Source organism: Sorex fumeus, unplaced genomic scaffold (genome assembly GCF_029834395.1).
Source record: "Sorex fumeus unplaced genomic scaffold, SorFum_2.1 ptg000019l, whole genome shotgun sequence".
NCBI lineage: Eukaryota > Metazoa > Chordata > Mammalia > Eulipotyphla > Soricidae > Sorex > Sorex fumeus.
In genome coordinates this window covers 30,519,926-30,660,324 of record NW_026606076.1, presented here as the reverse complement: position 1 = coordinate 30,660,324, position 140,399 = coordinate 30,519,926, and the positions used below count along the sequence as shown (strand labels likewise).

At 46.7% G+C, this 140,399-nt stretch overlaps 1 protein-coding gene across 1 annotated transcript; it reads right to left on the bottom strand.

Annotated features, from left to right (window-relative positions):
- Nucleotides 1–35,981: 35,981 nt before the first annotated feature.
- On the bottom strand, nt 35,982–122,174 carry LOC130022174 (zinc finger protein 420-like). The gene is made up of 6 exons (XM_056112941.1): nt 122,079–122,174; nt 87,987–88,889; nt 87,717–87,818; nt 39,343–39,372; nt 37,151–37,426; nt 35,982–36,020 (listed from the first exon to the last, which is right to left on the bottom strand). The coding sequence occupies exons 1-6, from the start codon at nt 122,172–122,174 to the stop codon at nt 35,982–35,984; spliced, it is 1,446 nt and encodes a 481-aa protein (XP_055968916.1).
- Between the last annotated feature and the right edge of the window lie 18,225 nt (nt 122,175–140,399).

The following is a 140,399-nucleotide window of genomic DNA, read 5'->3' as shown; positions in this document are numbered from 1 at the left end:
TATGTGCCCTCTCTCCCGCCAAAATGTAAAGAACCAAAAATAGCCCCCGAAATACAATTTCATTGGCAAACCTAAGCCACCTGCAAGCCCCCTTCCCCCAACCCCCAGATGACCCGGGCTCTCACAGCAGACAATGAAGATGACCAGCAACAGATCTCCTGCCATTAGGTGGAGGGGCTGACGTTCTGCCCTTCAAATCTGGAGATTCTACAGAAGCGAGCTTAGGGCCGATGGTTCAAACATGGGACTCCTGGGAGGGTTGGGACGGCCAAGCCCCTGGCTAAGTCCCACATTCACCCACTATTGCCCCATCCTGAGCTGGGGACGATCGTGGCTAAAGAGGCACCCCAGAATCACGAACTCACAACTGTCACTCCTGAACCCTGAGACAGCCCGTCCCTGCACCCCCAAAGCTCTGCGTCCCCCTAAAATCTCCACCACACCTCAGGATCCACCTGGATGTTGGCGAACAATATAAAACCAGCGCAAAAGTGCCCACCAAGTTGGCTCGGCCCCTCGGTTCAGAGTGTGGAAACTGGAAGGCGCAGGGTGCTCACAGGAGGTTGCTCGAGTCCTGCAACTAAATCCTTCTTCAGACTCCCCCTTCCAGGATGGGGCGCAAATTTACCTGTCCTTTGCCAAGTGAGAAACGGACCCAGTGTCTATGTCAAGGATGGAAAATGAACCATGACATTTATGACAACACTTACGACATCACTTCCGTTTCCATAAGGTGCCTTAAAGAGCCAGAGTCTATGCACTGAGAACCTTTTTGCCACCCAGGTGAATCTGTGCTGCAAGGGGGATGGACTCGAATAAAGGGGTGGAGAGGCAAATGCTGGACTTGTCGGTCACACACTGGGCGCCTGGGGGTAATGAGAAGTCCCCTGATCCTGCATTGTCACCTAACATCGAACCAATGATATCTAAACACAGAATGTTACCCTGACTCCTGTCAAATGATCCCTGATCTCAGAGACAAGAGTAAACACTGAGCACTGTAGGCTGTGGTGAAAAATATAACAAGAAAAAAGGAAAATTCTACCGAAGGGGGATAAAATGATATACAAAGACAAATTTGAGAGTGAAACATTAAAAGAGTCAAATTTCTGGTCCTTAAAACTTCACCTATCCTTGGGGCTGGAGAGACAGCACAGCGGGTAGTGTGTTTGCCTTGCACGCGACAAACCCGGGTTCGATTCCCAGCATCCCAGATGGTCCCCTCAGCATTGCCAGGAGTAACTCCTCAGTGCAAAGCCAAGAGTAATCCCTGTGAATCGCCAGGTGTGACCCAAAAAAGAAAAAAAATCCCCTATTTTTGATCTATCCCTGCTACAGAAACTCACACTTTCTCCTGAATCCCTATTGTTCTTTCACTATTGTTTGTGCATATATATGAGTATATATAACTGTGACTTTGTGTGATTTTTGTTTCGGGGCCACAACTTGCAGATTCAGGGCTTACTCCTAGCTCTACACGCAGGAATCACTCTGGTACAGACCATATGGGATGCAGGGGATAGAACCTGGGTCGACTGCTTGGATGGTTAAGTCCTTACCCACTGTACTATGGCTCCGGCCCTAAGTAAATGTGCTCCTAGCACACCCAGTGGGATTACTGAGCAAATGTCCTGACTCCTGGAAAACCAAAACTTCCTTTCTTCAAAATACAAAACCCTTTACCGATTGGATTCTAGTTCTAAACAATTTAGGTTTAACATTGGTTCATCATTCCTCCTCTGCTACAAGGTGCTGAGGTTAACTGAGTAACACCCATCCCAATCACTCCCATTTCCTTTGTATTCATCTTTAACTTCCCTGTGCTCTGCTTCCCCTATACATTATTCACCCATTTCCCATAACCACAACCTGTGAATTGTAAAGTCAGATTCTTCAGAGATCTCTGGATTTTGTATTTGGAAGTGAAATGTTGACTTTCTCTTTCCTTTATATCTGCTACAGTTTTCTTTAGACAAATCTCCTTTTTTTGCTCCTGAACAAGGACCAGTGCAGTCCCAGGTTGGGAAGATTGTGCTGGGAGGATTGGGATGGCCATGCCCGCAGCCCTCAGCTTTGTATAGACAAAGGAAGGCAATATTATGCTTTTGTAACTTCAGAGTTAATTGACTGCAGATACTATATACTCCTGGGCATTGTCCTGTTTATGAGACTTAAGCCTCATCTGCCCTTTGTTCTTAGCACCCCAAAAGCAAGAGACTGGATGGACCCAGGATAGCTGTGAGCTACCCTGGCATTGAAAAGGGACAGGTAAGCACCATAACAAATTCCATTATGACCCAAACATAAGCAACTGGATAAGGATCCTGCTGTGCTTAGGACGGACTAACCTGTCCTGGGGAGTGTAGTCTGGGAGCTATAGGAGACACCCTATAAACTTAACAGATCTCTTACTGTGTCCATTCCAAATGAACAGAATGAGTAAGTGTAAATTTAAGTTGATTGTTTCAATGAATATTAACTAAGCAAAGAAAAAATATGCCCTTAGGGAAAATCCTGCCCTTGAGCTGATCTCTCCTTGGAGTTATATTTTTGGCCTAGAAGTTTCCCCTGAGGGAAGGGATTTACATCCTTTGATTGTACAACCACATCTCTGTGTATTTGCTACCCCTAACTCTGTGGGATGGGCTGGAGAATAAAGGCTGTGGAAGACAGGTGAGCAGAGGAAATGAGGAGCAGTGGGAGACTGGTATAGGTACATAGGAGAACGGAATAAAGAGCAACTCATCACTGTGAGTCCACAACATAAAATGTGGGGGTTAGGTGAGGTGTTGGTGGCCCAGCGCTGCCTCCACAACTCCGGAACCCTTCCCAACAGAGACAGAGTGAAAGGAAGACAGAAAATCATAGCCTTATGGTGAAAATGGCCTGTTTATTGCAGAACAGCTACCATACTTAGAGAACACCTGAGGGGGCATGAGGTAAGGACACAGGAATGACTTATCATTTACGTAGATAAACATTTGGCAGAGGAAATTCTCATGGGAGATTCACCCAAGGAGACACTCTGTCTCTTATCTTTTCCTCTAGTTGTATAAGTTATCAACATTTGTAGTTGTTTGGATAAACACTGTAAGAGACAAAGATCCCAAAACTTAATTCTCTGGGCTTTGACAGCAAATAAGGCTTTTTTTTTGCTTTTTTGGGTCACACCCAGTGATACAAAGGGATACTCCTGGCTCTGCACTCAGGAGTTACTCCTGGCGTTGCTCAGGGGACCATAAGGGATGTTGGGAATCGAACCCAGGTCGGCTGCCTGCAAGGCAAACACACTACCAGCTGTGCTATCTCTTCAGCCCCAGAGCAAATAAGGCTTTTAACAACTTACTTCTATGGGCTCTGAGAGCAAGCAAGGCTTTTACTGTAAACCCCAGACTAAGTCTTCAGGCCAGTTCAGCTTGTCCTTCCCCATGGGGGTCCTATCTCTAACGTTGTAACAGTTTGCATCAAGACCATGCATACGTGCATTCTAGAATGTTCCATTTCGAAGCCAGGGTAGTTTTCCCACTTGCCCCGGGTCCATCCAAGTCCCACGGCAGAACCTCCCTTTTGGTGTGTTAGGAGCTACAGAACTGAATTTCGAGTCAAGTAATTATGACCAAGCAATTATGCCCAGGAGTGGATATACTTGAGTCCATCAACTCCCAAATATTAGGAGTATAAGCATCGATGGTCTTTCTGTGTTTAACCAAAGAACAGTTCTGTAGAGTAAAAACATAAAAAACTATAGGGGAAACAGGAAAGCAGGTACAAATACACAGCCACTTCAACTACAAAGCAGTACAAATACAAAGTTGTGAATTACCAGAAAGTTATGGTTTATAAGTAATCAAGACAGACATGGGGAACTGAGACAATGCGAGGGAACTATTACATACAAAGGAAATGTTAAAGATAAACTTTAACTAAATTAGAGATGTTAGCAAGGACATGATAAGCTCCTCTGGAAGAAGGAAAAGGGGCAATTCATAGATGAAGCCTAAAACACTGTGGGTTAATATCCAGCAGATCACCAAGAGCCTGGGCCCCGTTTCCTTCTTCGATCCTCTGTCACCCTTCACCGGCCAGGGTGGGGAGACCAATCATGGCCACCAAAGGCACACAGCGCATGCCCATACATTATTGGAACACAACTCTCAGTACTCAGTGTAATAGCCGAGTTTTGCCTGATCAGGGAGAGAGGAAGAGTCGGGGTGCAATTTTCAACTTGATTTTAGGATACAGAAATCCTACGTTAGAAAAAAACAACAATGTGGAGTCAGAGATAGTAAGCTGGGAGGGGCGATTCCCATGCTGATCCAGATCGATATTCGGCATCTCACATGAACCATAAAGAACTTAAAAAAAAAGTATTCCAGAGTGCTGCTCCTGAAGTAAGCCCCGAGCTTCCACAGAAGCTCCCAAAATACAACCAAAATAGCCCCAAAGTAAATTTTCATCTACAAATCACAACCACCCCTAGAACCATGCCGACAGGATGGTCTGGACATCAAGGATACTAATGAATAGTGACTGAGGGCTACAGTGTCATTTGCCATTTGGGAGCTGCCCCTCCCGCCACTCAAAAATGAACAGGCCTTTTATAGTTTTGGAGGAATCAACGGCGATATGGAGAGAAACTTATGACTCTGCGCTGAGGCACCCGTCCTGGTGGAGCTTGGAGATCGAACTTGGGTGGGCCTGATGCAAAGCAAACGCCCTAACCTCTGTTCTGTCTCTCCAGTCCTGTAAGAGAATTTGAAGGTTCTACAGCACTGAGGTTGGGGCCAAAGCATCCAGGACAGCGCCCAGAACACTTCCGTGCTGGGAGGGTCAGGACCGCCCAGCCTCGATGCTCTGTAGCCACCACGCTCAGCCCCGCGCCCACCCGCCACTGCCTCACGGCGCAGCTGAAGGCGACTGTGGCTGCAGGGGATCCCCAGAACCATGGACTCACACCCGTGACCCCTGCGCCCCGGTACAGCCCCCACTGCACTCACCAAAGTTCCACGTCCCCCACAAAACCCTGGCATGCCTCAGGAACCACCTGGATATCGGTTGAAAAAGGAGCGGAAAGTGTCCTTAGAGCTGGCTTGGCCCCGCCCCTCACAGTGTGGAGACTGGGATGCGCAGGGCGGGGCACTCACGGAAGGCCGCTAGTGTTCTGCCAGGAGACCGGCCTTCACAGACCCCTTCCACGCGGGACAGCCACTTCACCCCTCACCTGCACAACAAATGGAGGCTGATCAAGCTTCTTGCAAGCAAACACCTAAATGCCATGCTGTGATGTCACTTTCGCTTCTGCAAGCATCCTTAAAGGGTCAAGCACCAGCTCCGCAGAGAACTAGAAAAATGCAGGTAAATGTGTAAGGCTGGTTGGCTGGAGCGATAGCACAGTGGATAGGGGGTTTGCTTTCTACGCAGCTTACCCAGGTTCAACATCTGGATTCTATATGGTCCCCCAAGCAGGGCCAGGAGTGCAGAAGAGCCAGGAGAAACCCCTGAGCACCGCTGGGTGTGACCCAAAAAGAAAAAAAAAGTGTACTGCACGTGGAATGGGCTCACATAAAGGACTGAGAAGTGGTGGCTAGAGTGCTCAGTCACAAAGTGGGGGTCTGGAGAGGAAGTCCCCTGATCCTGTATTGCACAGTGACTCTGAAGCCTGCCCTGGAGATGCAGATAGGAACTGCTCTAGAAACAACCCAGAGAGCCAGAGAGACATTGGAACTGGAGGAAAGGCTTCTACCCCTTAACAACACCAGAGCAGTGGACTCATGCCTACAAGAAAAACCCTAGGAGGCAGTTTCAGAAACAATATTTCAAACCAACAGTGGCCCGAGGGGTAGTATAGTGTGTTGGGCACTTGGCATGAACTCGGTCACCTGAATTCAGTCCCTGACATCCCCAATAGTGGCAAGGGAACCACCAGAAGTAACCCTTAAGAACTGTCAGGTTTTACCCAACACACATTCTAGAGGAAAACGGAGCTCAGATAGAGAATGGAGCACCAAATAAAGGTAATTGGGTGGATCCTCCCAGGATGGGAGAAGCATGCTGAAAGTAGACTATAGACCAAACATGATTGCCACTCAATGCCTCTTTTGCAAACCACAACACCAAAAGGAGAGAGAGTACTAAACGAAATGCCCTGCCACAGAGGCAGGGTGGGATAGGGGGAATGGGGGTGGGAGGGATACTGGGACCCGTGGTGGTGGAAAATGGGCAATTGTGAAGAGATAGATATTTGATCATTGTATAATTGAAATCCAAGCAGAAAAATTTGTAAGTCTACAACTGTACCTCATGGTGTTTCACTAATAAAATTTTTAAAAAAATACATAATTAAGTACATGAAACACCGCGTACAGAACAACCCCCAGCATGGAGCCATGCATGGGGCTAACAGGCAGCAAAGCACACTGGTCACTTTGCGTACTGGCTTGGCCTGTTGCACAGATCTACATGGTATTTAACATTTTGGTGTATAATAGATTGTTAGGATTTTACTGCTTCCAAAATGTTAAGTCTCAAAACATTTACCCTCAGTGTTTGTGTAAATCAAATGGAAAACTGCATACAATGAGTGCAGATATGCTACAGCGAGTGAAGTGCTTCCTTGCATGTGGCCGACCTGGAAAAAAATTATGGACAGCACAGCGGGATGTGGCTGCCAGAACATAACACAGAAGGGGATTAAGAATGGAGGTTTGGCTGTCTATCCAACGTCAAGAGTTCACCTCAGCATCCTGGTTTATCTCTGCCATGATCCTCTGCAAACCAGGGCCTCTGAGCCACGTCAGAGTCACAGCAAAGAATGAAACCATGGTGAGTCTTGACAGTACCCAGCAAAATGCAATGTCTGTACCTATTTACTTCTTATTTAATTCCTTCCACCTTGCTTTATCACTAAGAACCATTATTTACCAGTTAACATACTGGGAAGTCCACATGCCAGGACATTGTCATAACCATGGTGCAGGGGATAATCAGCAAGCACCGTTCAGTTGTGGTACTATTATCACAGGAAGCTTTCACAGGTAACAGGATTATTTCCTTCCTTATAGTCCTTTTGTATCAACCCGCCACCCACTTGTTGAAACTAAATTGTTTTACCTCAGGGCCCTGTTCTGACGCTGGCCATTGTTATTATGGAAGTGACTGATACAGCATAACTTTTATACTTACTAAAGTTTGAGGGAACATGAAGGCCTTCCTATATTCCTTACTTACAGGATATTTTCCAGGATTCTCTTTAAAGTCGCAGGTGCGAATAATGCACTTTCCATGTTCTAACATAAATATATATATATTCTTACGTATATATATAAATATGCATATTTATATATAGCTTCTCTCCATTGTGAATTATCCTATGCATAAGGCCCGAGGATCCAGGACAGTCCTTCCCACACTCCTGACAGATATAATGTTTCACTGCAAAATGACTTTTCACATGCGCAGTAAGGGCTGAAGACAAACTGAACACCTTTCCACATTTCTTACACTTATGAGGTTTCTCTGCATTGTGAATTTTCCTGTTCAGAAAGCTATGCCAATTGCATCAAAATTTCCTGCAGTCATTTCATATATAAGGCCTCAATCCAGGATAAATTTTTCTCACACAGCAAAGCTTGAGGATTGAGTAAAAATCTTCCCACACCCCTACATATGTTTTCTTCGAGTATGAATTTTTCTATGTTTAAAAAGGAGTTAGGGGAAAGTGAAGGCTTTGCCAACGCCTTTACAAACATAAGGTTAGTCTCCAGTATGAAAATTTCAGTGTCACAAAGGGACTGTGAAATAAGCAAAGGCCTTGCCACACTCCTTACATATGTGTGTATATATATATATATTCACGTATATATATATATTTACATATATATATGGATTCAATGCAATGTGCTTTTTCTTATGGACGACAAAGTTTGAATAGTAAGTGAAGACCCTCCCACAGTAGTGACACGAATAGTTTTTTATTCCCCTGTATGAACTTTCCTATGCTCAGAAAGACCTGAGAAGAAATGAAAGGCCTTTACATCTACCTCTCATATATAAGGGTTTTCTACGAAAAAGAAATTATAAAAACTAAGACTTCAGGAATAAGCAAATGCCTTCCGACTTTGCTCACAAGTATAAATTATCTCTCCAGTGTGAGTTTTTCTGTTTACTAAGGCTTGTGGAATAAGCAGAGACTTTCCACTCCGTATATGCATATGGTTTCTTTCCAGTGTGACTTTTTCTGTGCATACTAAGATGTATGAGTCAAAGAAATGCCACAGCACATTCCTTACATGCATACGGACTCTCCAGTATGAAATCTCCTGTGTATAAGGTATGAGGATCCATCAAAGGCCTTCCCACAGTCCTTACACTTAAATGGTTTCTCTCCTGTGTGGATGTTCACATAGTCCCACACGGGTGATGCTGGACTGAAAACTTTGTCCTCAGTGCTTACATTTCTGGGGATTCTGTCCAATATGGGCTTCTATGGGAAAGTGATGGTGCTGAGGACATGGGAAGAGTGATCTTCTGATGACCCTCAGAAGACATCCCACCTGTCTCGGCATCCCTGTGGGGATGAGGGCCAAATTGCTCACTTGAGCCTTTATCACAGTGTGCAGGAAGAGACATTCCACCAGGGCTGGCTGTTGCCATGTAGAAGAACAGAGGATTCAAATTATTAGTCTATGCCATGAGAGTTTTCATGTCAAAAGAACTCAAGCTCTGCAGGTAGGTAGCTGGTAGGGTACAGGACAATGAGGTTCTTGGGGAAGTGATAAATCCAGATGGGAATGAAAGCGGTGACTCCAAAGCCAACCCTGGGGATTCAGAGAGGAACTGGCCTAGTAGAAACCCAGAGAGCTGGAGACATGGATGGAACAGGAGCAAAGGCTGGTAAGAACATCAGAGACCAAGGTCCGGCCAACGCTCTACCCCTTGACAACACGCGAGCAGTGGACTCTCAGCTACAAAGAAAACCCCAGAAGGCAGTTTCAGAAACATGATTTCAAACTGAGAGTATCAGGCTAGTACAGTATGTTGCATGCAGTCAATCTAGGTACAATGTCCAGAATTCCAAATGGTCCCCTGAGCACCATCTGACTCATAGATGGATGGAATTTTGGTCTATCCAATCACGTATGTTTCCTTTTTTTTACCTCTAATATTAGTGAAGTGACATGGGTGGGATCGAGGAATGTGACCAACCTTGTGAGTAATCACAGGTAAACAGAATGGTATGCTGGGATGTGGGGAGCTTGGGACCTGACCCATAATCCCAGTTATAAAAGATTTCATTAAGGCGCCCATTCCATCCTTTCAAACGACATTCTGTGCACAGTTACGTGCATCTAAACTCTCCAATTGAGACCAGAGCAACTGTAGATTGGGGTAGGGTGTTGCTTGCACATGGCCAACCAAGGTTCTATCCCCAGGATCCTGTAGAGTCTCCCGGAGCACCATCAGAAATAATACCTGAGTGCAGAGCCAGGAGAAACCACTGAGGATCACCAGGTATTGTAGCATAACAGTGGTCTGCCCTTGCTCCCTGGCCTAGGAGAACTTATGTTTGTTGATTGCCCATAACCTTTCAATTACCTTTGTCTCCTGATCAGACTTTGACTTGTAAATATTGTCTTTCTCTTCTCCTTAATGTCTTTTGCATGGTTAGCTATTTCAGAGCAATTGCTTTTTGTATGGATACAGGAAGACAGTTAGAAAGACAAGCCTGAGCTTGAGAGTTGATGGTCTCCAGATAATATTACCTCCTGGACACCTACTCCCTTGACTGAAGCCTCAATTGCCCTTACTCCCTCGGTCCTCAGAAGAGGGATCCGATGACTGACTAGATGGACCCAGGGCAAGGGGTGACCTAGCTACCCTGGCATCGAAACGAACGTGGACAAAGTACCATAATGCTTATCTATAAGATCCTGGTCATGGACAAATTCTGTTATGAATCAAAAAGTAATAACTAGACTTGGACGCTGCTGGGATTAGGAGTGATTGATCCAGCCTGAGCACTGTAGTCTGATCTGTGGTGAGAAGTCCCCAGGAGAGTCACCACAACGCTAAAAGTGTCTACTACTGTGTCCATACAGAATGGTAATCATTAGGAAGCAAAACTAAATATGTCAATTAAGTTGCTGGTCTGTCTAAGGAGAGGAGTAATACACCCTAAGGCTGCTTTTCCTTTGTGGGCTGCAGGTGATGGGGAAGTCTGGAAAACCATTTTTCATTGCACTTCCCGTGGGGAGGCGGGGATTGGGGTCATGGTGAGAGAAGAAAATGAGCAGCTTCAGGGAGACAGGGGGAATAACGGAGACTGAGAAAAGAAATGGTCCTCCTCCACCCTGATCCCCTATCTTCCAGTATGTAGGTGTTACACCCACCAACTGCCCCCAGCGCTGTGTAATCCCATCAATGACCAAGACCCAGAGACTATAAAACCCTGCTCCTGGAAGAGAACAGCCCAGTCTCCTGACTCCACGTCTGGTTGTCTTACTAGGTGTGTTCAGTTTCCCTTCCCATCCCGAGCAGAGCCCTGGCAGCTGAAGACCTCTGGTTCGAGCCACAGCCATGCTTAACACCACTCTCCACAAGTTCGGATGAGCCTCATGCATGAAGGAACCAGCAGAGGAACCCAGGTGTGCAGGACCTGGGCCAGAGATCTCCAAGCTGCTCGTATTGGGACTGGGCCTCCTCCACCCAGATCTCCCATCTTCCAGTATGTAGGCGTTACACCCACTAACTGTCCCCAGTGCCGTGTAATCCCATCAATGGCCAAGACCCAAAGACTATAAAACCGTGCTCTGGGAAGTGCACGGACACACAAAATCTTATTATCTAGTCTTACTCTGGAAAAACTGGCAGGCTACCAGAAATATCCTGCCCAAACTGCAGCGTCTGGCAAACTCCCCGTGGTGTATTCAATATGTCAAAAAACAGTAACAATGACGGTTCTCATTCTCCTGACCCGAAAGAGCCTCAAATATGGCACTTCTTAAAATCTCAGGGATAGGAAGAAGGAGACATTACTGGGGCCTGCTTGAGTCAATCCATGAACAATAAGATGACAATGATACAGTGAGAGTAGAAGAGACACAGAGTTAGAGGACACGGCTGCGACTTAGAGAGAAGGCTGAGAGCTGAGAGTAAGAATGGCTGGGGTTTGGAGAGGAGTCACAGAGAGCATTGGAGAGCGAGTAAGAGAGAGGTTTGGATAGATCGGGGATAGACAAGAGACTGAGTAAAGGGCAACTAATCAGCAACCAGTCTGGTCCTCGTTCTACTTTCATCGGCCCAAAGCAACAGCTGTCCAGGGTGGAGAAGTGGCTCGAGAGCACCAAATGTGGACAGTGAGAGAGAGCCGCCAGGAGAGACTGGGAGCATCTGTTAACGTGTAAATCCTGTTCAAACCCCCACTTCTCATAGGTCCCCCAGGACCCCCTGGATTGATTCCTGAGTGCAGAGTCAGGAGTAAGCCCAGAGCACTTCTGACTGTGATCCGAATACAAAAACACAAAGTGAACTTTGGGGGGCTGGAGTGATAGCACAGCTGGTAGGGTGTTTACCTTGGACACAACCAATGCAGGTTTTATTCCCAGCATCCCAAATGGTTCCCAAGAACCGCCAGGAGTAATTCCTGAATGCATGAGCCAAGAATAACCCCTGTGCATCACTGGGGGTGACTGAAAAACCAAAAAAAAAAAGTGAATTGTGTAGTTAATCAGAAAAAAGAACACAACTTTCTCGACTTAGCAAAGAAGCATTTTTATGATGGCTACAGAGATAGCACAGAGCACGAGTTGCTTGTCTGGCACATAGCGACCAGGGTTCAATCCCTATCACTTCACAGGGTCCCCAAACCTAGCATTATCAATGAGAACAGAGCCGGGGTAAACTCTAATCTCCATTGGGTAAAGCCAACCAAAAATAAATCAATAAATTTAGGTGCCAGAACTATAGTCTGGTAGGGTACTGGCCGTTTGGTACCTTTTGGCAGCAAACACAGGGCATGACCATATATATATATGTATATATAGGTAAAGATATAGGTAAAGGTAAAGGTAAAGGCCCTCCCGTTGATCGTCGATTTGCTCGAGCGGGCCCAGTAACGTCTCCATTGGAGACTTTGTTGTTACTGTGTCTGGCATATCGAATACTCTCGGTAGCTTGCCAGGCTCTCCGAGAGGGGCGGAGGAATCGAACTCGGGTTGGCCATCTTGGCCGCTTGTAAGGCGAATGTCCTACTGCTGTGCTATCGTTCCAGCCCTATATGTATATATATATATACAGTAAAGTAAAGGCCCTCCCATTGATCATCGATTTGCTCGAGCGGGCCCAGTAACGTCTCCATTGGAGACTTTGTTGTTACTGTGTCTGGCATATCGAATACTCTCGGTAGCTTGACGTATATTATATATGTGTGTATGTGTGTGTATATCTATATATACATCTATATCTATATATTTAATTTGTTCACAAGTCAACCTCCACCAACCAGTTTTATAGAATGCAGGTTTGGATTTTGCTACAGGTGGCAGAACTTTGAGCTTACCTGAGTAGTGCTTGGGGAATACTGCATTGTACAGGAGAGTGTACCATGGCAGATTGCATGCAAGGACAGGTCCTGCATTCCTGGCCTTTCTCTGACTGCAGGAATTCAAATTCTATATAAATAATGTGAACCTTGTGAGAAAGATACAGGCAGGGGGCAGGGATGAGGCCCAGCTGGTAGATAGTTGTTAGGGCAGGGTTGCTGGCACCTGGGGCCTCCTGGTGCAAACCTGAGCCAGAAGTACAGGCTGCAATTTCAAAGGTTTGCAGCGGCCCGGAAGAGCTGAGACTGAGTGGGAGGGGACTTGTCATGAACGCAAAAGACTTAACTTCACAACCTGAATTGCCAAGGAGTGATCCCGGAGCACTGCTGGCTTTGGCAAAATCCTGCATAGCCAAACCGCCTCCTGCCCAAATAAAGGCAATGAGGAGTTAATTGCCAACAGAAGAGGTGTGAAATCTAGTAATATATTCTCAACAGTCAGTCCTCTGGGTTTGTTGTTTTGTGTTGGGATCACATCCAGAAATGCTCAGGGCTTACAGGCCAGGTTTTAAGACTATGAATTTTAGAGGATGAAAAATTATACTTGGAGCCAGAGTGATAGTACAGTTGGCAGGGCATATGTTTGGTCCCCGGCATCACATACAGTGCCACAAGCACTCCTAGGAGTGATTCCTAAGTGCCAAGCATGAAATAACACCTGAGCATTATCGCTGTGTCCCAAAAAGAAAAAAGAAAAAAAAAGAAAAGAAAAATTAAATTTAGCCCAAACGAGATTTTAAAGTCCATAATTTTGCTCAGAGCCTCCAACTCCTTCATTTTCCCCTAACAGCCATCTGTTGAAAGGGCTCAAGAAATTTCACGTGTGATGAAGCCAAGAGGGGTAACATAAGAATTATTGGAGTCCCAGAAGTACAGGAAGAAAACCTTGATGAAGTAGAAACTGTCAAAGACATCATTGCTACAACGTTTCCAGAGCTGAAGAAAACTTGTGACCATATTCAGGAGGCCTGAAGGGTACCAGCTAGAAGAAATCCGAATAAAAATACCCCAAGACACATTCTGATCAAAATGACCAAAACCTTAGACAGAGACAAAATTCTGAAAGCAGCAAGATCGAAGAATGAAATCTCTTACAAAGGAGCATCCTTAAAATTCACAGCTGATTTTTCTGATGAAACCCTTATGGCCCGAAAACAGTGGTGGGACATAGTGAAAAAACTCAATGAAATAAATGCCTCCCCAAAAATACTTTACCCAGCGAGACTCTCATTCATAATAGAAGGAACAACACACAGTTTCACAGACAAACAACAGCTCAGGAACTTCATAGACTCAAAACCGTGGTTACAAGAACAACTAAATGGGCTACTTTAAGGCAAGAAAGGCCCCTCAAATACACCAAATTTCAACAGAACAATGGGACAAAATCCCGTAACAATAATCTCTCTCAATGTCAATGGGCTAAATGCACCAATTAAAAGACATAGAGTGGCAGGATGGATTGGAAAATTGAACCCAATATTCTGCTGCCTGCAAGAAACACATTTCAGTAGTCAAAGCAAACACAGACTCAGAGTCAAAGGCTGGAAAACAATCCTACAGGCAAACAGCTCCCATAAAAAAGCTGGGGTAGCCATCCTAATATCAGACCACATCGATTTCAGAGTGAGGAATGTCATAAGAGACAGTGAAGGCCATTTCTTATTGATCAAAGTATCTGTACAACAGGAAGAACTTACAATAATAAATGTATATGCACCTAATGAGAGACCAGCAAAGTACTTAAAACAACTACTCATAGATTTGGAAAAAGACATCAACATCAACACAATACTAGTGGGAGACTTCAACACTGCTTTGTCACCTCTTGATAGATCAACCAGACTCAAGCTTAGAAAGGATATACTTCATCTGAGGGAAACAATGGAAGAAAGGGACTTAGTAGATATATATAGGACACTTCATCCACAAAAAGCTGAATATACATTCTTCTCAACCGTACATGGAACATTCTCCAAGATAGACCACATGCTGAGCCACAAAACATGCCTCCAAAAAATTAAGAAGATAGAGATTGTATCGACAATCTTCTCAGACCATAATGCGCTGAAATTAGAAGTAAATCACATACAAAAACAGAAAACTAAATCAAACACCTGGAAATTAAACAGTGCTCTACTGAATGAGTGGCTTAGACAGGAAATCAAAAGATTCCTAGAAACGAATGAAAATGAGAACACGAGTTACCAAAACTTATGGGACACAGCAAAAGCTGTGTTAAGAGGAAAGTTTATAGCTTTACAAGCGTTCCTCAGGAAGGAGGAGCGAGCACACATAAGTAACCTAACCTCACAGCTTAAGAGCTTGGAGAAGGACCAAAAAAAGGAGCACAACACGAACAGGAGAAAGGAAATAATAAAACTCAGAGCAGAGATTAACGAGATGGAAACCCAAAAAACAATCCGAAAGATCAATGAAACCAAGAGCTGGTTCTTTGAGAAAATTAACAAGATTGATAAGCCTCTAGCAAAACTCACAAAGAAAGGGAGAGAGAAAACTCTAATAAACCAAATCAGAAATGAAAAGGGGGTCATTACAACAGAAACTACAGAAATTCAAAGGATCCTCAGGGAGTACTTTGAGAAACTGTATGCCATGGAACATCAAAACCTCGAGGAAATGGATAAATTCCTAGACTCCTACAGACTCCCAAGGCTGAACCAAGAAGACCTGGAATACCTGAACAGACCTATAACCATCAAGGAAACTGAAATGGTAATAAAAAGTCTCCCCAAGAACAAAAGTCCTGGTCCGGATGGATTCACTAGTGAATTCTTCCAAATCTTTAAAGAGGACTTACTCCCAATCCTCTTTAAGCTTTTCCACGAAATTGAAATATCAAAAACACTTCTAAACAGTTTCTACGAAGCAAATATCACACTGATACCAAAAGCAGACAGAGATACCACAAAGAAAGAGAATTACAGACCGATATCCCTGATGAACACAGATGCAAAGATCCTCAACAAACTACTAGCAAATAGAATCCAACTACTCATCAAAAAGATCATACACCATGACCAAGTAGGATTCATCCCAGGGATGCAAGGATGGTTCAACATTCGGAAATCAATCGACATAATCCATCATATCAACAAAAGAAAAGATAAAAAGCATATGATTATATCAATAGATGCAGAGAAAGCATTTGACAAGATCCAGCACCCCTTTATGATGAAAACCCTAGCCAAAATGGGTATAGAAGGGACCTTCCTCAACATAATTAAAGCGATCTACCACAAGCCTACAGCAAGCATCATCCTCAATGGGGAAAAACTAAGAGCCCTCCCTCTAAGATCAGGGACGAGACAAGGATGCCCACTCTCTGCACTGCTGTTCAATATAGTACTGGAAGTACTTGCAATAGCGATTAGGCAAGAAAAAGATATTAAGGGCATTCAGGTAGGAAAGGAAGAAATCAAGCTCTCACTATTCGCAGATGATATGATACTATACTTAGAGAACCCAATAACCTCCACCAAAAAACTCCTAGAAACAATAGACTCGTATAGTAAAGTTGCAGGCTATAAAATCAATACCCAAAAGTCCATGGCTTTCCTATATGCAAACAGTGAGAGAGAAGAAAGCAACATGAAAAAAACAATCCCGTTCACAATTGTGCCCCAGAAAATCAAGTACTTAGGAATCAGCTTAACTAAGGAAGTAAAGGACCTGTACAAAGAAAACTACAAAACGCTACTTCAGGAAATAAAAGAGGACATGAGGAAATGGAAAGATATCCCCTGCTCATGGGTCGGGAGACTTACCATTGTCAAAATGGCAATACTACCGAAAGCATTGTATAAATTCAATGCAATCCCTATAAGGATACCCACGACATTCTTCAAAGAAATGGAGCAAACACTCCTGAAATTTATATGGAACAATAAGCCCCCACAAATAGCTAAAGCAATTCTTGGGAAAAAGAAAATGGGAGGAATCAACCTCCCGAACTTCAAACTGTACTACAAAGCAGTAATAATTAAAACAGCATGGTACTGGAACAAAGGCAGAACTGCAGACCAATGGAAGAGGGTTGAATACACTGACATCTCCCCTAAATCATATGATCATCTAATCTTTGATAAAGGTACAAGTAATGTGAAGTGGAGTAAGGAAAGCCTCTTTAACAAATTGTGCTGGCATCACTGGACGGCTACATGCAAAAAAATGGGCTCAGAACTCTGCCTAACACCGTGTACAAAAGTAAGATCAAAATGGATTAAAGACCTCAACATCAGACCAGAAACCATAAGGCACATTGAAGACAAAGTTGGCAAAACCCTCCATGACATTGAAGCTAATGGTATCTTCAAAGATGCCACGCCACTGTCTGAGCAAGTGAAAACAGAGATAGATAAATGGGACTATCTTAAACTAAGAAGCTTCTGCACCTGCAAAGAAACAGTGACCAAAATACAAAGACAGTCTACAGAATGGGAAAGGATATTCACCGAATACACATCTGACAAGGGGTTGATATCCAGGATATACAAAATACTGGTTAAACTCCACAAGAAGAAAACATCCAACCCCACCCAAAAATGGGGCAATGAAATGAACAGAAACTTTCTCAAAGAAGAAATCCGAATGGCAAAAAAGCACATGAGAAAATGCTCTACATCATTAATCATCAGGGAGATGCAGATCAAAACCACAATGAGATACCATCTCACACCTCAGAGACTGGCCCACATTCAAAAGAACAAAAGCAACCGATGCTGGCGTGGATGTGGCGAGAAAGGGACACTCCTTCACTGTTGGTGGGAATGTCGACTGGTTCAGCCCTTCTGGAAAACAGTATGGACAATTCTCAAAAAATTAGAAATTGAGCTCCCATTTGACCCAGCAATACCACTCCTGGGAATATATCCCAGAGAGGCAAAAATGTATAGTCGAAGTGACATCTGCACTTGTTTGTTCATTGCAGCACTCTTTACAATAGCCAGAAACTGGAAGAAACCTGAATGCCCAAGAACAGATGACTGGTTAAAGAAACTTTGGTACATCTACACAATGGAGTACTATGTAGCTCTTAGAAAAGATGAAGTCATGAAATTTACATACAAGTGGTACAACATGGAAAGTATCATGCTAAGCGAAATGAGTCAGAAAGAGAGGGATAGACATAGAAAGATTGCATTCATCTGGGGGACATAAAGTAACAAAATATGAGATTAATACCCAAGAATAGCTGAGATCAGCACCAGGAGTATTACTCCATAGCTTAGTGGCCAGTCGGGCATTCTAGAGGAAAGGGCAGCTCAGATAGAGAAGGGAACACCAAATAAAGGGTGTTTGGAGGATCCTCCCAGGAGGGGAGATGCATGTCGAAAGTGGACTATGGACTGAACATGTTTGCCACTCAATGCCTCTTTTGCAGACCACAACACCCAAAAGGAGAGAGAGAACACAGGGGATTGCCCTGCCACAGAGGCAGGGGGGAATGGGGGGATGGGGGTGGGGGGGATATTATCCATGGTGGTGGAAAATGGACACTGGTGGAGGGATGGGTATCTGATCATTGTATAATCAAACCCAAGCACAAAAAATTGTAAATCTACAACTGTACCTCATGGTGTTTTACTAATAAAAAAATTAAAAAAAAAAGAAATTTCACGAGTATGAACTTTCCATGAAGGTATAAACAGGAGAGAGCACACCAGACTGAAGCAGATGCTAGCCACCTGGAAGTCCAGAGGGCCTTCCCTGGTATCCAGTGTCCACTAGTCCCCTGAGCACAGAGCAGGGCACAGACCTCAAGTACTACCAGGTGTGGCCCCAAATCTCACCTCATCTGCTCCCCAAGTAGTGAGATACACCCAAGGAGAGGAGCTCAGAGGGATGAGCACCTGATTTACCTTTGGGGGACCTGGCATGGCTCCCCCTGCATCTCAAACACACAGGCACAAGAGGGGGAGAGTCTCTGATTATCTCCAAGTTTGTAGTAAATGGAGTGGGGGGGGAGAAAAGACAGGAGAAACACTCCAACCCCAAAAAGATGCTCAAAGAATGCTCATGTGTCAAGACAAATTCTGGAGTGGGAGGGTTGGAGTCATACCTAGTGATGCTCAGGGGAAAATATCACCTAGTGATGTTGTGGCAGGGATAACTCTGGAGACCGAAAGAAAGACAAACGCCCTCCTGGCTGTACTACTGCATGAGCCCCTGAGAGTGACACATTTAGAACCTATTGCAACTGGTCCCTGGAAAACCCCTTTCTGCAAGTACTCACTTGAACAGCAGGGCACACCCCTGGTCTTGGAGAGATGGACAGTGGAGATGCTTGGAATCTGGACATGTAAGGCAGAAATTCTTTTTTCTGAGGAAATATAATCACATAGGGTTAGCAAAGCTAATAAATTGATAGGGTGCTTTTCTTTCAAGCAGCTAAGCTGGGGTCAATATGCAACAGGACATAGGCTCACCCACTCCAGCACTGCTGAAAATGGTACATGAACTCAGAACCACGAGTAACCCCTGAGCACTGAGTGCTGCTGTGGCCAAAAATGTACAATAAATTAAGTAATGAAGACATATCTGGGGCCGGAACGATGGTACAGCAGGTAAGGAGTTTGCCTTCCATGCGGCCAACCTGGGTTCGATTCCAGAAATCCAATATGGTCCCCCAGCACTTCCAGGAGTGATTCTTGAATGCAAAGCCTGAGTAAACCCTGAGCATCGCTGGGTGTGACCCTAAAAATCCAAATAAAAGAAATTTCTATGCAAAGAGATTGGAGACACAGTATAGCAGGTGAGGTGCTTGTCTTGCACTCGGTCAAACCAAGTTTGAATCCTGGCATCCCATACGGTGCCCTGAGCCCAGCCAGGAGTGATCCCTGAGCGCAAAGGCAGGAGAAGTAACTGAGTCTAGCAGTTGTACTTCCTACAGACTAAATAATTAATTCATTTAAACGCATAAAGGTGTGGTAGCCAATAGTGATCCTAAGTTGCATGATTAGAGGGTTTAGGGCCACTCTGGAAGTGCCCAAGGTACTTCCTGCTAAGATAGCATATTTGGTTGCAAGACCCACTGTAGCAACACCCTGATGCACCCCTCCAGACCGCAACCTGAGTTGGCTTAAAGCTCCACACCTTGGGGCCTGAGTGACAGAATAGAAAAATGGGCATTTCTTTTGAAGGTGGCCAACCTGGGTTTAATTCTGGGCATCTCTCATGGTTCCTGGCACCACTAGGAGTGCTTGCTGGATTTAGAGCCAGGAGTAATCATAATGCCGTGCTGGGTGTGACCCCAAATGCAAAATAAATAAATCAAAAGGAAAGAGAAGCTCCCCACCTCCGTGAACTCCCAGAACCCACTTAATGCACAAGAACCAGTGAAATCCAAAGGCTCTGCCAAATGCTTCTGACCCCCAAGCACATGAAGAATATTCCCAGCCCCTCCCCCCATCCAGTCCCGCCACCCCCCAAGAACGACAGGACAGAGGGGAGGGTGCTTCTTCCTTCATGCTACTGACCCAGATATGTGGTACCCTGAGCAATCCCAGGAGTGACCCCTGAACACAGCCATGTGGGGCTCAACACCCCCCAGGAGGAAAAAAATGCACCCCCCAGGTCTCTTTGATGAGGGAATCCCACGCTTTAGCCCTACTCCACAATCTGCCTAAGGAACGACAGGGGGCCAGTAACGGGATGTCCTGGCGACACTGCTGGGATGACCCACCCACCCCTGTGACTGACCAGGTGCTGTAGTCGCCCCGAAACTAAGATAACGCTGAGCTGCCCTCACCCACCCCATCAGATCTGGGGGAGACTGAGACTCCCTCTAGCTCTGACGCTTTTTGCTTTGGGAGGGGCCTGAGCGATGGGTCAGCAGGGAGGGCGCTTGCCTCGCATCCCGACACCCCGAAGAGTCCTCGGATCCCCAGGGAGGGAGTCCTGGGCGCCACCTGGTAAGGGTCTAAAACACATAAAAAAATTAAAACGTTTTTTCCACTTTTCTTTGTTCGGTTATTGTCCTTGTTTCTGGAACTTTCAGAACAACCTTGGCGCTTCCAATTCCTTTTTCTCCTCGACCACGTGCTTCCTCTGCCCACCCACCTTTTATTTTTGGGGGCCTGGGGGTCTTTGCCCAGGGGTTACTCCGGGTCCTGGGCTCACACCAGGCTGGTCCCGGGACGCTGTGGGGTGCCAGGATCAAACCCGGCCGGCCGCGTTCCCCTCTTACGCATCTTTCTAAATAAGTTCTACTCATTAAAAACTACCATTTTTCCCTCAAAATCAATTTATAAACAAGATAAACCTCTCGGCCGGAGCGCTCAGCGCGTCCCTGGTGAGGGGCCGCCACCCCGGGCCACCGCCACGGAGCGACCCCGCCGCCCACAAGGCGGAGACCCGGAGGTTCAGGCGCTCAGAGCGACCACTGGCTGGCGAGGAAACCGACCTTCCGGGACCCCCCTGCCCCCCTGGGTGACCCCTCACCCGCTCCCCACCTTCCGCAACCACGCGGCCCGCCGGCACTTCCGCACAGAACGCCAAGGCCGGTAGATAAAGGTCGCGCATTTTGTGACGTCACCTGCACGTTCGCCCAGAGCCTTAAAGGGCCAGGCTTCAAATATTCTTGACCAGGCACTTACCTGGTCAGGAAGGTTCATTTTTCCTCGTTTCCGGGATAGGATCACGTGATCCAGACATCAGGGAGTTTCCAGGTCTGGGATAGATAGAGAGGGAGGAGCTGAACAGATAACATGTCGAGCAGAGAGTCTTTGTATTTTCGAAGGAAATAAAATTCACAAAAATAATTTGCAAACAGCCGCCAAGACCATAACTCTGAGTCCCGACATTCATTTATTTATTCATTTACAACCCTCAGCCACATGCTAGGACTAGGCCCTCAGGATTCCTCCTGGCAGGTGCCAATGAAAAAGACTGGCTTCAACAGGGTCCCTCACTATTGGGGGCTGAGTAGCGGCCGCTCAAAGTGATCTGGCAATTCTACCTACACATGTCTACACAGAAAGCTGCAGGACAGGTCCTGGCACAACCCCTGGTTGAGAACTTTGGGATGGTCAAGACTTCTGCTATCAGCAGGTGCGGCATCCTCAAGACCCGCAGCCCCCCATATTCAGCTCCACACCCAGGACAGGTTGCCCCATCCCAGAGCTGGAGGTGAAGATGCCCCAAGGATAATGCACTAACACCCGAGACCCCTGTGCCGTGCTAAATCCCTCCAGTGCAACCAGCAAAGCTCCATATCCTCCTAAAACTTCTGGAGCAAGGCAGACCCCAGGAACCCACTGGATATGGATTGGGGGGGGGTGAAAAACAACCACAAAAGTGCCCCAAGAGCTGGCACAATCTCATTGATCACATTGTAGGCACTGGAGGTGAAAGGTCCTCATGTCTTGCCACTAATTGGCCTTCAGTGTCCCCCTTCGACTGAAGTATCACATTGTCCTTTAAACGCGTGCCCAGAGGAGGCCTGATCCACTTGACATCATTTGGAAGTTAAGGTGCACATGGAAGACTCCCATCTGTGACATCATCTATTTCACCAAGGAGCCTTAACGTGCCAGGTTCCAAGTGCTGACAAACCATTATGGTAGCCCAGGTGAATCAGTGTAAGGGGGATGAGTTGAATCAAAAAGAGGAGAGGGAAGTGCTGGAGGGTATGGTCACAGAGTTCAGGGCAGCGAGTTAAGATGGAGTACCTTAACTGGTCAAACATAGAACTAATGCTCCCCAACATGTCCATCATGAAAACAAAAGCAAGTTGATTCAAAGTAAAACAGACAAGAAGGTTGTGAATGGGTCCTGGGACAGTGAGTTTCTCTGGGAAGTCATTAATCAAGATGCGTGCAGTGTCTCTGAAGCCAGCCCTGAAGGTGCAGAGGAACTGGACTAGCAGCAACCCAGAGAGCTGGAGAGACACTGGACAGAAGCAAAGGCTGGGAAGAACCTCAGAGAGCATTGTACAGTGAACACTCTACCCCTTGAAAACACGCTGTATAAGAACCTACAACGAAACCCCAGGATGCAGCTCTGGAAACACGTTTTCAACCAAGAGTATGGCGAAAGAGGTTAGTACTGTGGCTTAATGCTTGCGTTAAACATGGTTTTCCTGAGTTCCATTCCTGGCATCCAAAACAACACAAACTCCTAAGAACTGCCAAGTATGGCATGAATTATATAAAACATATTCAATAAATAAATCCATGTATGGACCTACCCTAAGAACGGAGGCACATAGGAGCTAATGGGCACCAAAGTGTACTAAATCATTTTGTAGACTTGGTCTTTTGGGCAGACCCAAAACGGTTCTAATCATTCTGGTGACTAGTAGGATTGAGATTTTACCACTTGCAAACACAAAGTTTTCTCGTCTTTTCTCCTAATATAACTGAAATGAGAAGAGTAAAATCCAGGAATGTGACCATCCTTTATAGTTAGTCATCACAGCTGATGTTATTACCTGTTGAGATGGGAGTTTGGGCATTCTGGCAGGTTCCCACCATTTGTAAAATATTTTGATCAAGGGGCCTCTTCCATCCTTTCATAGAACCATCAGAAATCTTTCTGTGCGTGTCAAGTCCATTTCAACTATCTCTAATCCACCCTACTAAAGAACAATGACAGGGCCATTATCCTAAACTTTTGAGAAATATTTACCCTCAATGCTTAGGGAAATCTAATAAAAATCTGAATACTAGGGATGCAGAGCTGATACAGTGGGAAGGTGCTTGATTGCACAAGATTGATCTGGATTCAAAATCCAGATTCCCATATGAATACCTATGTCCTCCCTCGCAGGTATGGATGAGCTCATAGCCAAGAGTATGGCCTGAGCAAAGTAGGTGTGACACCTCAAAACATAACAGAGGAAGGCCTGAAGTGTGGAGGTTTGCCTCTTTTTCCATTCCAAAGGATTCACTGCAACATTCTGCTTGATGTCTATCATAAATCCCACCAACCGGGGTCTCTGCCTCAAGTCCAAGTCAAAATGAGACACTGGGCTGGAGTGATAGCAAAGCGGATAGGGCGTTCTCATTGCATGCAGCCAACCCAGGTTCAATTTCCAGCATTCCATAGGGTCCCCCAAGAAAAGCCAGGAGTAATCCCTGAGTGCAGATCCAGGAGTAAACCCTGTGCATCTCTGGTTTTGACCAAAAAACAAAAGACAACAAAAAAGTGACACTGATAATTGTGTTCAAGGGGTGGTTTTTGTACCCATTTACTTAGTTCCTATTTTAATCAGTTTTCACCTGGATTCCATCATCAAGACCCATTATTTACAGGGAAGAGTGCAATAGCACAGCGGCTAGGGCGTTTCTTTGCATGTGGCTGACCCAGGTTCGATTCCCAGCATCCCATACGGTCCCCTGAGCACAGCCAGGAGTGATTCCTGAGTGCAAAGTCAGAAGTAAACCTTGAGAATCTCCTGCTGTGACCCAAAAAGGAAAAAAAGAAAAAAAGAAAAAAATGGACCCATTATTTAAAGGTTAACTATACACATTAATTCCAAGTGCTGGGGCACTGGCATAGGAAATAGTAATCATTACTACTATTATTATGGTTTGCTATATAAGGTAACTCAGGTGGTTAATTCAGGTTCACCAGGAACTCAGGCCTTAGTAAGCATATGAAAATACACAGTGGCAAGAACTCTTAAGAGTGTACAGAATGGGAAGATCTTTGCGTTTCCCTGAATTGCAATCATCAGCAATTCCCTTTCCCTCATAGTACTAAAGTCACCAATTTAATTTGAACTTCAGAACTGTAACATAAAGAATGAACTAGGAGTGTATATTTAAGACATCAAAAGGTTGAAGCACAGTGTTTGCCATGGGATCCCCAAAGTACCAAACTCCCAGAGTAATTCCTGAGTGCATATTCAGGAGAAACCCCTTAGCATCACCCAGGTGGGACACAAAAATGAAAAACAAAATGGTCAAAGGCAAGCCGTGAGGAACCCAGAGATAATGAATGCATTGTGTATCCTTCCCAAGGCCTGAAGTAGAATGAATGATGCATTCAAGGTAAATTGAAATTCAGATTTTAGGGACTGCTGGGCGTTTGCCTTGCAGGGGATGACTGGATATGATCCCTTCCCATCGCAGGCCCCCCTGCAGTGATCCTGCCTGCGGAGCCAGAAGTAACTGCTTGGCATTTCTGGTTGTGCCTTACCCCACACCTACAAAAAAGTACTTGTTTTGTGTATTGAACAGAAAGCGCTATGTCAGGGGGATCAGGTTTATGAATGACAGATGTGAACGATTTCAGTGATCCCTGTGATCAAGGCTTTCTGTGACTGTAGGTGGTTTTTCTGGGCTCACCTCCAGTATCACATGGTCCCCTGGTACCACGGGGAGTAATCAGCTACCTGGGCAGCACTGGGAGCCTTAGGATTTGCATCTTTTGGGAGTGAGACACAGTCAGCAGTGCTCAGGGCTAATTTATTCCTGCCTTTGCACTCAGGAGTCACTCCTCTGGGGCCAGGGTTGAGGTCTCCTAACGTCCTAACGTCCAGCACCCCCTAATGGTTTGGAGGGAATTGATGTAGACATGCAGGCAGATAGAGAAGGTTCCCCTCCCAAGGAAAAGGCAGTAAATTTCCTGGGAATAGCTCTGCAGTTGTGAAGGCCAACCTTGCAGAAAACAGGAACTAAGGCCTGATCAGGCCCTCACCTATGGCCAGCAACAGACACAGAGAAGCTCCTGCAGAAACAAAAGGCCAGGAAAGGAATTTCAAAGAAAATCATCACCACTCCCAACCTGCCTAGGCAACCTCCTTAGCAACGGGACTTTGACCTAGGTAAAAGCCTAGATTGGATTCCCTTCTGTATGAGGGAGACTGCTCATTGGCTTTCCCAAACATTTGTGGGAGCAGGGCAATTGGGGGGTCCCCGAGTGTGGGAACCAAAGTCGGACTCCAGAGGGATGTGGGACCCCCCACCACTGCTTCCGGCCCCCTCCCCCAAATTATATAGTCAGATCAGGAGGTGTGGAGCAGTTGGGGTGGGGTGGGGGTTGGGGGATGACCCCAGACATCAATGGTGCTGTTTTATTTTCGAGGGGCCCGTGTACCAAGAGGAGCCACCTCTGGTGGATTCAACTCTCTTACACCCGCAAAGGGCTGGAGGGGATGAGAGAGGCCAGCATATTCTGGCCCTGCCTGCGTCTGACTGGGCCTTGGGTCAGAGAATGAACTGGGGATCTTTGTCCGGGTGTCCCTGCTGCCTGGGTCTCGTCCCACTCACTCTATGTGTGGAGGCACACCCAGTGGGCAGTGCTCCAGAGCCAGCTACCCGGGAGCGAAGAGGGTGACACAGGAGAGGCTTGCCTTCCCGCAGTACGATGTGTCCAACCAACTCAGTTCTAAAGGTCTCCAGACCCGACGTCCACATATCACAGCACCCCATATTGCTGAGGGTGCCATCTTCCGTCCGAGTTTTGAGGTTCCTGTACACCTGAGAATTCCCATGTCTTCTGTTCTCCATGGAGGAGGGTGGCAGAGGCCAGATTCAGCTCCAGCATCTCCAGATGTCTGGGGTGAAGGTAACAGCCATCAGAGGAACTAGGGTGTGTTTAAGAAGAATTTTAATTAACACAGGAATAATGAGCATAAGACTGTGCAATCTCCTTCCCTGGAAAATCTAAATACATCACTTCTTCCAAGGATTTTTTTCTTTTGCTTTTTGGCTAATACCCAACAATGCTCATGTGTTACTCCAGGCTCTGCACTCAGAAATTACTCCTGGTGGTACTTGGGGGACCATATGGGATGCCAGAGATTGGACACGGGTTGGCTGTTTGCAAGGCAAACATCCTACGAGCTATACTATAGCTCTGGTTCCGAGGGTTTTTTTTTGGGGGGAGGGGCTGTTTTCTTGTGTGCCCACAGGGTTCTGGGAAAAATTGAGTACCTGGGATTGAACATGGTCGATTACAAGCAGGGTGAGATTATTTTGTCGTTCTTCTGTTCACTTTGAACAAGAAAAGTTATGAGCCCTCTTTGCCCTGTCTGTGACCCAGCTCTTTGGAAAGGTCTCCAGTTATACTCAACCCCACATGCCATCACCCCACTTTCTGAGGATGCCCCAACCGTCTTCTACAAAGAAAAGTGGTCAGGGATACAGCAAGATACAGCTCAGAACCCACGAAGTTAGGGTGCTGGAATCTGTCATCACGGGACTGAGGTTGTTTTGGTTTTATTTGGTTTGTTCATGGTTTGGGTGCCCAACACCAGCAATGTGCAGAGGTTCTCCTGACGCCACATTCAGGAATCACTCCGGTATGATGGTGGGGCTGTATGGAGAGCCAAAGAGAGAACCAGGGACCTGCGACTGGAAGCCAAGAGCACTAACTGCTCTGCTCCCACTGAAGCGACCCAAGCAGCTTACCTGATTAATGGACCCTATACCTAACACTGAAGCAAAAAAAGGGCTGGAAATCTTAAGCGTAGGAAATGTCGGCCCGCAGCAGTTCCGGGAAATGCCACAAAGTGGCGCTGTGGGCGTTTCCCTGCCTCCCCAGGCCTGTTTCTCTTAAGAATTTCCCACCCTTGGGTTTGCTTCAGGAATAAGTATGGTATAATTAAGGATCAAGCAATCCGCTTCCACATGTGCTGCGGTACAAGAACCCACGAGTGCTTTCTTTCATTAGAGTAACCTGGGTTCTATTCCAGCCTTCAGATCTTGTGGCGTACATAACTGAATCTTCTTGGGGGTCGAGTGGGTTGTTCCCACTCTGTCTCTGGACCACGAGGGGTGCAGAGGATTGAACCTGACGTGGAAATAGCAAGGCAAAGTCATTTATTTTTATTTTTTGTTCTCTTCACTCTGAGCTAGAAACCTTCTGAAGTCACTTTGCTTATGTCTGTGACCAAGCCATTGAGAAATATTTCCTGCTATGGGCAACCCACACCCCAGCACCCCACATTCTGAGGGAGCCCAAACCTCTTCTACAAGGAAGAGGCAGCATGGATACAGCAAGATACAGCTCAGAAACCCCCGCATTGGGGTGAGGGAATCCTCCAATAAGGGGCTGGGGCTGTTTTGGTTTTATTTGGTTTGTTCATGGTTTGGGGGACACAAATCCAGAAACGGCAGAGGTTCTCCTGATGTTGCATTTAGGAATCACTCTGGCATGATGGTGAAGCTGTATGGGGAGCCAGAAAAATAACCGGAGCCTGTGACTGCAAGCCAAGAGCACTAACCACTCTGCTCCCGCTGCAGGGACCCAAGTGGCTTGCTTGATCCTTAATGACCCTATGCCTAACATTGTAGCAAAGAAAAGGGCTGGAAATCTAAAGTGTGGGAAAGGTGGGCCACGGCAGTTCTGGCGATACACCACGAGATGGCGCTGTGGACGTTTCAGTCCCTCTCTGGGATCATTTCTCTTTTTTTTTTCATTTTTATTAGTGAATCACGATTAGGTACAGTTGTAGACTTACCCATTTTTGTGCTTGGATTTCAGTTATACAATTATTGAGTACCCATCCCTCCACCAGTGCTCATTCTCCACCACCACCGATCCCAGATAGTCTCTCCCATTCCCATCCCCCCCATCCCACCCTGCCTCTGTGGCAGGGCATTCCCTTTTGTTCTCTCTCTCCTTTTGGGTGCTGTGGTTTGCAAAAGAGGCATTGAGTAATCATGTTCAGTCTATAGTTTTAACTTTCAGCATGCATCTCCCATCCTGGGAGGATCCTCCCACCACCCTTTATTTGGTGCTCCTTCTCTATCTGACCTGCTTTTTTCCCTAGCGTGTGCAGCTGGCCTCCATGCCATGGAGTAAACCTCCTGGCACTTGTCTCGGCTATTCTTGGGTGTTAGTCTGAAAGAAAGGGGCAGACATAGAAAGATCACTTTCATCTGGGGAACATAAAGTAACAAAACGTGCTCGTTTCTCTAAGAATTTTTCCACCCTTGGGTTTGCTTCAGTCTTCAGTATGGGGTAATAAAGGATCAAGCAAGCCTCTTCCACAGGTGCAGCAGTAGGAAGGAAAGCCTGCGGTTGCTTGTCTTTCACTTGAGTAATCTGGGTTCGATTCCAGCCTTCAGATCTTTGTGGAGTGGATATCTGAATCGCCTTGGGGGTCGAGTGGGTTGCCCTAGCTTTGTCTCTGAACCTCAAGGGGTGCAGTGGATTGAACTGAATCTTTAACGAACAAGGTAAGGTTATTTTCTTACATTTATTGTTCTTTTCTCTGTGTACAAAAAGTTCTGAACGCACTTTGTGATGCCTGTGACCGAGCCCTTTGGATGTTTTCTGTCATGGGCAACCCACACCACATCACCGCACATTATGAGGGGACACGATCCCTCTTCTACACCGACGTGGGGAATGGAAGAATATACAGTTCTGACACCCTCAAGTTGGGGTGAGGGAATTCGCCATCAAGGAACTGAAGCTCTGTGTTTTACTTTTCTTTCTTGTTTGTTCCTTTATGGTTGTGGTCACACCCGGATATGCTCAGGGCCTTCTCCTGGCTCTGCACTCAGGAAACACTATGGACATAATTGAAAAACCACATGGGAAGCCTATGAATATACCCGGGTCCTATGGATGCAAGGCAAAAAGCCCTATCCGCTCTGCTCCTATTGTAACAGCCCAAGCTGCGTGCTGTATCCTTAATGATCCCATTAAAGCAAAGAGAATGGCTGAAAATGAGATGGAGCTGTGAGCTTTTCAGTCCTTCTACAGGCCTATTTCTCTAAGAATTTTCCACCCTTATGTTTGTTTCTGTGTTAAGTATGGGGTAATTAAAGATCAAGCACAGGGTTTCAAAGGGGCAGTGGTAGGAGAGCCTTGAGGGTGCGAGTCTCTGACATGGGTGACTAGCATTCGACTCCCGCCTTCAGATATTTTGAGATACATGGCTGAATCACCTCGGGTCTTGAGTGGGCTGCTCCATCTTTGCCTCTGGACCACGAGGGGTTCAGAGGATTGAACCTGACGTGGACAGAGCAAGGCAAATCTGCAAGGCTGGAGCGATAGCACAGCGGGTAGAGCGTTTGCCTTGCATGTGGCCGACATGGCCACCTGGGTTCGATTCCTCCACCCTCTCGGCAAGCTAACAAGAGTATCTTGCCCATACGGCAAAGCCTGGCAAGCTACCAGTGATGTTTTCGATATGCCAAACACAGTAACAAGTCTCACAATGTTACTGGGCCCCCCTTGAGCAAATCGATGAACAATGGGAGGACAGTGACTGTGACACTCTGAGCTAAAAAACATCTGAAGTCACGTTGTTATGTCTGTGACCAAACCATTTAGAAATATTTCCTGCTATGGGCAACCCACACCGCATCACCCCATGTTCTGTGGGCACCCAACCCTCTACTACAAGGAAAAGGCAGCATGTATACAGCAAGATACAGCTCAGAAACCCCTTGTTGGGGTGAGGGAATCCTCCAATAAGGGACTGAGGCTGTTTTGGTTTTATTTGGTTTGTTCATGGTTTGGAGGCCACAAATCCAGCAACATGCAGAGGTTCTTCTGGCTCTGCACTCAGGAAGCTTTCCAGCATGATGGTGGGGCTGTATGGAGGGCCAAAGTATGCGAGTGCTTTCTTTCACTTGGGTAACCTGGGTTCGATTCCAGCATTAACATCTTGAGGAGTACATAATTGGACTCACTATAAACAGTGCTCCTCTCCCACAGTCCAGGGGCTTCTCACTTGGGGCATTCTGGGACCATGGACTGAGCAGAACAGTCTTCGAGTAACTTTTCCCAGGGGAGCGCTTCTTTGCAGCATGGGCACTCACATCCTTCTGGTCGCCCAGAGAAGACATCCCACCTGTCTTGGCATCCTCATGGGGCTGAGGACATAATTGCTCACTCGAGATTTTGTCACAGTGTGCATGATCAGAAAAATTCCACCTGGACTGGCTGCTACCCTGAAAAACAGTAAGGAAGGATTCCAATTACTGTGCTGTGCCTAAGATTATCCTTGCCCAGATAATTCTAGACCTGCAGGTTGGTTTCTATCATTTACCCGACTCAATTGCAATTCTGACATGTGGCTGAATTTTCCAGGCAACAACCTAACATCACAAGCAAAATAGACCAACGTCAGGTCACATAGTGCAGGGGCCCCCGCCAAACCACTCTCCGGCCCATGGAGGTGGCCCTAGGATCCGTAGGTGCAGGGAAAGACTGACCGAATGAACACAAGACACGAGAGACAGAATGGAGCTTAGAAACAAAGAGAAAAAGACTTTATTGAGGGTGATGGGGGTATATATTAGTGAGGCAGCTACACAAAGGGTCATGCTCAAAATGTGGTTAGGAAAGTTACAGAGTCTATAAGTTTAACCTACCATGCATTACAAAGCTTATACTAAGGTAATCATTGTCAGTTACAGCCATGACAATTGTTTTCTCGGGATAATCATACATAGGACAGGCTTTACCTGCCAAAGGTCACGTAGGTGAGGATTACCATACCACAGGCTTTACCTGCTGAGGGTCACGTAGGTCAGGATAGCCGTACCTAGCACAGGCACGTAGGCTCTTGGTCAGTTAAAGGGCCACCTAACTACATCTCCACCTTCCTTTTTTTATAAAAAATGCCAGCTAGGGGGAGCATTGACTGGGCCCCTCCAGGATATCAATAAAATCTTTGTTTTGTGGAGGGGAGGAAAGTAGACAGAGCCCGTTTTCCCCTGCCCACCGTATTAGCGGAGGGGAGCCGTGGAAAAAGGCCAGTGTTAGGCAGATGAAACCTCCATGCATGCCCAGTGTACTCCACAGGGAGTCGGAATCAGCCATGAGGCCTCCCTTGCAGTGCTTTGCCTAGCGGCTGAACAAAATGGAATAGGGTAAAGTCCGACTCCTCCATACCCAGATTGTCAGATCAGAGAGGGGCAGGGGAGCTGGCCATGAACAACTCAAGGTTGGGTCCAACTAAATACGACCTGCGAGCCGTCTTCTGTAGCAGCAGAATTTGTGGCCGCATGGTCTAGGGGAGTATCTTCCATTGCCAGGCGGTGATAATGCACCTGTATAGGTGCTGCCGCCAGTGAGGCAACCTGCTGTTTGATAAAGCTGATTAGATGGTTAAACACGCAAGGGCCAATAGTAGCAATTAACAAGAGTGAAGTAAGGGGGCCCAAGAAGGGGAGTAGGTATGGGAGAAGAGTGTGAAAGCCCCAGGTAGAGGTAGAGGACTCTCGTTGGCGTTGTCTGAGCTCTAAACCCTCGCGGAGTTCCCGCATGGTATCCCGAATGACTCCACTATGATTGACATAGAAACAGCATTCCTCCCCCAGTGCGGAACAGAGTCCACCCTCTTTCAAAAAGAGAAGGTCAAGTCCTCTCCGATTCTGCAGGGCAACTTCAGACAACAAATTGAGGGATTCTTCCAAATGGGTGATCGAGCCTTCCAAGCAGCTGATGTCTGCCTCGACAGCAGCATGAAGGGAGGCTAGTGCAGAGTGTTGAGTCACCAGGGACGCGATGCCCATCCCTGCGCCCGCAAGGGTCAGGGTCAGGAGGGTAGCGACAGTGATGGCTGTGAACGGGTCGCGACGATTACGATGGAGGTCAGTCCTATTGTCCCAAGGGTCCAAAAAGGAATTGGCTGGATGGTAGAAAACTCGGGGAAGGACAACAATGGAGACACAGAAGTCCTGGGCGGGATGAAAGACGGATCCGGCCAGATGTGGGGTAAGTCCCGCCCAAACGCACAGCCACCAGGATCCAGATGAAGGGAGAACCCACTGGTCTAACTGGAGAAAAGGATCAGGGATGTGGGTGGCGCATAGTTTGGAAGCGTCAAGGGAAGGAGGTGCGGCACCAACACAAAATCCATGGCCTGATACATCCAGGAGGGAAAGGTTCGAGAGGACAGAGGCCCACTCACGGGAGGTATGGAATAAGGCAAGGGGCTGCCTAAGAGGTCAAAAAATGGGGGGGACGGTTGCAAGCACAGCCAGCAGCTGCATGTAAGGTTTGGGGAGGTGCGGTTGAGGGAGTCAAAAGAGGCCATGACTAAGCCACAAAGAGAGTCACTCGGGTGTGGCTCGAGACCTGGGGAAGGGACCCGGTCTGTGGGGACTACTGGGATGGGAGTGCTGGGGGTGGTCGCAGGTGGAGCTAAGGGAGCCGGCTGGACAAGGTAGTGCCAGACGCGAAAGAAAAATCTGATGGCCTGACCTGTCAGAGTGCTGCCCGAAGTGCGGACCCCCCAACGGAGGCCATCTCCCTCCCAACGGGAGCTGGGGAGCAGTTTCCCCAAGGGTGTGAACAATAGGAGGAACATGCGGCAACTGTCAGCCCCAGAGGGGGGAATACATCCCGACGAGCCGGGGGCCGTGGCTCGGTGGCTATAAATCAGGTAATCGAGGCGGGGGGTGGAGAGAGACGAGGGAGGAAGGCCCGCTACGGAAGATTCACAGCCCCAATTCTTACCAAAAATGTCAGGCACACCCCCGCACTCAGGACGATGAGGCTGTTCTGGACAAATGTAAATGGTAATTTCCTTCCACGAGTGGTCACAGAGGGACTTGGGCAAGGGCCGCCACTGTAAATTGGGGAAGGCATGCAAAGAACCATTGAGTATGGCATGGCAGTAATAGACCTCTAAGTCAGGGAACCAGGAAAGGGTTTGGGGAGCGCACTTGCAGAAAACACGAGTGGCATCCTTCACAGCGAGTTGTCTCTCATTTGTCATCGGGTCGATGAATACTTTCCAGCAGATGGATATAGGCTGGTGTGCCTCACTGTTTGACGGTCAGCACCGGACTGGGTGGAGTGTCATGAACAGCATCAGCAGGATTTCCAGGGACATCTGTGGGGAAAATAGAGGTGTTCTCAGGGCCAGGCAAGGTTCTGGAATTTGTTACATGATTTATAGGTCAGACAAGGTGGGCAGGAAGCCAGCGAGCTGCTCCTTCACGGGTATCAAAAATGCAAGCATGTCCTCTGCCCCAGATCAGGACCGGGTCCGGGCCATGCCACTGAGCCGTGAGTGGATCCTTCCATTTAGGCATAGCATAGGAGTTTTTCGAGTCAGAGTGCCAGAAACGATCTGCAGCACTGCGGCCATCCTTATCCAGGCTCAAAAAATTGAGCACAAACTGCACATGGGACAGCAGTGTCTTAGGAGAGTTAGAGGCACCATATAGGTTTCTATCCTTCACCAATTTGGAGATATACATTTTAAGGGTAGAGTGGGCTCTTTCCACGATACCCTGGCCTTGTGGATTGTAGGGAATTCCGGTAGTATGCTGTATTTGGAATTGTTTGAAAAAGTTCTGAAAATTTTTTTCCAGTATAGCCTGGGCCATTGTCCGTTTTAATGCACTGAGGCTTCCCCAGGATAGATAGGCAGTAAAGGATATGAGCGATAACATTCTTAGAGGCCTCGCCTGTCTGAGCAGATGCACAGATATACCCGCTGAAGGTATCTATTACCACATGGACATATCTGAGCCGTCCAAAAGAGGAGACGTGGGTGACATCCATTTGCCAGAGTGCGTTAGGAACCAAGCCTCTGGGACTGACTCCCAGGTGGGGTGAAGGCAGAAAGGTGACACAAGACTGGCACTGCTTAATGATTTGTCGGGCCTGCTCTTGAGGGATTTTAAACATCATTCTTAAAGTATTAGCGTTAAGATGATGAAGTGCACGAGTCTTAGTGGCCTCGGATACGGGGTCTGGACTGGAAACAGAGGCTGCAATCAGCCGAGTAGCCCAATCAGCCCTGTCATTGCCTTCGGATAGTGGGCCAGGGAGCCCAGAGTGGGCTCTCAGATGGCCTATGAAAAAGGGGAGACGGCAGGAGCAGATGCACTGTTGAATCTGTAAGAACAAACTGGTCGCCTGAGAGGATTCCTTAATATAGCTGACAGTTTCAAGGAGCGGAACGGAAAAGGCTACATAGGCACTATCTGTGTATAGATGAAAAGCTGTCTGAGGGAAGTCCTGAAAAACTTTACAGACGGCCGACAGCTCCACCAACTGGGCGGACGTATAGTCTGTGCGAGAGAAGACAACCTTCTCTTGGTGCACGTATGCTGCCATCCCACTAGAAGATCCATCAGTGAAGATAGTGGGAGCCCCGGGGATGGGGTTATTTCTAGTGACAGTGGGGAAGATCCATCTGTGTATCTTGCAAAATTGAACCAGTCTGTCTGGAGGGTAATGATTATCTATGAGTCCCTCAAAAGAGACACAGGCTATGGGCCAGTCATCGGAATTCTGGAGTAGCCAGTTTACCTGGTCTCAGTCGTAGGGCTGAATGATGGTGGTTGGCTCTAAGCCGAAGTATTTTCTGCAATATTCCCTCCCTAGTCTGACTAATGAGGAAACAAGGAGGTAATAGGGAGTGAGGACACGTCTGGGGGTCGAGGGTAGAGACAACCAGGAAACGGGATGGGTCTGCCAAACAAGACCTGTAGGGGAGTGTGGGGTCGCAAAAATTATCAGAGAAAATGGGAGCTCATAGTTCAGGGCAACGATAAACTGTTCATCAATGGCACGCTCTACAAGGGCAAGGGCGCGTCGGGTGTCATCTGTAAGTGTACAGGGGGAACTAAAATCAGGATCGCCCCGAAGGGTGTCAAATAGAGGCTTAAGGTCATCTTGTGTCAGCTTAAGGCAGGGTCGGAGCCAGTTAATATTGCCTAATAGCTGCTGAAAGTCATTTAAAGTCCTCAATGTGGAAGTCATGAGCTGAGCCTTCTGGACTCTGATTCTAGATCGGTCGATCTGAAAGCCTAAGAAGGAGTAGCGGTCACTCATCTGAATTTTGTCTTGAGCTATGGAAAACCCTGCATGAGTTAGGGTGTCAATCATATGATTGCAGCAACGCATAACTTCATCTGGGTGTGGGCCAGCAAGCAGGATATCTTCCATATAATGGATGATGTAAAGATCCGGCCATTGTTCCCTGACCGGGGACAGAACACTCGCAACAAACTTCTGACACAAACTGGGGCTGTTGGCCATTCCCTGAGGTAGCACCTTCCACTGAAACTGCTTCATCGGGCCTCTGAAATTTGTGACGGAAACACTGAAGGCAAATCGGGGGTGATCAGCAGGGTGGAGGGGGATGGAGAAAAAACAACAGTCCTTTAGGTCAATAACAATCTTGTGCCATAGGGCGGGGATGACTACGGGCAATGGTAAGCCAGGTTGTAATGCTCCAAAGACCACCATGGTCTTGTTTATTGCCCTCAGATCCTGGAGCAGATGCCACTTCCCCGATTTCTTCTTGATCACAAAAATGGGCGTATTCCAGGGGGAATTGGTCAGTTCTATGTGTCCAGCAGCGAGCTGCTCCTGCACTAGCGCCTCCGCTGCGGCCAGTTTTTCTGAGGACAGGGTCCATTGATCTACCTACATAGCATCATCTGATTGCCAGATAATCTTATCAGTGTGGGGTACAGGCAAGTCAACGGCCATTATGGTAAATTTCCCAGTACTTGTCGTCCTACAGAGGGGGAAGGCATCACGGGTTCAGTGAGGCCCTGGGAGTGCCTTCCCAGACCTTGACTAGGAAGATAGCCCTGCTGACGTAAAAGATCTAGGCCTTTGGTATCTACTAGGATCGGGTCCATTTGGGACAAGACATCCCTCCACCACAGATTAACAGGCAGGTCGGGGAGGACATAGGGGTGGACGTGGCCTTCCTCTCCTTTGGGGGTCCGCCACTTGAGTTCAGTTGAACTTAATATTGGGTTTTTTGAATGGCCAATCCCCTGCAGGTGTGTTAAAGAGGGGGAGAGTGGCCATTTGGGCGGCCAGTCCCTAGTAGTAATGATGGTAGTATCAGCTCCAGTATCTATAAGGCCGGTAAAGGGCCTGCCTAAGATGGTGAGGGTCAGGAGTGGCTTACACTCCTTTATAGCCTGAGCCAAATGCACCCCCAGTGGCACGGGGCCGGTGGCACCAGGAGCAAGGCCAGGCGGGATGAGGAGCAATTAATCAATGTGGGCACCCAGATCTATACGTAGGAAGGAAGACGTAGTCATGGCCATAATGCTAAGCTGGCCAGTGAGAGTATTATCTATAGTGCCAGGAAGGACCTGGAATTCTTCCAGTATAAGATTCCCCCTCCCGATAATGAGGCCAACCATTCCGGCAGACAGAGACCCCTGGAAATTAACTGGGATGGGCTGAGGTCCCTGTGCCTGGGTTAAGATTGTGGGGGAGGTGGTACGGAGGTCCAATTTGGAGCTTCCTGGGATGGCACGCAGGAGGGAATCGAAGCCGGAGGGGGAACAAGGGCCAGAGGTGGAAGAGTTTGGGGAGGAAGAAAGGGGGTGCCCCACCTGCCTGCTGCATTACGGGGCCCTGGGGCCGGCCCCACGACAAGTTTCCCGGGCAAGAGGTAACTCCAACGTGGCAGTCTGATGCCCGATGGTACCCGTCCTTACACTTGGGGCATAATGTATGTGGCATGCGCGCCCTCTCTCGCTGTGGGCAGTGGCGCCGGAAATGACCAGGCTTGTTGCAGCCAAAGCAGAATCTAGGGTCAATTGGAGCGGTCATGGGAGTATGGGTTAAGCCTTTAAAGGACGCCCCAATGGCCAGTCCAATTTTGTGAGAGGCGGGGTCTACATCGGCGCACAGGCAGAGGTAGTCAGAGAGGGTCTTGCCTCCTTTATGAGTACGAAGGACGTCCTGGCAGACAGAATTAGCATTTTCATAGGCTAAGTGGCAAATAAAGTCGTTATCAGTGTCGCCTCCCCCCAGGAGGCTCTCAGCAGCCTCCCCTAGGCGGCCAACAAAGTCATTGTAGGGCTCGTTAGGGCCCTGGTGGACTTTGGAAAGAGAGGTGACAACGGAACTCTTGGTTGGGAGACCCTTCCAAGCCTTCAAGGCTGCCGCCTGAATCTGTGTGAGAAGGCCAGGAGGGAACTGAGCCTGAACCTTGTTAGAGGAGAAGGAATCATTATCCAGGAATTTGCTCAGTACCCAGGGGGAGTAGGACCCTCCCGCAGCGAGATTCCGCCGGGCCATATCCTGACAGGGATCATGATAATCCACCTTCCAGAGCAGATAGTCTCCGCGGCTTAAAACGGCACGGGTCAGGGAAAACCCATCATTAGGGGTGAGCCAGCTCTCGCTAAGGGATTCTAAAAGGCTCAGGGTAAAGGGGGCAGTTGGACCTCCTTTGGACCAAAGGAGGCAACAGCATCCTTAATGTCTTTAATATCACTAAACTTCAGTCTTTCATAGCGCTGTCGTCCATGGGCTCCCACGTGGGTCTCCCCTGGCTCTGAGTCCCTTGCATCCCTGCCTGGATTAGGAGCCTCCTCGATGCCCTCACGGTCATCTGGGAAGTCTGCCTCTTGGGCTGCTCCCTCCCTCTCCTCCCCTGAGGGGCCTTGAGGTGAGAGGCATCTACCAGACCGGAGAGCAGGAAAGATCTGAGGGGCTTGCAGCCGAGCTTCTTTAACCGGCGGGCTTAGTGAGTCAGGCGGGGTATTTGGAGATAGATCAAGTTGCCTGATCTGCCCCAGGAGGTCCAGGAATTCCACAGAATGCGGAGGGGAGTGCTTGGGGAGGGGATCCCTGATGACTGGATATAAGCGTGGCATTGAACATTCAGGGGGATAGTACTGAGAGCCTGCAGGAGGTTTCTCAGGTGGCTCCTCAGGGGGCATAGGGATTGACACAGAGGGACACGGGGACCGACAAGGTTCCTCTGTCTCTGCGGTGGGGGTGGGGAGAACAGAAGGCGGACGGGAAGGCGTGTGGGAGTGAGGGTTAGAAGGGCCATAATCTTTAAGGTCTCAGAGTCTTGAACTATCTGGTGGGAATCTGACTGAACATGTCGGACTCGAAGGACCTCATTAATGAGATTCCAATAAGAGAAAGTCGGAACGGGGATTCTCTTGGGGCCAAATGTCCTGTAATAGTCTTTAAGACAGTCTCCTACATGGCCCCAACATTTCTCATCGATGGTCCCTCCTTGAGGGAACCAGGGACAGATCTTCTCAATAAGAAAAAAGAAATTTACGAGATCCTTTTTCTTGACCCGGATACCCCGGTGCTTAAGGGATGTCTTTAAACCATGAATAAACAATTCCTTCTTCCTTAAACTCTGACCCATTGTCAGAGGTCAGGAGAAACAGCGTTCAAAGATACAGATACACACGAATATACAGATTATGAAACAGAAAATGAGAAATATAGGAAGAAGAGAGGGAGTAAGACAGATGAAAGGAATAGAAGGCAGACAAGATATAAAGATTGACGAGACAGGAGATGGGTCACTGGAAGGCTGTACCCCCGCGTGAATACCTGGGAAAAACAGATGCGAGACACGGGGGAGGCCCAACAAAGGGGCCCACTCAGGTGCTTCTCTGGCCGGTGGGAAACTTAGCCGTAGTGGATCAGCCAAAGGTGACTTGCGGCCGACGTCTAAGTCAGCACCACCATAGACCATATGTTTCCCGTGGAACTGCAGGCAGCCCAACCGGATTCTGTAGCCTTTTTGGGGATCTTAGGGGTGCCCAGCTGTGGAACAACAAACTCGAATCAAAGGCGAGGACGCCCCTGACCGCTCATTCACTCACACACACATTCCACAAAGGACACGACAAAGGGGCGTAGGGGGGCCTTATCCAACCCAGTGACCGTATCATATACCTCATATGAGACTGAACACTTAATTCTCCCCTGATGCCGCCCCGTAGACCTCTATAATGAGGCAGGGGCTAGTACCCACTCAGCCTCGAATGAGATGGGGATCTGCCCACTTGGCCTCGAACGAGACGGGGATTTTTGATTAGGCGTGCTCTTACCTTTCCGTGCGTCCCGGTGGCCACCGCTTCCTGAAGGGGAGTTCGGCAGTCGTCTGCCAGCACCACCCCGTGTGGGCGCCAGTTGCGGGGGGCCCCGCCAGACCACTCTCCGGCCCACGGAGGTGGCCCTAGGATCCATAGGTGCAGGGAAAGACTGACTGAATGAACACAAGACACGAGAGACAGAATGGAGCTTAGAAACAAAGAGAAAAAGGGACAGGCTTTATTGAGGGTGATGGGGGTATATATTAGTGAGGCAGTTACACAAAGGGTTGTGCTCAAAATGTGATTAGGAAAGTTACAGAGTCTATAAGTTTAACCTACCATGCATTACAAAGCTTATCCTAAGTTAATCATTGTCAGTTACAGCCATGACAATTGTTTTCTCGGGATAATCATACATAGGACAGGCTTTACCTGCCAAAGGTCACGTAGGTGAGGATTACCAAACCACAGGCTTTACCTGCCGAGGGTCACATAGGTCAGGATTACCATACCATAGGCTTTACCTGCTGAGGGTCACGTAGGTCAGGATAGCCGTACCTAGCACAGGCACGTAGGCTCTTGGTCAGTTAAAGGGTCAGCTTCCCACAACATAAGGTAAAGGTAAAGGTAAAGGCCCTCCCGTTGATCGTCGATTTGCTCGAGCGGGCCCAGTAACGTCTCCATTGGAGACTTTGTGTTACTGTGTCTGGCATATTGAATACTCTCCGTAGCTTGCCGGGCTCTCCGAGAGGGGCGGAGGAATCGAACTCGGGTCGGCCATGTTGGCCACTTGTAAGGCGAATGCCCTACCCGCTGTACTATCGCTCCAGCCCCCGCCCCAAAACATAGCTGTGTAAAAATTTTCCAACTCAAAAGAACAGACACAGTAAGTGGAAATAACACCCTCTGCAGAAAAGTGAAGCCTCAGTTTAAAGTGAAAATTAAAAGGGGCCTGAGACTGGGTTTGGTTCTAGCTCAGTTTGGAGCCCGGGCTTCACATGTGAAGGCAATGATGTATCCCTACACAGCCGAGATGGGCCTTTGCAAACATCTCACCTGAAGCAGATTCCTCTGCAGGATCATTGAGTTTTTTGTTATCTTGTTATATTTACTTATGTGGGGAGAGAGTCACACCAAGCATTGCTCAAGGATTCCTGCTGCTGGGGCACTGGGGGCCATGTGGTGTGCTGGAATGGAACCATAGTTTTCTTCCTGGTGCCAAGCAAGTGTCCTTCCTAATGCAAAACCACTAGTGCTGAACCATTGAGTTCTTTTCAACACACTTGTCCTTGCTGTCTATCAAATGTAAAGTCACAGTATTTCCCCTGTAATAAAAATAATTTTGGGGGAGTCGGTGCCATAGTACAGGGGTAGGCATTTGCCTTACACACAGCCAGCCCAGCTACAATCTCAGGCATCCCATATGGTCCCCCAAGTACCCCTAGGAATAATTCCTGAGTGGAAATCTAGGAGTAACCCCTGAGCATCAATGGATGTAACTCAAAAAGCAAAAATTTAATATTTTTTTTAGGTTTTATAATTTTAGTATATGTGCTGCCAAACGGTTGGAAGATACCATGTTGAGTGAAGTTAGCCATAAAAAGAAACAAAAACAGGATGATGTCACTCATCTGTGGAATACAGAACACTGGATGTAGAAATGTACTCTAAAGGGGCTACTTAAATCATCCCTGACTCCAGTGTTTAGAGAGAAACCGGTCAAAGAAGGAAAGAAATCTGGGGGCAGAAGAGAACCAGAAGTTTACAGGGATTAGGGCTTCATTTATGCCAGTGACATGAGTGAGGGGTGTAATCATTTACCCAAAATACAGATGCAACAGAACTGAAAACAAGAGATCTAAGCCGCAATCACTGAAACTTAGTCATGTGGTTGTCCAGAACAGGCGGGAGTGGAGTTGGGCCTGGGGTGGGTATGGAATATGGGAACACGTGTGGAGGGAAGCTGACATGGGTGCAGGGATTGGTGTTGAATTATTGTATGCCTAAGTACAACTACGAATAACTTTGAAAATCCTGGCACTTAAAAAAAAAGCAATACAATAAAATAAATTTCCAGATTTCAGCACCCGCTGAAGTTAAAGACCCTCTAGTCCCAGCATTAGGCTCTGAATTATTTTTTTTTGCTTTTTGGGTCACACCCGGCAATACACAGGGATTACTCCTGGCTCATGCAATCAGGAATTACCCTAGAGCTGCCCGGGGGACCACATGTGATGCTGGGAATCGAACCCAAGTCGGCCGCGTGCAAGGAAAATGCCCTACCTGCTGTGCTATCACTCCAGCCCCAGGTTCTGATATTTTTCCTGTGGTGCTGAGACCATTGATGTGGTTGGTGGATTTAGCTGGACCACCTTTCAAGTCACATGCTTGGTTCACAAAGTACCCCCAATGGCATAATATTTAGTTTCAACAAGAGAATCTTACCAGCACACATGTATGCAATATCCATGTTCCCAAATCAAATTGCTGCAATGCCACATCCAGAACCTGTGATTTGAATTCTCAAATCAAAAACAATACACAAGAATTAGTCCCATGTTGAATGCAACACCCCTGAATGGCTGAGCAGGTGAAAGACATCTCCATGATTCTCACAGTTCAAACAACCGTATAGAAAGGAAAACTCTGCTGGAAGTGTCTCTGGGAGGAGCACGGCAATCCCCGAAAAAACGTTTTGGGTTTTGTTTTTGATCAGACCCAGTGATCCTCAGGATACCATCGGGGATGCCAAACATCGAAGGGAGGCGGTGTCTGTAAGGTAAACACCCTCTGTGATGCACTGCCATTCTGGTTCCAATTAGCTTCACTATAGGCTCACACTCACAGTTTCACATGCACGCAATAAAACACTTTTGGTTGGTCAAGAGTACAGCAGGTAGCCTTGCATGAGGCTGACAGGGGTTGATCCCTGAACAGCGCCGAAAGCAACTTCTGAGAACTACCAGGAATAACTGCTGGGAATCCCCAGGACACGAAACCAAAGAAAACTACATTTCTTTCTATACTCAAAGCACCATGGCATGATCCAAAGGCAAAGATAAGCATGGTGTCTGATTGAAAGAGCGGGGTCCAGTGCTCCAGAAAGGGCACCCGACCCTGTAGGTGTACAGTCAGGCTGGTTATACAGCCAGGGGAACAAGGACCTTGAAACTCATAAACTATTCCACATACCTGACAGATGAGGAAGAATAACAACAAAGTCAAGAAATCAAAGCGTAGGATTGCTCGGTAACAGACAGCTCAGGGGAGTGAAGGGCAGCATGAGCACAGCACAGACACCTGATCCAGGAGCCCAAGGACCTCGGGGTCAGCAGCATGTTTTACATGCTCTCAAGGCACCCACACAGTGCCCAGGGCCTCAGCCAGGGTCCTCAGACACTCAGTGGGACACACACCTCTCCTCCCCGGCTTTAGGGCTCCTCTTCCACCCAGGAGATTAACACTGGCTTCACCCCAAAAAGCCCTGTCCCCACAGAGATGGAAGCATGGATTAGTCACAAGGAAAAGATGACAAGTAATCCTCATGTGCCCCTGGTCTAACCGGCCATATTACTGAAAAGGCATGACCATAATATCCACTTTCAATATGCCAGAGATTGTTGGGGAGTGAGACATAAGATAAGGTTTCAATTTAAGAGTTAAATAATGGGGCCCCAGATAATACCACTAACAGTCTAGGCTTGGCCAGGCATATGGCTGACTTAAGTTTCATCTCAGCACTGTATGTAGTTTTGTTTTGGGGTCACACTTGGCAATGCTCAAGGGTTAATCCTGTATCCGCAATCAGGAATCACTTCTGATAGTATTGGCTCCATGGAAGGTCAGTGATTGAACTCGGTTTTCTTCGAGTAAGGACGCGCCCTCCGCACTTACGCTCTCGGAACCAAATGGAGTTTCTGAGCCCCTCCCAGAGTGGTCACTGAGTGCACAGTCAGGAGGAAATCCAAGCACCCATGTGAGGACAAGGATGGCAAGACCCCCAGCTTTATTTTAAGGTAAAAACAAAGGGAAATAGAAGGCGGTGTAGGCAGAGGTGGGGCAAAGTACTTGCCCATATTCAAACCAAGTTTGTGCCCTACCAGCCAGCCATGATCCCTGAGTGCAGAGGCCAGTAGCAAACCCTGAGTCCGACTGGTTTGGTCCCAAACAAATTTTAAAATCCGTAGAAGAGTCCAATGGAGGCAGGGTGACAATGCACAGGATTGGGGAATATGCTTTGCATGTGGGACCCTCTGACTTGATTCCAGGCACCATCTGGTCTCCTGGGAACACTGGAAGTGACCCTAAGCACTGAACAGAACATCAGCTGAGGGGGTTAGGCGCTAAGATATAAATGATCTTAGTGGACAGAGAGATGGCACAGCAGGGAGGGCGTGTGCCTTGCACACAGTCCAACCGGGTTTGATCCCATGTATCCCTTAAGGTCCCTGAGCACTGCCAAGAGTAATTCCTGAAGGCAGAGCCAGAGTAACCCCTAAACATCACTGATTGTGACCCAAAAGCCAAAAAGTAAATGAACGAAAATTTAAAAATTACAAGTAAAAGAACTAAACAAACTTGAGTCACACTTTTACAAATTATTACTCAAGTTAGAATCTTTGGGATTAGTGAGAAGATATTGAGCAGAGGGCGCTTACCTTGCCCTGGGCCGACACAGGAGGGAGCCCTGAGCAGAGATGGGTGTGGCCCACACTTCCCCTCTCAAATAAATAAAATGACATTTCAGATAATACAATAGGGGCTGGAGAGACAGTACAGTGGGGACAGTGCTGCCTTGCTGTGGCTGATCTAGGTTCGAGTCCCCACGTCCCATATAGTCTCCAGAGCTCTTCCAGAAGTGATCCTTGAGTGCAGAAGCAGGAGTCACCCATGCGCATCACCAGGTAGGTCCCCAAACAAAGCAAACAAAGCAAAAAAATTAAGTTGGACTCATAGCAAATAAAGCAAGTGCTAAGGAGATACTCCAGAAGGTCGGGGCTCGCCTGTGCCCTACACACTCTTAGTGCCCTGAACCTGCATCCCATATGATTCCCTGAGCATCACCAGAAGGAACTCATGAGTGTACTATCAGCAGGAACCTCTGAGCATCGCCAGGTGTGGCCCCAAAGAAAAACAAAGAAAAAATAAATGAAGTTGAAGGCCTGTCTAGGCGTGCACTCTGCAAACTCCTGACCAGGTTGCAATCCACAGTACCCGAATTGTCCCCTGATCACTGCCAGGAGCGATCTTTTGGCACAGAACCCGAGAAAATGCTGGGTGTGGTCCCGGAACAATAACCAAAACAAAAGAAAACATGAAAGTTAAGTGTGGTAATAGAAGTAAATTTACTTCGTATATTTTGGGAGTTGCACCCAGCAATGCACAAGGTTTAATCCTGGATCTGGGCAGAGGAAATTCTCTTGGCTGTGTCTTGGGATCGTATTGGATGCCGTGGATTGAACCTGGACTAGCAACAAAGAAAAAATGCCAGGCTGATTATACTATTGTTCTGGCTGATAGTAATTCCATTTAGTAAAGGAAGAAAAAGCTCATAGGGTGCTTGAATACATTTAGCTGACCCGGGTTTGATACTGGGCATCCAATATGATTCTCCATGCCTACCAACAATGATTTCTGAGTATAGAATCAGTAAGAACCCCTCAGAATCAATAGTGTGCCCCAGAAAGAAAGTAAGAAAGAAAATATGACAGAAAGAAAGAAAGAAAGAAAGAAAGAAGGAAGGAAGGAAGGAAGGAAAAAATGAAAGGAAGTAGAGAAACAGCTATCTGCATGGCTGTCACACCTACCAGTCAATCAGAATCACAGTCTGGCCCAGCCCCTAGGAGCCCACATGGGTTTCTCTGGGCATTGAAAGCAGGCCCAGCAGCTCTCATCGACAGCCCACAGGTGCTGGTGGGGTCTCCAGCATCACATCCCTGTAGAGCTTCCTCTGAGAGGCATCCAGGCACGGCTACTCTTCCATGGTGAATCTCATGGCCAAATCGGGGACGATCACCATGTCCTAAGCTGGTACACACAGGGGGTGTGAGTGAGGCCATCACACATCACACTCTATACTATGGGGCCTGAGGATGAGACACCCTAGTGCCCTAGAGGAGTACAGGGCCTCCTCCTCTCTTCACTCCCATAGGGAGGAACCAGCCTCCACTGCATTTCAGGATGATGGGTGACAGGTCCCGGAAATCACTTGAGAGAAGCCAGATCTGCTACAATGACACTATACTACAAGGTTCCTGCAGGTACTAGACTAACACAGGGCCACCCCAGGGACAAAGCCAATGAATACTGCTCTGGTGAGCACTGCAGAATGAAACGCCCAAGTACATAACCAGCAGCACCAAACATAGAAGATACATTGAGTTGGACCAAACACCAGACGACCCTCCATGTCACACTTCCACACGCCCTGTTCTAGGGATGAGAAGGGGACAGTCAATGTACAGTGGCAAACTCAAAGCTCTGTGTGGACATATGTGCCTGTAGGACCCTGAAGTCACGGTTCAGGGCTGCCTCTAATCCCTGTTCAAGAGGCAAAAATGTCTTGATCTTTAACACCTCTACCAGATACAACATACTTTGCTTGTCTCCCAGGTACGGGCGCAAGCTCAGAACTGCATGCACAGCAGCATGTGAACGTGACACTGTGACTGAGCAGGCGAAGCCCTCCAGAGCTGGAAGGACAAGGCAGGGGAAACACATATTCTGGGGCCCGAGTCACTGTAGATGCCAGGATACATATGGGGCCAACACACCAGGGGACCCTAATGCCCCTCAGGTGTGAACCTAGAGCACAGAGCCAAGAGGAAACCCTGAGCACCTCCACTGTGGCACAAAAATAAATATAAAAGAAAACAAAGCATCAAGCAGCATTGTAGGGATAGGGCTGGCGATTCTTCAGTCACACCCAGTCCTTCATGCACTCTGAGGTGCTATCCTGCAGTGCAGAGTCAGGAGTAATTGTGAATATCACAAGGTCTGGTCCCACATCACATCCCAATATAAAATAACCAAAAATCCCAAAGTTAGCCTTGGACCCCGAGTACCTTGTAAGATCCCCAAGTTCTTAAAGAAGTGACACTTGAGCACTGAGTTGGGAGTACTTCTGGAGCACCTCTGGGTGAGGACTCAATCCATATACAACAAAACAAACTGGGACAAAATTTACCTCATACAGTATAGTTGGAAACCCTTTCCAGGAATCTCAGTCCAGGGCTCCTTCCTAAACGAACTGGAGACAGATGGGCCAGGAAGACAGCAAGTTCCTGGCACTGCACCATGTCATCTTGACACGTACCTCATTCCTGGCAACAGTGTGTCAGATGATGTGTCATCATCATCTCCAGCATCTGTTATTCCTGAAGATCGGCAGGAGGCCATGTGCAAAGACCTGGAGAAGTCAGAGCCATGAGCACCAAAGAGGAGCACACCCCACCCCTAAATCCGTACCAGAAGCCCCAGATTTGGAGGCAGAAATACTCTCAATGGGGAAAATATTATCACCAGAACTCTGACCCACTCCAGGAAGACACTGGTAGAAGTTTCTTCCTCTCATGAGGATGTTAAAGTGGGTTGGAATCTGGGCTACATGTCCAAACAGAAGCTCTGGGTCCCAGATACAGGAGAGGAAACGGCAGCCCTGCCTGAGTCCCTGGACTCCATCCTAAAAACTACAGAAAGGTCCCACAGGTACAGCAAGGGGCTGAATCTGAGCCCAGGTGCCCAAGCACATCAGCACCCCCTGCAGGCCGGCATCAATGCTGGCCCCAGTGACCCTCAGCCTGAAAGTGGCACTGCCATGGGCTCAGCTAAAGGGCCTCAGCATGGGCAAACTATCAGGTGCCCTCTGGCACCTGGGCAGGGACATGCATATGGGAACTCTCTGCAGGGACCAGGATCACTTCTGGGCCCATATGAGCCCAAAGCACAGTCCTAGTTCCGTCCTGCTGAACCGGGCTCCTCTGGGTCCTGATCTACTCTACTCCAGAATCTGCATATCCACGTGAGCCTCTTCCAGTACTCCCTCCTGTCTTGCAGGAACAGATTTGAGTACCACGCAAATGTGTGTTGTAGAGCATAATTATCCTATTATCCAGAGTGTTTACTAAAGATCATGATAGGAACTGTGTCTGACAGTCAGAACTTCTTGTGTAAGTCTACTTTCTAACTAAACATTTTCTATCTCATGTGCCACAGCAATATAACAGTATACATTATCAGCTTGCAGTTGGCTGTCCCAAGGAAATACCCAAGCATACCTTATGGTGCCCTGACCCTGGCAGCAGTGCGCCCTGAGTTCAGTCAGGAGTTAGACCGACAAACTGCAGGATGTGGCCCAGAAGTACAGCAACTTGGTAACTCTAACCAAGCAGGAGAGAAAAGAAAAGAGAAAACAATGCCATGTGCAATGACAAATTCTAGCCTGCTATAGTTAGAGTCAAACAGTGGGTGTTTATTTATTTATTTATTGCTTTCTGGGTCACACCTGGCAATGCTCAGGGGTTACTCCTGGCTCTGAACTCAGGAATTACTTCTGGTGGTGCTTAGGGGACCATATGAGATGCTGGGAATTGAACCAGGGTTGGTTGTGTGCAAGGTAAACGCCCTCCCCGCTGTGCTCTCTCTCTAGCCCCACACAGTGGGTGTTTAAAGCCTCATTATACGCCTTTTACTCGTATGCAGGGGCTCAAACCTTGGTTGGCTTTGTGCAAGGCAAGTGCCCTTAGCACTGTACTTTGGCTCTGGACATTTATCAGTTAATTGCTTCCCAGCACACGAGGAGTGATCCCTGAGCAGAGCTTCTTGTCTCCAAAAAAACCCGTTCCTTCAAAAAAGAAAAAAAATACACGAAAAAACAAAATACAAAGATATGTTTATCCACTGTACTCACCCAACAACCAGTTACCAGGGGTCACTTGGCCAGGGAGAGATGAGGGTGAGGGGTGGCTTGCTACTTGACTTAAGAGACTAGAAAATCCTGATCTGGGAATAAAACTATGTAGGGATAGGTAAAGGTAAAAGGTAAAGGCCCTCCTGTTGATCGTCGATTTGCTCGAGTGGGCCCAGTAACGTCTCCATTGGAGACTTTGTTGTTACTGTGTCTGGCATATAGAATACTCTCGGTAGCTTGCCGGGCTCTCCGAGAGGGGCGGAGGAATCGAACTCGGGTCAGCCATGTTGGCTGCGTGCAAGGCAGACGCCCTACCCGCTGTGCTATCGCTCCAGCCCTATGCAGGGATAAAACAGACAATAAAACAGGTTGGATGCTTACCTTGCTGACTCCGATCAATCTTCTTCATCCCGTACGGCCCCCAGAGTACCGTCAGGAATAATTCCTGAGCACAGTGGCAGAAATAAAACCTGAGCATCTACGGGTTGACCACCCACCCCAGAAAAAAGAAAGACCAAATAAAAATAGCTACAAAAGAATTTTAATTGGCAAACCCAGCCACCTGCAAGCACCACACCCCCAGTGGCTTCGCCCCATCACAGCAGCCAGTGACAAACAAGGATGAAAACCGGTTCCTTTGGCAGCAAGAGGCTGAAGCGATGCCCCTCATGTGAGTCTGGAGGTTCTAGGTTGACTCCTATGTCTGGCCCAAAGGTTCAAGGACAGGGCCCAGTGCAGTTTGTGCTGGGAGGGTCGGGACCGTCAAGCCCCCATCCTACGCAGATCCCGCACCTCAATGCCCAATCCCCTGCACCCAGCCTGCAGCCACCCGCTGCTACACCATCACAGAGCTGGAGGCAATTGCGCCTCAGGAACTACCTGGATATAGGGGAATAAGCGGAAAAACAAGCACGAAAGAATCCCCCAAGCTGACGTGGTTCCACCACTCACAGTGGAGAGATGGGGTGCTCATGGGAGGCCGCTCCCTTCCTGCCACAAAATCGGCCTTCAGAGTCCCCGTGCCATGCCAGAACGCCACTTCCTCCTTCCCGCGGGTTCCCAAGGGTAGCGTGACTGAAGCATCCGTGTCAGAAACAAAATGTGTACCCAGTAGCTCCTGCGCTGTGATGTCACTTCAGGCTCCGCAGGCAGCATATACAGGGCCAGGCTCCAGGTGTGGAGAGGTTGTTTCGGAAAACCCAGGTGAATCTGTGCTGCAACGTGGATGGGCTTATACGTAAGAGTAGAGAGGAAGCTCCTGGAGTGGTTGGTCACACAGTGTGGGGCTGGGAGTAAGGAGAAGTGCCCTGATGCTGTAATAGGGTGAACCAATGCTCTCACACTCAAGTCCATGGGGGGGAATGAAGCAGATTGTTTCAGTAACTGGCAGGTAGGCAGAATAACCATATTTCAATTTAAGATCGAAATGAGCCATGCTGAAGTGTCCCAAGAACCACTGGAAGTAATTCCAATAAACAATCCTCTGTCTGATGGGGTGGGACCCTAGAAAAAATGAACCTGTGGCTGGAGGGAAGGTCCAGGGGACGGACACATGCCTGACACTCACAGTTTTGATCTCTGACCTCCAGATGGCACCAGAGCACTGCCAGGAGAAATTACCGAATATATTCCCAGGAGAAATCCAGAGCATTGCTGTGTGTAGCCCCCAAACAAAATCAAAACCAAAAAATAATGAATGAAGTTGCAGGCCTGGTGCAGAGTGGATAAGACACCAGCCTCATAAGCTGTTTGACTGGGTTAATCCATATCACCTCCGTGGGTCCTGGAGCACTGCTAGGAATGATCCTTCATCACAGAGCCAGGAGGAATGGGCACTGTGGCCCCGAAACAAGTCCCAAAATAACATACTGAATTGAAGTATAGCACAATTAATTTATCAATGGAAGGAACTATTTATGCAGGAACCTGAGCAGGGCATGTGCAGTCACCCCTATGTGTAGTCCTATACATCAAACCCCTTCAATGTTCTGTAAGTATGCTAACAGCTTTGCATTAAATGGGTCATTCTGATCATCAATCAGTGGTCCCCCATCTCTTTGTTTCTCTTTTGACTCCAGCAACACGTCCCTGTAGAGATTCCTCTGAGAGGCAACCAGGCATGTTCACTCCTCTCGGGTAAAACTCTCTGCCATGTTGACATAGGTAACTGCATCTTGAATCAGCACACAAAAGGGGAGGAGGAGGCCATCCCACTCCACACAATAGGGCCAAAGGATATACTGCAACACCGTAGAGGAGCTCAGGGCCTCTCCCGTCTCCCCACTTTAGAAGGGAGAAACCGGCCTCCACCAACACTTTAGGGTGACGGGCCCCAGTAATCACAGTATGGAAGCCAGATTTCTTACAATGGCACTATACTGAAAGTTGATGGACTTGCACACAGCCACTCCAGGGACAAAGCCAATGAACACTGCTCCTGTGAGCACCAGACAGAGTAATACCTAAGCACAGACCCAGTAGGACCAAAAGAAAGCAACACTGGGTTGGGCCAAACCACTAGACATTCTTCCCTCATGCCGCACCCCCACATCACCTGTTCTAGGGATGAGAAGGAGACGCTCAATTTCCAGTGAGCAACTCAAAGATGCTGTGGACTGGAGTACCTTGGGTTGGCCACATGCAAGGCAAGCACTGTACTTGCTTTACTATGGCTCTGGCCAATTCTAAAATGAATTTCTTCTCAGCACACTAGGAGTGACCCCTGAGCAAAGTTCCCCTTCCCCGATCATATCACGGCCATCCTTTTGTTCGTCGATTACCTTGAGCAGGCCCCAGTGACGTCTTCTTCATCCTAGCCCTGAGATTCAAGGCAATTTCAGGGTTAGGAGAATTAGTCCCATCATTGTTACTGGTATTTGGCATATTGGTTATGCCACGGGGAGCTTGCCACACTCTGCCATGTGGGCAGGTTACATTTGGTAGCCTGCCAGTTTGTCCAAAGTAAGCATGAAATAATAATGTCTCAGCCGCATTCGCTTCCGGGATCTGGGTTTTATAGTCTCTGGGTCTTGGCCGTTTGATGGGATTACATGGCGCCAAGGGGTCAGTTGGTGGGTGTGACCCCTGCCTACTGGAATATTGGGGATATGGGTGGAGGATGCTCAGCCCCGATCTGAGCAGGCTTGGGAGATCTCAGCCCCGGAACATGCATGCCTTTGTTCCTCTGCCGGTACCTTCAGGTGTGCAGGGAGTGGTCTCACCATGGTGGTGGCTGGTTCTGGAGGTCTTCGGCCACCAGAGCCCTGGTCGGGGGGGGAGGGAGGGAAACTCAACCTACTCCACTCCAAGGGGCCCCAGCGAGGACAGCCAGGCACGGTGGCAGGAGACTCTGCGCTGTTCTCTTCCGGGATCTGGGTTTTATAATCTCTGGGTCTTGGCCGTTGATGGGATTACACATTACACGGCACCAGGGGGCCAGTTGGTGGGTGTGTCCCCTGCCTACTGGAATATGGAGGGTCTGGGTGGAGGATGCTTCCCCATACTCAAATATCTCCCTTTCAGAAAAACATAAAACAACAAGTTTACCAATGTAGCCACCCCCAAGAACCAGTATACCTAATATCCTGGTCAGGGAGTGATGAAGAGAAAGGGACTGTTTGCAACTGGGCATGTGAAAGTAGAAATTCCTTTTTTTCCCTAGGAGTATAGCTGTTTATTCAGCCATTAATTAGGCTGATTGAAATGGGCATGAACTCCACCTTACTTTCCCCCCCTTTTTCATAATTTTATTTATTGAATCACCGTGAGAGCAGTTACAAAACTTTCGGGATTAAATCTCGCTCATACAATGAAACACCCATCCCTTCACCGAGCCCATTTCTTTACCACCAAAACCCCCATTATACCCCCCATTCGACATCCTCCCCCTACCTGTGGGGCAGATGATTTCCACATTACACTCTCTCTCTCTACTTTGATCACATTCAATATTTTGACACCAGACCCACCATTACTATTTGGGATTTTACCCAAGCACTCAGATCTGCCGAAAAGGCAACAATAGACAATTTATTTTCTATTGCAGGTTATAAATAACATATGATTTTCTTATTTTGAAATTTTAACAATATGGAGGGATTTCTGCCAATATCTGTTGGGTTCTGATAGTTGTTCCTGAGTCTATGGAATCATGGCCATTAAGCAGCTTTATCAGAAGCAATAGAGGCGGTTTGTGGGTGCAACTTAGGGTCTCGGGGCTGGAGGAAATGGTCACCTCCACACCCATACTGTGAGGCCCATTGTATCTTGTCATTGTGGGCCCAAACCTGACTTTCCAATGGCCTCTGGAGGATGTTGGCCATGGATCCGCTAAGTGGAGCAGGCAGAGGCACAACATTCTTTCCCCCTGTGTGACCCAGCGACAGTAACCTAATGTGTGGTCCCAACGCATTTCTGCCAAAAGCTGCTGGGTTTCTAGATTTGTCTCTGAATCTCTGGGATCATGGCCATTAAGAAGCTTGATCATGAGCCACAGAGGCCATTCATGGGCGCCAGGCAACTCGGGGTCTCTTTGGCATTGGGAGAAAAGGGCTGGCTTCACCACCATCCCCTTCAGTACTGCATGTTTCATCACTGCGGGCCCAAACCTAACCGTCCAGAGGCCATTGGAGATGGTGTCCACCGAGCCGCCAGGGGTAACAGGCCTAGGCACGAAACCTATTTCCACCTGGGGTGGCCCAGAGCTGGTAACCTACTATGGGAAACAGATGCATTTCTGCTAAAAGTCGCTGGGCTCCGAAATTTGTTTCTGAGTCTCTGGGATCATGGCCGTTAACCAGCTTGATCCCAAGCAAGAGAGTCCATTGGTGGGTAGTGACACAGGGTTTCCTTGGGGCAGGGAGGAAAGAGCCATGTCACCCCCATCTCATGAGGCTCTGCGTGTTTGTCACAGCAGGCCCGAACCTGACTGTCCAACGGCAGATGTCCAATGGAAGATGGCAGCTGTCAAGCCAAAGGGGGAGCAGGCAGAGGGACACACCCTTTCCCCCTTGCTGTTGTCTGGCACTGGTAGCCCATTGCGGTGACTGGGTGCATCTCTGCAAAGGCTGCTGGGTTCCAAGATTTATCTCTGAGTCTATGGGATAATGTCCTTTAAGCAGTTTGATCAGGAACCAGAGAAGCCTTACCTCCATATATATAGCTGAGCAAGAAATGGTTTCTTGGTGTGTCTCACACATACCTAATTTTTGGCTGTTTACTTTCCTGGCAAACTTTGCACCAAGTTTTGGAGTCCAGCCAAAGGCACAGCAGCAATTTTGGGGTATCTGGAAGTCTGAGGGTGCCATCAGTCTGCTGATACACTCGCCTCACAGCCACAGATTGACCTGCTGGTGGCACCACACCACCAGGAAGTAGAAATACTTGATATGAAAAAAAAAAACACCAATATTGGGGTTAGACTCACCATAAATCGAGTAGGATGTTTGCCTTGCTGATCCAGGTCAAACTTTCCCATCCCATAGAAGCCGAGCAGCAGCCCAGAATAATTCCTGAGCTTCAGAACAAGAAGTAAGCCTTGAACATTGAAGAATGTCTTTTCTTCCCTTCCAACTCCACTTAATACAAAGAGCTACTAAAATTAATCCAAAGAGGGGCTGGAGTGACAGCAGAGCGGAAAGGACATTTTCTTTCCACGCGACCAACTCGGGTTTGATTTCCAGCAACAATATGTCCCCTGAGCACTTCCAGGAGTAATTCCTGAGTGTATAAGCCAGGGGTAACCCCTGTGCATCTCTGGGTGTGACCCAAAAAGCAAAAAATATATATAATCTAAAGAGTAAAGTTCAGAGGCAAATACCTCTCACTTGTAAAGACATGCCCCGACGGCCCCATCCCAGCACAGGAGCCAATAAAAATGACAGCGACATATCTGGAATTTTGATTAGTGTTATATCCAGTCCAAAGACTCCAAACAGGGCTACACGCTGTCCTGAGTAGGGAGGTATGAGATGGCTAAGACCTCTACTTTCTGCAGGTCCCTCAAACCAAGGCCCAAAGTCCATGTGCCCATCCTCCAGTGCCATCTTGGACCTGGTTGCGATCGTGGCTGCAAGGGCTCTCAGGATAACGCACCATCACCCAAGATACCTGCACCACTGAACAGCCCCCAAGCACCCCTCAAAAGCAGCACATCCCCCAAAGCCTGGTTATCCAGAACAAGTGAAAAAAGCAAGGGTGAAAGTGCCCTACAATCTGGCGTGACCCACGCTGAATTTCCCAAACCAGAGGCACAGGGTGCTCAAGCATCCCAAATCCTAACACAGAAAGGACTGAAGAATGAAGGTTTGCCTTATTTCCAATTTCAAAGGATTCAAATCAGCATCTTGGGTGATTTCTCCCATAATTACTACTAACCAGCACCTCTTGGCCAAGCCAGAAGCAGAGCAAACAATAACACAGTGGTGAGCCATGACAGCTATGAGCAGGGGGTGATTTTGTATTGGTTTATTCAGTCAACTTTCTCCTAATTTTCATCACCAAGACCCATTATTTACAAGTTAAATAAAACAAGCAAGCTCAGCACTGGTACACTGACATAGCTGCAGCCCGGGTGAAAATCAGCAGGTACCTTTCACTGACATGAGGAGAAGGCCGTCACAAGCAGGCAGGCTTACTTCCCTCGTAACTTCACTTTTGTAACACCCTTGACCATCTTGTCCAAAGGAAAGTCGCTTTACTGAGCTGTTCTGTTCTGACCTTAGAGACTATTATTAAGGGATCAAATCATCCAGTATGAATTTTTCTATGTTGACTAAGGTGTGAGGATAACATGAAGCCGTTCCCACTTTCCTGACATATATGCGGTTTCTCTCCAGTATGAATTCTGATATATTGAGTAAGAGAATAGCACCAAGTGATGACCTTCCCACATGTCTGATGCTGATAAGATTTCCCTCCACTGAATTTTACTGTGCTGAGCAAGGTATTCAGAATGGCAGGGCTTCCCACATTCGTCACATATATAAGGTTTTATTCCAGTGTGAATGCTCCTATGTACACTAAGTCTTGAGGCTCCAGCAAAGGCCTTTCCACATTCCTTACATATATAAGGTTGCTCTCCAGTGTGAATTCTCCTATGTACATTAAGTTTTGAGGCCACAGGAAAGGCCTTCACACATTTCTTACATATACAGTTTCTCGCCAGTGTGAATTCTCCTATGTACACTAAGTTTTGAGGCTCTAGTAAAGGCCTTCCCACATTCCTTACATATATATATATATATATATATATATATATATATATATATATATATATATAGCTTCTCTCCGGTATGAATTCTCATGTGTATAGTAAGGGAAATGCAATGTGTGAATGCCTTCCCACATGTCTGACACTGATGAGGTTTCTCTCTAAGATGAATTTTTTTATGTGCAGTAAGATAATAACACAGAATAAAGGCTTTCCCACATGTCGGGCACTGATGAGATTTCTCTCCACTGTGAATTCTCCTATGTTTCCTAAGGTACTGAGATTGACAGAAGGCCTTCCCACATTCTTTGCAGATATATGGTTTCTCTCCAGTGTGAATTCTCCTATGTACAATAAGTCTTGAGGCTCCAGCAAAAGCCTTTCCACATTCCTTACATATATACGGTTTCTCTCCAGTGTGAATTCTCCTATGTACACTAAGACTTGAGGCCATAGCAAAGGTCTTCCCATATTCCTTCAAATATATGGTTTCTCCCCAGTGTGACTTTTCCTATGTGCAGTAAGTCCCGAGGCTCCAGCAAAAGATTTTCCACATTCCTTACATATATACGGTTTCTCTCCAGTGAGAACTCTCCTATGTACACTAAGTCTTGCAGCCCCAGCAAAGGCCTTTCCACATTCTTTACATCTATACGGTTTCTCTCCAGTGTGTATACTTGTATGTCACTGAGGCTTGAGGATTGAGTACAGGCTTTGCCACACTCCTGACATATATAAGGCTTCTCTCCACTATGAGTTTTCATATGTCTATTAAGATGTAAGGTCTGAATAAAGGCCTTCCCACAAGTCTGACATTTATGTGGTTTCTCTCCTGTATGAATTCTCCTATGCATAAAAAGATATGATGGTTTAGTGAAGGCCTTCCCACATTCTTCACATGCATAAAGTTTTGCTCCTGCATTTATATTCATATGGTCACGATGGAGTAAACCTTGACTCACACTTTGTTGTTGGTGCCAACTTTTCCGGGGATTCTGTCCACTGTGGTTTTCTAAGGGAATACCACGGTGCTGAGAACATGGGGAGAATCCCCCACATTCCTTAGACTTAGATGTGTTCTGCTCATGGTGACTTTGGTTGAGGGTACGTCGCTGTGAGGGTCTCACTATAAACAGTGCTGCTCTCCCTAGATGCTGCCCCACTGGGGGATTTTCTACCTTTGAACTGAAAACAACACACTCCAAGGAACTTTTTCCAGGTGAGGGCTTCTTCAGAGTGAGGTCGCTCTCGCCATTCTGATCACCCTCAGAAGACATCCCGCCTGTCTCGGTGTCCCCAAGGCACGAAGGGCAGGATTGCTCACTCAAAACATTGTCACAGAGCAAAGGATCAGAGACATTCCTCTCAGGCTGGCTGTTTCCCTGTAGAACAGCAGAGAAGGATTCCAATTAACACTTATTCTCCGAGTCTTCTGTCAAAAAACTTCAGTCTTTCAGATGTGTTTTCTCACATATGCACCATACAAATGCAATTACCGACATATGGATTCTTATTATAGAATAACTTCACGTTATTGTAAGTTGGACACACAAAATTGATGGACACAGAGTCAGTAAATTCTGTGAATTCCTGCCCCCCCAACTTAATAAAGGAGCAAAATGGAAATAATTCCTCCTATAGAAAACTGACTCACCCTTTTAAAGACAAAATGAAATACATCACATGTGGGTTTGATTAATGCTCATTGCGGAACCTGTGATGCAGGAGTGACGGCAACGCTGCATCATCACACAGCTGAGACAGACAGAGTGGCCAATGCAAAGCTCTTACCATAAGTGATGGCTTTCAGGATCAAAGAATTTTTTTGTTTTTTTTTTCTGTTTTGTAATTTCTATTTATAGGGGGTTGTGTGGATGGAGGGCCACACCATGCAGTGTCTAGGATCAGTTCTGTGGGTCTATGGAGACCATAAGGACTGCTGGGCATGGAATATCCATCCCTGTGCAAAACAAGTATATCTTTCACTGCACTATCTCTAGGACCCACAAATTAGAATTGTAAACTACCACCAGTGTCAAGCAAGTGAAAACTCACAGTATTTTTATACATGGTTGATTTCAGTACCTAGTGAAGCTAAGGGTCCTCTACTCTAAGCATCAGGCTTTGGAATTCCTCCCTGCCACGCCCAGCCCTCCACCTTAACAATCACATACTTGGTCCACTGAGCTATGCCACTGGCATAATAATATTTATTCTGAATTAGCGAATCTTACCAACACACTTGTACTTGCTGACCTCATTCCCAAATCAAAGTGCTGTAATGCCAAATCCTGAAGCCACGGTTTCAGTTCTGGAACTGAACACAACATGCAATTCAAGAACTTGTCAGAAAAAAAAAACGTTGGAAAATGATGCCACGAATTTAGAGTACATCTCTGTAGTGCTCAAAGTCCAAAGAGTCTCATACTAAGGAAAAGATCCGGTTAGTGGAAAATTGTGAGGATCTTGGCAATACTACACTAGGTTTTGTTTTTGTTTTTGAGCAGACCTGGTGACGTTCGGGGAACCATATGTGATGCTGGTTATTGAACAGGTCACCTTCAGGCAATGCAAGGCACACCTCCATGTACTATTGTTCAGATCCAAACTAGCTCTGTTATGTTTTCCTGATATAACTGGGCAAATATCTGAAAGGCATCAGCAGAATGTCTATTTCCAAAATGCCACATATTTGTAGTTATTCTAGAGGTAAGACCCAGGTTTCAATTTAAGAGTGAAATAGGTGGACCCTGAATATACCACAATACTCTAGACCTGGCCTTGTGTATGGCCAACAAGAGGTTGATCAGCACAATATGTTGTTGGTTTTTGTCTTGTTTCAGGTCTCACCTGCCAATGCTCAGGGGTGTCTCCTAACTCTGTATTCAAAAATCACCGCTGGTGGTGCTTGGGGATAACATGGGATCAGGGATTGAACTCACGTGCGCTCCTTGCAAGACAATCACTTTCCTCCCTGTACTGTCTCTCTTGGACCAGCGCCACATGGAGTTTCCTGAGCCCCTCATGAACTCATCACATATTTCAGTAATACTAAGTGCTTAATAAATCTGGAAATGGCCAAAGGTGGCAAGAGACCCTTATTTTTAAGCTGAAAAATATTTCCAGAAAGAGAGCACAGCAGGAGTTTCTCACAGCCAACCCAGTTGCGATACCTGACATCCCCTAGGATCCCTAATACCATCCAGGAGTGATCTCTGAGTGCAGAGTCCAGGAGTAAACCCTGAATCCTGCTGAAGTCTCACAAAAAACATTAGAAGTAAATCCAAGCACTGAAATTGGGCAGTAATTATGAGTTGAGAGACGAAATATCAAAGCCCCGATGGCGGGAGAGGTAGTACAGCACATAGGACAGAAGCATTGCACACACATGTGGGTTTGATCCCAGGCAGCCCATATGGTCTTGGAGCAATGCCAGGTTTGGATCCTGAATACACAGGCAGGAATAATCCCTATCCATAAGGAAAAAAAAGAAAAAGAAAAATCCCTCTGACTTGAGAGCCTGGTTGAATAGTACTGGGGGTGAGGTACCAATGTTTTAAGTTGCCAAGAGGTTTCAGTCCACGGTACCCCGGTTCCTGAGCACTCTTAGGACAGAGCTCTCTATAGCACAGAGCCAGGAGAACTGTGGACTGTGCCCCCAAACAAAGGCAACAGAAAAATCAATTAAACAGAAAAAAGTTCATGTAGTACACAAGGTAAATTGATTCACCAATGGATGCAACTATTTAAAGGGACCTGAGTGATAACTGGGCAGATAGGGATTTTCCCATGGACACAGTAGAAATAGGTTGATCTGAATCACCCCACAGGTTCCTGCTACTCCACCAGAGTGATTCCTGAGGTCAGAGCTGAGAGTAAGCCCTGATTATCCATAGGTGAACCCTAAAAAAGACAGGGAGGGAACAGCTACCACACGGCTGTCCAACATCCCAGCCCATCACAATGACAGCTACTGTTGTACACACAGCTGCGGCCCAACCCCTGGAAGCCCAAGTGGGTCTGTCCAGACACGGTTGGCCCCACACTGCTCTCACCGACAGCCTGCAGATGCTGGTAGATCTCCAACATCACGTCCCTGTAGAGCTTCTGCTGAGAGGCCGCCAGGCACGACCATTCCTCCGGGGTGAAGTTCACAGCCACGTCATGGAAGGTCACTGCGTCCTGAGTCAGCACACGGGGAGGGTGGGAGTCAGAGTCTATCTTAGCCTCATTCCAACTACTGTGAGGCCAGGACCCAGGGTCCTATATTGTCGCTGGGCCTCTCCCCTCCGAATGAACCAACCTCCGCGCATGGCTGACGGGACCCAGAAATCACATAAGGCAGCTGGATCTGCTAAAGTGGGAGGACGTTATACAGAAGGCTCTTGGATGTATCTGCCTTTCCTGGTAACCCAAGGTCCAATTCGAGCACCACTGGTCCAGTGATCACTGTAGAGAGGATCACCTGGACACAGACTTGTACGATCCCAAAGACCATCCCTGGGTGCAGTAGAAACCACTGCCTGCCCACTGCTGTACCCCCACAGCTCATGACCACTAGGACTGAGAACTCGACAGTCCATATAGACCACTAGTCATAGCTGTGTACGGACATGTGTGCCTGTAGGAACTCACTGCTCAGGGCCGCCCCAAATTCCTCTCAAATAAGTTAGAAGTTTCTTGACCCCAACATCTCTACTAGCCTCAGAGATCCTTGGCTCTTTCTCCTTCAGATAAGCGCATGCCCAGAAATCGACATGTCTGGCAATGCCAGAGTGCAGCACATGGAATGATTGTGAGAATCCTTTGCTGTGCCACCCCAAATAAAACAGAAAACCTAAAATGAAACCCTTGGACCTCCAGCATCCCATTGGTCACCTAGACCTGTAAGGGACGATCATTGAGCACTGAGCTTCGAGTACTCCTCATGCACCGCTGGGTCAGCCCCAAAGCCAAATAAAACAAAACAAACATACACAATAGCAGCTTCGAAGAGCAGAATGGGACGGTCTGATCGGAAGTCTCATCTTGGAATCCGTCCAAAAGAAACTCAGAACAGATGGCCCTGGGGTCTGGAGCAATAGCACAGCGGGTAGGGCGTCTGCCTTGCACGCGACTGACCCGGGTTCGATTCCCATCCCATATGGTCCCCTGAGCACCACCAGGAGTGATTCCTGAGTGCAGAGCCAGGAGTAAGCCCTGTGCATCGCCGGGTGTGACCCAAAAGGCAAAAAAAAAAAAAAGAAACAACCCCAAACAGATGGCCCAGGAAGCCCGGGCACTCCTGGCGCTATCTCATGTCATTCTGTCCCTCTACCCTACCTGGGGACCATCTATCAGAGACCGTGTCACCATCTTCTCCTAACACTGTTGTTCTGAGGATCAGCAGGAGACTCCGTGCAACGACCTTGAGAAGTCAGAATAGTGAGCACCAGAGAGGAGCACCTCCTCCCACCCCTGAGCTCAGACCAGCCAAACCCTTGGGTAGAGGCTCACAGTCCCACCTCAGGGAGACAGTGGCAGAAGCTCCTGTCTCCGCTGGGGATACAAATTTTGCTGGCATCTGTGCTGCACTTCAGGATAGGAGCTAGGGCCCAGGCTGCAGGGGTGGAAACTGCAGCCTTCTCTGACTCCAAAATTCCTTCCTAGATACCACAGGAAAGTCCCTACAGGCCCAGGTAGGGGCTGACTCTGAGTCTAGCAGCTCCCGAAAACCAGCGCCCCCTTCAGGCTCGCAGAAGTGCTGCCCCTTGAGAACTATAGCCTGGAATGTGTCTCTGCCACTGGGAAAGACACAGGGACTTAGAGTGGACAAATGTTCAGCCACTCTCTTGCAGGGTGGACAGAACCTGAGCCTGAGCACTCTGTCCCAGGAACCGAGATCACTTCTGGGTACAGTTGGGTCAGAGACACAGCCCTGCTCTTTACCACTGGACCTGAGCCCTTATGGGTCCTGATTCACTCAAACCCTAAAACGGCACATCTGCGTGAGCCTCAGCCAACACTTGCTCCTGTCGTGCAAGAATATATTAGAAAACCGCGCAAACAGTCGGTTGTACAGCAAAATAATTCAAATAGCTAGGGCATTTACTAAGGACCATAATATGAACTGTCAGGAATTAAGACCTGAGCAGTGTAGATTATGAACAAAAATACTGAAACAAAAAGGCAAATTCGAAGCACAAGAAACAAACAGAATTCATGTGCAAAATAAGAGGGAAGAACATTTAAATAGTCAAATAGCAGGACCTTAAAACTTTGTTTTTCTGCTCTTCCTTTTCACCCTCCAAGCTGTCCTGGTCTTCTTCCCCACCCAGTCTTTACTCCCCCCCCCACAACCGGTTCCGGTGGGGGCGTCGCCTCTTCTGAAGTGGGCGTGCCTTTGTTAGAAATGGGCTTGGCCTGATTTTAGGCAGGCGGTCCCTTAAGCAGTTGCAGGTATTTTAGACATACCAAGAAACCTAGTACCCATACCTACACAACAACATGAAGAAACAACGCAAATTCCCACTACATGCGGAGGACGATGAAAAGAGTCCAGAAGCTTCTGTAGGTGCGACACACCGAAGGGAACTCTCTGACAAAGAATTCAGATATGAAGTCATGAAGATGTTCAATGAACTCAATGAAACAGTCAGACAGATATCCAGTAAATTAAAGGAGGACATGAAAGAAACACTCGAGAAAATACAGGAAGAAATGAGAGTAGAAATTGGAAAGCTATGCACAGAAATGTCATGAATTAAAGATTCCATAGATTAAATTAAAAACTCAGTCTGTTCCCTCAATAGTAGAATAACCCACTGATTCTGAGGACAGAATCAGTGAGCTGGAAGATCAGCTGAACCAAGTCAACAGGCAACAACGAACAATGGCAAGGGACCTCAAAATAGCTCTAGAGTGAATCAGAGTCCTAGGAGACGATTCCAAGAGGAACAACATTAGAATTATTGGAGTATCAGAAGCTCAGGGAAACAATCCCAATGAAAAAGCCACGGTTAAACAAATCATTGCTGAAAAATTCCCAGAGCTCGACAATGCAGCCATTCAGGTTCAAGGAGCCCGAAGGGTGCCAGCTAAAAGAGACCTTAACAAAAACACTACAGGACATATCATAGCCAGAATGATCAATGCTGCCATTTGAGACACAATACTGCAAGCAGCAAGGTCAAAGAAGGAAATCACATTCAAAGGAGCATCCCTTAGATTCACGGCAGACCTATCAGAGGAAACCCTCCAAGCCCAAAGGCAATAGGGGGATATAGTGAAAAAACTCACTGAAATGCGTCACCAGGAATACTCTATCTGGCTAAACTCTCACTCAAAATTGAAGGAACGGTACACTATTTTCTAGATAAATAGCAGCTCCAGAACTTCATAGACTCAAAACCAAACCTAAAAGAAGGGCTAAAGGGTCTACTATAAGACAAGACAAACCCTATAAGCACAACAGACCCTTACAGAAAGATAATACAAAACCCCACAACAATAATATCTATCAATATCAACAGTCTAAATTCACCAATTAAAAAACACAGAGTGGCAAAATGGATTCAGAGACAAAACCCAACATTCTGCTGCCTAAAAGAAACTCATCTCAACAGTCATAGAAAACACAGACTCAAAGTGAAAGGATGGAAAACAATCCTGCAAGCAAACAGCTCCCTCAAAAAGCTGGGGTGATCATACAAGTATCCGACAACATTAATTTCAGGCTGAAAAAGATTAGAAAGGACAGCAAAAGCTATTTTCTCTTCATCAAGGGATACGTACAACAGTAAGAAATCACACTCTTAAATGTATATACATCTAATGAGTGAACAGCTAAATATTTAAAACAACTGCTAATTGATTTTAAGGAGGACATTGCTAGCAACACAGCAGTAGTTGGAGACTTCAACATTGCCTTATCACCTCTGGATAGATCAACAAGAACAAAACTCAGCAAGGAAACATTGGCTTTGAAAGAAGAAATAGAAGAGAAAGGGCTTATAGACCTCTACAGGGCTTTACACCCCAAAAAGAAAGAATACACATTCTTCTCCAGTGTGCACGGAGCATTTTCCAAAACAGACCATGTGCTAGGCCACAAAACATACCTCAATAGAATCAGGAAGATAGAATTAGTATCAACAATCTTTTAAGACCACGATGAGCTGAGGATAGAAATGAATCACACACAGACACGGAGAACCAAATCAAACACCTGGAAATTAAACAACTCAATGCTGAACAATGAGTGGGTAAGGAAGGAAGTCAAGGACGAAATCAAAAAATACCTGGGAGTGGCTGGAGAGATAGCACAGCGGGTAGGGCGTTAACCTTGCATGCGGTCGACCTGCTTTCGACTCCCAGCATCCCATATGGCCCCTGAGCTCTGACAGGAGAAAATCCTGAGTGCAGAGCCAGGAGTAACCCCTGTGGATCTCCAGGTGTGATCCAAAAAGCAAAAAAATGATACTTGGAAACAAATGAGAATGAAGACATGAGCTACCAGAACTCATGGGATACAGCTAAAGCTGTATTAAGGGGAAAATTCATAGCTCTGAAAGCATTTTTTTTAGAACAGAAGAAGGATGCACATAAACAACTTGATTTCACAGTTCAAGATCTTATAAAAGATCAACAGAATGAGCCCAAATCAGGCAGAAGGAAAGAGATCATAAAACTTAGAGCAGAAATCAACGACATGGAAACCAAAGAAACAATCCAAAAGATCAATGAAACCAAGCGCTGGTTCTTCGAGAAAATAAACAAGATAGATAAACCACTAGCAACAGTCACAAAGAAAGAGAGAGAACCCTAATAAATCGAATCAGAAATAAGAATGGGTATATCACAACAGGAACCAAAGAAATTCATAAGATCATCAGAGACAACTTTGAAAGTCTATATGCCACGAAACAAGAGAACCTAGAAGAAATGGATAAATTTCTGGATTCCTATAATCTCCCAAAGCAGAATCAAGAAGATCTAGAGTACCTTAATAGACCTATGAACATCAAGGAAATTGAAATTGTAATCAAAAGTCTTCCCCAAAACAAAAGCCCAGGTCCAGATGGATTCACTAGCGACTTTTTCCAAACATTTAAAGAGGACCTATTTATTGCCAGTTCTTCTCAAGGTTTTCAGGAAATTGAAGAAACAGAAACTCTCCCAAAGAATTTCTATGAAGCCCATATCTCTCTCATACCAAAAGGAAACAAAGACAGCATAAGAAAAGAAAACTACAGGCCGATATCACTGATGAACAAGGATGCGAAGATTCTCAACAAAATACTAGCAAATAGAATTCAACAACTCATCAAAAAGATCATACACCATGACCACGTGGGATTCATCCTGGGGATGCAAGGATAGTTTAACATTGGAAATCAATCAACATAATCTATCATAACAACAAAAGAAAAGATAAAAATCATACGATCATATCAATAGATCAGAGAAAGCATTTGACAAGATCCAGCAGCCGTTTATGATGAAAACCCTCACCAAAATGGGGATAGAGTGGACTTTCCTCAATATAGTTAAAGCCATCTACCACAAGCCTACAGCAAGCATCATCCTCAATGGGGAAAAACTGAGAGCCTTTCCTCTAAGATCAGGGATGAGACAAGGATGCCCACTCTCTCCACTATTGTTCAATATAGTACTGGAAGTACTTGCAATAGCGATTAGGGAAGAAAAAGATATTAAGGGCATTCAGGTAAGAAAGGAAGAAATCAAGTTCTCAGTATTTGCAGATGATATGATACTATACTTAGAGAACCCTAAAGCCTCTACCAAGAAATTCCGAGAAACAAAAGACTTCTATAGTAAAGTTGCAGGCTATAAAATCAATACCCAAAAGTCCATGGCTTTCCTATACGCAAATAGTGAGCAAGAAGAAAGTGACATAAAGAAAACAATCCCGATCACAATTGTGCCCCAGAAAATCGAGTACCTAGGAATCAGCTTAACTAAGGAAGTAAAGGACCTGTACAAAGAAAATTACAAAATGCTACTTCAGGAATAAAAGAAGACACGAGGAAATGGAAAATTATCCTCTATTCATGGATCAGGAGAATTAATATTGTCAAAATGGCAATACTTCCCAAAGCACTTTACAAATTCAATGTGACCTCTATTACAATACCCATGACATTCTTCAAAGAAATGGAGCAAACACTCCTAAAATTTATATGGAACAATAAGCCTCACGGATAGCTAAAACGATTCTTGGGAAAAAGAAAATGGGAGGAATCAATCTCCCTAACTTCAAACTCTACTGCAAAGCAGTAATAATTAAAACAGCATGGTACTGGAACAAAGGCAGAGCTACAGACCAATGGAAGAGGGTTGAATATACTGACATCTCCCCCCAAGCATATGATCATCTAAACTTTAATAAGGGCCAGGAAAAGTGAAGTGGAGCAAGGAAAGCATCTTTAACAAATTTTGCTGGCAAAACTGGACGGCTACATGCAAAAAAGTGGGCTCAGATCTCTGCCTAACACCATGTACAAAAGTAAGATCAAGATGGATTAAAGACCTCAACATCAGACCGGAATCCATAAGGTACATTGAAGACAAAGTTGACAAAACCCTCCATGACATTGAAGCTAATGGTATCTTCAAACGGTATCACAGCACTGTCCGAGCAAGTGAAAACAGAGATAAACAAATGGGACTATCTTAAACTAAGAAGCTTCTGCACCTCAAAAGAAACAGTGACCAAAGTACAAGACAGTCTACAGAATGGGAAAGGATATTTGACAAATACACATCCCACAAGGGGTTGATATCAAGGATATACAAAGTACTGGTTAAACTCCACAAGAGGAAAACATCCAACCCCATCAAAAAATGGGGCAACAATATGAACAGAAACTTTCTCAAAGAAGAAATCCGAATGGCTAAAAGTCATATGAGAAAATGCTCCACGTCATTAATCATCCAGGAGATGCAACAAAACAACAATGAGATTTCATTTCAATCATTTCACACCACAGAGACTTGCCCACATCCAAAATAACAAAGCAACCGGTGTTGGTGCGGACGTGTCGAGAAAGGGACTCTCCTTCACTGCTGGAGGGAATGCTGACTGGTTCAGCCCTTTTTGAAAACAGTATGGACGATTCTCCAAAATTTAGAAATTGAGCTCCCATTTGACACAGCAATACCACTCCTGAGAATATAGCCAAGAGAGGCAAAAAATTACAGTTGAGGGGCTGGAGCAATAACACAGCAGGTAGGGCGTTTGCCTTGCACGCGACCGACCCGTGTTCAATTCCCAGCATCTAATATGGTCCCCTGAGCACCGCCAGGAGTAATTCCTGAGTGAATGAGCCAGGAGTTGCTCTTGTGCATTGGCAGGTGTGACCCAAAAACCAATATATATATATATATATATATATATATATATATATATATATAGTCGAAGTGACATCTTCACTTGTTTGTTCATTGCAGCATTGTTTACAAGACCTAGAATCTGGAAAACACCTGAGTGTCCGAGAACAGATGACTGGTTAAAGAAACCTTGGTACATCTACACAATGGAGTACTATGTAGCTGTTAGAAAGGAAGTGTCACGGTCCTCCTGTTATTTGTTAATTTGCTCGAGTGGGCCCAGTAACGTCTCCATTGCGAAACTTGTTGTTACTGTGTTTGGCATATCAAATACATCACGGGTAGCTTTCCAGGCGTTCCTGTGCGGGCAAGATACTCTCGATAGTTTTCCAGGCTCTCCAAGAGGGGCGGAGAAATCGAACCTGAGTTGGCTGGGGTGGCTGCATGCAAGGCAAATGCCCTACCGCTGTGCTATCGCTCCAGCCCGTTAGAAGGGATGAAGTCATGAAATTTACATACAAGTGGTACTACATGGTAAGTATCATGCTAAGCAAAATGAGTCAGAAAGAGAGGGACAGACATAGAAAGATTGCATTCATTTGGGGAACATAAAGTAACAAAATAGGAGACTAACACCCAAGAATAGCCAAGATAAATACCAGAAGGTTTACTCCATGGCGTGGAGGCCAGCCGCACACGCTAGGTATAAAGGTAGCTCAGATAGAGATGGGAGCACCAAACAAAGGGTGTTGGGAAGATCCGCCAAGGATGGGAGATGCATGCTGAAAGTAGACTATAGACTGAACATGATTGCCACTCAATGCCTATTTTGCAAACCACAGCACCCAAAACAAGAGAGAGAACAAAAGGGAATGACCTGCTACAGAGGCAGGGTGGGATGGGGGTTTGGGGCGTGAGAGGGATACTGGGATTAGTTGTGGTGGAGAATGGGCACTGGTGGAGGGATGGCTACTCAATCACTGTATAACTGAAACCCAAAAATTTGTAAGTCTACAACTGTACCTCATGGTGTTTCACTAATAAAAATTATAAAAAAAATAACTTTTTATTTCTGCCATGGTTTTCCATGAATTATTATTCTCTTTTTCTGCGATCACACGTTTTCTGTGTGCATGTGGGTGTGTCTGTCTGGGTGTGTGTGCATGTTTTTCTTCTTTGAGTCAGAACCAACACTGCTCAGGTAATATTCCTAGCTCTGTGCTCAGGTTTCACTCCCGGCAGGTTTGGGGACCAGTGGGATTCAAGATACAGAACTTGGGTTGGCTGTGTGCAAGGCAAGCACTCTACCTGCCGTACTTTTGCTCCGCCCCTTTCTATGTAAGTTTCTTCCAAAAATACCAAGAGTCATGAACACAGCTCTCCCTCCCCACCCAAAAAAAATCTTCTTTCAAAAAATAAACATTTAAAACTCCTTTACCTCAGGGAGAGATGAAGCGTGCTTTGCAGCCTGATGTGAGGGAGCTGAGATTCCTGATCTGGAAAGAGAAACAACAGTGTTGAGTTTGGACAGGCAGTAATGTGACTTGGGCATTTGACTAGATGAACCGATCAATCCTCTGCATCCCATATGGTCCCCAACAGCGCCAGGGATAAGACCTGATATTAGAGGCTAGAGTAAGTCCTGAGCATCTCCGGATGGGGCCCCTCCCCCTCAAAAAAGCAAAGAAGCAAAAATAGCTCCCCAAGTACATTTTCATTGGAAAACCCCCGGCACCTGAAGGTCCCCTCACCCCCATCCCCTTCATGACACTGGCTATCACAGCTGACAATGAAGATGACCAGCAATAGGTCTCCTGCCATTAGGTGGAGGGGCTTCAGATCTGCCCCTCAAATCTGGAGATTCTACGGAAGATTAGCGCCGACGGTTCAAATATGGAACTGCTGAGAGGGTTGGGATGGCCAAGCCCCCAGCTGAGTCCCGCATTCACCCGCTGTTGCTCCATCCCAGAGCTGGAGACGATGGCGACCATAGAGGCTCTCCAGCATCAAGCACTCACAGCTGCGAACCCTGATACAGCCCCCACTGCACCCCAAAAGCTCCATGTCCCCCTAAAGACTCCACCACACCTCAGAAACCGACTGAATACCGTGGAACAGTGAAAAAAACAGTGCAACAGTGCCCCCCAAGCTGGCTCGGCCCCTCCGCTCACAGTGTCGAAATGGGAAGCTGCGGGGTGCTCACAGGAGGCTGCTTGAGTCCTGCCACAAAATCTGCCTTCAGAGTCCCCCTTCCAGGATGGGGCACAAATTTACTTGTCCTTTGCCAAGTGAGCAACAGCCCCAGTGCCTGTGTCAGGGACAGATGATGAGCCATGGCATCACTTATGACATCACTTCTGTTTTCATAAGGTGCCTTAAAGAACCAGATTCTAGGCACTGAGAACCTTTTTGGCACCCAAGTGAATCTGTGGTGCAAGGGGGATGGACTCAAAAAAAGGCGTGGAGAGGCAAATGCTGGAGTGGTCAGTCACACACTAAGGGGCTTGAGGGTAAGAAGTCCCCTAATCCTGCAGTTGTCACCAAACATTGAACCAATAATATCTAGACACACAATGATGCCCTGACTCTTGCCAAATGATCCCTGAGCTCAGAGACAATAGTGAACTCTGAACACCGTAGGCTGTGGTAAAAAATGTAACACAAAAAAGGCAAATTTTACCAAAGGGGGAAAATGATGTGCAAAGACAAATTCTAGAGTGAAGAGTCAAATTTCTGTTCCTTAAAATCCCCTATTCTTGATATTTCCCTGCTACAGAAACTCAGTTTCTCCTGAATTACGATTTTTCTTTCTCCATTTTGCATCTTTCTTAACTGTACATATATATATATATATATATATATATATATATATATGCGTCTTTGTGTGATTTTTGTTTGGAGGGCACATCTGGCAGACTCAGGGCTTATTCCTAGCTGTATACTCAGGAATCACTCTTGTACGGACCATATGGGATGCAGAGGTGCAGGGTACCTAGGTCGATAGCTTGGATGGTTAAGTGCTTACTCGCTGGCTCTGGCCCTAAGTAAATGTGCTCCTAGCACACCCAGGGTGATCCCTGAGCAAATGTCCTTATCCCTGAAAAAACCAAACTATCTTGCTTAAAAGAACACAACCCTTTCCCTTGTTGGATTAGAGTTCTAAACAATTTAGGTTTAACATTGATCCATCATTTCTCCTCTGCTACAAGGAGCTTAGGCTTATTGAGTAACATCCATCCCAATGCTTCTGAAACACTCCCATTTCCTTAGCATTCATTTTTAATTTCCAGGTGCTTCTGCTTCCTCTATGCATTAATCACCCATTTCCCCTAACCAGAACCTGTGAATTGTAAAGTCAGATTCTTCAGAGAGATTTGGATTTTGTATTCGTAAGTGAAATTTTGACTTTCCCTTTCCTTTATTTCCTCTGCAGTTTACTTTAGACAAATATCCTTTTTGCTCCTGGACTAGGACCAGTGCAGAGAAGATTGTGCTGGGAGGATCTTGCATAGACAAAGGAAGACAATATTATGCTTTTGTGACTTCAGAGTTAATTGACTCCAGATACTATATACTCCTGGGCATTGTCATATTTATGAGACTTAAGCCTCAGCTGGCCTATGTTCCTAGCACATCAAAAGCAAGAGACTGGATGGAAACAGGATAGCTATGAACTACCCTGGCATTGAAATGGGACAGGTAAGCACCATAACAAATTCTGTCATTGAGGTAGACAGGTAGATAGGGAAAGGCCCTTGACAATGAAACTTGGATAAACAAAATTTCATGGAAGAATTCTAGGACTGATCCACCTTGTGGATACAGAAAACAAAGACCTGATAAGACCATCAGCAGACCCTGAGGATATTGGCCCCCTCCCCATGAAGTTTCTCTTTTCAAAAACCTGGGCCCTCTTCCTTAATCTGATTAACTTTAGTGATTCAGCCCAAAGAAGACCCTCACCACTCCCAACCTCCCTGGTAACCTCCTCGGTAACGGGACTTTTACCTAGGAAGAAGCCTCACATGGTGGAAGGTTGGAGAAACCCTATAAAGGCCACCTTGAACAAAGGAAGGGCGCGCATATGTTGCCGAGCCCATGTGCTTCTTCCGCCCATGTGGCCTAGCACATTTGTCGCCCGCATATCCCCTCTTCAGACCCTCTTCAGACGTGTACTTTCATGCTTTCGTGTCTAATGCTAGGATGTGTTTAGGGGCTCTCTCTGCTCTTGGAGAAGCCTGTGTTGTCTCTTGAGTATGTCACTCTCTCACTCTCTCTCCCTCCACACCTAAAAATCCTCTAAATAAAATCTATTTATTTCACTGCTTGTCTATTCCTGAAATTCCTTTCTGTGAGGTGAGATAAGAACCCAGTAACCCTGGGTCCCGGGAAGCGGCGGTTGGGGAGAAAGTGACTGTCTTTCTCCTCCCCAATTCGCATAAGTCACCCGTGGGGCCCACCAACATCATCATGGCCCAAACATAAGCAACTGGATAAGGATCATTCTGGGGTTAGGAAGGACTAAACTGTTCTGGGGAGTGTAGTCTGAGAGCTATAGGAAATATCCCCAATAGAGACACCCTATAAACTGTGTCCATTCAAAATGAACAGAAAGAGTAAGTGTAAATTTAAGATGACTGTTTCAATGAATATGGACTAAGCGAAGAAAAAAATATGTCCTTAAGAGAAAATTCTGCCCTTGAGCTGAACTCTCCTTCCAAGTCAGATTTTTATGCTAGAAGTTTTCCCCTTCCTTTGATTGTACAACCACATATCTGTCTATTTGATAACCCTGACTGTGTGGGATGGGCTGGAGAATAAAGGCTGTGGGAGTCGGGTGAGGAGAGGGAATGAGGAGCAGTGGGAGACTGGTATAGGTGCACAGGAGAATGGAATAAAGAGCAACTGATCACTGTGAGTCCACAAAGTAAAATGTGGGGGTGCGGTGAGGTGTTGGTGGTCCAGCACTGCCTTCTCACCCCCTTCGCCCCTCTCAACAGAGACAGAGAGACAGAGAGACTGAAAACCACAGCCTGATGGTGAAAATTGCCCTTTTAATGCAGAACAGCTACCATATTTATAGAACATCTGAGGGGGCATGAGGTATGGACATAGGAGTGACTGATCATTTACGCAGAAAAATATTTGGCAGAAGGAATTCTCAGGGAGAGATTCACTCAAAGAGACACTCTGTCTCCCAGAGACATCTGCATTGCTTTTATCTTTTCCTCTAGTTGTATAAGTTATCAATACTTGCAGTTGTATGGATAAACATAGTAAGAGACAAAGATCCCAACACTTAGTTCTCTGGGCTCTGAGAGCAAGCAAGGCTTTTACTGTAAATCCCAGACTAAGTCCTCAGGCCAGTTCAACTTGTCCTTCCCCAAGGGGATCCTGTCTCTAAAGTTGTAACAGTTTGCATCAAGACCATGCATTTCTGCTTTCTAGAATATTCATTTCGAAGCCAGGGTAGTTTTGCCACTTGCCCCGGGTCCATCCCAATCCCACGGCTGGTCTTCCCTTTTGGGGCATTAGAAACTACAGCGAATGTAGCCTGAGTCAAGTAATTATGACCAAGCAATTATGGCCAGGAGTAGATATACTTCAGAGTCCATCAACTCCCAAATATTAGGAGTATAGCATTGATGGCCTTTCTCTGTTTAACCAAAGAACATTCTGTATAGTCAAGACATAAAAAAGCTATAGAGGAAATTGAAAAGCAGGTACAAATACACAGCACTTCAACTACAAAGCAGTACAAATACCAAGCTGAGAATTAACAGAAAGTTATTGCTTATAAGTAATCAAGACTGACTTGGGGAACTGCAACAACGTGTGGTAAAATACAAAGAAAAGGTTAAAGATAAACTTTAACTAAATTAGGGATGTTAGCAAGGACATGATAAGCTTCTCTGGGATGAAGAAAAGGGGCAATTCATAGATGAAACCTAAAATACTTTGTGTCAATATCCAGCAGATCACCAAGAGTCTGGCCCCTTTTCCTTCTTCAATCCTCTGTCTCCCTTCACCCACCAGGGTGGGGAGACCAATCATGGCCACCAAATGCATGCAGCACATGCCCAAACATTATTTGAACACAACTCTCAGTACTCAGGTAACAGCTGTGTTTTGCCCTGATCAGGGAGAGATAAAGAGTCAGGGTGCAATTTTCAACTTGATTTTAGGGTACAGAAATTCTACATGCTAGAAAAAAACAACAACATGGAGTTAGAGATGGTAAGCTGGGAGGGGCGCTTCCCTTGCAGACACAGATTGATACTCTGCATCTCACGTGACCCCCTAAAGATGAAACAAAAATCAATTGCAGAGTGCTGCTACTGAAGTTAAGCCCTGAGCTTCCACAGATGTCCTCAAAATAAAATCAAAAATAGCCCAAAAGTAAATTTTCATTTGCAAACCGAAACCTCTACTAGGACCACGGCCCCAGGATGGCCCTGGATATCAAGGCTACTAATGACTAGTGACCGAGGGCTACAGTGTCATTTGCCATTAGGGAGCTGCCCCCACCAGCCGCTCAAAAATGAACAGTCCTTTTATAGTTTTGGAGGCACCACTGGCAATATGGACGAGAAACTTCTGACTCTGTGCTCAGGAAACCATCCTGGTGGAGCTCAGAGATCGAACTTGGATGGGCCAGATGCAAAGCAAATGCCCTAACCGCTGTGCTATTTCTCTGGTCTGATATGTGAATCTGCAGGTGTTGCAGCAGTGAGGTCGGGGCCAAAGAGTCCAGGACAGGGCCCAGCGCAGTCCCGTGCTAGGAGGGTCAGGACGGCCCAGCCCGAAGCTCTGCAGCCCCCGCGCTCAGCCCCGTGGCCACACACCACTGCCCTACGGGGGAGCCAAAGGCGATTGTGGCTGCAGGGGATCCCGGAATCACGCACTCACACCCCCGACCCCTGCGCCCAGGCACAGCCCCCACTGCACTCACCAGAGCTCCGCATCCCCCACCAGACAAGCCTGAGCTTGAGAGTAGATGGTCTCCAGATAATATTACCTCCTGGACATCTGCTCTTTTGACTGAAGCCTCAGTTGCCCTTACTTCCTTGATCCCCAAAAGAAGGATCCAATGAGGGACTAGATGGACCCAGGGCAAGTGGTGAGCTAGCTACCCTGGCATCGAAATGGGCCTGGACAAAGTACCATAATGCTTATTTATAAGAGCCTGGTCATGGAAAAATTCTGTCATGAATTAAAAAGTAATAACTAGAATTGGACGCTCCTGGGATTAGGAGTGATTGATCCGGCCTGAGCACTGTAATCTAATCTGTGGTGAGAAGTCCCCAGGAGAGTCACCCACAAACCTAAAAGTGTTTATTACTGTGTCCATACAGAATGATAATCATTAGGAAGTAAAACGAAATATGTCAATTAAGTTGCTGGTCTAAGGAGAGGAGGAACACACCTTAAGGGCTGCTTTTCCTTCGTGGGCTGCAGGTGATGGGGAAGTCTGGAAAACCATGTTTCATTGCGCTTCCCGTGGGGAGGCGGGAATTCGGGTCGTGGTGAGAGAAGAAAATGAGCAGCTTCAGGGAGACAGGGGGAATGAAGGACACTGTGAAAAGGGATGGTCCTCCTCCACCCAGATCCCCTATCTTCCAGTATGTAGGTGTTACACCCAGCAACTGCCCCCGGTGCTGTGTAATCCCATCAATGGCCAAGACCCAGAGACTATAAAACCCTGCTCCTGGAAGAGAACAGCACAGTTTCCTGCCTCCGCATCTGGCTGTCTTACTGGGGTCTCTTGGAGGAGGGTGTGTTGAGTTTCCCTCCCCAATATGCAACAGGACATAGGCTCACCCACTCCAGCACTGCGAAAACTGATACATGAACTCAGAACCAAAAGTAACCCCTGAGCATTGAGTGCTGCTTTGGTCAAAAAAAGTACACTAAACTAAATAATAAAGACATTTCTGGGGCCAGAACGATGGTACAGCAGGTAGGGAGTTTGCTTCCATGCGGCCAACCCAGGTTCGATTCTCAAAATATAATATTGTCCCCCAGCACTGCCAGGAGTGATTCTTGAATGCAAAGCCTGAGTAAACCCTGAGCATCACTGGGTGTGACCCTAAAAATACAAAACAGAGAAATTTCTGTGGAAAAAGATTGGAAACACAGTATAGCAGGTGAGGTGCTTGTCTTGCACTCGGCCAAGCCAAGGTTGAATCCTGGCATACCCTACGGTGCCCTGAGCCCAGGCAGGAGTGATCCCTGAGTGCAAAGGCAGGAGAAGTTACTGAGTCTTGCAGTTGTACTTCCTACAGACTAAATCATCATTTCATTTAAACGCATAAAGGTGTGGTGGCCAATAGTGATCCTAAATTGCATTATTAGAGGGTTTAGGGCACATTCTGGAATTGCCCGAGCTACTTCCTGCTAAGATTGCATATTTGGTTGCAAGACCCACCGAAGCACCACCCTGATGCACCCCTCCAGACCGCAACCTGAATTGGCTTAAAGCTCCACACCTTGGGGCCTGAGTGACAGCATAGACAAATGAGAATTTCTTTTGAAGTTGACCAACCTAGGGTTAATTCTGGGCATCCCTTATGGTTCCTAGCACCACTAGGAGTGCTTGCTGGATTTAGAGCCAGGAGTAACCATAATGCCTCCCTGGGTGTGACCCAAAATGCAAAATAATTAAATAAAAAGGAAAGAGAATCTCCCCACCTCCCTGAACTCCCAGAACCCACTGAATGCACAAGAACCAGTGAAAATCAAAGGCTCTGCCAAATGCTTTTGAGCCCCAAGCACATAAAGACCATGCCCAGCCCCTCCCCCCATCCAGCCCGGCCACCCCCCAAGAATGACAGGACAGAGGGAAGGGTGTTTTTTCCTTCATGCTACTGACCCAGATATGGGGTACCCTAAGCAACGCCAGGAGTGACCCCTGAACACTGCCAGGTGGGGCTCAACACCCCCCACAAGGAAAAAGAATGCGCCCCCAGGTCCCTTTGATGAGGGAATCCCATGCTTTATCCCTACTCCACAATCCGCCTAAGGAACGAAAGGGGGCCAGTAACTGGATGTCCTGGGGACACTGCTGGGATGATCCACCCACCCTTGTGACTGACCAGGTGCCGGGAGTCGCCCCCAAACTAAATTAACGCTGAGGTGCCCTCACCCGCCCCATCAGGTCTGGGGGAGACTGAGGCTCCCTCTATCTCTGATGCTTTCTGCTTTTTGAGGGGCCCGAGCGATGGGTCAGCAGGGAGGGCGCTGGCCTCGCATCCCGACAACCGGAAGGGTCCTCGGATCCCCAGGGAGGGGGTCCTGAGCACCATCGGGTAAGGGTCTAAAACACATAAAATAAAATTAAAACTTTTTTTTCACTTTTGCTTGTTCGGTTATTGTCCTTGTTTCTGGAACTTTCAGAACGACCTTCGCGCTTCCAATTCGTTTTTCTCCTCGACCACGTGCTTCCTCTGCCCACCCACCTTGGATTTTGGGGGGTCTGGGGGGCTTTGCCCAGGGGTTACTCCGGACTCTGGGCTCACTCCAGGCTGGTCCCGGGACGCTGTGGGGTGTCGGGATCGAACCCGGGCGGCCGCTTTCCCCCCTTATGCATCTTTCTAAGTAAGTTCTCCTCAGTAAAAACGACTTGTTTCCCTCAAATTCAATTTATAAACAAGATAAACCTCTTGGCAGGAGCGCTCAGTGTGTCCCGGGTGAGGGGCCGCCACCCCGGGCCACTGCCTCGGAGCGTCTCTGCCGCCCACAAGGTGGAGACCGCGGAGGTTCAGGCGCTCAGAGCGACCACCCGGGCGGGCCGCGGGGGAATCCACCTTCCGGGACCCCCCTACCCCGTTGGGTTCCCCCTCACCCGCTCCTCACCTTCCGCAAACCACGAGAGACCCGCCTGTGCTTCTGCACAGACCGCCAAGCACAGCAGATAAAGGTCGCGGATTTTGTGACGTCACCTGCACGTTTGCCCAGAGCCTTAAAGGGCCAGGCTTCAAATATTCCTGACCAGGTAATTCCCTGATCAGAAAAGTTCATTTTTTCTCGTTTCCAACATTCCATATGGTCCCCCAAGAACAGCCAGGAGTAATCTCTGAGTGCAGAGCCAGGAGTAACTCCTGTGCATCTCTGGGTTTGACCAAAAAAGAAAGAAAAGAAAACAAAAAGAGTGACACTGATAATTGTGATCCAGGGGTGGTTTTTATACCCATTCACTTAGTTCCTATTTAATCAGTTTTCACCTGGATTCCACCATCAAGACCCATTATTTACAGGAAAGAGAGCAATAGCACAGTGGGAAGGGCATTCTCCTTGCATGCGGCTGACCCAGGTTTGATTCCCAGCATCCCATATGGTCCCCCAAGCATAGCCAGGAGTGATTCCTGAGTGCAAAGCCAGGAGTAATCCCTGAGCATCTCCGGGTGTGACCGAAAAAGGAAAAAAAGAAAAAAAGATCCATTATTTACAGGTTAACATACACATCAAGTCCAAGTGCTGGGACACTGGCATAGGAAGTAGTAATCATTAGTATTATTATTATAGTTTGTTATATAAGGTAACTCAGGAGGTTAATTCAGGTTCATAAGGAACTCAGGCCTTAGTAGGCGTATGAAAATACACAGTGGCAAGAACTCTTAAGAGTGTACAGAATGGGAATATCTTTGTGTTTCCCTGAATTGCAATCATTAGCAATTCCCTTTCCCTCATAGTACTGAAGTCACTAGTTGAATTTGAACTTGAGAACTGTAACATAAAGAATGAACTAGGAGTGTATATTAAAGACATCAAAAGGTTGAAGCCGAGTGTTTGCCGTAGGATCCCCCAAGCACCACCCTCCAAGAGTAATTCCTGAGTGCATATTCAGGAGAAACCCCTGAGCATCACCCAGGTGGGACACAAAAATGAAAAAAAATGCTCAAACGGCTAGCTGTGAGGAACCCAGAGCAAATGGAGGCATTGTGTATCCCACCCAAGACCTGGGGGAAATTGAATGATGCATTCAAGGTAAATTGAAATTCAGATTTTAGGGACTGCTGGGCGTTTGTCCTGCACGGGATGACAGGATGTGATCCATTTCCCTGCCAGGCCCACCTGGAGTGATCCTACCTGTGGAGCCAGAAGTAACTCCTGGGCATTTTTGGTTGTGCCTTACCCCCACCCCTACAAAATAGTACTTGTTTTGTGTATTGAACAGAAAGTGCTATGTCAGGGGGATCAGGTTTATGAATGACAGATGTGAGCTATTTCAGTGATTCCTGTGATCAAGGCTTTCTGTGACTGTAGGTGGTTTTTCTGGGCTCACCTCCAGTATCACATGGTCCCCTGGTAACACAGAGAGTAATCAGCTACCTTTCCAGCACTGGGAGCCTTAGGATTTGCATCTTTTGGGAGGGATACACAGTCAGCAGTGCTCAGGGCTTATTTATTCCTGCCTTTGCACTCAGGAATCACTCCTCTGGGGCCAGGGTTGAGGGCTCCTAACATCCTAAAGTCCAGCACCTCCTAATGGTTTGGAGGGAATTGATGTAGGCAAACAGGCAGATAGGGAAGGTCCCCCCTCCCAAGACAAAGGCAGTAAATTTCCTGGGAATAGCTCTGAACTTGTGAAGGCCAACCTTGCAGAAAACAGGAACTAAGCCTGATCACGCCCTCACCTATGTCCAACAACAGACACAGAGAAGCTCCTGCAGAAACAAAAGGCCAGAAAAGGAATTTCAAAGAAAATCATCACCACTCCCAACCTGCCTAGGCAACCTCCTTAGCAACGGGACTTTGACCGAGGTAAAAGCCTAGATTGGATTCCATTCTGTTCGAGGGAGACCTCTCATTGGCTTTCCCAGACATTTGCGGGAGCAGGGCAAGTGGGGGGTCCCGAGTGTGGGAACCAAATTCGGACTCCAGAAGGATGTGGGGCCCCCCACCACTGCTTCTGCCCCCTACCCCAAATTATATAGTCAGATCAGGACGTGTGGACCAGGTGGGGTGGGGTGAGGGTTGGGGGATGACCCCAGACCTCAATGGGGGAGCACCCCAATGGTGCTGCTTCATTCTCAAGGGGTCCGTGTGCCAAGAGGAGGCCGCCTCTGGTGGATTCAACTCTCTTACACCCGCAAAGGGCTGGAGGGGATGAGAGAGTCCAGCATCTTCTGGCCCTGCCTGTGTCCGACTGGGCCTTGGGTCAGAGAATAAACTGGGGATCTGTGTCCGGGTGTCCCTGCTGCCTGGGGCTCGGCCCACTCACTCTATGTGTGGAGGCACTTCCAGTGGGCAGTACTCCAGAGCCAGCTACTCGAGAGCGAACAGGGTGGCACAGGAGAGGCTTGCCTTCCCACAGTACGATGTGTCCAACCAACTCAGTTCTAAAGGTCTCCAGACCCCATGTCCACGTATCACAGCACCCCGCATTGCTGAGGGTGCCATCTTCCGTCCTGAGTTTTGAGGTTCCTACACACATGAGAATTCCCATGCCTTCTGTTCTCCGTGGAGGAGGGTGGCAGAGGCCAAATTCAACTCCAGCATCTCCAGATGTCTGGGGTGAAGGTAACAGCCATCTGAGGAACTAGGGTGTGTTAAGAAGAATTTTAATTAACACAGTAATAATGAGCCTAAGACTGGGCAATCTCCTTCCCTGGAAAATCTAAATACATCACTTCTGCCAAGGATTTTTTTTTTGCTTTTTGGGTAGCATCCAGCAATGCTCATGGGTCACTCCAGGCTCTGCACTCAGAAATTACTCCTGGTGGTACTGGGGGAACCATATGGGATGGCCAGGATTGGACCTGGGTTGGCTGTATGCAAGGCAAACATCCTACCAGCTATACTATACTTCTGGCTCTGAGGGTTTGGGGGGGGCTGCTTTTGTGTGTGCCCACAGGGTTCTGGGGACCATTGAGTACCTGGGATTGAACCTGGTCGGTTACAAGCAGGGAGAGATTATTTTGTCGTTGTTCTATTCACTTTGAACAAGAAAAGTTATGAGCTGTCTTTGCCCCGTCTGTGACCCAACTCTTTGAAAGGTTTCCAGTTATAGTCAACCCCACGTGCCATCACCCCACGTTCTGAGGATGTCCCGACCATCTTCTACAAAGAAAAGGGGTCAGGGATACAGCAAGATACAGCTCAGAACCCACCAAGTTAGGGTGGGGGAATCTGCCATCACAGGACTGAGGCTGTTTTGGTTTGATTTGGTTTGTCCATGGTTTGGGGCCCCAACACCAGCCATGCTCAGAGATTCTCCTGGCTCTCCACTCAGGAATCACTCCGGCATGATGGTGGGGTTGTATGGAGAGCCAAAGAGAGAACCAGGGACCTCCGACTGCAAGCCAAGAGCAATAACCGCTCTGCTCCCGCTGCAGCGACCCAAGCGGCTTACCTGATTAATGACCCTAGACCTAACACTGAAGCAAAGAAAAGAATTGGAAATCTTAAGTGTGGGAAAGGACGGCCTGCGGCAATTCCGCAAAGCGCCACGAAGTGTCGCTGTGGGCATTTCCGTCCCTCCCCAGGTCTGTTTCTGTTAAGAATTTTCCACCCTTGGGTTTGCTTCAGTGATAAGTATGGGATAATTAAAGATCAAGCAAGTCGCTTCCACAGGTGCTGCTGTACGATAACCGCGTGAGTGCTTTCTTTCACTAGAGTAACCTGGGTTCGATTCAAGCCTTCAGATCTTGTGAGGTACATATCTGAATCTTCTTGGGGGGTCGAGTGGGTTGCTCACGCTTTGTCTCTGGACCAGGAGGGGTGCAGAGGATTGAACCTGACGTGGAAAGAGCAAGGCAAAGTCATTTATTTTCATTTTTTGTTCTCTTCACTGAGCTAGAAAACTTCTGAAGCCACTTCGCTATGTCTGTGACTAAACCATTGAGAAATATTTCCTGTTATGGGCAACCCACACCCCAGCACCCCACATTCTGAGGGAGCCCAAACCTCTACTACAAGGAAGAGGCAGCATGGATACAGCAAAATGCAGCTCAGAAACCCCCACGATGGGGTGAGGGAATCCCCCCATAAGGGACCGGGGCTGTTTTGGTTGTATTTGGTTTCTTCATAGTTTGGGGGACACAAATCCAGCAACAGCAGAGGTTCTCCTGATGTTGCATTCAGGAATCCGGCATGATGCTGGGGCTGTATGGAGAGCCAGAGAAAGAACCGGGTCCTGTGACCGCAAGCCAAGAGCACTAACCGCTCTGCTTCTGCTGCAGCGGCCCAAGTGGCTTGCTTGATCCTTAATGACCCTATTCCTAACATTGAAGCAAAGAAATGGAGGGGAAATCTAAAGTGTTGGAAAGGTGGGCCACGGCAGTTCTGGCGATACACGACGAGATGGCGCTGTGGGCGTTTCTGTCCCTCTCCGGGATGGGTTCTCTGTTTTTGTTTGTTTGTTTCATTTTTATTAGTGAATCACAATGAGGTACAGTTGTAGACTTACAAATTTTTTGTGCTTCTATTTCAGCTATACAATTATCGAGTACCCATCCCTCCACCAATGCCCATTCTCCACCACCACTGATCTCACTTAGTCCCTCCCATTCCCATTCCCCCCATCCCACCCTGCCTCTGTGGCAGGGCACTCCCTTTTGGGTGCTGTGGTTTGCAAAAGAGGCATTGAGTGGCAATCATGTTCAGTCTATAGTTAACCCTCAGCATGCATCTCCCATCCTGGGAGGATCCTCCCAACACTTTATTTGGTGCTCCCTTCTCTATCTGAGCTGCCTTTTTCCCGAGCGTGTGCAGCTGGCCTCCATGCCATGGAGTAAACCTCCTCGCGCTTGTCTCAGCTATTTTGGGTGTTAGTCTGAAAGAAAGGGACAGGCATAGAAAGACTGCATGCATCTGGGGAACAAAAAGTAATAAAACGTGTTCGTGTCTCTAAGAATTTGCCACCCTTGGGTTTGCTTCAGTGTTCAGTATGGGATAATAAAGGATCAAGCAAGCCTCTTCCACAGGTGCAGCAGTAGGAAGGAACGCCTGTGGTTGCTTGTCTTTCACTTGAGTAATCTGGGTTCGATTCCAGCCTTCAGATCTTTGTTGGGTGGATAGCTGAATCGCCTTGGGGGTCGAGTGGGTTGCCCTAGCTTTGTCTCTAAATCTGGAGAGGTGCAGAGGATTGAACTGAACCTTTAATGAGCAAGGCAAGGTTATTTTCGTATATTTTTTGTTCTTTTCTCTCTGTACAAAAAAAACTTCTGAACATACCCTGTGATGCCTATGACTGAGCCCTTTGAGGGTTCCTGTTATGGGCAACCAACAACCCATCACCCAACATTATGAGGGGACACAAACCCTCTTCGACACCAACGTGGGGAATGGAATAATATACAGTTCTGACACCCTCAAATCGGGGTGAGAGAATTCGCAATCAAGGAACTGAAGCTCTGTGTTTTACTTTTTTCTTGTTTGTTCCTTTATGGTTGTGGCCACACCAGGATATGCTCAGGGCCTTCTCCTGGCTCTGCACTCAGTAATCACTATGGACATGACTGAAGAACCATCTAGGAAGCCTATGAATATACCTGGGTCCTATGGATGCAAGGCAAAACCACTATCTGCTCTGCTCCTGTTGCAGCGGCCCAAGATGCGTGCTGGATCCTTAATGACCCCATTTAAGCAAAAAGAAGGGCTGAAAATCTTAAACGTTGGAAAATTTGGACCACACAAGTTATGCTGAAATGCCACAAGATGGAGTTGCGGGTGTTTCCGTCCCTCTCCAAGCCCGTTTCTCTAAGAATTTTCCACCCTTAAGTTTGCTTCTGTGTTAAGTATAGGGTAATTAAAGATCAAGCACGGAGCTTCAAAGGGGCGTGGTAGGAGCACCTTGAGGTTGCTAGTCTTTCACACAGATGACAAGCATTTGATTTCCATCTTCAGATCTTGTGGGGTACATATATGAATCACCTTAGGGGTCGAGTATGCTGCTCAATCTTTGCCTGGACCAGGACGGGTGCAGAGGATTGACCCTGATGTGGACAGAGCAAGGCAAGCCTGCAAGGCTGGAGCCATAGCACAGCGGGTAGGGCGTTTGCCTTGCATGCGACCAACATGGCCAACCCGAGTATGATTCCTCCACCCCTCTCGGCAAGCTACCGAGAGTATCTTGCCCACACAGCAAAGCCTGCAAAGCTACTCGTGATGTATTCGATATGCCAAACATAGTAACAACTCTCACAATGTTACCGGCCCTTTTGAAGAAATCGATGAAAAATGGGAGGAAAGTGACAGTGACAGTCTGAGGTGAAAAACATCTGAAGCCACTTTGTTATGTCTGTGACAAAAGGCCCTCCCATTGATCATCGATTTGCTCGAGCGGGCCCAGTAATATCTCCATTGGCGACTTTGTTGTTACTGTGTCTGGCATATCGAATACTCTCGGTAGCTTGCCGGGCTCTCTGAGAGGGGCGGAGGAATCGAACTCGGGTCGGCCATGTTGGCTGCGTGCAAGGCAGATGCCCTACCCGCTGTGCTATCGCTCCAGCCTTGCAGGCTTGCCTTGCTCTGTCCACATCAGGGGGACTGGGGCTGGAGCGATAGCACAGCGGGTAGGGCGTTCGCCTAACAAGTGACAAAACCATTTAGAAACATTTCCTGCTATGGGCAACCCACACCTCATCAACCCACTGTCTGAGGGTACCCAACCCTCTTCTACGAGGAAGAAACAGTATGGATACAGCAAGATACAGCTGAGAAACACCCACATTGGGGTGAGGGAATCCTTCAATAAGGGACTGAGGCTGTTTTGGTTTTATTTGGTTTGTTCATGGTTTGGGGGCCACAAATCCAGCACCGTGCAGAGGTTCTCCTGGCTCTGCACTCAGGAAGCACTCGGGCTTGATCGTGGGGCTGTATGGAGAGCCAAAGAGTGTGAGAGCTTTCTTTCACTTGGGTAACCTGGGTTCTATTCCAGTCTTCAAATATTGTGGGGTACATAACTGGACTCACTATAAACAGTGCTCCTCTCTCACAGTCCAGGGGCTTCTCTCATGGGGCGGTTTGTGTCCTTGGACTGAGCAGAACGGTCTCTGCGTAGCTTGTCCCAGGGGAGCGCTTGTTTGCAGCGTGGGCGCTCACTTCCGACTGGTAACCCACAGAAGACATCCCACCTGTCTTGGCATCCTCATGGGGCTGAAGGCATAACTGCTCACTTGAGATTTTGTCACAGTGTGCATGACCAAAAGAATTCCACCTGGGCTTTTGCTCCTCGAAGAAAAGCAGAGAAGGATTCCAATTACTGTGCTGTGCCTGATAGTCTTCTCGTCAAAACATTCTAGACCTGCAGGTTGGTTTCTAACATTTACCCGACTCGCTTGCAATTCTGACACGTGGATGGATTTTCCAGGCAACGACCTGACATTTCATCAAGGTGGACAAGCAAAATAGACCGACGGGAGGTCACATAGCTGTGTAATTTTTTTTCCAACTCAGACACAGTAAGTGGAAATAACTCCCTCTGCAGAAAATTGAATCACCAGTTTAGAGTGAAAATGAAAGGGGCCCGAAACTGGGTTTGGCACTAGCTTAGTGTGGAGCTTAGTGGAATAGATTAGTGGGATACATGTGCAAAGGCAATGATGCATCCCCACATAGCCAAGACAGACCTTTGAAAATATCTCACATGAAGCAGATTCCTCGCGAGGATCAATGAGTTTTCTGTTATCTTGTTCTATTTACTTAGGTGGGGAGAGGGTCACACCAGCATTGCTCAGGGATTCCTGCTGCTGGGACTCTCGGGGCCGAGAGAGATAACCACGAAAAAACCGCCTTTCTTCAAACACTCTTGAACTTATTCGCCATGGCTTGGCACATGCCTCAGGCAACCACAAGTGAACGTCCGAGCTGGCAAAGCAATGCTGAGAAGCCATCAAGGATGACCTCAAAGACAGGAGAACAGCGATGTTGGTAGATGCGGCAGAAGCCAGGAAAAGCATTCGTAATGCCCGCCTGTTCTTCACCAACTACAAGACCAAGATGACTACCCTCCGACATCCTGATGGATCTATCACATCTTTCAGAAGGGCAATGGAGAAGATTATTCATGACTTCTACTCAGATCTCTTTAATAGCCACATCCACTTGCCCACATACCACATTCTGCACGATTGACATATCGTTCCCAATGTTCTCCCTTCCAAAATTCAACACGCCATCTCGTCAGTAAAGAAACAAAGAGCACCTGGCCCAGACAATATCAGACCTGAACAACTGAAGAACTTACCATCAGTACTCATCGATACACTGGCTCGGCGCTTCACATGCTACCTGCTGAATGCAAGGTTCCATCTCAATGGAAAACCAGCAGGACTGTACTACTATATAAGAAGGGAGACATCCACGACATTGGCAACTATTGCCCAATCTGCCTATTGTCTGTCATCTACAAACTTTTCACTAGAGTCATCCTGAATAGGATTAGCAGAACACTAGATGAAGAACAACCATGTGAACAAGCCGGGTTCCGAAAAGGATTCAGTACCATCTACCATATCCACAATAATACTAAGCTCATTGAGGTTTCTGAGGAGTTCAAGATGCTGCTCTGTCTAACGGTCATTGATTTAAAGAAGGCCTTTGATTCTGTTGAGACGGAAGCAGTCATAGAAGCCCAAGCCAATCAGGGTGTACAAACTCAATACATCAGGATCCTCCGTGAGCTCTATTACGGATTCACTACCAGGATCTCACCATTCTACAAAGAAATAATCATCCATGTCAAGAGAGGGGTTCGGCAGGGTGATACCATTTCACCAAAACTCTTCAGTGTCACCCTCGAGAACATCATGCAACAACTGGAATGGGAAGGATTGGGAGTGAAGATAGATGGTCGGCAACTACACCACCTCCGCTTTGCTGATGACATCGTTCTAATAACACCAAATATCAGCCAAGCGGCACAAATGCTGACCTACTTCGACCGTGAGTCTGGAAAGGTCGTACTACAGCTGAATCTTACGAAGACAATGTTTATGAGAAACAGCCTCGTTCCTGACGCTCCATTCGCTCTCAATGGAACCACCATCTCCGAATGCAACAGTTATATATACCTAGTTTGAGAAATCAACATGATGACTGTCCTGGCACCTGAGTTGAGCAGGAGGAAGAGAGCGGCTTAGAATACCTTCAAGAGCGTTGACGAAATAACTAAGAGGACAAAGAACCTCCAGCTACGAGCACATCTCTTCAATTCCACTTCTTCCTGCATTAACGTATGACTCAGAGACCTGGGCCCTATGAAAACAGGATGAGAACGCTACTCGGGTCTCTCAAAGAGGAATCGAAAGAGCTATGCTTGGAATATCACGCATCACTCAAATGAGAGATGAATCCGTAGTTCTGATCTCCATCAACGGTCAAGATTCAGGGACGCTGTCTCATCTGCCAAGGCATCAAAAATCAGATGGGCCGGACACGTAATGAGGTTTACAGAAAACCACTGGCCTCGAGCCATTACTGACTGGATTTCACGAAACATCAAATGATCGCGTGGACGCCCACCTACAAGATGGTCAGACTTCTTCGTCAAGACCCTGAATAATCGGGTTGAGGCTCTGCATTTTCCTAGAACGAACAGATGCCATTGGGCTACACTAGAGCACAGCAGGCATGCATGGCGATGTTACTGGCACCCACTCGAATAAATCGATGAATAAAGGGGGATCAAGTGATATTTTTTTTAGGTTTTAGAATTACTGCTTTTATGCAGCAACACGGTTGTAACTGGAAGATACCATCTTGAGTGAAGTTAGCCAGAAAAAGAAACCAATACAGAATGATGTTCACTCATCTGTGGAATACCGAACACTGGGTGTGGAAATGTAATGTAAAGGGGCTGCTTAAATCATGCCTGATTCCAGTGCTTAGAGAGAAGCCGGACAGAGAAGGAAAGAAATTTGGGGCGGAAGAAAACCAGAAGTTTACAGGGATCAGGGATTCATTTATGCCAGTGACATGAGTGAGGGGTGTAGCCATTTACCCAAAACACAGATGCAACAGAACTGAAAACAAGAGATCTAAGCTATAACCACTGAAACCTAGTAATGTGCCTGTCCAGATGACAGGCGGGGGTAGAGTGGGGACTGGGGTGGGGAGCTGAATACGGGAACACGGGTGGAGGGAAGCTGATGCAGGGATCGGTGTTCAATTATTGTATGCCTAAACACAACTATCAATAACTTTGAAAATCCTGGCACTTTAATGAAAACTTTAAAAAACAATACAATAAAAAGCATTTCCAGGTTTCAGCACCCACTGAGGTTAAAGTCCCTCTAGTGCCAGCATTAGGCTCCGATATTTTTCCTGTGATGCTGAGACCACAGATGTGGTTGTGGTGATGGAGCCAGACCCCACCTTTCAAGTCGCATGCTCGGTCCACTGAGCACTCCAATGGCATAATAGGCTTACTTCCCTCTTAACTGCACTTTTTTTTAACACACTTGACCATCATGTCCAAAGGAAACTTGCTTGACTGATTTGTCATGTTCTGTCCTTAGAGACTGTTATTAAGGGATCAAACCATCCAGTATGAACTTTACATGTTTATATGTTTATTAAGGTGTGAGGGGTACATGAAGCCCTTCCCACATTCCTGACATATATGCCGTTTGTCTCCAATATGAACTCTCACATACTGAGTAAGAGAACAGCACCAAATGAAGGCCTTCCCAAAAGACTGACAATGATAAAGCTTCCCTCCACTGTGAATATTCCTGTACTTAGCAAGGATTCAGAATGGCAGAAGGCCTTCCCACATTCCTCGCATATAAAAGGTTTTTCACCGGCGTGAATGCTCCTATGTACACTAAATCTGAGGCTTCTCAAAAAGCCTTTCCACATTTCTTACATGTATATGGTTTCTCTCTAGTGTGTATTCTCCTATGTACATTAAAAATTGAAGACATATAGAGGCCTTCCCACATTCCTTAAACATACAGTTTCTCTCCAGTGAATTCTCCTATGTACACTAAGGCTTGAGGCTTCAGCAAAGACCTTCCCACATTCCTTACATAGATATGGTTTCTCTCCACTGTGAATTCTCCTATGTACAGTCATTTGTGAGGATGAAGTGAAGGCCTTTCCGCACTCCAGACATATCTAAGACTTCTCTCCATTATGAATTCTCATGTGTAGAGTAAGGGAAGAGAACCGTGTGAATGCCTTCCCACATGTCTGACACTGATGAGGTTTCTCTCTGAGATGAATTTTCATATGTGCAGTAAGTCTTGAGGCTCTAGCAAAGGCCTTTCCACATTCCTTACATATATACGGTTTCTCTCCAGTGTGAATTCTCCTATGTACACTAAAGTTTGAGGATTCAGCAAAGGACTTCCCACATTCCTTACATATATACGGTTTCTCTCCAGTGTGAATTCTCCTATGTACACTAAAGTTTGAGGATTCAGCAAAGGACTTCCCACATTCCTTACATATATACGGTTTCTCTCCAGTGTGAATTCTCCTATGTACAGTAAGTTTTGAGGATGTAGCAAAGGCCTTCCCACATTCCTTACATATATACGGTTTCTCTCCAGTGTGAATTCTCCTATGTACACTAAGTTTTGAGGCTACAGCAAAGGCTTTCCCACATTCCTTACATATATACGGTTTCTCTCCAGTGTGAATTTTCCTATGTTCATAAAATGTGGAGGCCCAAGCAAAGGCCTTTCCACATTCCTTACATATATACGGTTTCTCTCCAGTGTGATTTCTCCTATGTACACTAAGTCTTGCGGATTCAGCAAAGGCCTTCCCACATTCCTTACATATATACGGTTTCTCTCCAGTGTGAATTCTTCTATGTACAGTAAGTTTTGAGGCTCTAGTAAATGCCTTTCCACATTCCTTACATATATATGGTTTGTCTCCAGTGTGAATTCTCCTATGTGCACTAAGACTTGAGGCTACAGCAAAGGTCTTCCCACATTCCTTACATATATACGGTTTCTCTCCAGTGTGAATTCTCCTATATACACTGAGGCCTGAGGCTTGAGTAAAGGCCTTTCCACATTCCTTACATATATATGGTTTCTCTCTAGTGTGAATACTTCTATGTATACTGAGGCCTGAGAATCGAGTAAAGGCATTACCACACTCCTGACATATATAAGGCTTCTCTCCACTATGAGTTTTCCTATGTCTATTAAGACTAGAGGTCTGAATAAAGGTCTTCCCACATGTCTGACATTCATGAGGTTTCTCTCCTGTATGAATTCTCCTATGCATAATAAGATGTGATGATTGATCGAAGGCCTTCCCGCATTCTTCACATGCAAAAGGTTTCGCTCCTGAATTTATATTCATATGGTCATGATGGAGTAACCCTTGACTCACACTTTGCTCTCGGGGCTGACTTTTATGGCGATTCTGTCCACTGTGGTTTTCTAAGGGAACACTACAGTGCTGAGAACATGGGGAGGCTCCCCCACATTCCTTACACGTATATGGGTTCTGCTCAAGGTGACTGTCGTTGAGGGTATGTTGCTGTGAGGGACTCAGTATAAACAGTGCACCTCTCCCTAGCAGGTGCCCCACTGGGGAATTTTGTGCTTGCGAACTGAGAATAACACATTCCAAGGAACTTTTTCCAGGAGAGGGCTTTTTCTGAGTGAGGTAGCTCTCACCATTCTGATCACCCTCAGAAGACATCCCGCCTGTCTCGGCATCCTCATGGGGTTGAGGGCAGGATTGCTCACACAAGACATTATCGAGCAGTGCAGGATCAGAGACATTCCACTTGGGGTGGCAGCTTTCCTGTAGAACAAAGAGGATTCTAATTATTGACTTATTCACTGAGTCTTTCTGTCAAAAAACTGAGCCCTTCAGATGTGGTTTCACACATATGCACCACACAAATGCAATTACTGACATATGAATAGTTTTACTATAGACTAACTTCATGTTACTGTAAGTTGGATGCACAAAATTGATGGATGCAGAGTCAGTAAATTCTGTGACTTCCTCCACTTTAAATTAATGAAGGAATACAACTGGAAAGAATTCCTTCAATAGAAAACGGACGCATCCATTTCAAGAGAAAATGAAATAGATCCACATGTGGGTTTGGTTAAATCACAGGGTAGAACCTGTGATGCAGGGGTGAAGACAACGCTGCATCGTCACACAGCTGAAAAAGACCACGAGGCCATTGCAAAGAACTTACCACAAGTGATGCCTTTCCTGATCAGTGAAGTTTTTTGTTCTTTCTGTTTTGCAGTTTCTATTTATTGGGGGTTGTGTGGGTGGAGGGGCACACCATGCCGTGTCTAGGATCAGTTCTGTGGTCTATGGTGTCTATAAGGCGTGCTGGGTAAAGACCATCCATCCCTGAGCAAAGCAAGTATATTTCTCACTGCACCTTCTCTAGGGCGCACAAATTAGCTTTCTAAACAATTACCAATGTCAAGCAAATCAAAATTCACAGTATTTTTCTACATGGTTGATTTCAGCACCTAGTGAAGCTAAGGCTCCTCTACTCCAAGCATCAGGCTTTGGAATTCTTCCCTGCCACTCCCAGCCTTCCACCATAACAATCACATACTTGGTCCACTCCTGCTGGCATAACAATATTTATTCTGAATTAGTGAATCTTACCAACTCACTCGTACTTGCTGACCCCATTCCCAAATCAACGTGCTGTAATGCCAAATCCTGAAGTCGCGGTTTCCGTTCTGAAACTGAACAAAACATGCAATTCAAGCACTTGTCAAAAAATGTAGCAAAATGATGCGATGTAGTTAAGAGTACATCTCTGTGGTTCTCAAAGTCCAAAGAGTCCCACACTAAAGAAAAGATTCGGATAGTGGAAAACTGTGAGGATCATGGCAATTCTACACTAGGTTTTGTTTTTGTTTTTGAGCAGACCTGGTAATGTTCAGGGAAACAGGTTATTGAACAAATTATTGAACAGGTCACCTTCAGGCACTGCAAGGCACTCCCTGCTGTACTATCGTTCAGATCCAAACTAGCTCTGTTATGGTCTTTCTTACTCGAAAGCCATGGAAGCAAATTACAGGATCATTCTGTGACGGACTGTCCAGGGGAATGAAGAGCAGCGTGAGTGCAGCACAGACCCAAGGATCCAGGAGACCAAGGCCCCGGTCTCAGCAGCGTGTTTCCTACATACTCAGCACACCCATACACTGCACAGGGACTGAGCCAGGAAAGGTCCTCAGAAACTCAACCGCACACACGCCTCTCCTCCCCAACCTCAGGGCTCCTTTTTCCAGCCAGGAGATCACCACAGGCTTCATCCCAGAGTGCCCTGTCCCGACAGAGACAGAGGCATGGATAAGTGACAGGGAATAGGTGAAAGGTAAATCCCCATGTTTTCCTGATATAACTGGGCAAATATCTGAAAGCCATGAACAGAATGTTCATTTCCAAAATGCCACATATTTCTAGTTATTCAAGAGGTAAGATCCAAGAAAATACCACAAATACTCTAGACCTGGCCTTGTGTATGGCCGACAGGGGTTTGATCAGCACAGTATATTGTTGGTTTTTTCCCTGTTTGGGGTCTCACCTGGCAATCCTAAGGGGTGACTCCTGACTCTGTATTCAGAAATCAATGCTGCAGGTGCTCGGGGATGACATGAGATCCCGGGGATTTAACCCACATGCGCCGCTTGCAAGAAAATCACTTTCCTCTCTGTACTGTATCTCTAGGCCCAGCACCACATGGAGTTTCCTGCACCCCTCATGACCTCATCACGGATTTCAGTAAAACTAAGTGCATAATAAATCTGGAAATGGCCAAGGGTGGCAAGAGACCCTTATTTTTTTAAGCTAAAACATGTATCCAGACGGGGGTACGGTGCGGCCAGTAGGTCAATTTGTACCTGTCAGGCAAGTGCATCAGCAGGCTGATGGCGCCTTCAGACTTCCAGATACTCAAAAATTGCTGCTGTGCCTTTGGCCAGACCCCAAAAACTTGGGGCAAAGTTTACCAAGAATGTAAACGGCCAAAATTTATGTATGTGGGAAACACACCCACAAACCACCTCCAGCTCAGCTATATAATTGGAGGCAAGGTCTCTTTGGTTTCTGATTTAACTGCTTAATGGTCATGTTCCCAGAGACTCAGAAACGAATCTCAGAACCCAGCGGCTTTAGGCAGAAATGTGTTCAGTCCATGCAGTAGGCTACCAGTGCTGGGCCAACCCAGGTGAGGATAGGTTTCGTGCCTTGGCCTGTTCCCCCTGTAGGCCCAGTGGCCGCTATCCTTCAGAGGCCACTGGATAGTCAGATTTGGGCCCCCAGTGACGAGACACACAGGGCTTCACGGGATGGGGGTGGAGCCGGGCTTTTCCTCCCCACTCCAACAAGACCCCAAGTCATAACCCACGAAAGGCCTCTCTGGCTCCTGATCAAGCTGCTTAATGGCCAGGATCCTAGAGATTCGGAAACAAATCTCAATACCCAGTGGCTTTTGGTTGTAATACGTCCAGACTCCACAGTACGTTAATGTGGCCGGGCCACCTCAGGGAAAAAAGGGTGTTGTCCCTCCGCATGCTCCCTCTTGGTGGTGTGGTGGCTGTCATCCTCCAGAGGCCATTGGACAGTCAGGCTTGGGCCCGCAGTGACGAAACTTGTTGGGCCTCACGGGATGAGGGGGCAGCCGGGCCTGTCCTCCCCACCCCAATGAGACCACAAGTCATCGCCCACGAACGACCTCTCTGGATCCTGATCAAGCTGTTTAACGGGCTTGATCCCAGAGACTCAGAAACAAATCTCGAAACCCAGCAGCTTTTGGCAGAAATGTGTCCAGACCCCGCAGTAGATTACTGTCGCTGGGCCACCCCAGGGGTGGGGGAAGAGTGCTGTCCCTCCGCCTGTTTCCTTCTGGTGGCTCGGTGGCCGTCATCCTCCAGAGGCCACTGGACTGTCAGGCTTGGACCCACAGTGACGAAACTTGTTGGGTCTCATGGGATGGGGTGGAGCCGAGCCTATCCTCCTCACCCCCACAAAACCCCAAGTCATCGCCCATGAACGGCCTCTCTGGCTTCTCAACAAGCTGCTCAACGGCCATGATCCCAGAGACTCAGGAGCATATCTCGAAACTCAGTGGCTTTTCACAGAACTCCCTCCAGATTTAAGTGTTAAAATTTCATAATTTCAAAACCACATGGCCCTACTGCAGCCACGCGACATCATATGTTATTCATAACCAGCAATAGAACACAAATTGTCTATTGTTGCCTCTTCAGCAGATCAGAGAGTTGGGGTCAAATCTCAAATAGTAATGGTGGGTCTGGTGTCGAAATATTGAATGTGATCAAAGTAGAGAGAGAGTAATGTGGAAATCATCTGCCCCACAGGTAGGGGGAGGGTGTGGGATGGGGGTATACTGCGGTTTTTGGTGGTGGAAAATGGGCACTGGTGAAGGTACGGGTGTTTCATCGTATGACCAAGACTTAGACCCAAAAGCTTTGTAACTGCTCTCACGGTGATTCAATAAATAAAATTATAAACAATGAAAAAAAAAGTAAGGTGGAGTTCATGCACAATTCAATCAGCTAATCAGTGGCTGAATAAGTATCAGTACTCCTACAAAAAATGTATCCAGAAAGAGAGCATAGTAGGAGTTTCTCACGGCCAATCCAGTTGTGATACCCAATATCATCTAGGGTCCTCAGGCTAGCCAGGAGTGATCACTGAGTGCAGAGTACAGGAGCAAACCCTAAGTCCTGCTGAAATCTCACAAGAACCATTAGAAGTAAATGCAAGTTCTGAAATCGGGCAGCGTCTAATGAGTTGAGAGATGAGATATCAAATCCGCTTTGTTGGGAGAGAGATAGTACAGCACATAGGACAGAAGCGCTGCGCACACATGTGGGTTTGATCCCAGGCAGCCCAGATGGACTTGGAGCAAGGTCAGGTGTGGATCCTGAATACACAGGCAGGAATAATCCCTAATCCCTAAGGAAAAAAGAAAATGCAAAAACCGTTGAGTGACTATTGCAAAAGTACTGGGGGTGAGGCACCAACAGTTTAAGTTGCCAAGATGTTTCAGTCCACGGTACCCCATAGCCCCTGAGACTCTCAGGAGTCATCCTTTAACACAGAGCCAGGAGAACTGTGGACTGTGCCCCCAAACAAAGGCAACAGCAAAATCAATTAAACACACAAAAGTTCGTGTAGTATACAAAGTAAATTGATTCACCAATGGATGGATCTATTTAAAGGGACCTGAGGGAAAACCGGGCAGATAGGGATTTTCCCATGGACACAGTCGAAACGGGTTGATGTGAATCAACCCATAGGGTCCGGCTACCCCACAAGAGTAATTCCTGAGGACAAAACTGATAGTAAGCCCTGAGTATGCACAGGTGAACCCTAAAAAAAAGAGGGAGGGAAGAACTACTGCACAGCTGTCCAATATCCCAGCCCGTCACAGAGCTACTGTTGGACACACAGCTGCCGCCCAACCCCAGGGAGCCCACACAGGTCTGTTCAAACACGGTTGGCTCCACACTGCTCTCACCGACAGCCTGTAGATGTTGGTAGGTCTCCAGCATCACGTCCCTGTACAGCTTCCGTTGAGAGGCTTCCAGGCATGACCATTCCTCCAGGGTGAAGTTCACAGCCACATCATTGAAGGTCACGACATCCTGAATCAGCACATGGAGAGGGTGGGAGTCAGAGTCTATCTTAGCCTCATTCCCACTACTGTGAGGCCAGGACCGAGGGTCCTATATTATCGCTGGGCCTCCCCCTCTGAATAAAACAGCCTCCATGCATACGAATTGCTGACGGGTCCCAGAAATTACATAAGGCACCTGGATCTGCTAAAGTGGGAGGACATTATACAGAAGGTTCTTGGATGTATCTGCCTTTCCTGGTAACCCCAGGGCCAATTCAAGCACCACTGGTCCAGTGAGCACTGTAGAGAGGATCACCTGAACACAGACTTGTATGATCCAAAAGACTATCTCTGGGTGTAGCAAAAACCACTGCACGCTCACTGCTGCACCTCCACAGCACATGACCACTAGGATTGAGAACTCGACAGTCCATATAGAAAACTACTCAGAGCAGTGCATGGCATGTGTGCCTGTAGGTACTCACTGCTCAGGACATCCCCAAATCCTGGTCAAAGAAGGTAGAATTTTCTTGAACCCAACATCTCTACTGGCCTCAGAGATCCTTGGCTCTTTCTCCTTGGGATCACCGCATACCCAGAAATCCACACACAAGATGATGTGAACGTAAGACTATATGACCTAACAGGTCTCCAAAGTAGGAAGGACAAAACAGGAGAAAAGCAAGTCTGGGTGCCCAAGTCACTGTAGTTGCCAGGGAGAAAACGGGGCCAGCACACCCCAGGGTGCTCTGAGGCCGGTCAGTTTTAAATCCAGAGCCCAGAGTCAAGAGGACAGCTCATGACAAAAACAATGCAAAAGAAACCGAAGCAGCAGGTTGGCGTAACAAGACAGCTGTTCCGGGGGCAGCACGTAGGACTGGTGATCTGCAACATCCCATATGTTCCCACAAGCACTACCCGGGGCAATGCCAGAGGGCAGCACAAGGAATGATTGCGAGAATCCTTGCTCTGCCACGCCAATAAAACAGAAAACCCAAGATGAAACCTTTGGATCTCCAGCATCCCATTGGTCACCTAGACCTGTCAGGAATGAGCATTGAGCACTGAGCTTTGAGTACTCCTCATGCACCACTGGGTCGGCCCCAAAGCCAAATAAAACAAAATAAACATACACAAAAGCAGCTTCAAACAGCAGAATGGGATGGTCCGATCAGAAGTCTCATCTTGGAATCCATTCAAATGAAACTCAAAACAGATGGCCCAGAAGCCTGGGCACTCCTGGTACTACCTCATGTCATTCTATCTGTCTACTCCTACCTGGGGACATTTTATCAGAATCCGCGTCACCATCTTCTCCTGTCACTGTTGTTCTGAGGATCAGCAGGAGGCTCCGTGCAAAGACCTGGAGAAGTCAGAACAGTGAGCACCAGAGAGCAGCACTTCCTCCCACTCCTGAGCTCAGACCAGCCACACCCTCGGGCACAGCCTTACAATTCCACCTCTGGGAGACAATGGCAGAAGCTCCTGTCTCAGCTGGGGATTCAAATTTTGTTCGCATCTGTGCTGCACTTTAGGAGAGGAGCCTGGGCCAAGGCTACAGGGGAGGAAAAGACAGCCTTCTCTGATCCCCGGATTCCTCTCTGGCTCCCACAGGAAAGTCCCTGTAGGCCCTTTGAGGGGCCAACTCTCAGCCCAGGAGCTCCCGAATTGTAGTGCCCCCCTGCAGACTGACAGCAGTGCTGCCCCGTGGGAACCGTAGCCAGGAATGTGGCTACACCATGTGACCTAGAGTGAACAAACCTTCGACACTCTCTTGCAGGCTAGACTCGAACATGCACCTGGGCACTCTGTCCTGGGGACCTCAGTATTTACCACAATGGCAGGTGTCGTCTGCTCAGAGAGAGATGAAGAATCAGGGGTGCTTTGCAGCTTGATGTGAGGGACCTGAAATTCATGAACCAGAAAAACATACACCGGTATTGTGGTTAGAAGGCAATAATGCGAACTGGGTGCTTGACTAGATGAACCGATCAATCCTCTGTATCCGATATGGCCCCCAGCAGCGCCAGGGGTAAAACCTGAGCTTAGAGACTCAAGTAACTCATGAGCATCTCCGCGTATGTGCTCTCTCCACCCTAGAATATAAAGAACCAAAAATAGCCCCCTAAATACATTTTCATTGGCAAACCTCAGCCACCTGCAGCCCACCCCCCCCACATACCCTGCATGAATGGGGCTATCACGGCAGACAATGAAGGTGACCAGCAACAGGTCTCCTGCAATTAGGTGGAGGGGCTGAAGCTCTGCACCTCAAATCTGGGGATTCTACAGAAGCAAGCTTAGGACAGATGGTTCAAACATGGGACTGCTGGGACGGTTGGAATAGCCAAGCCCTCGGATGATTCTCCCATTCACCACTGTTGCCCCATCCCAGAGCTGGAGACGATCGTGGCCAAAGAGGCACGCCAGAATCATGAACTCACAACTGTCACTCCTGAAACCTGAGACAGCCCCCACTGCACCCCCAAAGCTCTGCGTCCCCCTAAAACCTCCATCACACCTGACGATCCACATGGATGTTGGCGAACAATTGAAAAACCAGTCCAAAATTGCCCCCAAGTTGGCTCGGCCCCTCGACTCAGAGTGTGGAAATGGGAAGGCGCAGGGTACTCACAAGAGGTTGCTCGAGTCCTGCAACTAAATCCTTCTTCAGACTCCCCCTTCAGGATGGGGTGCAAATTTACTTTCCCTTTGCCAAGGGAGCATCAGCCCCAGTGTCTGAGTCAGGGATGGAAAATGAACCATGGCATTTATGACATCATTTATGACATCACTTCCATTTCCATTAAGTACCTTAAAGAGCCAGAGTCTAGACTCTGAGAAACTTTTTGCCACCCAGGTGAATCTGTGGACTCGAATAAAGGAGTGGAGAGGCAAATGCTGGACTGGTCGGTCACACACTGGGGGATTGGGGGTAAGGAGAAGTCCCCTGATCCTGCATTGTCACCTAACATCGGACCAATGATATCTAAACACAAACTGTTACCCTGACTCTTGTCAAATGATCCCTGAGGTCAGAGACAAGAGTAAACACTGAGCACTGTAGGCTGTGGTGAAAAATATAACAAGACAAAAGGCAAATTCTACCGAAGGGGGGGAAAATTATGTACAAAGACAAATTTGAGATTGAAACATTAAAAGAGTCAAATTTCTGGTCCTTAAAAATCCCCTATTCTTGGGGCTGGAGAGATAGCACAGCGGGAAGGGCGTTTGCCTTGCACACGGCCAACCCGGGTTCGATTTCCAGCATCCCATATGGTCCCCTGAGTATTGTCAGTAGTAACGCCTGAGTGAAAAGCCAGAAGTAATCCCTGTGCATCGCCAGGTGTGACCCAAAAAAAAATCCCTATTTTTGATCTATCCCTGCTACAGAAACTCACAGTTTCTCCTGAATCCCTATTGTTCTTTCACCATTGTTTGTGTATATATATGTGTGACTTGTGTGATATATATATATATATGTGACTTTTGTATATATAAGTGTGACTTGTGTGATTTTTGTTTCGGGGCCACAACTGGCAGATTCAGGGCTTACTCCTAGCTCTACACGCAGGAATCACCCTGGTACAGACCATATGGGATGCAGGGATAGAACCTGGGTCAATTGCTTGGATGCTTAAGTCCTTACTCACTGTACTATGGCTCCGGCCCTAAGTAAATGTGCTCCTAGCACACCCAGTGGGATTCCTGAGCAAATGTCCTTACTCCTGGAAAACCAAAACTTTCTTGCTTAAAAAAACAAAACCCTTTACCCTGGTTGGATTCTAATTTTAAACAATTTAGGTTTAACATTGGTTCATCATTTCTCCTCTGCTACAAGGAGCTTAGGCTTACTGAGTAAAATGTTAAAGATGTTAAAGATTAATTTTAACTAAATTAGGGATGTTAGCAAGGACGTGATAAGCTTCTCTGGGAGGAACAAAAGGGGCAATTCACAGATGAAGCCTAAGACACTTTGGGTTAATATCCAGCAGATCACCAAGAGCCTGGCCTCTGTTTCCTTCTTCGATCCTCTGTCACCCTTCACCGGCCAGGGTGGGGAGACCAATCATAGCCACCAAAGGCACGCAGCGCATGTCCAGACATTATTTGAACGCAACTCTCAGTACTCAGTGTAATATCCAAGTTTTGCCTGATCAGGGAGAGAAGAAGAGTCGGGGTGCAATTTTCAAGTTGATTTTAGGATACAGAAATTCTCCATTAGAAAAAAACAACAATGTGGAGTCACAGATAGTAAGCTGGGAGGGGCGCTTCCCATGCTGACCCAGATTGATATTCGGCATCTCACATGACCCATAAAGAACTTAAAAAAAAAAAAAGAATTCCAGAGTGCTGCTGCTGAAGGAAGCCCTGAGATTCCACATATGTGCCCAAAATACAACCAAAAATAGCCCCAAAATAAATTTTCATTTGGAAACCGCAACCACCCCAAGAACCACGCCCAAGGGATGGTCTGGAAATCAAGGCTACTAATGAATAAGGACCGAGGGCTACAGTGTCATATGCCATTAGGGAGCTGCCCCTCTGCCCCTCAAAAATGAACAGTCCTTTTATAGTTTTGAGGCAGGACTGGCGATATGGACGAGAAACTTGACTCAGGCACCCGTCCTGGTCGAGGTTGGAGGTCGATCTTGGGTGGGCCAGGTGCAAAGCAAACGCCCTAACCGCTGTGCTATCTCTCCGATCCTCTAAGTGAATCTGCAGCTTCTACAGCAGTGAGGTCCGGGCCAAAGCATCCAGGACAGGGCCCAGCACATCTCCGGGCTGGGAGGATAGGGACGGCCCAGCCCCCCCACCCACTCAGCCCAGCGCCCACCCGCCACTGCCCCACGCCGGAGCTGCAGGGGATCCACAGAACCAGGCACTCCCACCCGCGACCCCTGCGCCCCGGCACAGCCCCCAATGCACTCACCAAAGCTCCACGTCCCCCACAAAACCCTGACAGGCTCAGGAACCACCTGGATATTGGTTGAAAAATGAGCTTGAAAGTGTCCTTAGAGCTGGCTTGGCCCTGCCCCTCAGTGCAGACACTGGGAGGCATGGTGAGGGGCATTCATGGGAGGTCACTAGTGTCCTGCCAGGAAAAAGGCCTTCACAGACCCCTTCCACTGGGGACAGCCTTTTCTCCCTTCATCTGCATAACAAACGGACGCCAATCCAGCAGCATCTGGCATGCAGACACTTAAGTGCCCTGCTGTGATGTCACTTCTGCTTCTGCAAGCAGCCTTAAAGGGCCAGACACCAGCTCCGCAGAGAACAACTAGGAAAAAGCAGGTAAATGTGTAAGGCTGGTTGGCTGGAGCAAACCAGTGGATAGGGCATTTGCCTTGTACGCAGCTGACCCAGGTTCAATCATCTGGATTCTATATGGTCCCATTTTGGTGTATAATAGATTGAGGATTTTACTGCTTCCAAAGTGTAAGTCTCAAAATATTTACCCTCAATGTTTGTGTAAATCAAATGGAAAACTGAATACAATGAGTGGAGATATGCTACAGAGAGTGAAGTGCTTCCTGGCATGTGGCTGACCTGGACACAAATTATGGACAGCACAGCGTGATGTGGCTCCCAGAACATAACACATAAGCGCCTGAAGAATGGAGGTTTGGCTGTCTATCCAACGTCAAATGGTTCACCGCAGCATCCTGGTTGAACTCTGCCATGATCCCCTGCAAACCAGGGCCTCTGAGCCAAGTCAGAGTCACAGCAAAGAATGAAACCATGGTGGGCCTTGACAGTACCCAGCAAAATACAATATTAGTACCTATTTACTTCTTATTTAATTCCTTCCACCTTGCTTTATCACTAAGAACCATTATTTACCAGTTAACATACTGTGAAGTCCACATGCCAGGACATTGTCATAACCATGGTGCAGGTGATAATCAGCAAGTACATTTCACTTATGGTACTAGTATCACAGGAAGCTTTCAGACATAACAGGATTATTTCCTTCCTTACTGTACTTTTGTATCAATCCCCCACCCACTTGTTGAAACTAAAATTGTTTTACCTCAGGGTCCTGTTCTGACGCCGGCCATTGTTATCATTGAAGTGACTGATCCAGCATAACTTTTATATTTACTAAAGCTTGAGGGAATATGAAGGCCTTCCTATATTCCTTACCTACAGGATTTTCTCCAGGATTCTCTTTAAAGCCACAGGTGCAAATAATGCACTTTCCACGTTCTTACATAAATAATTATATTCTTACATATATAAATATGTATATTTATATTTAGATTCTCTCCAGTGTGAATTCTCCTATGCAAAAGGCCCGAGAATCCAGGATAGTCCTTCCCACACTCATGACAGATTTAAGTTTTCACTGCAAAATGACTTTTCACATGCGCAGTAAGGGTTGAAGCCAAACTGAAGACCTTTCCACATTCCTTACACTTATGAGATTTCTCTCCACTGTGAATTTTCATGTTCAGAAAGCTATGCCAATTGCATCAAAATCTTCCTGCAGTCATTTGCAGCCATTTTATATATAATGCCTCAATCCAGGATATTTTCTCACACAGCAAAGCTTGAGGATTGAGTAAAAATCTTCCCACACCCCTACCTATGTTTACTTCGAGTATGACTTTTCCTATGTTTAAAAAAGAGTTAGGGGAAAGTGAAGGTTTTGCCAACATCTTTACAAACATAAGGTTTGTCTCCAGTATGAAATTTCAGTGTCTCAGAGGGATTGTGAAATAAGCAAAGGCCTTGCCACTCTCTCTCTCTCTCTCTCTCTCTATATATATATATATATATATATATATATATGTATATGTATATATGTATATATATATATATGAATTCACTGCAATGTGCATTTTCTTATGGACAAAAAAGTTTGAATAGTAAGTGAAGACCCTCCCACAGTAGTGACACGATTAGTGTTTCATTCCGCTGTATGAACTTTCCTATGCTCAGAAAGACCTGAGAAGAAATGAAAGGCCTTTCCACCTACCTCACATATATAAGGGTTTTCTATGAAACATAAATTATGAAAACTAAGACTTCAGGAATAAGCAAAGGCCTTCGTACATTGCTCACAAGTATAAGTTATCTCTCCAGCGTGAGTTTTTCTGTGTACTAAGGCTTGTGGAATAAGCAAAGACTTTCCACTCCGTATATGCATATGGTTTCTTTCCAGTGTGACTTTTTCTGTGCATACTAAGATGTTTGAGTCAGAGAAAGGCCACAGCGCATTCCTTGCATGCATACAAACTCTCCAGTATGAAATCTCCTATGTATAAAGTATGAGGATCCATTGAAGGCCTTCCCACAGTCCTTACACTTAAACGGTTTGTCTCCTGTGTGGATGTTCACATAGTCCCACCGGGGTCATGCTGGACTCAAAAGTTTTTCCTCAGTGCTTACATTTCTGGGGATTCCGTCCAATATGGGCTTCTATGGGAAAGTGATGGTGCTGAGGACATGGGAAGACTGATCTTCTGATCACCCTCAGAACACATTCCACCTGTTTCGGCATCTCTGTGGGGATGAGGGCCAAATTGCTCACTTGAGCCTTTATCACAGTGTGCAGTAAGAGCCAATCCACCAGGGCTGGCTGCTTCCATGTAAAAGAACAGAGAAAGATTCCAATTATTAGTCTATGCTGCAGTGGGCCCCGGTAACCACTGTCCGGCCCGCGGAGGTGGCCCGAGGATTGATCCGATGGTGCAAGGAGGGACCAACCAAGTGAACACGAGACACAAGAGACAGAGTACAGTTTAGAAATAGAAAAAGAGAGAAAAAGGGACAGGCTTTATTGAGGAATACAGGCTGTTTATATAGGGTCTGGGCAGCTCAGTCAGGAGCAGAAGCAATATAACCATATATGGTCAGGTCAGCAACAAGAGCTTTACCTAACATTCAAGGTAGACATTTGCACATCAAAGGGTCTTGTGGCAGTAGGTGCATCCTGAGCTTTACATTTGTATATCAAAGGGTCTTAGGGAGTAGATGCATCCTGGAGGTTGCTATAGATAAGGCCAGATAAGCTGTCAGCCTGATGTGTGGCTATAGATCAGGTATCCCTGAGATCAGGAAGTCCTGGGAGACTGTCACTAATGTATGTCCCAAGCAGTTCCTAACATGGGAACCATGGTCAGGGTCTATGAGAGGGCTCTTGGCTTCCCACACTATGCCATGAGAGTTTTCATGTCAAAAGAAATCAAGCTCTGCAGGTAGGTAGCTGGTAGGGTACGGGACAATGAGTTTCTTGTGGAAGTAATAAATCCAGATGGGGATGAAAGCAACGACTCCAAAGACAAGCCTGGGGATTCAGAGAGGAACTGGCCTAGTAGAAACCCAGAGAGTTGGAGACATGGAACAGGAGCAAGGGCTGGTAAGAACATCAGAGAGCAAGGTCCAGCAAATGCTCTACCCCTTGACAACACGTGAGCAGTGGACTCTAAGCTACAAAGAAAACCCCAGGAGGAACGTTCAGAAACATGATTTCCAACTGAGAGTATCAGGATAGTACAGTGTGTTGCATGCAGTCAATCTAGGTACAATGTCCAGAATTCCAAAGGGTCCCCTGAGGATCATCTGACTAATAGATGGATGGAATTTTGCTCTATCCAATCATAAATGTTTCCTTTTTTACCTCTAATCTTAATAAAGTGACATGGGTGGGACCTAAGAATGTGACCAACCTTGTGAGTAATCACAGATAAATGGAATGGTCTGCTGGGATGTGGGGAGCTTGGGACCTGAACCATATTCCCACTTATGAAAAATTTCATCAACGCGCCCCTTTCATCCTTTCAAATGGCATTCTGTGTACAGTTACGTGTATCTAAACTCTTCAATTGACACCAGAGCAACTGTAGATCTGGGTAGGGTGTTGCTTGCACATGGCCAACCTAGGTTCAATTCCCAGGATCCTGTCGAGTTTCCAGGAGCACCATCAGAAATAATACCTGAGTGCAGAGCCAGGAGAAACCACTGAGGATCACCAGGTATTGTAGGATAATAATGGTCTGCAATTGCTCCCTGGCAGGTGAGAGCTTGTGTTTGTTGATTGCCCATAATCTTTCAACTACCTTTGTCTCCTGATCAGACTTTGACTTGTAAATATTTTCTTTCTCTTCTCCTTAATGTCTTTTGCATGGTTAGCTATTTCAGAGCAATTACTTTTTGTATGGATACAGGAAGACAGTTACAAAGACAAGCCTGAGCTTGAGAGTTGATGGTCTCCAGATAATATTACCTCCTGGTCATCTGCTCTCTTGACTAAAGCCTCAGTTGCCCTTACTTCCTCGATCCCCAAAAGAAGGGTACAATGAGGGACTAGATGAACCCAGAGCAAGTGGTGAGATAGCTACCCTGGCATCAAAATGGGCCTGGCCAAAGTACCATAATGCTTATTTATAAGAGTCTAGTCATGGACAAATTCTGTCATGAATAAAAAAGTAATAATTAGACTTGGACACTCCTGGGATTAGGAGTGATTGATCCAGCCTGAGCACTGGAGTCTGAATCTGTGGTGAGAAGTCCCCAGGAGAGTCACCAACAAGCCTAAAAATGTCTATTACTGTGTCCATACAGAATGGTAATCATTAGGAAGTAAAACGAAATATGTCAATTAAGTTGCTGGTCTAAGGAGAGGAGTAACACACCTTAAGGGCTGCTTTTCCTTTGTGGGTTGTAGGTGATTGGGAAGTCCGGAAAACCATTTTTCATTGCGCTTCACGTAGGGAGGCGTGGATTGGGGTCGTGGTGAGAGAAGAAAAAGAGCAGCTTCAGGGAGACAGGGGGAATGAAGGACATTGAGAAAAGGGATGGTTCTCCTCCACCCAGATCCCCTATCTTCCAGTATGTAGGTGTTACACCCAGCAACTGCCCCCGGCGCTGTGTAATCCCATCAATGGCCAAGACCCAGATACTATAAAACCCTGCTCCTGGAAGAGAACAGCGCAGTCTCCTGTCTCCGCATCTGGCTGTCTTACTGGGGCACTTTGGAGGAGGGTGTATTGAGTTTCCCTCCCCACCCCGAGCAGAGCCCCAGCAGATGAAGACCTCTGGTTCGAGCCACAGTCCCACAAGTTCGGACGAGCCCTCACATATGAAGGAACCAGCAGAGGAACCCAGGTGTGCAGGACCTGGGGCTTAGATTTCCAAGCTTCTCGTATTGGGACTGGGCCTCCTCCACCCAGATCTCCCATCTTCCAGTATGTAGGCGTTACACCCACCAACTGTCCCTGGTGCTGTGTAATCCCATCAATGGCCAAGACCCAAAGACTATAAAATCATGCTCTGGGAAGTGCGCGGACACATGAAATCTTATTATCTAGTCTTACTCTGGAAAAACTGGCAGGCTACCAGAAGTATCCTGCCCACATCGCAGAGTCTGGCAAACTCCTCATGGTGTATTCAATATGCCAAAAACCAGTAACAATGATGCTTCTCATTCTCCTGACCCTGAAATAGCCTCAACTGTGGCACTTCTTAGAACCTCAGGGATAGAAAGGAGTCATTACTGGGGCCTGCTTGAGTCAATCGATGAACAACAGGATGATAATGATACAGTGAGAGAAGAAGAGGCACAGAGTTAGAGGACACGGTTGCGACTTAGAGAGAAGGCTGAGAGCTGATAGTAAGAGTGGCTGGGGAGATTAGAGAGGAGTCACAGAGAGCATTGGAGAGTGAGTTAGAGAGATGGTTGGATAGAGCTGGGAGAGACAAGAGACTGAATAAACTGCAACTACTCAGCGACCAGCCTGGTCCTCATTCTACTTCCATCGGTCCAAAGAAAAAGCTGTCCAGGGTGGAGAAGTGGCTCGAGAGCACCAAATCTGGACAGTGAGAGAGAGCCGCCAGGAGAGACCAGGAACATCTGTGAACGTGTAAATTCTGTTCAAACCCCCACTTCTTATATGGTCCCCCAAGCCCTCCTGGAGTGACTCCTGAGTGCAGAGTCAGGAGTAAGCCCAGAGCACTTCTGGCTGTGATCCGAAAACTGTGGGGGGGCTGGAGCGATAGCACAGCAGATAGGGTGTTTACCTTGGACACGACCAACCCAGGTTTGATTTCCAGCATCCCAAATGGTCCCCCAAGAACGGCCAGGAGTAATTCCTGAATGCATGAGCCAAGAATAACCCCTGTGCATCACTGGGAGTGACCCAAAAACAAAAACAAAAAAAAGTGAATTGTGTAGTTAATCAGAAAAAAGAACACAACTTTCTCGATTTAGCAAAGAAGCATGTTTATGATGGCTACAGAGATAGCACAGACCACAAGTTGCTTGACTGGCACATAGCTGAGCAAAGTTCAATCTCTATCATCTCACAGGGTCCCAAAACCTAGCATTATCAATGAGAACAGAGCCGGGGTAAACTCTAATCTCCATTGGGTATAGTCAACCAAAAATAAATCAATAAATTTAGGTTCCAGAATTATAGTCTGGTATGGTACTGGCCTCGTACACGGCTAACCTGTATACCCTGGCACCACACTGAGTATCATTTGGTACCTTTTGTCATCAACCACAGGATATGTCCATATATATATATATATATATATATATATATATGTACACACATATATACGTGTGTATATCTATATCTACATCTACATCTATATATGTAATTTGTTCACAAGTCCACCTCCACCAACCAATATTTTAGAATGCAGATTTGGATTTTGCTACAGGTGGCAGAAATTTGACCTTACCTGAGTGGTGCTTGGGGAATCCTGCATTGTACAAGAAACTGTACCATGGCAGACTGCTTGCAAGGACAGGTCCTGCATTCCTGGCCTATCTCTGACTGCAGGAATTCAAATTCTATATAAAAAATGTGAACCTTGTGAGAAAGATACAGGCAGGGGACAGGGATGAGGCCCAGCTGGTAGATAGAGGTCAGGGCATAGTTGCTGGCACCTGGGGCCTCCTGGTGCAAACCTGAGCCAGAAGTACAGGCTGCAATTTCAAAGGTTTGTAGCGGCCCGAAAGAGCTGACAGTGAGTGGCAGGGCACTTGTCATGAACGCAAAAGACTTAACTTCACAACCTGAATTGCCAAGGAGTGATCCCGGAGCACTGCTGGGTTTGGCAAAATCCCACATAGGCAATCCTCCTCCTGCCCAAGTAAAGGCAGTCAGGAGTTAACTGCCAACAGAAGAGGTGTGAAATCTAGTAATACATTCTGAACCGTCAGTCCTCTGGGTTTGTTGTTTTGTTTTGGGACCACGTCCAGAAATGCTCAGAGCTTACAGGCCAGGTTTTCAGACTATGATTTTACTTCTATGAGTACGTGATTTGATAAAAGAAAAAGGGGATGAAAAATTATACTTGGAGCCACAGTGATAGTACAGTTGGCAGGGTATATGTTCTGTCCCCGGCATCACATACAGTCCCCCAAGCACTCCCAGGGGTGATTCCTGAGTGCCAAGCCAGAAATAACACCTGAGCATTACTGCTGTGTCCCAAAAAGAAAAAAGAGAAAAAAATAAATTTAGCCCAAACGGATTTTAAAGTCCATAAGTTTGCTTAGAGCCTCCATCTCCTTCATTTTCCCCTAACAGCTATCTGTTGAAAGGGCTCAAGAAATTTCACATGTAAGAACTTTAAATGAAGGTATAAACAGGAGAGAGCACACCAGACTGAAGCATATGCCAGCCACCTGGAAGCCCAGAGGGCCTTCCCTGGTATCCAGTGTCCATTAGTCCACTGAGAACAGAGAAGGGCACAGACCTCAAGTATTACCAGGTGTGGCCCCAAATCTCACCTCATCTGTTCCACAAGTAGTGAGATACACCCATGGAGAGGAGCGCAGAGGGCTGAGCACCTGATTTACTTTTGGGGGACATGGCATGTCTTCCCCTACACCTCAAACACACAGACACAAGAGAGGGAGAGTCTCAGACTATCTCCAAGTTTTTAGCAAATGGAGCATTGTGGGGGGGAGACAGGAGAAACACTCCAACCCCAAAAAAGATGCTCAAAGAATGCTCATGTGTCAAGACAATTTCTGAAGTGGGAGGGTTGGAGTCATACCTAGTGATGCTCAGGGAACAATATCACCTAGTGATTTTGTGGCAGGGATAACTCTGGTCACTGCAAGAAAGACAAACGCCCTCCTGGCTGTACTACTGCACCAGTCCCTAAGAGTGAGACATTTAGAACCTATTGCAGCTGGTCCCAGGAAAACCTTTTTCTGCAAGTACTCACTTGAACAGCAGGGCACACCCCTGGTCTTGGAGAGATGGACAGTGGAGATGCTTGGAATCTGGAAAGGTGACGAAAAAATTATTTTTTCTGAGGAAATATGATCACATAGGGTTAGCAAAGCTAATAAGTTGATAGGGTGTTTTTCTTTAAAGCAGCTAAGCCGGGGTCAATATGCAACAGGACATAGGCTCACCCACTCCAGCACTGCTAAAAATGATACATGGACTGAGAACCAAGAGTAACCCCTGATCACTGAGTGTTGCTGTGGCCAAAAAAAGTACAATAAATTAAAGACATTTCTGGGGCCGGAATAATGGTACAGCAGGTAGGGAGTTTGCCTTCCATGCGGCCAACCCGGGTTCAAATTCCATAATCCCATATGGTCCCCCAGCACTGCCAGGAGTGATTCCTGAAGCGTGAATAAACCCTGAGCATCACTGGGTGTGACCCTAAAAATCCAAAAAAAAAAAAAAAAAAGAAATTTCTGTGTAAAGAGCCTGGCACGCTACCCGTGATGTATTCAATATGCCAAACACAGTAACAACAAAGTCTCCAATGGAGAAGTTACTGGGCCCACTCGAGCAAATCGATGAACAACGGGAGGACAGTGACAGTGACAGTGACAGCGACAGTGGGTAAAGAGACTGGAGACACAGTATAGCAGGGGAGGTGCTTGTCTTGCATTCGGCCAAACCAAGTTTGAATCCTGGCATCCCATACGGTGCCCTGAGCCCAGCAGGAATGATCCCTGAGTGCAAAGGCAGGAGAAGTAACTGAGTCTTGCAGTTGTACTTCCTACAGACTAAATAATTAATTCATTTAAATGAATAGGCCCTCCCGTTGTTCATTGATTTGCTCGAGCAGGCCCAGTAACGTCTCCACTGGAGATTTTGTTGTTACTGTGTTTGGCATATCGAATACATCACGGCTGGCTTGCCAGGCTCTGCCGTGTGGGAGAGATACTCTCGGTAGCTTGCCGGGCTCTCCGAGAGGGGCGGAAGAATCGAACTCGGGTCGGCCATGTTGGCTGCGTGCAAGGCAAACGCCCTACCACTGTACTATCGCTCCAGCCCTGAATAAAGTTGATGGCCAATAGTGATTCTAAATTGCGTTAGTAGAGGGTTAAGGGAACACTCTGGAAGTGCCCAAGCTACTTTCTGCTAAGACTGCATATTTGGTTGCAAGACCCACCATAGCACCACCCTGATGCACCCCTCCAGACCTCAACCTGAGCTGGCTTAAAGCTCCACACCTTGGGGCCTGTTGACAGCATAGACAAATGAGCATTTCTTTTGAAGGTGGCCAACCTGGGTTTAATTCTGGGCATCCGTTATGGTTCTTAGCAACACTAGGAGTGCTTGCTGGATTTAGAGCCAGGAGTAACCATAATGCCTTGCTGGGTGTGACCCCAATTGCAAAACAAATAAATAAAAAGGAAAGAGAAGCTCCGCACCTTCCTGCACTCCCAGAACCCACCGAATGCACCAGTGAAAATCAAAGGCTCTGCCAAATGCTTTTGAGCCCCAAGCATATAAAGAATATGCCCAGGGGGCTGGAGCGATAGCACAGCGGGTAGGGCGTTTTCCTTGCACGCGGCCGACCTGGATTCGATTCCCCGCATCCCATATGGTCCCCTGAGCACCGCCAGGAGTAACTCCTGAGTGCAGAGCCAGGAGTAACTCCTGTGCATCACCAGGTGTGACCCCAAACGCAAAAATAATAAAAATAAAAAAAAAGAATATGCCGAGCCCCTCCCCCCATCCAACCCCGCCACCCCCCCAAGAATGACAGGACAGAGGGGAGGGTGTTTTTTTCCTTCAAGCTGCTGACCCAGATATGGGGTACCCTCAGCAACCCCAGGATTGAACCCCGAACACTGCCAGGTGGGGCTCAACACCCCCCAAGATGAAAAAGAATGCGCCTCCACGTCCCTTTGATGAGGGAATCCCATGCTTTACCTACTCCACAATCAGCCTAAGGAATGAAAGAGGGCCAGTAACGGGATGTCCTGGGGACACTGCTGGGATGATCCACCCACCCCTGTGACTGACCAGGTGCTGGTCGTCGCTCTGAAACTAAATTAACGCTGAGGTGCCCTCACACGCCTCATCAGATCTGGGGGAGACTGAGGCTCCCTCTAGCTCTGACACTTTCTGCTTTGTGAGGGCCCTGAGTGATGGGTCAGCAGGGAGGGCGCTGGCCTCGCATCCTGACACCCCAAAGGGTCCTCGGATCCCCGGGGGGGGGAGTCCCGAGTGCCACCGGGTAAGGGTCTAAAACACATGAAAAAAATTAAAACTTATTTTCCACTTTTGCTTGTTCGGTTATTGTCCTTGTTTCTGGAGCTTTCAGAACGACCTTAGTGCTTCAAATTCGTTTATCTCCTCGATCACGTGCTTCCTATACCCAACCACCTTTTCTTTGGGGGCTGGAGGGGCTATGCCCAGGGGTTACTCCGGGCTCTGGGCTCACTCCAAGCTGGTACCGGGACGCTGGGGGGATGGAACCTGGCCAGCCACGGCCAAACCTTACGCATCTTTCTAAGTAAGTAATCCTCAGTAACGACTCTGTTTCCCTCAAAATCAATTTATAAACAAGTTAAAGTTTTCGGCAGGAGCACTTGGTGCATCCCAGGTGAGGGGCCACCACCCCGGGCCACCGCCACGGAGCGAACCCGCCGCCAACAAGGCGGAGACCACGGAGGTTCAGGGTGCTCAGAGCGACCACTTGGCGGGCGGCAGGGAAACCGTCCTTCCTGGACCCCCCTGCTTCCCCTGGGTGCCCCTTCACCCACTCCTCACCTTCCACAACCACGACCGGCTGGCACTTCAGCACAGAACCCGAAGCCCAGTGGATAAAGGATCCGGATTTTGTTACGTCACATGCACATTCGCCCAGAGTCTTAAAGCGCCAAGCTTCAAATATTCCTGACCAGGTACTTGCCTGGTCAGAAAGGTTCATTTTTCCTCTTTTCTGGGATAGGATCAGGTGATCCAGACATCTAGGGGTTGCCAGGTCTGGGACAGATGGAGAATGATGAGCTGAACAGATAACATGCCGAGCAGAGTCTTTGTATTTACGAAGGAAATAACATTCACAAACATACTTTGCAAACAGCCACCAAGACCATCTCTCTGAGTCCCAACGTTCATATATATATATTCATTTACAACCCTCAGCCACATGGTAGAAATAGCTCCCCAGGATTCTTCCTGGCAGGTGCCAATGAAAAAGATGGGCTTCAACAGGGTCCTCACCATTGGGGGCTGAGGAGCTGCCCCTCAAAGTGATCTGGCAGTTCTACATACACATGTCTACACTGAAAGCTGCGAGACAGGGCCTGGTACAGCCCCTGGTTGAGAAGGTTGGGATGGTCAAGACTTCTTCCATCAGCAGGTCCAGCATCCTCAAGACCCACAAGCCCCCATGTTCAGCTCCGCACCCAGGCCATGCTGCCCCATAGCAGAGCTGGAGAGGAAGATGTCCCCAAGCTCACACCCGAGACTCATGTGCCATGATAAATCCTCCCAATGCAACCAGCAAAGCTCTACATTCTCCTAAAGCCTCTGGAGCAAGGCAGACCCCCGGAACCCACTGGATATGGATGGGGGGAGAGTGAAAAACAACCACAAAAGTGTCCCAAAAGCTGGCACAATCCCGGTGGTCACATTACAGGCACTGGAGGTGAGAGGTGCTCATGTTCTGTCACTAATTGTCCTTCAGTGCCCCTCTTCGACTGAAGTATCACTTTGTCCTTTAAACTCATGCCCAGAGGAGGCCTGATCCACTTGACATCATTAGGAAGTAAAGGTGCACATGTAAGATTCCCATCTCTGACATCATCCATTTCACCAAGGAGCCTTAAAGTGCCAGGTTCCAAGTGCAGACAGACCATTATGGCAGCCCAGGTGAATCAGTGCAGGGGGCATTATTTCTTATAAAGGAGAGGAGAAGAAAGTGCTGGAGGGGCTGGTCACAGAGATCAGGGCAGCGAGTTAAGTCAGAGACTCTTGGTCCTGTACTGGTCAAACATGGAACCAATGCTTCCACACACATGTCCGTCATAAAAACAAAAGCCGGTTGAATCAAAGTAAAACAGGAACAGGCAAGTAGGTTGTGAATGGCTCCTGGGACAATGAGTTTCTCTGGGAAGTCATTAATCAAGATTGGTGCAGGGAATCTGAAGCCAGCCTTGAAGATGTAGAGGAACTGGCCTAGCAGCAACCCAGGGAGCTGGAGAGACTCTGGACAGGATCAAAGGATGGGAAGAACATCAGAGCGCACTGTACAGTGAACACTCTACCTCTTGAAAACTTGTGAGCAGAGAACTCTCACTTATAAAGAAACTCCAGGATGCAGCTTTAGAAACATATTTTCAACCAGGAGGAAAGGGGTTAGTACTGTGGGAAAGAGTTAGTTCTATGGGGAAAGAGTTTAGTACTGTGGCTTAATGCTTGTATTAAACATGGTTTTCCTGAGTTCCATTCCTGGCATCCAAAACAACACAAACTCCTAAGAACTGCCAAGTATGGCATGAATTACATAAAACATACTTCAATAAATAAATCCCATGTATAGACCAACCCTAAAAACGGAGACGCATAGGAGCTTATGGGCACCACAGCATACCAGAATATTTTGTAGACTTTGTCTTTTGGACAGACCAAAAATGGTTTTAATCATTCTGGTGGCTAGTAGGCTTGAGATTATACCACTTGCAAACGCAAGGTTTTGTCATCTTCTCTCCTAATATAACTCAAATGAGGAGAGTGGAATCCAGGAATGTGACCACCCTTTATAGTTAATCATCACAGCTGATGTTTTTGCCTGCTGAGATGGGAGTTTAGGCACTCTGCCAGGTTCCCACCATTTGTAAAATATTTTGATCAAGCGGCCCGTTTCATCCTTTCATGCAACCATCAGAACTCTTTCTTTCAACAGTCAAGTCCATTTCAATTATCTCTAATCCACCCTATTAAAAAACAATGACAAGGCCATTATCCTAAACTTTTCAGAAATATTTATACTCAATGCTTAGGGAAATCTAATAAAAATCTGAATACTAGGAGCACAGAGTTGATACAGCAGGAAGGTGCTTGATTGCACAAGACTGATCAGGATTCAAAGTCCAGATCCCCATAAGGATACCTATGTCCTCCTTCGCAGGTATGGATGAGCTCAGAGCCAAGAGAACGGCCTGAGCAAAGTGCTCCTCAAAATATAACAGAGGAAGGCCTGAAGTGTGGAGGTTTGCCTCTTTTTCCATTCCAAAGGATTCACTGCGATATTCTGGTTGGTCTCTATCATAAACCCCCCCAACGAGTGTCTCTGCCTCAAGCCAGAGTCTAAGCAAAAATGAAACACTGAGCTGGAGTGATAGCACAGCATTTAGGGAGTTCGCATTGCTCATAGCCAGCCTGAGTTATATTTCCAGCATTCCATAGGGTCCCCCAAGAACCACCAGGAGTAATCCCTGGGTGCAGAGCCACGAGTAACCACTGTGAATCTCTGGGTTTTACCAAAAAAACAAACAACAAACCAAAAAAAACAAAAAGAGTGACACTGCTAGCTGTGATTGAGGGGTGGTTTTGTACCCATTTATTTAGTTCCTATTTAATCAGTTTTCACCTGGATTCCATCAGCAAGACCCATTATTTACAGGGTCTAGAGCAATAACACAGCGGGTAGGGCATTTGCCTTGCATGCAGCTGACCCAGGTTCGATTACTAGCATCCCATATGGTCCCCCGAGCACAACCAGGAATGATTCCTGAGTGCAAACCTGATGTAGGCAGGTAGATAGGGAAAGGTTCTCTGCAATGAAACAAAGTCTCATAGAAGAAGAATTCTAGGACCAACCCACCCTGTGGAGACAGAGAATAAGGACTTGATAAGACCATCCCCAGACCCTGAAGATATGGGCCTCCTCCCCATGAAATTCCTCCTTTCTGAGAACCCCCCTTTCAATCCGGTTGACTCCAGCGACCCAGCCCCAAGGAGATTCCAGGACATTCCAAGTCAGATGATTCTCGAACCCCCTCTCAATCCGGTTGACTCCAGCGACTCAGCCCCAAGGAGATTCCAGAACATTCTGAGTCAGAAGGATCTATAAGAACCAGCTCGAGAGCCCACTTGGCGCTCTCTCCACCCTCGGAGAAGCCCGCGTTCCCTCTGGATGCGCTACTCTCTCTCTCTCTCTCTCTCTCTCTCTCTCTTACTATCTGCTTATCCCTTTCTCTCCCTCTCCAAAAGCCTCCAAATAAAACCTGTTACTTCACTGCTCGTCTACTCCTGAAATTCTTTTCTGCGAGCGAGACAAGAACCCCAGAAACCTCGGGTAAGGCTTGGGACTGGTCTCTCCTTTCCTGCAAAGAGCAAATTCTCGCCCCAGCTTGAGTCCGTGGCTTCCCGAGCAATCGGGTGGCGGGGATTAACTCCCGTGCCGAGAAGATCAAGCGGATTTCAGGTGTGGCTTGACGGCCACCTCGTGGGGCTGGCGGGGCTCAGGCCCGTGCCGAGCAGGTGCTCACTGCAGACTTTACCGGTCCTAGCCTACCCAGGGTTCCGGGTAGCAGAGGCGGGTGAGGAGAAAGTGGCTGTCTTTTTCCTCCCCACTTCACATAAGTCACCCATGGGGCCCACCAACATCACGTGGCGACCACGAAGGGACAGAGCAGTGAAGGAATCCACGAGGAAGGAGGTAATCTGTGGAAAATCTGCTGTGGAGGTATGCTCCCTTGGAAATCTCTGGGGGGGAAGAGGGAGGAATGTGATAACCTCTGTGTGAATGTGTGTGTGTATGAGCACCCTGATAGGTCCTCCTATCGGGCGTGATTTTGTAGCTCCACGACCTGGCACTCTTAAAGTCCCTCTAAAGTCACGGAGCTCGAGTGGGCTGCCTGCGATTCCACGGAGGACATACGGTCAATGGTGGCACTGGCATAGGCGCCAGTCGCAAGTCACAACGCTGAACCACTAAGGCTATGTCCTCCACCGGCCAGGCAAGCATCTGAATGGTCTCTGCAAAGAGGCACCCCTCCTTTGTCTGTCTCGCGTCACCGTCCACTATGGGAGGAATGGGAGGAAAGCCCACTAGTGAGAAGATCCTGGGAAAACTAAGGCAGATCAATTTCTAGGTAGAAATTCCTTTCCCCAAGCTGAATCAGCTAGAGGTCAATTCAAATGCTAATGGAGGTAGTCAGCAGGTTTAGCCCTAGGCAAAGTGAAGCAGAGAAAAAAAAGTGTAAAATGCAGGTAAGAAGCCTGAGAAAAGCAGCAAGCCAGCAAAAAGCAGGGAAGATGTAGCAAGCTAAGAAAAGGCAGAACTTTTTCAAGGAGAGAGTTTAAGACCACAGCACTAGGTTAGGCTTGGGCACACAGCTGTGGGTCTGCCCGATGCCAGGTCCGCCCAGGGATGCCTGCGGTGGAAGCAGAGGCCATTGGTGGAGACGGTCCAAATCCAGTGAGCCTCTGACAAGAGGCCAATTTACGAGGGGTTTGAGTCCCCTCGGCAGAGGCCAGGGTATAGAGGGGGTTAGAGTCCCCTTGGGAGAAGCCAAAGTGAAGGCCAATTTATGGGGGGTTAGAGTCCCCTTGGGAGAGGCCAGAGTAAAGGGGTTCGAGTCCCCTTGGATAGACCTGAAGAAAAGTTTTGCCAAGGAACCATCTTTTTTCATAGATTATTGCTTGCAATTAGGATGGGAAATTCTACATCAGTACCTAAACATTCTCCTATGGGTTGCTCCTTAAAACACCAGAGGAGCTTCCAAGTAGGAAGTCTAGATAAGAAATATCTTGTTGACCTCTGTAACACCACGTGGCCTGAGTATAAGTTAGAATATTGGGAAGGATATATAGTGAATGGCAGTTTGCATTACCAGATCATTCTGCAGTCAGATCTTTGCAGGTAACAAAAGAAATAGGATTATCAAAGCAGAAGAGGCAGGAAAATGCGAGATTATGATACTAGCTCCCTACCTCAGAACTAGCCTTGACCAAAATATGGTAACATCTAACATCTGACCACCTTAGGTTTTAACATCTTTGTCATAGTTTATTTTGCCGGCTTATATCAACAAAAGCGCTTTCTTGACCCATTTTTAACAAACAGGAGACTGGCTGGCCAGGCTGGGAAACGGGGAGTAGTGTACCCAATCGGCCGACAGGGCATCTTTGCCCTGGGGACTGCTTCTTCCTTTCTCAGTCCATCAGTTTTCTCCCTGCCATTTTTGAAGGGTCAGATCGGTCAACTGCAGATGTGTGCACATGTATGTGTGGTGGTCTTTAGTCAGTTCATTGTCTGTCTGTCTGTCTGTCTGTCTGTCTGGAACACTCGAGTGCTGGAACCAGGTTGAAATCAGAAGTAGAAATTCTAGAAAAGTCAGTGATATGCAACTCAGTGATTTAAAGAATGCAGTTGTTTTTGGAACTTGCTAGACAAGGTTTAAACGAAGATTACTTATCTAAAGTTTGAGCCTACAGAGAAAGCAGAATTCTCAATCTAGATTTCTTATTAGAAGAACGTTAATGATTAGTAACAGTTGAAATCCTTTTGAACTTAAGAATCTGTACTATCTAGAAGAGCTGTGGAACTAGAGTCTGAAACTAAAGTGAAATAAAGTTCAGAGAATGCAAGGTTTTATCTTACAAGCCTCAGCCAATTGTAATGAGGAATTTAGCTGTTTTACAAACAACAGAGGTACATAAGCCACTAAAATAAAGTTTCCTCATATTAATTAATAGTGTTCTTATATTACCATAAACACAGTCCAAGTGCTTTTTCTATGCTAATATCAAAATTTGGTAAAAACTAAAGGGCTTTTTCTGTGTCTGAAAACATGTTTGTATTCTTGTGGAATTGGTAAAAGTATCTGGTGTAGAAAGCTTATGATTGAAATAACTAAGGGACAAGAACTATTGAAATTAAGCCAAAGAGGGTTTTAACATGTTTTATATTAATTGGCGGTTCAAAGGTTTTATGCTGTTATATCAATGTACATATTTGTATCTGCATTGGATTAGAATATTTGACCTAGAAAATCTTGTGAGTTGGAATAATGTGGTACATAAAACAGGTTCATGTTTATTTTAAAATATGAGTTTCTAGAGTTATAAAGTTGGTTGCAAAACTTATCCTACCAGTAATTTTATTTGATCCATGAGACTTTTGGTAACTAAAATTTCTAGCGGTACTTAGCAAAGAATTATAAGTGATCTCAGATGTCATCTTGATAGAGTTAAGCCATAGCATTGTGCCTTGGTATAGAGTTTGAGATAAGAATGGAGAATCTCATGGAAATGTGGAAACTTTTACTGACTATTAATCAGCCTGTCCTGTATGTGAAAATGCATGCTATTATTATGATAACTTTATTTCAAGCAAAGTTTTGTCTCCAGGTATCAACCTAGTCCTGACCTTCACAGAACTTTGTACACAAGTGTAAAATGCTTTCTGTTCTATGGTAATCTGAGTGTTTAATCTTTTTGCATTTGTGTTTTCCTAGAAATCAGAATTCTAAGATGTCTTTTGGTTAATTTCTAATGTAAAGTGAACTTTTGCCCAATGAATATATGTTGTAAGAACTTTAGTTGTGAGCATCTCTAAAGCCTTTTAAAATATCTATAGAACTGATGTAATGCTTTTGAAAAGGTACTGCAGAGTATTTTTGTCATGTTAAATGAGATGATTGGTAACTAGTGTCCAAACTTGGGAGATCATGTTGTGCTAAATTCAGTAAAATAAGGGTTTAAACTCGGGGGATGACTCTTGGGAATATAGACGTGTGTCTTAAGTCAGAAAGATGATGGATGGAGTGTCTGGACTCCTGTTACAGTGCTCTTAAGATCATTGAATTTTTCAAAAGTTGCAGTAAATCAAGGGTTTTGACATGGGATTGAAAACACATGTTAAACGGTATGCTTTATTTCTACAGACTTTAGCTTCTCTGACTAAGACCCACAGCAAACAGGTGTATTACATCTCTGTGAGTAAAATGAAATGCTTGCTTTTCTCTTCTTTTGTACCTTCAGTATGTTTTTGATGTTTCATGGCACTATGTTGGTTTGCATAAATCCAGATAAGTCTTTCCTCTCTGTAATAGGGTCTTCCCCTCATGCAGACAGGAAAAACCAACTATGGGACCCCAAAGCCCTCTTTCAGGGAACAGTCAGGGGGTCTGTCTAAATGACAGGAGCAGAGATTTAACAGGTACTGTTTTCAAGTACCCTACAAACCTCAGGGCGACCCTAGAGGCAGGCTGGCTCGAGGAAATAGTGGAAATCATCACTGCTATGGAGAATGAGGAATCTAGGACTCTGCAATGACTAACTCAGTCTGGGCCTACTCTCAGCGTCAAGGAAAAACCTGGAAACCAGGATTTCTCCCAGCCCTGAAGAAGGGATGGGATGGATTCCTTTCTGCCAGGACATCTCTGTGGAAAATGAGGCCCAAAGCTACATCCAGTTCGTTGCGGGACATCTTATGGCCAGGCCTGGGTAACCCTGACGTGCCAGTTAAGATTAATGCCACTTTTGGTTTGTCTCCTGTCTTTAGTCGATCCCCAGGACTTCTCAGTAAATAATGGGGTATCCCAAAAGGAGAGTTCTCTAATCTTACTGTGTTTATGCAAAAGAACAAGCCAGGTTTGTTAAACTATCTTGCAAAGTTTTAAAATGAAGGTGGAGAGAAAACCATGTTTCTGCAACTAGTTTTTTGTAAGAACCAGATTCTAATTCTACAGAGGTGATTGAATAAATGTATTTAATATTGATCTAAAAGGTACTTCCTCTTTTGGGAAATTTAGATAAAACTTGGTTTACTGACTGTAGGAAAACAGCCTAATCTATAAAGGAACTCAATGTTATACATGCTGTCACTAGTCTGATCAGAGCATTGGAAGCCAGAGCTTTACTAGGGTGAAGCTCATCTCAAAGTGCAGAATTGCTTTCCCCCAGTTTGTGAATTGGCCAAAGTGTCAAGAAAGGGCATCTAAACTGGTTAAATTAGAATGGATTAATATCTAGTCTAAAGTACTGTGAATTTTCTTTCTATAATTTCTGTATTGCTTCTCATTTTCTGTGAACAGTCATTTGAAGAGAACAAGGATATTAACAGTTCTTAATTTCTGTTACATCATGGAATTAACACCAGAGAATATTTCCTCTAAGCCAGAATGCTCTGCAGAAGAGGAACCATGGACATTGGAGGTTTCCAAAAGGAAGTTGATGGATTTACCCAACAAGGAAAGTTACTAACACCTGGACCTATGCAATGGAATATTATTAAAGGGTTATGCTTTAACACCAGTGAAAATCATCTTCCATGGAAAGGAACTGAATAGCAAGTAAGGTAGAAGTAATTCAGAACTGTGCTTTCTGTGCCATTAATGAACCTAGAGGAAATCCTGAGCCTCCTCTCCTAACACCTGTTCAGCATCAAGGAACTTAGAGGAGGATCAGCAGCTTGACCTTATGCAGATGATCAAATGCTCATACATTCAAGCTATAAATACCTGTTGGTTCTCATTGAGAGCTTCAGTGTATGGGCAGAAGCTTTTCCTATCTGTACTGAGAAAGCCAGAGAATGGCTTGGTGTTTCTGTGTCCAGTAGAAATATCTGGACACAGGAAGTCATTTTTCTTTCAACCAAACCTGCGGGTAGAGTTATTCCTTTCCATTATTTTAATGATAGATATGGGTATGGCATTATGTCGCTTTGGTTTCTGTTGCTTTAACTCTTTGTTTTTTAAGACAGCAAACAAAATTGTCCTTGCTGGGTCAGAAAGGACCTTCTACTACTCAGGGTCTAACCATTTCAAAGTGATATCCCTCAGTCTAATCGAACTGATTTTTTCTTTCAGATAACTTCAGGAACCCAACCAATTCATTGCTGAGGGCCACTAAAAGCTGAGGTAGTATGAGATTTCACCCCTTGTGTAGGCAGGGCCAGCGTCCCATTGTCAGCATGAAGCAGCTCCAGAAGATGGACCTTCTGCCATTCTCCCTTAAAGATTTAAGGTGGTGGAATCTCTAGGGGGGATTTGATGTAGGCAGGTAGATAGGGAAAGGCTCTCTGCAATGAAACAAAGTCTCATAGAAGAATTCTAGGACCAACCCACCCTGTGGAGACAGAGAATAAGGACTTGATAAGACCATCCCCAGACCCTGAAGATATGGGCCTCCTCCCCATGAAATTCTTCCTTTCCGAGAACCCCCCTTTCTATCCGGTTGACTCCAGCGACCCAGCCCCAAGGAGATTCCAGGACATTCCAAGTCAGATGATTCTCGAACCCCCTTTCAATCCGGTTGACTCCAGTGACCCAGCCCCAAGGAGATTCCAGAACATTCCGAGTCAGAAGGGTCTATAAGAACCAGCTCGAGAGCCCACTTGGCGCTCTCTCCACCCTCGGAGAAGCCCGCGTTCCCTCTGGACGTGTTACTCTCTCTCTCTCTTACTCTCCATTCCCCCGCTTATCTGCTTATCCCTTTCTCTCCCTCTCCAAAAGCCTCCAAATAAAACCTGTTACTTCACTACTCGTCTACTCCTGAAATTCTTTTCTGCGAGCGAGACAAGAACCCCAGAAACCTCGGGTAAGGCTTGGGACTGGTCTCTCCTTTCCTGCAAAGAGCAAATTCTCGCCCCAGCTTGAGTCCGTGGCTCCCCCAGCAATCGGGTGGCAGGGATTAACTCCTGTGCCGAGAAGATCAAGCGGACTTCAGGTCTGGCTTGACGGCCACCTCGTGGGGCTGGCGGGGCTCAGGCCCGTGCCGAGCAGGTGCTCACTGCAGACTTTACCAGTCCTAGCCCACCCAGGGTCCCGGGTGGCAGAGGCGGGTGGGGAGAAAGTGATTGTCTTTCTCCTCCCCACTTCACATAAGTCACCCGTGGGGCCCACCGACATCAAACCCAGGAGTAATCCCTGATCATCTCCGGTTGTGATCCAAAAAGAAAAAAAAAAGAAAAAAAGGACCAATTATTTACAGGTTAACATACACATCAAGTCCAAGTGCTGGGACACTGGCATAGGAAATAGTAATCATTTCTATTATTATTATGGTTTGCTATATAAGGTAACTCAGGAGGTTAATTCAGGTTCACCAGAACTCAGGCCTCATAGGCGTATGAAAATACACAGTGACAAGAAGTCTTAAGAGTGTACAGAATGGGAAGATCTTTGTGTTTCCCTGAATTGCAATCATCAGCAATTCCCTTTCCCTCATAGTACTTAAGTCACAAGTTTAATTTGAACTTGAGAAATGTAATATGAAGAATGACATAGGAGTGTATATTTAAGAGATCAAAAGGTTGAAACTGAGTGTTTGCCATAGGATCCCCCAAGCACCACACTCCCAGAGTAATTCCTGAGTGCATATTCAGGAGAAACCCCTGAGTATCACCCAGGTGGGACACAAAAAATGAAAAAAAAATCAAAGGACAAGCCATGAAGAACCCAGAGATAATGGATGCATTGCGTATCTGACCCAAGGCCTAGCGGAGATTAAATGATGTATTCAAGGTAAATTGAAATTCAGATTTTGGGAATTTCTGGGCGTTTGTCTTGCAGGGGATGACCTGGTTATGATCCCTTCCCCTCCCAGGCCCACCTGCAGTGATCCTGCCTGTGGAGCCAGAAGTAACTCCTGGGCGTTTCAGGTTGTGCATTACCTCCCCCCCCCTACAAAAAAGTACTTGTTTTGTGTATTGAACAGAAAGTGCTATGTCAGGAGCATCAGGTTTATGAATGACAGATGTGAGTGATTTCAATGATCCCTGTGATCAAGGCTTTCTCTGTCTGTAGATGTTTTTTTGGGCTCACCTCCAGTACCACAGGGTCTCTGGTACCACTGGGAGTAGTTACTGTAAGGTTCCTAGGGACCCTGAGGGAGATTCCAGAGTTAAAACTCTACAAATTAGTAACTCTCCCTTTCCTGCCCCCTCCCTAGCAGAGCTTTAGAGTGAAACCATTCCTTATTGGAATGCAAATTCTGAAACCATTTGTTGACTGTTTCCTGTTGGGATGTAAATTCAGGAACCATTTGTTGGGCCTTCCTTATCTATTACCTCTCTTAGGAACTTTATCCACCTCCACTGGAATGCAGGGCTGAGAATCAAAGGAAGCCAGGTGATAACCAAATGTCCCAGTTACCAGATGCCCACTAGCCACAGTGCCTATGTACTTAAACCCTGATCTTTGAATCTTTAGGCTAAGGAGTGATGTACTTTTAAATGGATTGGTTAAGAAAGTATATGTTGCTACAAATCTATTGGCTATGAAATGCACAGGCTTTGCTGTAATGGCCAGTGAAGGCCTATATAAGATCACCTTTGAAGAAGTTTGGGGTTTTGCCTCACCTAACTGACCTGCTTGTCTGTGTAGGTGGCTTGACCCTGGCTAGCCAGTCTTACAATAAAACATGCTTGATGTTTGCAGTCTCTGGAGTCTCTTTGTCCTTAAAGGGAGATCACGATCCGCGCCCTAACACTCCCAACTGTCCCACCTGGAGACTGGCCAGTAGCCTGGGGAAGGTCCCTCCGCTCCCCCCATCTTTTCTCTGGTCCATTACCTGGACCAGGTTGGTCTTCCTCACGTGGTCCCAGGTTTCGATGCTCACGACCTTCACATCCATGTCCACCTGACCGGTCTCCAGGGGGATGAGCATATAGGGAACCGTCTTGGACGCCCTGCACAGAGCTTCCTTGTGGGGGAATTCCACTCTGACCTGGGCACAGGGGCGGGGTGGTGGTTGGGGTTCGTGTCCATCCTCCCTGCTTCCCTGAGGATCCCCAGAGCAAAGATACTTCTTCGTGCTGTGTGACCTCAGGGAAGCTGCTGCACCTCCCTGGGCCTTCATTTTCTCCTCTCTACATGTGTCATTGCAGGGACTGGGAGATAATACAGGAGTGGGGTTTCAAGCTTGGTATGTGTTGGTTCAATCCCCAGCACCACACAGAGACTCAAATCCCCAGAAATGGCTGAGTCCTCTAAAGGCCCTTTTGGGTGTCTGCCCAGGGTGGCCCAGGTGACCTCCAGTACTTCATCCTCGAGACCTTGCAATGAACTGCCACCCAGTTGGCCAGGAATTGCCAGTGGGGACCCCGGTCGACTTCTTGAGCACTGCTGTTGCCCTCCCAACAGAAAGCATCATGGTCGCCCTCTCTCCTCCACTTGGGTGCTTGGGAGGGAAGCAAAGGAGAAAACATCATCGAAAAAACAGCTTTGCCAATGAGTTCGGTGGTTTCCAGCTCCTTAGCACTCTCCGACTTTAATTTTTTAGTAAATTTTTTTCTTTGCTTTTTGGGTCACATCCAGCAATGCACAGAGTTACTCCTGACTCCGGGCTCAGGAATTTCTCCTGACAGTGCTCAAAGGACCATATGGGATGCTGGGAATTGAATCTGGGTTGGCTGCATGCAAGGCAATCACCCTACCTGCTGTGCTATCGCTCCATCCCCAAAAGTTCTGCCTTGAGGATCAGAGAGATAGGTTAGAGGGTAGGAAACCATCCCTAGCACCCCAGAGGATCCTAGGGCCTCACCAGTAGTGATCTCCGAGCACAGAACCAGAGGGAAGCTCTGAGCACCGCTGCATGTGGCTCCAAACTAAGTAATAATAAGATAAAAGCTTGGGTCTGAGTAGATGCTCAAAGGGCTGAAGCACATTTTGCATGTCAGAGCCCCGGGTTCAGCCCCTGGTACCACATGGTCCCCTGAGTCCTACCAAGGGCAACCCTTGGGGCTGGAGCAATAGCACAGCGGGTAGGGTGTTTGCCTTGCACGCAGCTGACTCCGCTTCGATTTCCAGTATCCCATATGGTCCCCTGACCACCGCCAGGAGTGATTACTGAGTGCAGAGTCAGATGTAACACATGAGCATTGCCGGGTGTGACCCAAAAAGAAAAAAAAAATCCAGACCCTACAAAGGTCAACCCTTTAGCACCAAGTCAGGAAGAATCACCTGTATCTGGGAATAACCCTAAAACCAAATAGGAATTTGAATAATAATCATAATAATAAAAGGAGAAGATATGCCAAGGCCAAAAATAAAAAAGAGCAGGTCAGGGGGCTTGCTTGCTCTTCCGAGCCTGTTCTCTCCACATTTTCCCATGAACCCAGATCTCTCCCTCTTTCTCTCCTGGGCATGTTCTGTCCTGGGGCCACACTGGGTGTGTGTGTGCTTAGGGCTTCTTTCTGGCTCTGCAATCAGGGATTATTACTCTTAGCATTGCTGGGAAACCATGCGGGATGCCGGGGATCAAACCCAGGTTGCCAGAGGCAAGGCAAATGCCCTCCCTGCTACAGCATCCTTGAACTGAGGCAGAATCCCAGATGATGAGGGAGTTGAACGTGGGGACCCTCCCACCAGCACCGTGGGGTCTCAGCTGGGCAGGGCGGCAGGAGTGCCAGAATGAGACCTCTCTTTGCATCTTCCCACTGATTTGTGCCTCTTTTCCTGGGGCTCAATTCTCCCTGGGAGCCCCCAACAGGGAGGATAAAGAGAGGATTCAGCCCTTGTTCTTGGGGGGCCTTTGCACTCTGGGAACGCTCATGAGTGAGGGCTCCCATGAGCTTGCGTGATCGTGAACCTGTTTATGTTTTAGGGCCCTAGGGGGCTACCGGGTGATCTCAGAGCCTCGGGAGACCCCAGCGTGCCAGTGATTATGGCCTCGACTCCACATTCAGTGTTGTCCCGATTTCTGAATGAGGGGCAGTGGGAGACTGGTATAGGTGAGCAGGAGAACAGAATAAAGAGCAACAGATCACTGAGAGTTCACAAAGTAAAATGTGCGGGTGTTGTGAAGCATTGGCGGTCCAGAGCCACCTCCTCACTTCCCCAGGCTTTTCCAACAGAGAGAGAGAGAAAGAGAGATGGGGAACCACAGACTGATGGTGAAAATGGCCCATTTAATGCAGAACAGCTACCATACTTATAGAACATCTGAAGGTGGAGGTTAAGGTAAGGACATAGGTGTGGCTGGTAAATATGTACTGTTGGCTGGGCCAGAGCGATAGCACAGTGGACAGGACATTTGTCTTGCAGCTGATCCAGATTCAATCCCAGCATCCTTTATGGTCCACCAAGCACTGCCAGGAGTAGTTCCTTAGTGAAGAGACAGGAGTAACCTCTGAGCATCACTGGGTGTGACCCAAAAAGGAAAAAAAAAAGAGTGTAATGCAAGTGGAATAGGCTCACATAAAGGAGTGAAAAGGTGGTGGCTAGAGTGATCGGTCACAAAGTAGGGGTCTGGAGGAAGGAGAAGTTCCCCAATCCAGTATTTGCAGTGACTCTGTAGCCAGCCCTGGAGATGCAGAGACCAACTGATCTAGTAACAACCCTGAGAGCTGGAGAGACACTGGAACAGGAGCAAAGGCTTCTACCCCTTAACAAAACAAGAGCAGTGGACACTTGTCTACAAGGAAAACCCTAGGAGGTAGTTTCAGAAACAAGATTTCAAACCAAGAGTATGTGGCCAGGGGCTAGAATGAGATAGCATATTAGGTAGGGCGCTTTTTCTTGCATGCAGCTGACTTGGGTTCGATTCCCAGCATGCCACATGGTACCCTGAGCACTACCAGGATTAATTCCTGATTGCAGAGCCAGGAGTAACCGGTTGTGACCCCCAAAAGAAAAAAAAAAGAGTACGTGGCCAGAAGGATAGTGCAGTGGATTGAGCACCTGCCTTGAACTCGTTCAACCTGAGTTCAGTCCCTGACATCCCCAATGGTGGCATGGGAACCATGAGGAGTAACTCTTAAGAACTGTCAGGTTTCCCCCAAAACAAAAGTATATAAAACACAGCATATTAACCAACCCCCAGAAAGGAGGGGCTAACAGGCAGCAAACCACACTGGTCACTCTGCATCCTGGCGTGGCCTTTTGCACTTATCTACATGGTGTTTACCATTCTGGTAAATATTACATTATTAGGATTTTAATGCTTCCAAAGTAAAAATCTCAAAACATTTATACTCAATGGGTGTGTAAATCGAATGGAAACCTGAATACAAGGAATGCAGATATGCTACAGCAAGTAAAGAGATTCCTTGCACGTGGCTAACCTGGACACCAAATATAGACAGCACAGCGGGATGTGGCTCCCCAAAATATAACTCAAAAGGGCCTGAAGATCGGAGATTTGACTATATAACCGAAGTCAAAAATTTCTCCACAGGATCGTAGTTAATCTCTACCATGATCCCTGCAAACCAGGGTCTCTGGGCCAAGCCAGAATCACAGCAACAAATAAAACCAAGGTGAGCCTTGACAGTACCCAGCAAAATGCAATTTTTGTATCTATTTATTTATTTATTTTGCTTTTGGGGTCACACCTGGCGACGCACAGGGGTTACTCTTGGCTCTGCACTCAGGAATTACCCTTGGTAGTGCTCAGGGTACCATATGGGATGCTGGGAATTGGACCCGGGTTGGCCACGTGCAAGGTAAACTCTCTACCCACTGCGCTATTACTCCAGCCCACAACTACTTTTTCCCTAATTTTTATTAGTGAAACACCATGAGGTACAGTTGTAGACTTACAAATTTTTGTGCCTGGGTTTCAGTTATACGATGATCGAGTATACATTGCCCATTCTCCACCACCACTAATCTCAGTATCCCTCCCACCCCGCCACCCCCCATCCTACCCTGCCTCTGTGGTAGGGCATTCCCTTTTCTCTCTCTCCTTTTGGGTGTTGACGTTTGCAAAAGAGGCATTGAGTGGCAATCATGTTCAGTCTAGTGTCTACTCTCAGCATGCATCTCTCATCCTCTAGCCCCCACGTATTTACGTTTTATTTAATTCCTTCCACCTCGGTTTATCACTAAGATTAATTATTTACCAGTTCACATATTGTGAAGGCCAAATGCCAGGACATTGTCATAGCCTCGGTCCAGGTGATAATCAGCAAGTACCTTTCCCTTATGGTACTAATGTCACAGGAAGCTTTCACACGCACCAGGATTATTTCCTTCCGGACTGTACTTTTGTAGCAATCCCCCACCCACTTGTCGAAACTAAAATTGTTTTACCTAAGGGACATGTTGTGACCCAGGCCATTGTTATTAGGGAATTGATAATTTACTAAGGCTTGAGGGGAACACAAAAGCCTTCCTATATTCCTTACTCACAGGATTTTTTGCAGTATTAATTCTCTTATATACCTTTAGAGGCTGCAGGTGCGAATGATGGACTTCCCATGTTCTTACATGTATATGTGTGTGTGTGTGTGTATATATATGTGTGTGTGTGTGTGTGTGTGTGTGTGTATAGTTTCTCCCCAGTGTGTGTATATATATATATATATAGTTTCTCCCCAGTGTGAATTCTCCTATGCACAGTAAGGCCTGCAGATACAGTAAAGGCTTTTCCTTTCCGCACTCCTGGCATATATGAGGTTTCACTCTAAAATGACTTTTCATATGTGTAGTAAGGGCTAAAGGACAAACTGATTACTTTCCTACATTCCTTAAACTTATGAGGTTTCTCTTCAGTGTGAATTTTACTGTTCAGAAAGTTATGCTAATTGCATGAAAATCTTCCTGCAGTCCTTACATACGTAAGGCCTCAACCCTGGAAAAATGTTTTTTACGCAAAGAAAAGTGTGTGAATTGAGTTAAGATCTTCCCACTCCCTAATATACGTTTTTTTCGAGTATGAGTTTTCCTATGTTTAATAAGGAGTTAAGGGGAAGTGAAGACATTGCCAAAGTCTTTACAAACATAAGGTTTATCTCCAGTATGAAATTTTCTGTGCCTCAAAATGATTGCAGAATAACCAAAGGCCTTGCCACACTTCTTACACAAAAATGGATTCACTGCAGTCTGGGTTTTCTTGTGGACTAAAAAGTTTGAGCATAGATTGAAAACCCGGGCTGGAGCGATAGAAAAGCGGGTAGGGCATTTGCCTTGCATGCAGCTGACCCATGTCCGATTCCGAGCATCCCATATGGTCCCCTGAGCACTGCCAGGAGTAACTCCTGAGTGCAGATCCAGGAATGACCCAAAAAGAAAAAAAAATAGAAAGTGAAGACCCTCCCACAGTTGTGACATGGATGTTTCATTCCTGTATAAACTTTCCTATGCTCAGAAAGAACCTGAGAATAAATGAAACGTCTTCCCTCCTACCTCACATATATGAATAGATTCAGTGCTCCCTCCTGAAACAACTCTAGAGACAGTCAGCCCTGAAGGTCTATGCGATCCTGTCCCTGCATCATATCATCTTGTCACTTTCCTCCTCCCTGTGGACGGTGGGTAGGACAGCACAATATCATCTTCTCCCACCTATAATTCCCGAGAATCAGCAGGAAGCTCCGTAAAAATATCTAGAGATGTCAGCTCTGTGAACATCACAGAGGTGCACAATCTCCAGGGTCCTGACCAGAAGTTTCTGCTTTGGAGCCTGAAATTGCTCTCAGGGAGGGCAGGGCAAGCAGCTGACCTGCTCTCCTATCTCACGGGTCGTAGATCTACTTGAACTGAAAATGTTACGATATCTAAACAGAAATATAGTGGAACAGAAAAGAATTAGGCCCAGGGCCAGAGTAACAGCATGTTGGGAAGGGCACTTGCCTTGAATACAGCTTACTCTGGTTTAATCCCCCACATTCCACTGGATCCCCCAAGCCACCTGGAGTGACTTCTGAGTGCAGAGTCAGGTTACTCCAGTACTGAGAGTACTGCTGGCTGTGGCCCGAAAACAAAAACACACAAATAAAAAGTGAATTGTGTAGTTAATCGGAAAAAAAAAAACACAAGTTTCTGGACTTTTCCCAGCATAAAAGCATTTGTATGATGGCTACAGAGATAGCACAGATAACAAGGGTTCAGTCCCCATCACCCCACAGGATCCCCAAACCTAGAGCAATCAATGAAAAAAGAGCGAGGGGTAAACTACGCGGGGTGTGGCCAACCAAAAAAAAATTAGGTGTCAGGACTATAGTATGGTAGGGTATGGTCCTTGTACACAACTGACCTGGGTTCAGTCCCTGGCACCACACTGGGTACCAAAAGCAGCAACCACAGGGTATGAGCAGAAAAAAAAGTTTTTGTTCATGAGTCAACCTCCACCAGCCAGTTTTGGAGAATGCAGGTCAGACTTGGGTTTTGGAGCCATAGGTGGCAGATCTTTGGGCTCACACAGGTGGTGCTTGAGGAATCCTGCGTTGTGCAGGAGATTGTACCATGTGGCAGGCTGCCTGCAAGGCCAGGGCCTGCACGCCTGGCCTATCACTGACCCCAGGATATCAAGGTCTCTATAAGTACTGTGGACCTTATGAGAAGGATACAGGCAGGAAACAGGGATGAGGCCCAGCTGGTAGAGGTCCAGGCAGGGCTGCTGGCACCTGGGGCCTCCCGATGCAAACCTGAGCGAGAAGTACAAACTGCAATTTCAAAGGTTTTCAGGGGCCAGAAAGAGCACACAATGAAGGGCAGGCCACTTGTCATACAGGAGACAGACTCAACTTCACATCCTGAATCTCCAAGGAGTGATTCCAGAGCACTGCTGGATATGGCAAAAGCCCACACAGACAATCCCCCTCCTGCCCAAATAAAGGCAATGAGGAATTTATCTGCCAACAGCAGAGGTCTGAAATCTAGTAATATATTCACAACGGTCAATCCTTTGTTTTTTTTTTTTTTTCCTGTTTTGGGACCACACTCAGAAGTGCTCAGGGCTTATAGGCCAGGTTTTCAGACTACATGATTTTACTCCTATGGATACATGATTTTATAAAAAAAAGGGGGGGGTGAAAAATTACACTTGGGGCCAGAGTGACAGTACAACGGGCAGGGCATTTGACTTGCACCCAGCTGACCTGGATTTGGTCCCTGGCATCCCATATGGTTCCCCGAGCACTGCCATACCTCAGGAACTGATTCCTGAGTACAGAGGCTGAGTGCAGAGCCAGGAATAAGCCCTGAGCATCGCCAGAGTGACCCAAAAAGTGGAGAAAAAAATTTGCACTTATCCCAAATGAAAGTTTAAAGTCCATAATTTCGCTCAGAGCTTCCAAGTCCTTCCTTTCCTCCTAACAGCCTCTTGTTCAAAAGGACGCAAGAATGTTCATATTTAAGAACTTCCAATTAAGGTATGAATAGAGGAGTAGGAGAGAATACATCATATGTAAGCAGATACTGGCCAACTGAAAGCCTGAGGGCGTTCCCTAGTACCCCTAGTCTCCTGAGCAGGACACAGACCTCAAGCACTGCCAGGTGTGGTCCCAAATCTCACCTCATCTGCTCCTCAAGTAGTGAGATAGACCCAGAGAGAGGAGCTCAGAGGGTTGAGCACTTGCTTTACCTTTGGGGGACATGGTATGGCTCCCCCTGCATCCCAGACAAACAGACACTGAGGGGGGAGAGTCTCTGATTATCTCCAAGTTTGTAGCAAACAGGGGAGGAAAAGATAGGAGAAATACCTCAACACCCAAAAAGAAGTTCAAAGAATGCTCGTGTGTCAAAACAAATTCTGGAGTGGGAGGATTGAGGCCATACCTACTGATGCTCAGTGGACCCTAAGGTGTGTCAGGGATAACATTGAACATTGTTATCTATAACATTGCTCTATAGTAATAGATTATACTTTATATATGTTGGAGGGGAAAGTGAAATGCAAATAAATGACTACAGATACAAAGACCAGAGTCACCAGAATGTTTGACTTTATAAGTTAAAGATAAACTCGGGGTACTGGGAATGCGCAAAAGAGTACTGTAACCTCCTCTGAGGGGAAGAAAAGTTGGCAATTCACTGATCAACCCTAAAACACTTAGGGTAAATTTCCAACACTCATGTGTAAAGAAAAATTCTAGAGTGAAACATTTAAAACAGGTCCTTAAGCCCCCTTTTCTTTTTTTTTTCTATGCTGCAGAAATCCGTATTTTCTCTTAAATACTAGTACTCCCTTTCATTGTTCTCACATCGTATGTGGGTGTATGTCTGTGTGTGTCCATGTGTTTCAATTTTGGACCACAACTGGCATTGCTCAGGGGTTATTGCAGCTCTGGGCTCAGGGACTATTGAAATACCAGGTGTAGATGGAACCTGAGTTGGCCGCTTACAAGGCAAGCACCAGAATGGCTCTACTATTGCTCTGGCCCTTTCTAAATTAATTATTTCCACTGCATCAGGAGTGACCCTAACCAAGGTTTCCCCAACACCACCATACACCCCAGAAATCAACTATTTCTCTTTAAAAAAAAGACACATAGGGGCTGTACAGCGGGTAGGGTGTTTGCCTTGCACGCAGCCGACCTAGGTTTGAATACCAGCATCACATATGGTCCCCTGAGAACCGCTAGGAGTAACTCCTGAATGCAGAGCCAGGAGTAATCCCTGTGCATCGCCAGGTGTGATCCAAAGAGCAAAAAAAAAAAATTCTCTTGCAAACCTCACCCACCCATTTGCTCACACATGTGAACCCTGCACCTCAGCACTGGCCGCACTCCATTTCCCAAAGCCTCTAGGTCCCCCTATAGCCTTTTCCATACCTCAGGAACTGCCTGGATATCAGGAACGAGTGAAAAAGAAGTGCAAAATCAGGCTCCCAGGTGCCCCAGCTCTGCCACTCACAGTGCAGGAGACTTGGAGGCTGCTAGTGTCCTGCCACAAAATCAGCCTCCACAGTGCCCCATCAAAAGAGCCATCAATTCCCCCTTTACCCACGACACCAATGGCGGCCTGAACCAGGCAACCACAACTAGAATAGAAAGGATGATGAAAGTGCCAGTTCTGTGACATCACTTCCGCACCCGCCAAGATCCTTCAAGGGCCATGGTCTAGATGCAGAGAGACCATCTGTGCCCATACAGGTGAATCGGTGCTTTATGGGGGGCAAGACTGGATAAAGTAGTGGAGAGGCAGCTGCTGGAATGGTGGGTCACACAGTGGAGGGCTGGGGGTAAGGACAAGAGCCCTGATCCTCTACTGGTTACTCAACCATTGAAACAATGCTCTCACACACAGTCCATCAGGAAAAACACATGTGGGTTGATTCAAGGTCAAAGAGGCAAGTTGATACAAGGCACCTGACATTGAGTTTCGTGAGGAAGTAAGAATGGGTGAAGCAATGATTCTAAAGCCAGCCCTGGATATTCAAAGAGGAACTGGCCTAGCACCAGCCCAGAGAGCTGGACAAACACTGGAAAGGGGAAAAGTCTGGTAAGACCATCAGAGAGCACTGTCCAGCCAACATGCTACATCTTGAAAACGCCTGACCAGAGGACTCTTGCCTACAAGAAAAAACACAGGAGGCAGTTTGAGAAACCCAATTTCAAATCCAGAGTATGAAGAAGAGGGGTAGTACAGTGAGGTGGGCACTTTCCTTGTATGTGGTCAATCTGGGTTCAATCCGCAGAATTCCCAATGGTTCCCTGAGCACCATCAAAGTGAAAATCCAGGAGTAAGCCCTGCGCCCTGCCAAGTGTGTAACACCAACAAACATATATATATATATATATATATATATATATAGAGAGAGAGAGAGAGAGAGAGAGAGAGAGAGAGCGATAGAACAGCGGTAGGGCATTTGCCTTGCAAACAGCCAGCCCGGCCAAGCCGGGTTTGATTCCTCCGCCCCTCTCGGAGATCCCGGCAAGCTACCGAGAGTATCTTACCTGCACGGAAAAACCTGGCAAGCTACCCGTGGCATATTCGATATGCTAAACACAGTAACAAGAAGTCTGAAAATGGAGACATTATGATGCCCGCTCTAGCAAAATTGATAAAAAAATGGGAGGATTTTTTAAAAGATGTAGCAGCTTTATTGATTTTAATTAATTTTTATAAGTGAAACACCATGAGGTACAGTTGTGACTTACAAATTTTTGTGCTTGGGTTTCGATTATACAATGATCAAATACCCATCCCTCAACCAGTGCCCATTTTCCACCACCATGGATCCCAGTATTCCTCCCACCCACATCGCCCCCATCCCACCCTGCCTATGTGGCAGGGCATTCCCTTTTGTTCTCTCTGTCCTTTTGGGTGTTGTGGTCTGCAAAGAGGCATTGAGTGGCACAGAGTGGAGGGTTAGTGAGGGTAAGAAGTCATCTGGTCTTGTACTGGGTAAACAATGAACCAATGCTCTCACACACAGTCCATCAGGAAAAACGCAAAGGATTCATTCAAGGTAAAAGAGGCAGAGAGGGAGCAGGTGGGGCACAGAACAATGAGTTTCTCTGGGAAATCATCCATCAAGGTGGGGAGAAAGCAGTGACTCGAAGCCAGCACAAGAGCAGAGAGGAACTGGCCTAGAAGAAGCCCAGAGAGCTCGAGAGACACTGGAACAGGAGCAAAGGCTCGTAAGAATATCAGAGAACACTGTCCAGTCAATGCAGTATGATTGCCAACATGTGAGCAGTGAACACTCATCTACAAGGAAAACCCAGGAGGCAGTTTCCGAACCCTGAGTTGGGGTGGAGAGATAACACAGCAGGTAGGATGTTTGCCTTGCATGCGGCCTACCTAGGTTCGATTCCCAGAATCCCATAGGGTCCCGTGAGTACTGCCAGGAGTAACTCCTGAGTGCAGAGACAATAGTAACCCATTTTCATTGAAAGGTGTGACCCAAAAAGCAAAAAATAAAAAAAAAAAAGTAGAACCTGAGCAACTCTGGATGTGGTACACAAGCCAAACCAAAACAATTATACTAAAAAACTGTCATTTGCAAAACCCAGCCTCCGGCACGGGTTAAACCACCAAGTGGCCCTGCTATATCACGACAGTCAAAGCACAGACAACAACAGGGGGGCTGGGGCCCTGCCGTTTGAAGTGAAACTGAAGGTTCTACATGAGTGAGTGATCCCAGGGCCAAATGCTCTGGGACAGGGAAGAGCAAAGTCCCATGCTGGAAGGGTTGGGACAGCCAAGCCCTGCCCTCTGCGGTTCCCGCAGACCCCGAGCTCAGCCTCTGCGCTCAGCCTCACACACACCTGCTGCTGACCATTCATGGAGCTGGAGGTGATGGTGGCCAAAGGGGACCCCCACTATCGCCTACACACACCATAACCCCTGCACCCCCTAAAGCCTCTGGGTTTCCCTATATCATCCCTAATGCCTCAGGAAATGACTGATATCAGAAATGAGAGTAAAATAAGCACAAAAGGGAACCCCAGATGGAGTGGCCCCAGCGCTCAGAGTGCGAAGAACGGGAGGCACTGGGCATTGGCGGACCGCCACTTGTGTCCTGACCAAAAATAGGTCTTCACAGTTCCCCTTCCACGAAAGGCCGCCATTTTCCTCCTCTACCACAAGATCAATGGCGATCTGAGCCAGGAAACCATAACTGGGATACAAACGATATCTGAAGGTTCCAGGACTATGATGCTACTTCCACTTCTTCCGGAACCTGAGACTTAAAAGGCCATGGTCCAGATACAGAGACCATTTTTCCCACCCAGGTGAATTTGTGCTTCAAGGGTGATGGACTGGATAAAGATGTGGAGAGGCGGCTGTGGAGAGTGGTGGGTCACACAGTGGGAGGCTAGAGATAAGAAGACTCCTGTTCCTGTACTGGTCAGTCAAACAATGACCCAATGCTCTCACACACTATCTATCAGGAAAAATGCAGCTGGGATGATTCAAGGTAAAACAGGAATGTTGGTACAATTCACCGGATGCTGAGTTTCTTGGGGAAGTTATCAAAATGGGGTGAAAGCCGTGACGGCAAAGCCAGCCCTGGAGATGCAGAGGAACTGGCCTAGCAGCAGCCCAGAGAGCTGGAAAGACACTGGAACAGGAGCAGAGGCTGTGAAGAACATCAGAGAGCATGGTCTATTCAATGTACTACCACTTGAAAACACCAAACCAATGGACTCTTGCCTACAAGAAAAACCATTTCAGAAGCACAATTTTAAATAGAGTATGGGGCAAGAGGTTAGTACAGTGGGTTGGGCACTTGCCTTGCATGTGGTCAATCTGGGTTCAACCCTCAGAATTCCAAATGGTCCCCTGAGCACCATCGAAGTGCAAAGCCAGGAGTAGGCTCTGAACACTGCTCGGTTGCACCAACATCATATATTCCGACCCTAAAAATGGAGGCTAATGGCCAGCAAGCCATATTGGTCACCTTGGAGCCTTTTTTGTCCTGTAAGCAGATCTGAATCCTTTTTATAATGCTGGGGACTACTACATTGATGGGACTTTGCTAATTCTAAATACAACACTTATTTTTTCTGTAATATTATTGAACTTGGGGCGGGGGATCCATGAACATGACCAACCTTGTGAGTAATCATAGGTAAATGGAACAGTCTGCTGGGATGTGGGGAGCTGACCCGCATTCCCGGCATTTGTCAGACATTTGATTCAAGGGGCGCTTCCATCCTTTCATATGTCTTTCTAAACACAGGAATGCTCATTTAAACTGTTTCCAATAGGGGCCATAGAGTAGTTACAACAGACAGGACTTTTGCCTTGCACCAGGTTTAACAGGGTTCCCGGAGCACCACCAGGAGTAATCCCTAAGTATTTCAGGGTATGACCCAAAAAGACGGGAAAAACAAAGTTTAAAATTTAAAACACAAACTGTCTTCATGACACTCCATTAAAGAACCTTGCAAGGGGTATTTAACTAAAATAACATTTTCTGAAACATTTATTCTTTATACTTACAGAACGCTAACCAGTACCTGAACACATGGCAGTCAGAGATGGCATGGGAGAAGGAGCTGGTCACACACAGCCCACCTGGATTCCAACCACAGTACCCCATAATGATCCTGAGTCCCCCAGGTATGGATAACTGAGCTGAGAGCAAGGAGTAGGACTCAGCTGGGTGTGGCTCCAAAGAACATGAATCAGGAGGCCCTGAAGAATGAAGATGTGGCTGTTTCTCTGCTATAATCCCCCAAACCAAGGGCTTCAAAGCAAAGTCACAGGGGTTGGAGCGACAGTTCAGAGGGGAGGGCTTTTTCCTTGTACGGGGCAACCCAGTTGCAATCCCTGCTATTCCATATGGTCATTGGGAACCGCCAGGAGTAACTACTGATTGTGGAGGCAGGAGTAACCCCAGAGCATCGCTGGGTGTGAACCAAAAAGCAAAAACAAAATATCAAGCCAGAGTCACAACAAAGAATAATACAGTGGTGAGCCTTGACAGCCCTGAGCGTAGTGATTTTTTTTTGCCTTTTTATTCACATTCTTTTTTTTGTAAATTTTAATTAGTGAGACACCGTGAGGTACAGTTGTACACTTACAAATTTTTGTGCTTGGGTTTCAAGTATACAATGACCAAATACCCATCCCTCAACCAGTGCCCATTTTCCCACCACCACGGATCCCAGTATCCCTCCCACCCTCTATCACCTCATCCTACCCTGCCTCTGTGGCAGGGCATTCCCCTTTTATCTCTCTCTCCTTTTGGGTGTTGTGGTTTGCAAAAGAGATATTGAGTGGCAATCATGTTTGGTCTATAGTCTACTTTCAGCATGCTTCTCCCATTCTGGGAGGATCCTCCCAACACAATTTATCTGGTGCTCCCTTCTCTATCTGGGCTGCCTTTTCCCCTAGCACGTGTGGCTGGCCTCCAAGCCATGCAGCAAAATTCCTGGTACTAATCTTGGCCACTCTTAACCTTGACAGCTCTGAGCAAAGTTTTTTTTTTTTTTTTTTAGCGTTTTTATTCACTTTCATCCTGGCTTAAACCAGAAAATCCAAAAAGTACATAATAACATACACATCCAGTTTAAATGCCGGAACCCTGGCATAGACCTTCCCTAATAGACAGACATCACAGAAAGTTTGTTATACACTAAGGGATTATTTCCTTCCTGGCTGCACTTTTGTACCACAGCCACCCATGGTACAAACACAATAGACTTTACGAAAGGGGCCTGTTTTGACTTTGAAAATTGTTATTAGGGCATTGAGTTATCTAGTATGAATTTTTTGATGTTTACTAAGACCAGAAGGAAACACAAAGGCCTTCCCACATTCTTGACATATATAAGATTTCACGCCAGTGTGAACTGCCCTATGTACATTTAGGCCGGAGGCCTGACGGAAGGCCCTCCCACATTCCTTACAAACAAAAGGTTTCTCTCCAGTGTGAATTTTCATATGACAATTAAGGTTTGAGGAAGAAACAAAGGCCTTCCCACACTCCTTACAAACATAAGGTCTTTCTCCAGTGTGCTTTCGCATATGCCGAATAAGGGTTGAGGATTCCACAAAGGCCTTTCCACATACCTTACATCCATAAGGCTTCTCTCCAGTGTGATTTCTCATATGACAAGTTTTGAGGGATAAAGAAAGGCCTTCCCACATACCTTACATCCATAAGGCTTCTCTCCAATGTGAATTTTCATATGATAAGTAAGGCTTGAGGATTCAACAAAGGCCTTCCCACATTCCTTACAAACATATGGTCTCTCTCCAGTGTGAATTCTCATATGGCAGTGAAGGCTTGAGGATACAACAAAGGCCTTTCCACATACCTTACATCCATAAGGCTTTTCTCCATTGTGAATTCTCATATGCATATTAAGGCTTGAGGAATAAACAAAGGCCTTCCCACATACCTTACGTCTATAAGGCTTCTCTCCATTGTGAATTTTCATATGTTGAGTAAGGCCTGAGGACACAACAAAGGCCTTCCCACATTCCTTACAAACATATGGTCTCTCTCCAGTGTGAATTCTCATATGGCAGGTAAGTCTTGAGGAATTAACAAAGGCATTTCCACATATCTTGCATTCATAAGGCTTCTCTCCATTGTGAATTCTCATATGCTGAGTAAGGATTGAGGAATAAGTAAAGGCCTTCCCACATTCATCACATGTATAAGGCCTCTCTTCAGTATAAGTTTTCATATGCCCTGTAAGCGTTGAGGATAGAGTGAAGACCTTTCCACGTGTCTTATATGTATGAGGTTTCTCTCCAGTATGAATTTTCCTGTGTCTAGAAAGGTGGGAGGAGTAACCAAAGACCTTCCCACATTGATCACACACATATGCTTTCTTTTCAGTATGGATTCTACAATGCTTTAAGAGGTCTGAGGGTCGAGTGAAGGCCTTCGCACAGTCCTTACATGTATATGGTTTCCCTACTTTGTGGATGTTCATGTCATCACATTGGGGTGATACCGGATTCAAACCATGACCTTGCTGCTGACATTCCTGGGTTTTCTCTCCACTGTGGGTTTCTAAGGGAACATCACGGTCCTGGAAACACGGGGAAGCTCCCCCACATTCCTTACTCTTGGACAGGATCAATCCATGGTGACTTTGCTTGTGGGCCTTTCGGTGTGAAGGACTCACTATAAAAAGTGCTCCTCTCCCACATTCGAGGGTCTGCCCCAATGTTGGGGTTTTTGTCCATAGACGGAGAACAACAGACTGTGTGAAACTTTTCCCAGTGGCGGGATTCTTCAGAGTGAGGTTGCTCTCTCCATTCTGATCACCCTCAGAGGCCATCCTGCCTGCCTGGGCATCCCCATGAGGCTGAGGGCACAAATGCACACTCAAAACTTTTTCACAGTGTGAAGGGTCAGAGACATTCCACTCGAGCTGGCTGCTTCCCTGTAGAACAGCAAAGGATTCCAATTATCATTCTATGCCTTAAGAGTCTCCACGTCAAAATAAATTGATACCTGCAGATTCATTTCTAACATTTGCACCACACTAATGCAATTCCCGACAGGTGGATGGCATTGCCATGGACTAACCTAATGTTTCTATAAGATGCACATGGAAAATTGATGAATGAGGGGCTATTAATTTGTTAAATATTTTTTTAACTCAATGAACAGGCAGGAATAACTCCCTACACAGAAAACTGATGCAACAGATTCAAGAGAAAATAAAACACACTAAATTGTGGGTTGAGTTCTAGCTCATTGTGGAGTAGAGCCCGGGATGCATTTGTGAAGAAACACTGCATCCCACACTGCTAAGACTGACCACAGGGGCCATTGAAAACATCTCACCACATGCAGATTTTTTTCACGATCAATGACTTTTTCTGTTCTGTATTTTGTTTTCATTTGGGGGTGGGGGTACACCATGCAGTTCTCACGGATTATTCCTGGTAGGTCTCTGGGTAACACATGGAGCAATGTGGACAGAGCAGTTTAAAAGTTCATGTCTTTTTACAATTACCATTTGTAGATATTTTCAATCAAATGAAAAAGCACGACATTTACAAGAAACATATTACAATTTTCTTTAGGTTTTGAGCAGAGATGTCAGCACCCAGTGAAGATAAGGGTCCTCGACCTCAAGCATCATACTCTGAATTTCCTTCCGGCCATTCCTGGTCCTTCATTTTAAAAATAACATGATGAGGTGCTGGAGAGATAGCACAGCGGGTAGGGCGTTTGCTTTGCACACGGCCGACCTGGGTTCGATTCCCAGCATCATGTATGGTTCCCTAAGCATGGCTGGGAGTAACTACTGAGTGCAGAGCCGGTAGTAAGCCCTGTGCATTGCCGGGTGTGACCCAAAAAGCAAAAATAAATAAATAAATAAATAAAAATAACATGATGATCCACTGACATTTTCCATTAGCATTATAATATTGATCCCAAACTGCAAATCTTACCGGCTCACTCATACTCGGTGACTGAGTTCCCAAATCCTGAAGCCATGCATTGAGTTCTGAAACCAAACACAATATACAATGTAACAATTCTTTAAATGGAGGGGCTGGAGCATTAGCAGAGTGGGTAGGGTGTTTGCCTTGCACACGGTTTACCCGGGTTCGATTCCCAGCATCCCATATGGTCCCGTGATCACTGCTAGGAGTAATTCTGGAGTGCATGAGCCGGGAATGACCCCTGTGCATTGCCCGGTGTGACCAAAAAAAAAAAAAAAAAGAATTCTTCGAATGGGATGAAGGTAAAGCAACATTATAGACTGTACAGACAGGCTGATAAGGCAAAAACAGGGGGACCAAGGAGCGAAAGTTTCATGAATTGGCAGATGAGGAAGAATAATGTCAAAGTCAAGAATGCAAAGCGCAAGATTATTCCATGACAGACAATCCATGGCAGCGTGAATGAAGCACAGATGCCTGGATCCAGGAACACAAGGGTATCAGGGTCAGCAGGGCGTTTCACATGTGCTCAGGGCACCCACACACGGCCCTGGGCCTGAGCCAGGGAGGATTCTCAGACACTCACCTGCACGTATCCCTCTCTTTCCCGGACTTAGGGTTCCTCCTTGGAGCCAGGAGATCACCGTAGGCTTCATGCCAGAATGCCCTGAACCTCACAGAGATGGAGCATGGATGAGTGACAAGGAAAACGTGACAAGTAAACCCCATATATCCCTATAAAAATGGAGTATATTACTGGAAAGGCATGAACAGAATCTGCACATCTGAAATGTTCCAGATTTGGGGTTATCCAAGAGCTCAGATTCAGGTCCTAATTTAAGAATGAAATACTAGGTGCCAGAAAAAAACAAAAATAGTATAACCTGGGTCTTAAAGGGCCAAAATGGATTGGATCTCAGCACAGTACATAGTATTTTTTTCTCTAGATTGGGATCCTAACTCTGTACTCAAAAATCACCTTTGCTGTTGCTACAGGACCACATGGGAATGTGAGAATAAAATGCATGTCCAGAACTTGCAAGACAAGCACCATGTTCGCTGTAATGTCACTCTAGGCTCGGCATCACATGCAATGTACTGAGCCTGCGTGAACTGATGCCTGAGTGCAGTAAACCCTAAAGCTTAACAAATCCAAAGATGAACAAAGACGACCAAAGCCCCCAGTTGGTTTTATAAACAAACATAAAAGGATGCAGACAGATGGCACAGCAGGTCAGGCACGGGCCTTCCTCAAGGTCAATTAAAGTTCGATCCTGACATTCAGTAGGGTCTCTCAAGCCATCAGATGTGATCCCTGACTGCATAATCTAGAGGCAAATCCTGACTCCCG

Bases quoted from the DNA above. Each gene is read 5' to 3' on its own strand.
- LOC130022174 (XM_056112941.1), bottom strand. From the start codon at position 122,174: ATGCTCATCCCCCTGGAGACCGGTCAGGTGGACATGGATGTGAAGGTC. The intron at 37,427-39,342 runs GTAAGAGCACGC...CTTCTCACACAG, and splicing joins CCACCGGGACGCACGGAAAG to ATTCAGGCGGCAGCCTTGAA. The intron at 36,021-37,150 runs GTAGACCCCGCC...CCCCCTCTGTAG, and splicing joins ACCTCTGCCTGTGCGCCGAT to GACGACAAGTACTGGGAAAT.